At 44.4% G+C, this 141721-nt stretch overlaps 6 protein-coding genes, 3 long non-coding RNA genes and 1 pseudogene across 16 annotated transcripts; 4 read left to right on the top strand and 6 right to left on the bottom strand.

The window, feature by feature from the left end:
• Nucleotides 1-16830: 16830 nt before the first annotated feature.
• LOC146753046 (rho GTPase-activating protein 32-like) lies at nt 16831-23079 on the bottom strand. Of its 5 annotated transcripts, none has more exons than XM_085530999.1 (6): nt 22820-23079; nt 22117-22524; nt 20391-20873; nt 19710-19908; nt 18878-19023; nt 16831-18667 (listed from the first exon to the last, which is right to left on the bottom strand). In XM_085530999.1, the coding sequence occupies exons 3-6, from the start codon at nt 20560-20562 to the stop codon at nt 18210-18212; spliced, it is 975 nt and encodes a 324-aa protein (XP_085387125.1). In that variant the 5' UTR covers nt 20563-20873; nt 22117-22524; nt 22820-23079; the 3' UTR covers nt 16831-18209. The 5 variants fall into 5 exon arrangements, with proteins under 5 accessions (XP_085387125.1, XP_085387126.1, XP_085387128.1 ...); XM_085531000.1 differs by having other exon boundaries at nt 20391-20750; XM_085531002.1 differs by having other exon boundaries at nt 20391-20680.
• Nucleotides 23080-29001: 5922 nt separating this feature from the next.
• Nucleotides 29002-30009, bottom strand: LOC146753045 (uncharacterized). Its single transcript, XR_014940348.1, has 2 exons — nt 29399-30009; nt 29002-29128 (listed from the first exon to the last, which is right to left on the bottom strand). It is a non-coding gene; the product is annotated as an uncharacterized LOC146753045 (long non-coding RNA).
• A 1787-nt stretch (nt 30010-31796) lies between these two features.
• On the bottom strand, nt 31797-34860 carry LOC146753044 (uncharacterized). Its single transcript, XR_014940263.1, has 3 exons — nt 34694-34860; nt 32482-32563; nt 31797-31889 (listed from the first exon to the last, which is right to left on the bottom strand). It is a non-coding gene; the product is annotated as an uncharacterized LOC146753044 (long non-coding RNA).
• Nucleotides 34861-35062: 202 nt separating this feature from the next.
• On the bottom strand, nt 35063-37732 carry LOC146753043 (obscurin-like protein 1). Its single transcript, XM_085531075.1, has 3 exons — nt 37402-37732; nt 36593-36757; nt 35063-35145 (listed from the first exon to the last, which is right to left on the bottom strand). The coding sequence occupies exons 1-3, from the start codon at nt 37649-37651 to the stop codon at nt 35063-35065; spliced, it is 498 nt and encodes a 165-aa protein (XP_085387201.1). The 5' UTR covers nt 37652-37732.
• A 2619-nt stretch (nt 37733-40351) lies between these two features.
• On the bottom strand, nt 40352-45376 carry LOC146753042 (uncharacterized). Its single transcript, XR_014940333.1, has 5 exons — nt 45268-45376; nt 44832-44944; nt 43969-44115; nt 41249-41515; nt 40352-40625 (listed from the first exon to the last, which is right to left on the bottom strand). It is a non-coding gene; the product is annotated as an uncharacterized LOC146753042 (long non-coding RNA).
• Nucleotides 45377-45387: 11 nt separating this feature from the next.
• On the bottom strand, nt 45388-63886 carry LOC146753041 (obscurin-like; annotated as a pseudogene).
• An 11589-nt stretch (nt 63887-75475) lies between these two features.
• Nucleotides 75476-78897, top strand: LOC146753040 (obscurin-like). Its single transcript, XM_085531115.1, has 4 exons — nt 75476-75736; nt 76720-76986; nt 77632-77901; nt 78539-78897. The coding sequence occupies exons 2-4, from the start codon at nt 76737-76739 to the stop codon at nt 78850-78852; spliced, it is 834 nt and encodes a 277-aa protein (XP_085387241.1). The 5' UTR covers nt 75476-75736; nt 76720-76736; the 3' UTR covers nt 78853-78897.
• A 621-nt stretch (nt 78898-79518) lies between these two features.
• LOC146753039 (kinesin-like protein KIF20B) lies at nt 79519-93356 on the top strand. Of its 4 annotated transcripts, XM_085531011.1 has the most exons (13): nt 79519-79698; nt 81439-81706; nt 82202-82263; nt 82467-82586; nt 83806-84001; nt 86449-87652; nt 88093-88231; nt 88961-89083; nt 89481-89541; nt 89781-89906; nt 90170-90309; nt 91529-91949; nt 93225-93356. In XM_085531011.1, the coding sequence occupies exons 1-12, from the start codon at nt 79666-79668 to the stop codon at nt 91667-91669; spliced, it is 2613 nt and encodes an 870-aa protein (XP_085387137.1). In that variant the 5' UTR covers nt 79519-79665; the 3' UTR covers nt 91670-91949; nt 93225-93356. The 4 variants fall into 4 exon arrangements, with proteins under 4 accessions (XP_085387137.1, XP_085387138.1, XP_085387139.1 ...); XM_085531012.1 differs by lacking the exon at nt 82467-82586; XM_085531013.1 differs by lacking the exon at nt 89781-89906.
• Nucleotides 93357-94127: 771 nt separating this feature from the next.
• Nucleotides 94128-97183, top strand: LOC146753038 (kinesin-like protein KIF20B). The gene is made up of 4 exons (XM_085531107.1): nt 94128-94368; nt 95097-95220; nt 95761-95903; nt 96918-97183. Exons 1-4 carry the CDS (start codon nt 94330-94332, stop codon nt 96996-96998), a joined length of 387 nt encoding a protein of 128 aa, XP_085387233.1. The 5' UTR covers nt 94128-94329; the 3' UTR covers nt 96999-97183.
• A 6661-nt stretch (nt 97184-103844) lies between these two features.
• LOC146753037 (uncharacterized) lies at nt 103845-107449 on the top strand. The gene is made up of 4 exons (XM_085531119.1): nt 103845-104522; nt 105195-105272; nt 105695-105959; nt 106668-107449. The coding sequence occupies exons 1-3, from the start codon at nt 104432-104434 to the stop codon at nt 105877-105879; spliced, it is 354 nt and encodes a 117-aa protein (XP_085387245.1). The 5' UTR covers nt 103845-104431; the 3' UTR covers nt 105880-105959; nt 106668-107449.
• The last annotated feature ends 34272 nt before the right edge of the window (nt 107450-141721 follow it).

Below are 141721 nucleotides of genomic sequence, written 5' to 3'. Positions count from 1 at the left end.
GCAGCACCCAGGGCGCACTCCCAGGTGGCTTATTTCACTGGTAACCTTACACCTGCTGAAGATCTTGTTGATACGGCAGCATTCCCTGTATTTCCTTTTTCTGGAAGAACTGGCAGAGTGAAACTAACATAAACAAACTCTTGCACCGAGACACCGGCAGACTGGCTTAGCCTGTAATTTGTTTTCTTGCACTGTTCCTCCAGGATGACTGCATAGCTATTTGCAATACCATAAAAAGGTACAAGAGACCAAGCCCTGCCCTTCTCGGTCAGTCATGACCCAGTAATTTGTGGTGGCAACTATCCTAGTATAGTAGGAGGGATGCAACGGCACCATGCTTAGGTGTTTCATGTGTGCCAATAAAATGGAGCAAGCATAATGTTATCTGGAGCAGGAATAAGAACGGTCACTGTCAGGGCTCAGCTCCAGCAAGTCTTCCAGCTCATTAATCACGTGCTCCCAACCCCACTGTAAAGACAGGTTCTTCCCCCAGTTATTCTGCATTTAAATGCGGCCTTGTCTGTAGGTAATGTACAACCTGGGACTGTTCTACATGACGGAGATTTAGATACTACAAGGAAATTGTGCTTCTAAGACGTTTTCTTCTGCAAAACCATTAGCATGATTAGCATAAAACCCGTATGAGACCCCGCATAAAATCCAAAGCAAACATGTAGGGCAAATGAAATCAGTGCAGTAATACCACGGCTTACGTTTGCCCAGAAGGATTTCATTTTCTGCACCCTGAGCTGATGGGGCCGGCCCAGAGCAGGGCCATTGGGATGCTCAGGGGGCTGGAGCACCTCCCGGGTAAAGACAGGCTGAGGATGCTGGGCTTGTTCAGCCTAGAGAAGAGGTTCTGGGGAGTACCAATACTGATTTGCATACCTTTTAAGGCCTAAATCGGATGCTAAACACTACTGAAGTGCTGAAGATCTAAGACAACATCCCAAAAGTAGTTACTACCATTCATATGACTGAGAACAACTATTCTGCCAGGCAGGTGCTCAGTTGTTTTTCTTATTCTTCTTAAAAAGGGGAAAGAAGTACAAACCTTACTGTGAACACAGTGCTCCACTTCTGTCTTTGCTTCCAAACAAAGTGAACTTTATTTCCCCGGGCAGTTGATCTATCAAGCTTCATAGGTTCTTAATCGCACGTTAAACAGATGCTCTGTGATGCACTCTGCCTGGTGAAGCAGAACACCTACCCACTGTGGAATGTTCTCACTATATAGAAAGTGCTGTGCTAAGTAACCCGCTGGTTATTACCTCTGCAAACAGCAAGAAGCTGCTCCCTAATGCCAAGGGAAAAGATAGAAAGGGAAGAGCTACGTGACTATATAACAGAGAACCAGCAGAAAGCCATTAAGCCCCCTCACAGAGCTCCTGAAGCAGAAAGCTCGCTCAAAAGATGCAACAAAAGAAAGCACATGGAAGCCCCCGTTTGTCCTGAGCACACCTTGCACACTAACGTGTCACCCCGCTGACACACTGACTGAGCTTATGATCTCCAAGTGAAACACGGCCCTTCTATTCACATTTCTGTACCATCAGAAATGCCGATGATTTGTGTTACTTCTTAATTTCTGCCTCAAGCTTCTTCATTTATACTCTAAGCCGATGCAAGTTTTCCTTCCAGCAGGCTGTAGGCCACATTGTTCTGTATTAGAAGAGCATGATGAGTTTTATATGTTTTTATTCCAGTTACTGCAGAATATTAAGAAGGGTGAGAGCAAGAGGGCAAAATTCTCCCACCCAAATCTAAGCTGTCAGAATGGAGGGAAAAAAAAGGAGGAGGGGGGACTCTGTGATAATACTGTATGACTCAGAGGCTTTGCAAACCACCTTCAGAAATACGGCTGGGCAGGATGAAGGCTCCCTTCTCTTTCTCTGCTCCATTTACACATTCCCAGGACTTGCTGCAACAGGAAACACCAACATTTTCCTCCAAATCTTCAGGGAAAAAGTTTCATGTTTTTGCAGATGTGCTGGTCAGAATGCCGCTCCCAGCAGCCCCTCAGCTCCCTCCTTAAACGTCCTCCCACTGCTCAGATTTCTTTTAAAATGATGGTGGAATCCTCACACAGGTTCCCAGCAGCACACACACACTGTTGTGATCCAGCAACAGGTAGCTCAGCTCCACCGCACCATGCTCCACTCCTCAACAGAACAGGGGGGAAATAGGATGGAGGAAAAGGAATCTCACAGGTTGAGGTAAGGACAGGGAGGTCAATCACCAGTTACTGTCACCGTCAAAACACTCAGCATAGACTGATTGCTGTAATTTATTACCGGCTGGTAACAAATCAGAGCAGTGAGAGCTAAAGCAAATGCAAACACCTTCCCCACATCCCCAGAGCATAGACAGCACTGCTCAGGCTCAGCTCAGGCCACCAGCACCACCCTTCTAGTCCTGGGTGGATCTGGCTCTGAGCTGAGCTGGGGCAGCTGCTGGAGACCACCAGAGGTCACTGCTGCAGCTGCCATCAAACCCTCGTCGTGCAGACCCAACATACAGACACAGCCCCATCTTTAAAAAGACACAACTTTGCTGTCTTGCAGTTGACAGAGCAGCTGCTATACAGCATTGCCAGAAGGAATCCAATGCAGCTCAGTGACTACAGCAAAAGACTGAACTTTTTTTTTTTTCTATTTCTTTGCCTGTTTCAGGATCTGTAAGTTGCTGCAGTGCACGTGATCTGTCCAAAGCTGCAGATGGGAACAAAGGCTTTTTAATTTCCAGGTTGCTCACCTGGTGCAATCTACATTAGGAACTTTTAGAAGTTCCTCCGCAAAGCTGAGAGCATCACAGCAAATCTTCATCTCAACACCTACATAAAAAGAACAGTTTTCCTTTGCTCTCCCTGGCAACATTAAGCACATTTAAGTTGTCAGAGCTCACAAAACAGCCCTGAAATCTTCATCCAGCTTGTACTTTAATAAGAACAGAAAGACAGAGCAGCCCTATAAGTTCACTTACCTTGCCTGTAGCTGGGCACTGCCGCATACACAGCAAAAGGAAGAGGCTGGTCACTGGTTGAGAATATGAATACAGATGGGCTAAATTTAAGCAGAAGGGCCAATATTACAAGACAGCAGCAAGTGAGATACAAGTCCAGTTCAGCTCTTTTCCTGATAAGTACTCCAGCTGAATTAAAAAGACCAGCCAGCTGTATTATAGGATCACAATAGTGATGAAGTGCTACATGTGCATGTTAAATAGCTGCATTCGCACTTATAATGCTTGCCTAAGTACACACTTCCACAACAGTAGGGATACTCCAATATCTTAAAACATATGTACATATATGTTATTTTACAGCAATGAGACCGCACACAATATACAGTGCTAAGAACAGTAACATCCTTCAGTGCAGGTCTGCTGTTTGCAATGAACAGCTGGAAGCATTCCGCCTCCAGACTGGGCAGATCTCCCTTAGAAACTCTCACTGGCCAAGATTTGTCTTACAAGGGCTCAGAAACGAGAGCCGCCTGGGTTGGTTCTGTGTGTGAGCACAGCCCAGCAGCACAGCCCAGCTGTAACCTGAGGGCAGGTGTGGGACGGAACATTGCCCTCAGCAGCACAGAGCTGCCCTCACGCACCGATCTGCCTCACAGGTACTGAGACTGAAATAGCACACCCAGTATTTATAGGCCCACAGAGCACTCCAGGAGGGTTAGTCACCGTGTGTGACGATGGACACAGCCCTCCTCCGAGGTCTAAAAATAGGAGGCTGCAAAGGACTCCTGCAGCAGCTCTGCTGAGTGATGCAGTACTGCTCACCATCAGCAGGAACACTGATTAACTCGGGGTTCCCCTGCGGTTACTCAGTGATATTCAACTCCTGCACTCCTTGCACTGAGCACAGCTAAACTACTACGCAATTAATCTGCGCAACCCTTGATTCTAAACGAGGGCTGGTAACTCTTGCTGACAAATGCACTTGACAGAACTGCTTTCCTGGCACCCCCAACGAGCAGAACACGTTCTTATAAGGCAGAGGTGAGGTCAGCTGAGCCTTTTGTGTCACTTCATTCTTACTGTACACTCACCCAGCGTCAACAGCAAAACATGGCTTTGCAGTCTTCAAAGCAAAAGTGAACTCACTGGATGTGAAAAGCACCTCTGCAGAAATCCCCAAGGCAAACAGGTCAGTGTTAAACAGCTGCTGTTCAGAAAGAAAGCAGGACTGACAGAATGCTGGAAGGTACCTGAGGCGGCTGCACTGAATCTGTGCTGTGCACAGAGCTCTGAGAAAGACAGCATTCGTTCTGAATCCCTTCCAGCACACACCTACACTGATGCATTTATAAGAAGGAATTCAAAAAACCCGACTTCTCTGTCCTTAACTTTCAACTGTACTTTTGAACTTTAGATGCTGGCTGAGGAAAATGCAGGTTTTCAGGACATTGCTCCACTCGGGACAGTGTCAAAAGGGCACAGACTTCAAGAACCTTTCCCACAAGGTGTGTCCCTTCCCGGGCTGTCCTCCGAAAGATGCACGAGAAACACCCACTGACCACAGGAGACAATAAATAGCCATAGGGACAAAGGTGACAGCTGTACAAACATACTTTCAATGCCAGGTTTATCCAGAGCAGCTAAACATTTGGTTCTTAGCCCTTGGGAGCCAACAGATACGGCCTGTCCTCACCATATCCAAGACTAATGAAAGGCAGAGCGCTCCAACATCTGAAAAGCCAAACACGGAGTAAAACAAAGAAGGCGGCTCCTGCCTGCGGCAGAGTTGAGGGAGCCCCGACACCGCTGGAAAGGCCGCGTTTGTTTGCTTGCTGTTTTTCCACCTCCTGGCACGTGCGTGCAAGCCCTCGGGCACAGCTCCATTTTAGCATTAAAATTACAAAGCATCCGCGGCGCGTCTGACACCGCTCCAAGTCGGCAGCGGCACGCAGCTCTGATCGAGCGGAGTGGGGCACAAGGAGCACCAAGGGCTGGCACCGGGCGGGCGAAGCGTTGCCTCTGCTGGGCATACAAAGGAAGTTCCTCCTTGTCCTATCACTTGTGTAAAAATGTTATTCCCCTCCTACTTATGTTTAAGTATTGTAAAGCCATAGCGAGGTCTCCTTGAAGCCGGACTGAAAAGCCCAGTTCCCTCAGCCTGTCATCATAGCAGCAGCACTCCAGCCCTCGAGCATCCTCATGGCTTCCTCTGGACCATTGCTAGAAGTTCACAGTTTTCCTGCGTTAAAGACCCCAAACCTGGACGCACTACCCCAGCTGGGGCCATACAAGAGCAGAGCATAAGGGGCCGTGCCAAAGGCTTTGCAGGATCCCAGGTAGATGCCATTAGTTGCTGTCCCTTTGTGCAGTGATGCCAACACTCCATCATAGGTCACCAGGTCACCAGGTTGGTCAGGCACAATCTACCCTTGGTGAAGCTGTGCCAGCTGTCTTGGATCACCTGCTCAACCCTCGTGTGTCTTTTTATTCAGAGGGCAGTGAGGCCCTGGCACTGTTGTCTGGAGAAGCTGTGGGTGCCCAACCCTAGAGATGGCCAAGGCCAGGCTGGATGAGGGCAGCCTGTCCTTGTGGGAGACAACCAGCTGTTGGAGGGAGTTGGAAATTTAAGGCCCCTTTCAACCCAAAGCATTCTATGACTGTATGAATTTCTCAGCTAAAGGCACAAGGAAAACGTAAGTACTAACATACCTGATATTAACAGGCTTTCTCCTGTAACTGCCGTGTTGTCTGCATTGCACCTGAGTCACAGTATGTAAACCCATGACCAGAAGAACCAGTCCCTCAATAAAACAAAAGCATGAAAACAGGAACATAAAGAGTCACATACAAGAGTTATAACTGAGTCAGCATCAACCAGGCTGAATCACTGCCAGACAAACAAGGAAGTTAGAAAACTCTGCATAACAGGTATTTTTAAGGGGAGTTTCCTCTTTCAGATTGCCTGAAGCATTTCAAATGGAATTTAATTTGTGAAATATCTGAGGAGCACTATGGAACAATGGTATTGAAAATCAATTATTCTTCAAAGTTAGGTGCAATTACAGGAGCAAACTGACATGCTTTCTAAGTCCAGTCACCGGACTACTGGCATAGAGTGACAGAAACACTAACTTTATCAGTACAAAAAATCAAATTCAGACCATATCTATTTAATGGCCTAAGGCATAGTGACTTCCATCACAGAATGTGTCAGAAGCACATTGATGCACACACATAGCTCCTTCGTGGGTGGTGTGGAGGGCAGCACACTGCCTGTTTAGTGCGCAAAACAGCACTGCACAAAGACTGACACTGGAGACAGGATCAGCATGTTGGTGATTGGAATGGTGACCAGAATGGAAAACCAGGCCAGTAGCACTGTACTGTGATATGTTTTGGCAGTGTAACTTGAAATACCACTTCCACTGTCCTTAACTATTTTGTCTCAGAAATATTTAGGAGAAATGAAAATTCTGTTATTCGCCGTTTAAAGAGAACATGAGAATTATCCATCATTTCACTTGATTCATTCCTGAAGAACCCTGGAGCTGCACATTCAGTACTAAGGAGCCCAGAGTAAAAGGACAAACCACGGGCAGCATAAAGAAACAAAAGGTTGCGCCTGGTTCTGTTTAAAAGCCATTCCATGAAGGAGATCCAGCAGTCTCTGTCAGTAGTTCTCACATCTGTGATATCATAATCCTGTGGGGTTTACAGTTATGTTTTGGGGTTTTTTTTCCCCTAGAAGGAAACTATTTTATTGCCAGGAAGAAAACATCTGAAATCTCTAGCCAGCAAAATCCACTAAGGAAGGAACTTACAGACTGCGATCATTCTAACTTGGGCTGGACTTTCTGTCCTAGTCCAAAGATTTCTTTATGCTAAATATCTCCTACACCCTCATCAATCTCTTCAATCAGCTTGACTCCTCACCAGCATCCCTCACCCACAGTTGCTCACCTGTTGATTGATCAAAGACCATCCTTCCCTTTTGATTTACGTAAGCCTCTCCCAAAATAAGCTCACAACCAACATTTAAGAAATTACAGTAATAAGCCACCTACTCTGTGCCACTGCCTACATTATTCAGTCATACATTCTACTTCTTCTTTCCCCCTTATGGCTGTCATGTTTGTTTTTTTTCAGATCATTCATTTTCTGAATCCACGCAGGGTTGGTGACAAGGGCTCCTTATCAGCTATAATCATAGTAAGCAATATTAATAACTGAAGACTTTTCTCCTGAAAACTGAGGTGTCAAATTCAGATGCCTGCATAAGAATGGCAGCTATCACGTAAGAGAAGTTTCTAGCTGCCACAGCTGAGGGACAAAAGCATCGAGCTGTGACTCAAACACACTCCATATGTTCAGAAAGCAAAGAATCCCTACTTTTCATAGTTCAGATAAGACTTCCAATAACTTGAACAGCAAAACCATCAGCTGTGATGCTGTGCCGGTTTGAAGCTGGAATTTGACGGTCATTCGATGTGAGCATGAGAGCAAACACAACAGGGAAGAATCACATGATGAACAATGTGTTCTTCCACACTTCTGCAAAGTTTCACCCAGTGAGAACACAACATCCTGATGTTTTTCCTCCTCTGGTCTCTCAAATCTACTTCTTCTGTTTACAGTAAAGCACCAAGAGAAAGTAAAAGGGCTCACATGACAAGTGTACTTGATAAAGAACATAATAGGATTCGGAAAACAGTAGCATTCCTTGTTAAACAATCGTCTTGCTCCCTATTTATGAAGCTCAGATTTTACTTGAGCTATTTAGGAAAGCACCTTACAGAACAGCAGCTGGTCACGAGTGGAAGGCTAGGACGCATAAATCAGGCCTCAAGTGCAAGGACAGATGAACTGCTTTAACCTCTGCTGTGCACCATGGAAAAAAATCCCACAGACATTTAAACTATTATTGTGGACTCACTCATGGAAAATATTCCACCTGATACCTGAAAACCTTAAACAACAACAGCAGAGAAAGGAATCAGACAGTAACAGAAGCACATGAGCCCTAGAAAGAACAAAAGACAAGGAAACAAAATAATATGGATGCAGAAAAAACACCAAAAGACCCCACTGACATTTAAATGAGATGCAATATTCTGATCTACCAAGTATAATGTACTTCAAGATGTCTAATTACCTTGATGGCCCTTAACTGGGAAACGAGCACAGTTCCTCGTACTTCATTCCTGGCATCAAAGACAGACTTGATCTACTTTCTCCTGCAGCTACACTTGCAAAATACAAAATACAAGACCGTTTTCCCTATGTGGAAATGAGGACTGTGAGCCTCAGCCTTCCTGTGAGACTGGGACGAACAGATTCTGCTTCAGGAGGGAAATCATCCTGATAGTGATGAAACTGACACCCTGAGCAATCAGATCTTGCCTGAAAAATAACAAACTTCAAGACCTTTGGAAGTGAACTCTGCACTATGTTTCCATCTGATTTGATTGTGTTTACAAGTACTAAGAGCACTTTAATACATGCCTGTGCACCACTGCCTGGGTATAATTCTCCTCTGGGAGTGTCATTTTAGATGTTTCACTTACAATGCAAGCAAACAACAAGAAAAGGTCTCTGATGCGTGGCCTTCTGCCTACAGATGCTGTTTGCCTTCACCGAGACCTGCATTCCTTCATGTCCCCTGGGGATTATTAATGTGAGTGGTTTTGTATTTGAAGATCCTTACCTGTACTTTACATATGTCTGAGCTGACACCGCACAGTAACTTAGTGAATTCTTCCAGACTTCAACACTTTGGAATGAAGCCTGCAGCAGATGCAGCTCAGGGTTCTGTGCTCTAATTGCTCTTTATAGTGTTTTTCCCACAGCGAAAAACCCTTCTGTTTCTCATTATGAGGAACACTGACCCTTGAAGGTAAAGCCTGATCAAGTACCTCAGCCATTTCACTGCAGTGCTCTGCAGTGTTGTGCAGTGCTGCATTAAGGTCCTGACAGAACAGTAAGAGCCTTTCCACAAAGCTGTGCCTTTCAGATGCTGCTCCTTTGTCTTGCACCTCCTCCAATCAAAGCCTGGGAAGCCAAGAATTTGAGGACTTATGCAAACAAGAAGGAAAATATCAATTTACTTCATGTTCTACAAAAGTCCTTCAAACATAACAGGCTATTCTGAAACAAACTGAACAAGCAATTAGGCATCATATCCTGCAAGCCTGTGCTCTATGGGTGATGCCTCCTGAGCAGCAGCAGCTGGGAACCTCCACTAATTCAGCTCCTGCAGACCCAGGTGTGGTTTCTTTGTCTTTGCCGTTCTTTCTACTTGCCCTGCAGATGAACTTAATCTATTAATATATAACAGTAAGGAAAGATTTCCCCTAGAGACAGCAGTGAACTTAAAACAACAGGTAACTGGTTTTATTTTCATCTTACAGAGAAAGAAGGTGAAGTAGTACTTCTAAAATCAAGACCTGAATGTTTCTGAATAGCAACAGCGCTTTGATATCTTTTGTTCCTCCCATCTCCACATCACTGGAATCAGAACTCAAGCAAGCTTGATCTGTAAGATGTTACTATTGACAGTATGTCTGATCAGCTTCAGGACCTACACACAGGGACACACAGACATGTTTACCTTCAAAAGAGCAACTGCAGTGTCCTTCATCGTACACTTACATACATTATGCTGAAATATTTCAAACTTAATTGCACGTGGTCCAGAAAAGACACAGACAAAATGCAAACTGCAACTCTTGAACTCCAAATGTGACTGCAATCACAATTAATTAAATCGCTGCACATCAGGCCATTTCATGCATGTTGGAATTATCACAGCTCCAGCTGCCAAAAGGCAGACCTTGTGCTGTTGTGCTCTTATCCTGCATCTCTCTCAAGCACAGAAACCCTTCACTGAGCTTATGTAATCTGAAGAAAAGAGGAAGAAAATTCATCGTGTTTATAGCAGATCGGGGGAGGAGGCCTACAAAGATAATCAGGTCTAACTGCATGACAGCTTCAGGGCTGAGCACAAGTCAGTTCACGTTGAGGACACTGTCCTAACGCCTCCTGGACACTGCTGGAGAGAAATTTCTCCCCAAATCCAGTGTGAACCTGCTCTGGTGCAGCACTGTGCTGCTTGTGCAGCTCTTCCTTCCACTTCACAAAAGCACCCCATTAGTTAAGTTCTGCTCAGCTGTCCACATCAAGGATCCACGTCAGAAATCAGCACCTACACAAACACATGGTCTCACCTTCAGCTGTGGCAGTCCTGCATACAGAGTGCTTGTCTACATAGCAGTGGCCCTGCTCAGACTTTCTGGCTGCTCCCAGTCAGTCCAATGAAACTGACATTACAGACATTTGGTAACAAACAGCTCAGGTGTGGTCGGGGTGGCGCTGGTTGGTTTTTCTCCCTATGGCAGCCATGAGGTCTTCTCACCATTTGCTTTTGGGTCCCTCTACAAAGTGCAAAGAAACACAGTCCGCTACAGATGAGTCAAAAGAGAAGTCTTGGTCAAGTGCTCTAAATTGCTAGTAAAGAAGCCCTGCTTTCTAAAGAAGCCTATGAAATTACTCATCAAAAGGAACCTGAAACTGAATATATCCCTACATCCCACTTCCCAACATGAAAGGCATTTAAACACCGATACATGTACGTGACATCACTGTATTAAAAATAAAGGAGAGAGCGCTGAATGCTTTTTCTCAGAGCTGCTAGGGAACATCAACACAACTGTCAGCATCATCCCTCAGGGCACCTCCAACAGCACTGACAACTTTGTACTTTACAGGCAGACATGAAGTGAGAACTGGGAGTGCTGTTACAGTCCCAGTACAAAGCAATTGCTTTCTAATTGTGCAGCGGCACGCTTTAAGCTTCACAACCAGATGAAACTTTGTTTTGTGTATGACTCTACGATGACTAAGACGAGCAATTCCCTCCTGGTCTTCTAGAAAACAGACTGAAAACCTGTAATTTATTGATACTAAAAAAAATGCAAAACAAATTCACATCACAAAAAACAAGATGCAAAAATGCCCAAGCCTCTTACCTGTCAAGATAGCAGAACAAATGAAACCTTGCAAAGGGAGTATAGATTTTAGCCAGATTTCAGCTGTGACAATTCAAGAAAACATCTTCCATCTCTTTCTGCTTATCCTGAGGCTGTAATTTTTCTTGTCAGTGAAAACACCCCCCGGAGAGCACGCCATGCTCAGGGCTCCCACATGCCACCTTTACCAGATTATCCTCAGGATGTCAACTCAGGGGGGACCCTCAGCTTAACTGCCTACAAGCAACTTTGTTAAGGGACAACTCTGCTATGAGCACAAGCAGGAGTTTGGTCCACTTATTATTTGGCAAGATCAACGTAGAAATGCTATTCCCACCAAACGCTCTCTCAGCATGACACAGTTGGGAAGGAGAAGCATTTTGCCATCTCTCTGTGAAGCTGCATGGCTCAACAACTATGTTGTGACACTGTAAAGCCATCCAGGACATGGAACTTTCCCTCTGTGCTTCAGCGTAACCATGACGTGCCTGGGGAGGGCAACTCCAGTCTGCCACTCCACCCTCGTCCTGTGCAAACACACACAAGCTATAGTTTAATTATGGGTATTTACTTTCATTTTAAAGGTTTACTGGGAGTTATCTCACATGCTACCTTGTTTCAACGATACTGTGCTCAACTTTTGATACCAGCAGTTGCTGTACCAATAAAAATAAATCCAACTAAGCAATTATCACAACACAATTATGGTCTAACTAGTACTTGCCAGAGTAAAGGCAAATAGAAGGATGAAGGAGTACAGCCTAGAAGAACGTGAAAACCTACGAACAACATTGTTAAGTATCCATATAGCAGGGAAAAATACCCAAGCAGACAAGAACCGATACACGAGAATTAAATGTTAGAGGCACCAGCTGCCAAGAGTGAGCTGTCTGTTCACAGTGGTCAAACTACACTTCAAAATGACGCCAGCAGACAACGAAACCAGGAATCAGGTGCTCCCACGTCCTCACACCAGGCTGCAGTAGGGCACATTTCTTCTTTCTGCAAACAAAGCCTTGTTCCAGTCACACCGTGAGACTGATTCATGTTATTGTTTGCACAGTCTGACAGTGGTTAAAGCACATTTAATAGAACAAATAATACTAATACCCTCGTGGTTCGCACATTTTACCAATAGAAGAAATTCTAGTTAATAACTTATGTCTGCATTAATCTGAAAATGATTGCAAAGAAAACCTATCATAAAGGAAAGCAGAACCTCCTTAGGTTGTTCAGAATGAACACTGACAGCCAGAGTGTTGGACCTGGGTGTTAAGGGGATGTGTGCAAAGTCATTCTTAACATAAATACTTCTGAAAGAACAGGTTTATGTGACAGCCTCACATGTTCAAGAATCAGTTATGAGCCTGCTATCCGCAGCACAAGGAGGCAGGAGGAATACTGATAAAAGTCTTCAGAGACTCCCTGGTTCCTTTCATTTGCAGCCCAATTTTGGGGGAAATGTAGGTCACATTTGCAAGTTTGCTATAAAAGCGTGTGAAATAGGTTTTTTTTTAAGAGGGAAAAAGCACCCAAGATTGTCACATAGTTTAAATCTACCTCAAGCACACAGGCCTTAAAAAACAAACATAAGCAAAGCTCTCTAGGCAGGAATCTCAGAGTGCCAGGAAGGCGTTTTCTTGCCTCATTTGTTATCAAGCCAAATACAAAAGTTTGTTCAGATAAGTAAAGCTGCAGAGCAGTTGGGACATAACGTATATCTCAGATTTAATCTCAGTTTTTAAGACTAACATCTGATAACCAAAACCACTCTGCTGTAAGTTGCAGACACAAATATGTAGAAATCTGCATGCTTTCCTCTTTCAGCATGCCACAGGACATGGGTTGCCTGGCTTATACATCTCATCCTCCAGGAAAAACAAAAGAAATCCATTCTTTTATTTCATCTATAGCAGGCACAGAATATTATGCAATTACAAGTTCTCAAAACATCATAAATTTAAACAAAGAGATTCTAGCACCTCCTACATGTAGCAGCCTAACCACAGCGTCTCACTCCACCCAGCTGCAGCTCTGCACGGGCACAGCAGCAAACCACGAGGAGGTAGGAAAGCCCAATTCAGCTGCACATCACAGTAACTGGCGTGCTGACTATCAGAGTGGTGGAATCCTTCCTCAGTACAAAAGCTAAAACGATCTGTAGAAACTGATTCATATTGCTACCAAAAGAATCTCTAAAGCTTCAGGACTTTAGAAAAGGAAGGTGAGCTCCTGTCTCAATAGGGCATCAGTCCAAAAGCGGACAGCAATCAGATGAGTTTTTCATAGCCCCACCACAAGCAGAACAGATGAAACAAGGCTCAGGAAGGAGAGACAAGTGAAGTCCTCTGATAAGCACTGCTCTATGAAAAAGAAGTTGGCAATGAGTGCCATGATTGTTTTCTGTTCTGCATGTCATAGAAATGGAAATAATGCTTTGGCACAAATAGCCATCTCTGAATCAATCAGCTGTCCACCACCAGAATCACAGCAGGTGCCGCAGATATGGCAGCTCAGCCTACAAGAGGTGATGGCATCCTTTTTGAGAATAGTTTTGTACTAATCTGACTGTGAAGCCCCACGAGAGCTGGTCTTACCCTCCACTATTGGTATGACTGAAGCTTTGCTGAGGAAATTTTAATTTCTCACTTTCCTTTTTACTATACGCTCTGGGTGTCTGGATGAGGAGCTATGAGATGTGGTTGTGGCAGCAACGGCAATGGGAGGGCGGTTGGACTGGATGATCTTGTAGGTCCTTTCCAACCTTGTGATTCTATGATTCTATGAGAAGCAAAATCACAGAAGATAAGCAGGCAGCAGGAGGGTCTCTCAGTGCCGTGAAACATCCCAAGTTTCTAAAGCCATCTTTCTCTAGCAGATGAGAATATTCTCCATTTCCTACAGGCCAAACTTAGTTAGGACTGAATAAAGAAGTTGAACCCACTGAGAGACCAGGCAAAGGCAGAAGAGGCAAAACTTACACGGTGTTCACAGTCCAGAACAGGAAGGCCTGTCTGTTTCAGAAAGACTTTGGCTAAATGACACTCTAAATGGATACATATAATAGTCATTAAGAACCTCACGTTAAATGAAATCCAGTGAACCCTGGCAAAACAGAAAATGGAAGCATTAAATGAAGAGAATCACCCTGCCACAATTAGCTTCTGCTTCTTCCCTCTCATTCAAAGTAGTTTCAGGTTTGCTGTTGTAAACTCAGCATTCACGAGCTGCTTCTGCACATCAAGTTCCTCAAATTTCAGAAGCAAGGTGTGCAATTTAAAGTTTGGTTCCATTGCAGTTCATTCAGTGCTGTTCTGTTCCAACACATACAAACCTTACTCTTATTTTCGGGCAAAAACCAAAATTGGAATAAAAACCCAACCACTAAAATTGGCCTAAGAAATGTACAAAGTAACAGAGTTCAACTGCAAGAGGGAAAAGTGGCCAGGGACTGTTCTGCTGCTTTGTTCCACCCAGACACATCACCATCTGCCAGGACTCAGCTGGTGCTATTTTCCTCTTAAAGTAAGTTACTTTAAGCTCCGAATATATCCAAATAAAGAAGTACCTCAAGGAGGCTGATTTCTAAACCCACTACAGCATCCAGATTTGATGTCAGAAAACTGAGGAACTCCCCCATCACCTGGTGAGTGCTGCTTGCTGTGGCAGATGGACTTACTGACTTTCTGTCTTTGTTATCTCATGGATTTCACTGTACAATGGAATTTTATCTCTCACTGTCTTGTTTGTAAATAGGTGATAATTCTTCCACAGCTTCCAAGTGAGCTGTTAAAATAAATGGAGAGATTTCTTGTAAAATATTTGGATTATCTTCTAATCTACAGGTCATATGCCTTCCCATTCTTGATTGGATAGAACAGCCAGCTCCTTTCGACTCCATATGAATATTCCCCCAAAACACACTTCTTGTGAGAGGTGGTAGAGGTGGGTGAAGCTCAGAAATAAAGGGAGGAACAGATTCTCCTTCAGGAACAGCAATAGTAGAGGCTACACGGTGCCTGGGTTAGTTCACTCAAGAAACTAACAACTATTCCCTCCATGTTGTTCTTCTGTGTTTGCTCTTATAAATGAAGCTTATCGTTCGTGCTTGCTTGTGGATTTGACCAGCTGCACTCTTAGATAGCTGAGAGAATTTCTATCAAAACACTATTTAAAAGCTCCAGCCATTCAAGGAACTTCAGGCTTAAGGTCTGGGATTTAAAAATACATATATATAAATATATATGTTACATATGTTATAGTTATTTGACTACCTTCTATATTTAGTTTACATACCACCGGGTCAGGGAAAGTATAAAGTCCTCCCAGCTCCCAGTCTTAGCCACAAGTTACCTAGAAAAGACAAAGCTTTCATCCTCTGCCTTGAGGATTAGATATAAAGGATCCTGACACCTTGCGAGGTATATTCTTTTTCTGTCAGCGTTTTCTGCTTGTATGTTTCTTTCTTTGTTTGTTTTGTATATGATTTTATTATTATTGTTCTGTTTTTCCTTGCTTACTATGGGAGTTGGAGAAAAGTACAAGGTATAAAACGTCCCATCAACTCTAAAGCTTAATGCCCTTCTTAAATGGTTTAATATGTTCTGAATTGGTCAACAGGGAGAAGTGTTTGGAGGCTGAATGAATGTCTTGCATGTTGTTGTGTGTGCCCTTTATTGCTGTACACTGTAGTCTGTGTAAGGACTTGTTCTCCAAACCATCTGAATGTTTGTTTGCCATGATGCAGCAGCTGTCTCCTTCGTAAAGAAGGAAGCACGAAAAAGACCACATTAAATTCATTCATTCTTAGCAGAAAGGAAACAAAGAAAAGAATTTTTAACCTGCTGTTAGCCATGTTTGGAAATAAAAAATCACTGTTTAGAAATACCTGGAAAGTAAGTACACCATTCTGGAAAGTCAAATAAATGTGGTGCAAAGCAAACTGTCTCTGGCTTTGCCAAATCAGGCCTTCATTAACCAAAGGATCCCTCCCTTTTTCTCGTAGTGATAAAGAAATTCCTTTTATGGTTCTACTATTTTCATTAGTTATTTTGGGAAGATTATCTCCAGTCCAACAACTCAAAGGTTTTGGGATGTACCTCTGGTCCCAGTTCACCTTGCTGAACCTGTCAACAAAACTAACATCACCTGTCACAGAATGATAGAATCATGAGAGCTGGAAAAGACCACTTAGATCATCCAGCCCAATCATCAGTCCATCACCACCATGTCCACTAAGCCTCCTCTCCTCCTTCTTCACTGACCTTGGTGACTGCAGGGCTGTTTGTCTCACATCATTCTTGCTCATAGCTCTCACATATGCTATGCAGTGGTTTGAACCTTCCTTAACAAAGTTATCACAGAAGTGCCAGCAGCATCACTCCTTGACTCAGCTTTGGCCAGCACTTGAACTGGTTCTGTCTGACATGGGGCAACTACTGGCCTCTTCCTACAGAGAACAACACTGCAGCCTCTTTTCTGCCACAGTCCAGACATTAGACACACATGTGTAACCCCTTCCTTTCACTCCCAAAGTGCACGCACACACTGGTACCACAATGTCCTTGTGCAGCTCCAACACTCTGCACACCCCTGTGCACACACATATATGTGCATGCTCGTCCTTGCACACATACCCACAGACCTATACACACCTGAGCAACCCCACTGGTTTGGGCAAAGGACATCTGAACATCAAGACAGTAGTTTTGGTCTCTGAGTTTACACTTAGAGAAGTCTAATCTGGGACAACACAAGTCAGTGAATATTGGGCCAAATCCTTCTGTACTTAATTTTCTTCATCATCATTGTGAAGACGAATAAAACAACAGCACGTTTCTCATTGTTTTTAATGTTCTTTTATTTCTATTGTACAATAAAATTTACATATAAATATGTTCAATATAAATTTATTTTTCCCATGAAACACCTAGACATTTTATAGTTTGAATAAGAACTGCGTCTGCTTTGTGTTTCTTTCCCATTTACAAAACTCAGTGCTTTTAGGTTTATGCAAAATTGTTGAGGATGAGATCACATTGATCTGCTTGGTTCATGCAATCTAACCTGGATACATATGACATAGGAACGTGGTCATCCAAGAAATTCTCAGGAATCAGTGAAGTAAGATTTAGGGTGATTGGGCCCTGGAACAGCCTCCCCAGATTAAGTAGTCACAGCACTGAGCTTGCCAGATTTCAGGAAGTATTTTGGACAGTGCTCTCAGACACAGGGTCTGATTTTTGGGTAGTCCTGTGTGGATCCAGGAGTTGTACTTGATGATCTTTTTGGGTTCCTTCCAAACTGGGATATTCTATGGTTCTATGGTGCTAAAAGTATGTTTAGTCAACAATGCAAACCATCTCTCATACTCTAATAACAGAGCATAAGATGATTCTGTCTGTATTAGGTGGGATGAACTCAGGATATATTCTGAAGTAGGAGCAGTGTTTGGTCATGTGTTATTTCACTCGGAAAATCTGGTAAGACCATACCATAATTCAGGGCATACAGCAGGCCAAATCTTCACTGAGCTGAGAAGGTAGCAGGATCTTTGGCAGGTACAAGTGGAGTTCAGACACAGTATTCATGTGAATAAATCACCACATCTTTCTGTTTTGCAAAAGGTGATGTTGATCTCTTAAAAGAGGCCTACATATGCCACAAAGACTTCTGACCACATTTCTAGTGCTCCTACCAGGAAGTTTCAGAGAAAATATCAACTCGTTGTTCCTGTAACATTTCCTCTGAATCTTGTTGGATTTGATGAACTTTGCTGAATTCAAATCAGGGTTTCCAGGGGAACTCTGCCAGTTTTTCAGCTGTGCACTGTGACGTTCACAGCTCCGAGGCAAATCAGTTACATGGACTAACTGAGGACCAAGGATTCTTTTACTTCAGGGTCTCCAGCTCAGGAAGATGCCCTCTGTGATGACAGCTCTTGAAATGAAGAAAAGGGTCTGGGGCCATGAGCTGGCACTCAGGGTGGTATTTTTAGTGATTGGGTATATCCATAAACAGTTATTTTCTGCTCTTATCCAAGTTTCCTCAAGATGGACTTTCCCAAAATTTGATGAGGTGCCCTTTATCTGTCAACATCTGCTTATTCTATCTTCTTCTCTTTTTAAAAATGCCATATTTTAAAATGAACACTGGAAATTTTCTCTTCTAAGCATTTCTTCTTCCAACACCCCATCCCGTTGACTGAGCATGAGCGTGCCTTTAGTCACTTGGAAAGACAGGACTCATCCTTTGCTGTTGAGGAGAGAGTGGCTCGGAGCTCGTGCTGCTGCCGGGTGCCTGGGACTGGAGGCCTGACTCCAAGTCCCCCTCCAAGAGGCTCGGCTGCTCCTCAGTGACAGTGACTTCGTCCTGCTTGGAGGTGCCGCTGTTGGGGCACTCGGGTTGTGTTTGGTCTGGGCTGCTCTGCAAAGGCACCAGGCCACAGTCCAGGCTGGTGACTGTGTTTTCTGGCAGGCTCAGATCAGCCCCTTCAGCAGAGCTGGGAGAAATGAGTGCCTGAACAATGACCTCCTGCTCTCCGTCGCTGCTGGCACACGGGAGGCTCTCATTTGAATTGCAGCAACTTGTGCTTCCCATGAGGTCTCTGTTGATGGAAGCACTCTCTGAGCAATCAGCACTTGACCTGGCTCTTCTGGGTTCACAAGAGCTCGATTCACCTAGGAAGGAGTGGATACACAGGGGTTAGTATCCAACTTCCTCTGCCCATGGAGGCAAAGGCTTCAGAGGCTCCTTTGGGAAAACAGGGGTCAGCTGAAGATGTCAGGTATGGGCTTGAACGCCAGAAGGAGGTACAAGCCCACTGAAAGCATGAATTCTACCCATGTTGCTGACAAGCAGTGCTTTGAAAGCTGGATTTGCACCCTTACCTGCCAGGACCACGCGTTCTGCTTTGGAAGGCTCCCTGGCACTGCTCTGCAGTTGGCATTTGGCCATATGGGATCGTTTGCGCAGGCAGAAACAGGAACACCAACTGCCAGCAGGTGATTCCTTCCTCTTGCCGGGAGAACATGGTCTGCAGAGAAAACAGAGCAGTCGTGGTGCAGGGTGAGGGAAGAGCTGCACCGAGCCCTTGCCAGCAGTTCCCTACTCCTGGCACTGCCTGCTTACTGCTGAAACACAGCTTAGAAACGCGCTCTGTTTCAAACAGCAGAGGATGCTTCCATTCCTACAGCTCAGCCCTCAAGTCCTGCTGGCTACATTCCTCTCAACCGTGTCAAGCAAGATGCGGAGCATGTGAGCAAAGGCTCAGCAGCAGGAAAGGAGCTGGCAGGCGTAACTGCTTTCTGAGAAAATGGTGCAGCCATAAGGGAAGCTCAAAAGCATCCCTGACTCTTACGTTAACACCTCCTTGGCCTCAGCTCACTGCCATCTTTAATTTCTAGTGCCAGCAAGTCCGACCAACAGCTCTGCTTACAGGAGAAGCGCAATTGGTTTCAGGTGCGTGGCCCTGAAATCTGGAAAACCCCAGTGTTTCCAGGTACAGGCAGCACAGGCCAGGATAGACACCAGCGTGGCTTTCTGCATCTTGTGACTGCCTGCCCAACCAGGAAGGAAAGGCACCTTGTGTGGCTGAACTGAGCCCATAGTGCAACTGTTTTTTAGTTGAGTGCTTGGAGATATAATGGACAAAAAATAAACCAATAGAAATCACCTGAACAATGATGATAGGGGCTGGAAAGGGAATTCCTCTTTCTTTACCTTTCAGATGGAAAATCAATGATTGCGTTGAAGTTCCTCAGTACAGCTGCAGGCCCTTCCTCCACTTGTATCTTGCTGCTCCGTGTTGCAACAGGAGAGCTGCTCTGGCCTCTCCTCTCAGCCTGTGCCTCCTGCAGTGTGAGCAGCTTTGTGGATGGAGACACCCACACAGACTTGGGCCCAGGCAGAGAACTGTGCCCTGCAAGGGAAAACTACAGGTGAGATGGAGGAGGAAGCAGCAGCACAGCCATCCCAGTTCTGCATTTCTCTCAGACTTGCTTATCCGAGACACTGGAAGAAGAGGAGCTCAAAATAACCGTGTGCTCAGAGGTATGCTCGTGGCAAAGGACACAGCCACAATTAAGAGCAGCTCACTGTATCAAAAACAGGCAAACAAAAATCCTAGAAAAACTAGGGGTCTGGGATTTCAGAAAGCTTTGCTGCCACATTTCAATCAAGCTTCAACTGCTTGCAAAAAATCTTAACAGCAGTGATGGTTTTCTCCATGTAAGGTTTGTGTTTGGACACACTAAGGATCCAGGAATGGGGCACCATATTCTAATCTAAGCCCAGAAGCCTGCTGTCTCCTCAACAGTAATAGAATTTTCAAAGGTCTTGGAGAAGCCCTGGATTGGATGAAGCTGTCAGATCAAGATCAAGCTAATGGAGGAAGATGCTCACCTACTCCCTCTCCCATGGCTGGTGTGGATTTGGAGCAGAAGATGACATCTGTGTGGCTGATGAGTAATTCCACAACAGCTGACTGTATCTGCAGCTCCATGCAAGCAGCTTTGCTGGCGCAGGAAGATTGGCTCTGCTGGGATCTGAAGAAAAGGCAGATCTTACAAGTCATTTCCCCGAGGTCACTTCCCCAAGTCTGAATTTCTGTAGCCAAAAACTGTCAAGCTGGGCTCTGGAGACTTCCGCAGTGGGCAAACAGCGATGCCACTGATGTGATGCCACTAATTCTCCTGGATGATCAGAGACACAGCAGTCCCAGCTAAACAAGTGAGTAGAAACTGTCATCTAGAAATTGTGCACCTGGGTTGGGGGACAGCAGAACTAAGCATCGTGTTGAAATGGAAGAAGAAGTTTACCTTAAGAGGTTTGGAGCCCACACTATCGCTAAGTTCTTAGCATGCATGTTTATCACCGAGCAGATCCCTGCCAGAGAAATCAAGTGTCTTATTAAGTCCCATGGGGACAGTGCACTGGTGGTCAGCACTGAGGCAGACTTGATGCCTTCCAAGAGGCATCTGGGGAACACAGAAACACAGAATGACCCGGGTTGGAAGGGACCTCAAGGATAATGAAGCTCCACTCCCCCTGCCTGGCAGGGCCACCTAACTTCCACATTTACTAGACCAGGCTGTCCAGGGCCACATCTAACCTGGCCTTGGACACCTCTACGGATGGGGGATCCACAACGTCCCTGGGCAGCCTGTTCCAGGACCTCAGCACTCTCCTAGTAAAGAATTTTCCCCTAACATCCAACGTCAATCTTCCCTCTTTCAACATAAAACCATTTCCTCTTGAACTGATATTATCGGCCCTTTCAAAGAGTTAACACCCCTCCTGATTATACACACAGCCCGTGCCATCAAGGCCAAGCGGTGCAAGCACTGGGCAGCTTTACAGCCTGACTGCACAGTGCAGCTCCTCGCAGCAGGCATTCGTCTCCAAGTCCACTTTGCTATTAACCCCATTCTACCAATAGCAGGAGAACAGCAAAGGAAAAGGAATTCTCACAACCATTGTGAATAGCTTAAATAAGCACCTCCTGGCACCACCACAAGTGCCATCAGTGAGAGGCAGGATGTGGCAAAGACGTGACTCATGGGGCTAACAGAAAGAAGACCTCAGAGCTGGGGCACTGCTACAACCACTAACCAGGATGGCCAGGGAACTGGTACGTGTCATTTCCAAGACATTGCCCTGAGCTTATAGAGATCCTGGCATACAGCTGCTCGGTCAGCAGAGGGTTCAGGAGCTCCCTGAAATACATCTTACACAGGGAGCTCACGCTGTGAATGTCTTGGACGCTGAGCTCAGGAACCTGCTCCATATTGAATTCATGGCTGCAGAGAAGGACACAGAATTGGGCAGAGGGCTTTGAGGAAGATGAAAACAAGTCCAAAGCCACACAAAATACAGTCAAGAAAAGGAAGGACTTCTGCAGAGCCTTCCATACGGTCTCACTTCACAGTTAGAAGCAGGAGAGCTCTTGTGGCACAAAGCTTGGAGCTGGAGAAATCAAGGCTGCCTCTAAGATAGTGCTTGCTAAAAGACTTGTGCTCTAGACACCTCACACCTTCAGTGTTCTTCTTTGGACATATCCCAGGATTTCAGTGTCCTTCTTGCAGTGAGGGGCCAAGAACTGAACACAGAACTCAAGGTGAGGACTCACCAGTGCCAAGTACAGGGGGATGATCGATTCCCTGCTCCTGCTGACTCCAACCTTCTGCATTCCAGTTCCAATCTAAACCATTCCTGCTGTGGTAGTACTTGAATCCTCATTTGGGGCTGGACCTCAACAGGTCAACACATCAGAAATAACACAATGTGCATCTTGAAGACGTGTCTCAAAGCCCAGAAAATCCAACTCTCTGACCTTGGCACAACTCACCAACCAAGAGCCAGGCCTTGACAACTTGGCTGATCTGAGCACATAGGAGGGGGCCAGACAGTGGACCAGAAGTGTCCATTTCCACTGAAGCTCCTTGTAGAGAACAGCACCAATCAGCAGGCGTGAATCAATTCATTCACAGGCTTCACAATGAGTCTGTTTCTTTATAAAAGAAACCCACATCGATTCCTAATCAAAAAAGGGAGGAGTTAATATGGACCAAAGAAGCTTCTGTTCCTACGCTTCATCCCTCACCCCAACTTCCCTTGCCCCATCCCCAACTCCTGGATGATGCCCACAAGCTTAAAGGCAGGTCTCAAACCCACAGGGCTCCATTCACAATACTCCATCAGAATGGATGTTACACTTCTTCTATACACTCAAACAGACTGAGCAGTGGTATCTCAGTCACTTAAAACACACAGAAGCATCCAAACCCAGAGCACACACATCCCTTCCTGTGGTACTGCAGCCCACAGCTCACCTTCACACCTCTGTTGATTCCTGGTGTTTTACACACATGCAGCCTCGCTACGGTTCCATGGGTGTCACACAAGACTTGCAGGACCTCTTTCTCCGCAAACCCCACCTGTTGGGTGTTTCCTGTTGGCACTGAACATGAACAAATCTACCGCTGAGCAACAGGACGTGAGACAAACAGCAGAAAACAACCAACCTGCAGAACTAACTCGTTTGGGTTGGCCCAGATGTTAGCATGCTCCCTTTCCATGCCCAGGCCAAGCTTGATGAGCTGCTCCTCGTTTGCAGAGGGGGAGAACGCTGCAGATGGGATGTGGTGGCTATGCGCACATCATGCCTTTCTCTTGCTTTTCCTCTCTCCATCTTCCATTAGCAAACAGCATCTAAAAGCTTTCCTTCCTGAAAAAATCACTGGTTAAAAACGAATTGGTAAGCTTGCTTTTAAAACTGCCTTCTTTATGCAGCTTGATGCTTTAAAGCAGAAGCTCACCTAGCAATGGTGGGTCAAGTACAATTTGCCCTTGGTCAATCCATGCTGACTATTCCTGAAGATTCTTCCTCTTTAAAGCTCTGTGTACATCCAACCTAACTCCAAAATCTTATCAACTGTGCCTTATCACTTTCCATTGCGTTTTAAAATCCTCACTGACTCCTTTACTTGTTCCCTTGCTTGCTATTTCTGTGCAAACCAAACACTGGAGTTAGGGTTCTTGTAAAATGAACCATGGCCTACAGGTAGAAGGCACCAAAATTTATGCTTAACATACTTTGCTCAATCTGTATCTTACTTCGGTCAAGGTTTACTAGATACTGAAGTATGGAGTAAGCACTATATACAATGAGAAGTAAATTTATGGATTAAGTGCTATATTTTTTCTGTAAGAAACTAGCACTACATCTTTACACACCTGCTTTGTTCTCTGAGTATTTAGATCAAGCGGAGATTCTTCAAACACTGAAGCTACATCAGAAAATTCCATGGATCCAAACACATCTGGCACATGGCTGCAGTCTGGCACATCTTCATTATGTCAGAGCCTTTTCAGACTGAAAAGAAATGTGCCATTGAGATTCTTTTGCAGAATTAAAAGGAAGATTTCATCAAAAGATTTCATCACTAAAATCTAAATAAGATTGCTTTGCAAGTTCCAAACTATGGCTAACAGATAATGCAGGTCCACAAGCCAGCAGCAAAAACTTTTATATTATGTTCTTAATACTGTAATTTTGGATTTGACGTTCATATCAAGAGCAGAAGGGAAATTACTCTTAGAGCTCAAGTCATCTTTCACAGCCTGTGTCAACAAGAGCAGCACCTCATAGCCTTTGGTTTCAAGACCCGGACCACAAGCTAGCTAATGATTTTACACAGAATTCCAGAGTTCAAGTCATTGTTTCTATTAGGGCTGCAATTCTACTGAAAGCCTTCAAGTTCATCACACTGAATTATCACTGGCACCACACATAACTCCACGTTACATATGTGATCACAAGCAACCTGGCAACTTCAGACAATTCCAAAGCACTCCACGTGCACTTTGCTACTAAAGTACAGAAAAAGGAATTAACATCAGAAATAGCTGCAGTCAAAACCATCTAAGAATCCAAGTCTCCAGGAAACAAGGAAAGCAAATCCTCTCCAGGACTGTCTTCTAAAAGGAAACAGATCAGAAAGGTGAGATCTTTCCCCCTTTGATCACCCACTCATGTAACGTCCATGTCATTTCTAAGTATGCTGCCCAGACCAAGACCGAGGATGCTTCAGAAGAAGACTTTCCCTGCTAAGCCAAACAGAACAAGTAAGGTACCAAAATATGTAGAGCCAAACATGGAAAGGTGCTCTAAGAAGGTAAGCATCACAAGAGACCAACAGGAATGCTTACACAATCCAAACAATGCACAATGTCTGTTCCACAAGCTGCCAAGAGGAATGTGTGCAGTACTCACAGCGCACCATGTACACTGCTTACTGCAGTCATACTGCTTCGTAGGACCAGCCCAACTTACTAAAACATTTTAATGAACAGACCGAACTGTATGGAACTAGGAGGACAAGTGGTGAGAGACCACAGGCTGAATGCAAGCCAGTAGTGTGCTCTGACAGAAAAGAAGTACAACAAGATCATCAGCTGCATTAAAAAGCAGCACAACCAGACCATGACAAGTCATTCCTGCTTCAACACTCATTGCACCACATCTACAATACTGTATCTGGTTTTTGGCCAGGAAGGATAACAACCTGAAGCAAGTTCTGGGGATGACCTCCAGCCTGTGCAGGGGGCTGAAGCTCCCACTCAGAGAAGAGAAGCTGGGGAGAATGATCTTTGTTCAGAGTGCCTTCCAGTAGCCTTAGATAGAGGGATTTCATAAGATGCCTAGGAAAATGCTCGTGCTGTAATGATTTGCTTTACTCCGAGATACCAGCAGCTTACAAAATGCCAAGCTCTAACCTATTGGTGAGGAAATATTCAAGCCTTCCAGTACCTAACCTGTGCTTCAAGACTTCAGTGACAGAAAATCCATTGGATGGGGCCAGAGGAATGCATCTCACCCCATACCCTCTGTACAGCCACCATTTGTTTAAAGGATCACTCTTCCTTGAGGCACAAAACTAGAGCAGGTTACACAACAGACTGACACCACAAGGGCTTCTCTCTAGATACAAACTGCAGCAAAGAGCATCACAAAAATGGGAAAACAAACACTCAGATCAGATCTGTGTCTCTGCTCCGCTCATTAGGAGCATCATGTTTTACTCCCCTTTCAGAGGAAGATACTTCTTCAAGGATAACAAAATCCAGCTCAGCTACACAACACAGTACCAAATAGCAATAATTATCTAACATTTCCTGTAGGGAAAGAATCCTAAGCACAAGTTATTCTCTGAGTTTCAGCTGGGACTGAATTATCTTCTTCAGTGTCTGATATAATACTACGTTTTCATTCTAGAGAAACAATGGAGATAGCGCAGTGATGCTCACAGTTGCTGCCAGGCAGCGTTGTACAGAGCCACAGTCAATCTCAGCTGAGAGCCCAAGGAAGTGAGAAGGAACAGAACTAGGACAGCTGACTTAAACTGGCCAAAGGATATTCCATACTATATGACATATTGTGGAAGGAGTTTTGAAGGGGGTAGAACTTCATGTCAATCTCTTCCACTACTAGGAGGCTAACTGGACACTAATTGGTAGGTGGTGAGCAATTGCTTTTGCATTCATCATAACTATTATCCTTTATCTCAGTAAATAATTCTATCAATTCAATCAACCCATTAGTTCTACTTTGTGTTACTTCTCCCGCCTTAAGTTCTCTCCTGCAATCCACTGGAATGGAGTGGAGTACTGTAACTTTCTCTCCCAACAGAAAAATAAAAACACATTCATTATTATTTATGGAAGACTGACTGCAGTTCAGGCTCACTGGTTTGAGGTCTCTGGGCATAACCCTGACTGTGAACATAAGCAATTGCTGAAACAATATGTCAAAAAAAGACTGGAGCTTCCTCTTCCAAAAGGTGGTCCTTAGAAACAATGCAATCAAACAGCTTCCCTGTAAGATAAGGTTATCTGAAAATGCATTTAGAGAGTATCAGAGAAAGGTAAGTAACAATGACAGCACAGAAAGCAGAAACTATTTCTTACCTCTATGACTATAAATATTTCTTTGATGTCTCTCTTACGTGATCCAATGGGCAAACATGTTGATGACTTCAGTTCTTCATGGCATCAATTTCTGTTTTAGCATGAGGCAAGTCATCCTTAAGAGACCATAAAAGCAAGCGATGAGATCGCTAACTACTGTGACATACCAGGTACCACATCTGACTGCTGTGGAACAGAACAAGCACATATGGGACAGTACACAATTCAACATCAACTCAGCAATGACTGACATCACTCCCATAGAAATTCTGAAACAGAGCTGTGAAAAATGAAAAGTAAAACATTCAGCATTTTCATTGGCATTTTGGTAAAGTTGCTGTAATAATGTAACAATAATGTAATGTAATGTAATGATGTAATAACTTCCTCCATTTTAAAGCCAGAGAATACTGCCCTCTGAACAACCAGCAACAAGATTTGTGGTGCTCTGTTAAACTTTTTCCAGCTCTACAGCATCTTTCAAAAGGCAATGGGACCAGTAGGCTGCATTCGTATGTACCATCCCACCTGCCCCCGTGTTCTTGAGAACTCCACAACTCCAACAGAAGATATTCTCATATTTAAATGCCTTTTGGCTTACCCCTACAGTAACTTTCTCCATGATTTTTAGTGCAACTTTTTCACCAATAAGAAGATGCCGCGTAAGATTTACGTTTGCAAAACCACCTACAAATCAAAACACAGATGCTTAAAGTTGAGTGTGAATTCTTCTCTAATATAATATTACAATTTCCAACTGGTTTAAAAAACGAATTTCAAATTTATACAAATGAAACCTGACTTAGAGAACTGACAAGAGCTGTTAATCTATTCTCAGATTAATTCTAGAGTGGTGAGACAGACTGTTAGGCGTGCTGTTTCTGTACAAAGATGACACTTACCCGTTCCAACTGTTTCATGGAATTCCTAGTACTTGAGAATTTCCTCGTAGTCACTGACAGACATCCTGAATGTGCAAGAACTGAAGATCCTCCAAGCACGTGCAATGAGGAAGTGCCAGCAGTGTTCACATCCTACTTAGGACATATTCTTAGAGGCAGAAGGGACACTCGTGGCAGATCCAGCAATGCTCATCTTCTCACCAACGTGCATCCCCCTCTCACCCAGCAACAACAAAACACAGTGCATGAAGCTGGCTTCACTTAGGTTAACAATATGGAACATCCCTCAGGGCTTTGTGCCACAGAGCAGTAGCAGGGCTGGACTACAGCTTGAGGAAGCAGTGGAAGCCTTTCCCTGTATGGTTACAGTGTCCCTGCACGCATCCCACAGCCAGAGCATTGCAAGCTGAGCTGCCTTGATGTTTCTTGTACTCATCCCAATCTCTGCGAATGAAAACTCAGAATTCAGTCAAGGCGTTGATTGAGCACGAGCGTGCCTTTATTCAATAGGAAAAAGGAGGGGGTGTGAGGTCTGGAGGAAAGATGGGACTCATTCTCTGTTGTCTGACGAGAGTGTCTCAGAAGTCGTGCTGTTGCCCGGAGCCTGGGACTCTTGGCCTGATTCTACCTCCCCCTCCAAGATGTTTGGCTTCTCCTCTGTAATGCTGACCTGAGCCTGCATGGTTGTGCTGCTGTCGGGGCACTCGTGCTGTGCTTGGGCTGGGCTGTCCTCGAAAGGCACTCGGTTCAGGCTGGTGCCTGAGGAGTCTGGCAGGCTCAGGTCAGCAGCTTCAGCAGGTATGGGATGAACGAGAGCTTCAACGATGATGGCATTCTTCTCTTTATAACTGATGTTATACGGAAGGCTTTCATCTGAACTGCAGCATCCTGTGCTTAGTAACAGTTCTTCATTGATGGAATCACAGGAAGCTGCATCGTAACATGCCTGGCGTCTTGGAGATATACAAGGGCTCGGGTCACCTAGGAAGGAGTAGACGCACAGCAGTTAGTGTCAAAGTTTCACAAGATGAATCATGAAACAGGTTCTTGACATTTGGCTATGCAGTGATGGTGGGCAGAAGCAAATAGGCTTCTAGCAACAGTGTCACTGCCTTGAAAGTGATCCTCGTGCAGGTCCAGCTCTTGTGTTGACAAGAGACTCATTTGGGAAAGACAGGAGTCAACTGAAGATGTCAGGCACAGGCTTGAATGCCAGAAGGATGTACAAGCCCACTGAAAGCATGAATTCTACCTGTGTTGCTGACAAGCAGTGATTTGAAAGCTGGATTTGCATGCTTACCTGCCAGGACCAAGACTTCAGCTTCAGAGGGCTCCCTGGCACTGCTCTGCAGTTGGCGTTTGGCCACAGGGGATGGTTTGCCCAGGCAGAAGCAGGAACGCCAACTGCAAGCTGCTGACTCTGCCCTCTTACTGGGAGAACTCATTCTGCAGAGAAAACAGAGCATGCTGTCAGTCGTGGTGCAGGGTGAGGGAAGAGCTGCACCGAACCCTTGCCAATAGTTGCCTGTTCCTGTCAATGCCTGGTTTCTGCTGAAACACAGCTTAGAAAAGCGCTCTGTTTCAAACAGCAAAGGATGCTTCCATTCCTACAGCTCAGCCCTCAAGTCCTGTTGGCTAAATACCTCTCAACGATGTCAAGCAGGGACATGGATCCCGAGAATGTTGGAGGCTCCGGCTGCTTCGCTCTCCTGGGGCGGGCCTTCAACGGGCAACGAAGGCAGGAGATGAACTTGCCCCGTTTCTTTGGCTCTGTGCAACAAAACAAAGAAACAAGTTCATTTCAGGCTTGGCTCGGTTGGATGAGGCCAAGTGCAACGCATTCAACAGAACACGTAACAACAGAAAGCATGTTCCCAACAAGGACACACAAGAACGGATTTTCCCCATCCCTGGAGGTGCCCAAGGAGCTTAATGCAGTTCTCTTTCTAAGCTTGCTCAACTCGGGCATTAATGAACCCCCTGAAAGCCACGTTCAGACCCCATTTTACTAACCCGCATTGTCAAATGTAAAATACGCACCTGGCTTTGGCAATGAATGTAGGATGGACTCGGGCAGTTTTCCCCTGATGAGTTCCACGCACTCACCAGGGAAAAAACCAACCTGTAATAAGAACAAAAAGACAGGTGGGCATTAGCCCAAGCCCAGAGCCAAAGGGAAGGTCCTCTGACACCGACACAGGGCAACTGTTTGCATCCAGAAGCCATCCTGTGCAGGCAGAGCAGCTCCAACCGGAGATTCTAGACACTACTGAAGCTGTGCTCTCTAGTCAAAAATGTGTGCCTACCTCAAAGCCACGCTTGCCTCTCCACCAGGGGCTCATCTCCTTTGGTGGCATATCAACAATGCACACGATGTCTCCAACCTGCAAAAGATTGAAACATCAATCCCAGCTTCAGCACAGCTAAAACAAAAGCCTTCTTCTACGACACAAAATATGAGAGTATTCCCGAGGCGTTCACACTCTATACTACTCTCTGTGCACAACAACAAGGAACGCCTGGAACTGCTTACCTCCAGAGAGAGCTCATCCGGCCCCTGGGCGACGTGGCTCCTAATAACATGGGCTGCCGCAATCGCTGGTACGTTTAAAGATGACATAGCACGCACCAGCTGCGGCTCCCGCATGTTATCGGCCTGCAAAACAGAGCACAGGCTGTGGTCAGGGCACTGAGGACAAACCAGGAGGATTTCAAGGTGAGGAGCACATCTGCAGAGAAAGCTGCAGCAAATGCGCTCTATCCTTATCAGGAGCACTTCAGAAGGAGCTGCACGTCTCATCACAGTTATTTCCCTTCCTGGTGTGCATTGCCAGGCCATGCAAAGATGCATCTCTCTCTACCCAGACTAATCAGCAATGGCACTGGCACAGACAGGTGGCCAGGCCCTTTTTGGCCCATTCTTTCCTGCAGGAGAGTACATCTGCAGCTCCTTCTAATGGTTCAACACAGGGAACAAAGACCGGCCAGAGCTTCATACTGTACCTCCGTCGCCGCCACCTCAGGCTCACGGCTGATCTCACTGCACGCAGCACCCATAACAGCAAGTGTGAACAGCTGGAACAGAGCAGAAACACACTTCTGTTTTCTCTATTCACACAGCACAGTATGGACAGACTTCTTCAGAGCTACCCGCGCATACCCTGCGGCAAAACCATGCGGGGGGACAAATCATGGCACGTACCTGGCAGTGAGATCACCTCAAGCTATCTGCAGCAGTTGTCGCTTTGCTCGGATGGAATGAGAGCAAAAGCTGCACCGAGGCAGTGGGCGGAGGGTGAGGAGAGGAGAGAGAAAGAGCAGGTCAGTGAGCAGGGCTAAGACAGTCATGGAATAACACACACAGCACAACCGTCCCATCCACTTGCTGCAAGACATGCTGAGTCTCAGGCTACGTGATGCCTGTCCGCCCAGCAACTTTACAATGCTTCCACTACTGAGCAAACACAATGGAAGAAGCACGGGACAGGTGCCAACTTTACTGATACCCCCTTTGGAACGTGTGTACCGGGGAAAATTACGTCTGATGGTCAAGAGTAAGCAATACGGTGCTGTGAGCTCCGACAGCCAGCAGTTCTCAACACCTCACTGCCCACCCATCCATCCCACGCCAGCTCAGCTTACCTACAAGCTGCTGCACACGACGGTGAGAAGAAAAAGGCAATAAAGGCACTAACTAAAGGAACTAACTAAAGGCACTAACTAAAAATACTAACTAAAAGCACTAACTAAATGCACTAACTAACGGCACTAACTAACGGCACTAACTAAAAATACTAACTAAAAGCACTAACTAAAGGCACTAACTAACGGCACTAACTAAAGGCACTAACTAACAACACTAACTAACAACACTAACTAACAACACTAACTAACAACACTAACTAACAACACTAACTAACGGCACTAACGACACTAAACGCACAAGAACAACAAATCAAGCAACCACTCCGACCACTAGCTCACCCACAAAGGAACACAGAACGCACCGCTCCTCCCCTCATTCCAGCCGCTTATGACATCACCAACGGCCAACAGCCTGGTCCACCATGACCCCCCACAAGGCGGGGAGCCAAGACCACGTGGTCACGTCTGATTCCAACACGGCACCACAACATTCCAGGACTCAGTGTGGGCTTGGAATTCTATCCTGGTGTGGCAGTGCAATGGGAGGTGTTAGGGCACAGCTGAAGAGCTGACAGACAACGGACGTTTCCAAAGGAGGGTGCCAGATTAACTCTCAGCATTCTCTTGCGGGGCTCTTAGGAATGCTTCAAACCCATTTTCACTGCCTAGCTCATTTCTAGAAAGTCCAGTTGAGAAATGCTCACTTTGTCTGGGGAACGCCTCTATGCATCATGAATGAAAAATAAAATAAAATGGGCATGCGACCCTATGAAACTTACCTCTCTGCTCTTGCTGTCAGCCAGACACCTCAGATGAGCATGACGTGTCCCTGCTCCTGAATGAAGATCCACCCAAGTCTGTGTTCCTCTCTGCTCCATCTCTGGGTCTAAAAGAAACACAGACAGAGATGATTACAAGATCCTTTGTGCAGATGAAAGCACAGAGTGCACACGAATTCTCTTTAGCAAGAACTACTACTTGAGAATGCATAGAATCCACACATAAATTTACTTTCTCTTTAACCCTTTTTCCTTTGTACATGATTCCACTATTTATACCCTCAATTAATGATTCATACTGCACATGATGTTATGATGTAGAATATTGACAGCAACAGCACAAAACTATGACAGAATCCACAGACAGTTTTTTGAGAGGTAGTATGAAAGATGAACAGAAAGGAAATAGATTCATTAAAATAACCTTGTTAATCCTCTCCCCGTCAAAAAAGGAAGACTTCTGCTGTTACCAGCAGCTCCTAGAACACCTTGCACCACAAACTGCAGCACATACATTTTCTTCCCACAGGTCCCTCACCTCCCTCATTAGTGTCAGATTCACTCAGGTTAAAATACATGGATCAGAACAGCCATTCATTTCTGCTTAGGCAGGATCCCACCGCCGGGATGTCTCCCAGTCCCATTCCCTGCTTTTCCCAGCACCAGTTGGGGAAAGGAACAGCAACTGACATCACCTACCCAGACTTCTGCAGGGCCTTCCATTTGGTCTCACATCACAGCGAGAAGCAGGAGAGCTCTCGTGGTACAAGAGAGTGGTGGGCTGGAGAAATAAAGGCTGCCTCTAAGATGGTGCTTCAAACAACATGTGGAACTGGACATGAGACATGAAAGACAGGGCTACATGCCCCAAAAGGGGGGAAGTTCCAGTTGCTGCAAGCCATCGAGGTAACCAATAGAGGGGCCCTGACTACAGCCTGGGCGGGGAAAGGGACAATAGAGTATACTGGGCTGTGTGGATTAGGTGGCCTGGCACATCTCAACCACAGAAATATAAAGCCTTGGTGGACACTGGCGCACAATGCACCCTAATGCCCTCAAGTCACCAAGGGACACAACCAATATAGATCCATGGAGTGACTGGGGGTTCCCAAGAATTGACTATGTTGGAGGCCGAAATAAGCCTCAATGGTAAAAACTGGCAAAAACACCCTACTGTGACTGGTCCAGAGGCTCCATGTATTTTGGGTATTGATGACCTTAGGATGAGATATTTTAAGGATCCCAAGGGCTATCGATGGGCCTTTGGGATAGCTGCTGTTAACACAAACTGTGTTAAGCAGCTGTCAGCTTTACCTGGTCTGTCAGATGATCCTTCTGCTGTGGGGTTGCTCCAGGTAAAAGACCAAGTGGTACCAATTGCCACCAAAGTGGTACAAGACAGCAGTTCCGCACCAATAGGGACTCATTGCTCCTCATTCACAAGCTAATTCGCCAATTAGAGAATCAGGGATTGATTAGCAAAACTCACTCGCCTTTTAACAGCCCCATATGGCCAGTGCGTAAAGCCAATGGAGAATGGAGGCTGACGCTGGATTACCGTGGCCTGAATGAATTCACACCTCCATTGAGTGCTGCTGTACCAGACATGATAGAACTCCAGTATGAACTGGAGTCAAAAGAAGCAAGGTGGTTTGCCATCATTGACATTGCTAATGCCTACTTTTCCATCCCATTGGCTGCAAAATGTAGGTCACAGTTTGCTTTTACCTGGAGAGCTGTTCAGTATACCTGGAACTGTTTACCTCAAGGGTGGAAGCACAGCCCAACCATTTCCATTGGTTGATCCAAGCTGTCTTGGAACAGGGTAATGCTCCCGAACACTTGCAGTATATTGATGATATTGTCGTGTGGGGCCATACAGCAGCAGAGGTTTTCAAGAAAGGAAAACAGATAATCCAAATTCTTTTGCAAGCTGGTTTTCCCATTAAGCGCAGCAAGGTGAAGGGGCCTGCCCAGGAAATCCAGTTTTTAGGTGTAAAACGGCAAGATGGGCATCGACACATCCCAGCAGATGTGACTGACAAAATCACTACTATGTCTCCGCCCACAAATAAAACAGAGACCCAATCTTTTCTGGGAGTAGTGGGCTTTTGGAGAATGCATGTCCCAAACTACAGCCACATAGTGAGCCCCCTCTATCAGGTAACGTGGAAGAAGAATAATTTCTCATGGGGTCCTAAGCAGCAGCAGGCTTTTGAGCAGATAAAACAAGAGATAGCCCATGCCGTGGCCTTGGGGCCAGTACGGACGGGACAGGATGTGAAAAACATAATCTAAACTGCTGCTGGAGAAAAAGGTCCCACTTGGAGTTTGTGGCAAAGAGCTTCAGGAGAGACCCAAGGCCGACCCCTGGGATTTTGGAGTCGAGCATATAAAGGGTCTGAGGAGCGCTATGCTTAAACTGAGAAGGAGATCTTAGCCGTGTATGAGGGGGTTCGGGCTGCTTCTGAAGTAGCTGGGACTGAGGTTCAGCTCCTTCTAGCACCTCGCTTGCCTGTGGCCCCCCTGTCACGAACACAGGTAGATTTTTGTTTAAACCGTGACAACTACCCAGAATGCTGCATCAAGGAATTTTTGCCTAGAACTTTAGAGAACTATTTTTAACTCAGAAAGGTCAGAGATAGAAAGTTCACACTGATTTCTGGGTCACCAGCCTCACCGTACATCAGCATTTTTGGTTTTTAAATGATACATAAAGTTCTCAATGGCACTGCTCTAGTTGGTAGTTCTTTCCCTTTCCATGCAGCTCGCTCTGTGCATGGCTTGTGAACCGCTATTCAGGCCAGACAGCTGCAGCCCCAAAGACCTGCCATAAATGTACAAATTCTACCAGGATAATGTCTTGGGAGTGGAGAAACAGGATGCGCAGTCATATGGCTCTCACACATACCTTGTACAACCAGCTTGGCTCTGGACTGGGCATCACCAATGTCACAGGTGTACACGTCACTGTCACTTTTCTCCAGATTTCTTATGCTCAGCTGCAGGTCTCGTCCTTTCTGTGCCATCTCGTATTTCCTGCCAGGCCTGAGCTCAGCAATGCCTTTCCTCCATATGACAATGTATGAGCATTTCTCGCACTGAAATGAAAAAATTGTAGTTCCACTTTCTTCAGTTTTCAGATCTGAAAGTTCCTTGATAAAGTAATTAGGTTTTTCTGGAAGGAAAAGAGGGGGATGAGGGTGTGGGACAAAGGGATTTGTTACCCGAACAAGTCTCAAGCATACAGAGGTGTCCTGAATCTCCTTTGCCCTCACTTCTAGAACATCACATAGAGATGCAAAGAATCTAAGAAGTCCACAGAGTCCACCCATTCATAGGCTTGATCATTCCAGAAGATATCTGGAAAGTTTAATACCATTATACATGCGCTGGTAGGATCTCATCTGATCAACTCCATATAGTTTAGATTACACATATTCAATATAGACTAATTCAGATTGCCATATTTTCTTGGCTCACTAACACCCAAGATCATAGAATCATAGAATGATCACAGAATCATAGAATGGCCTGGGTTGAAAAGGACCTCAAAGATCATCTAGTTTTAAAGCCCCTGCCAAGGGGTCACCAACCACCAGACCAGGCTGCCCAGATCCACATCACACTGGAGAATCATTCAGTTTCCAGATTATTTTAAGAAAAAGACTTTAATCCATCATATTTTCTGAAAACTAAGAACTGATCCCGCTCAAGGAAACAGAAGAGAAAAACATCACCCACAGGCTGCAGATATTTACCTCGACTTCTCTACATGCCATCCCCAGTGTGCTTTTCAACTCACCTTGCAGTAACCCTGGCTTTTGTTTCAGAGTCCTCTGTCTCACAGGTGTACTCCCCGCTGTCCTTGGCAGTAGAATCATGGATGATCAGAATGGCCCCAGTTCCCTCCTGCTGCAAGTCGTACTTCTGGCTTTTTCTGATTGCTTTGCCATCCTTCTACCAACTGATGTTCACATCTGTTTCGACAGCTCACAGCTTAGGCTGATGTCCTGCCCTGCTGCTGCTGTCGTATCCTCCAGCTGTTTTGTAACCTCCGTAGGTTTTTCTGAAAGAAAACATGCTTTTTGAGTAACATACACTTAGGGTAGGATGCCTCTCTCAAAATACATGCATCTACATGCTGGAGATAAGTTAGAGAGGCATTTGCAACAGAGGCCATCCTACAGCCAGCAGTAATCTGCAAAGTACAGACAATAGAATTCAAGGCACCATTTATTCTCTCTTAAATCTACCCAATTGAGGATGATGAACCATGACTGAAAACTGCCTCTTTCTTCTCTCCACTCATCACACTGGGAGCCTCGGATGATGCTCTCAGATGCACATGTTCTAGATAGGAATTTGTTGTACAGCTAGATGATGTGAAGGCCATCCCTTCAGCTTATACTTAGAGGATATTTGCTCCCACAGTTCCCTCAACAGATCATTCCTGATTTACTGTTAATGGAACAAGCTGGAGTGAGATGCCCATTTCCAACACTACCCCAGTGCTTTGGGTAGTTCTCACATTTGTGTCAAATGGTTCCTCCTTTTACTTATTTTTAAGAGAAATTCTCAGTGCTTCAAGGTTCAAGTAGAAGGTTGCTATTCACTTTAACCATATTATGAGTTAGCTCTCACGACAATCTTATCAGAAGACAGTTGAAGGAATCAGACCCCAGAATCTCTCCCATCTCATTACCTTTCACAGACTGAGAGGCTTTGGAGGTTAGACCACGGGCAGTAAAAATGACTTCCCCAGCGTCAGTAGGAGTCACACTTTTGATAAGGAGAGTCTCTTACCAACCCAAGTTAGAAGCTTTAAATCGCCCACCGCTTTCCACTCTGCTTCCATTCAGTGTCCAGTTGAACTCATCAATGCTTTCATGGGACAGAATGCATTCAAAAGTACAATCTTCTCCCTCCTGGATTTCAGTGTTTTTCAGCCGTTTGCTAATGCCAATATTCAGCTCTGGAAGATAAGAGATAGGTTAGTATGAGGTTTATATGGAGAAAAGGCATTCGTGACCAATGTGAGTAGCAGTACTGGTGTTTGAACTCAGGATTTGCAGATCATGGCTGCGTTCCTCACTGATGTATTCTCTAAGACATTCTCCTCTCAGAATTACCAGAAAGCTATAAAAAAAAAGAGACGTGAATCTCTTGGCTTTGCTCTGGAAGAACTACAAGGAGAGCAGCTCAGTCCATGGAGCACAATGAAGATTCAATGAGCTACAGAGGGAACAACCTAACAGAGAGGACAACTCTAGGAAGCTGGGTGAGAAAAAGGGTTTTGCCTATGACAAGAAATTAACTGTTTCTATTCGCTCTTTTGTTACCATCCTACCCCTACTGGTGTTCAAACCATTTCTCCATTTTAGGGATGTTTAGAAAGGAAACATTTCCAGGACATTCTTGACATGTTTGGTGATTTTCATGGCAAAAGGAGATACATTTACATCAAAAGCAATGGGAATTTTCCAGACATCACTGCGCTACATTGCAGTAATACACTTCTATTGTAGAAACTATTAAGGCTCGTGGGGGAATAGGTGTAAGACATAGTGACCACACTGAATGTGCTTTTAGCACTCCTTTACTTTCCACAGTACTTACCCTGAACGCTGACCTTTGACTTGGCAACATCAGTGCCAATATCACAGGTATAGAAACCTGCATCTGGCTTCTCGAGGTCATGGAGAAGGAGACATAGGGTCTTCCCAGACTGTACCAGCTCATACTTGTTGCCAGAAGTGAGCACATCACCGTCCTTTTTCCTCACTGGTTTGACCTTCTCTTTAGAGACTTCACATTCCAATTTAATCACACCCCGCTCCTCACCAAAAACATCATCCAAGGACTTCATGAAGACAGCAGGCTTCTCTGCAATTAAACAGCCAAAACAGAACAACGTGATACAGAAGTTGAGACATTTCCAGTTGCTTTCAGCTTTTTAAGGAGAGATCAATAAATCTTTACCAGTACTGACAACACCAATATAGAACCTAAAGCGGTTTCATGTCTCTTGACAGAATGCGCTTTAAGGAATTCTGAACTAATCAGTAGGAGAATACAGGGAACAGGAGGGACAGCCTGCATTGCTGTGGGTGGGACTGATATCATATGAAGTAATTGGGATGCAGCTCTTCTAAAGCTGGAGAGCTGGCATTGCCCTCACATGGAGCAGAGCTCATACAGCAGGCCACAGGATTAAGAGGATAAGCTGCTGAACACTTTTGATTTTCCTCTTTTATTGACTCCTTTTATCTATCTTCTATTTCACACATCAGATGTTTATACTGGGGAAAAAACATCCACCAAATGCAAAGGAAAGGAGAAAGAGGAAATCCTTCAAACTCTGAGCGCATAGAGTAAAAGAGCTTAATTGCTGGGGAGAGCAGATTAGAATCACAGTATCCTTAGAATTGGAAGAGACCCTTAAAGGCCATCTAGCCCAGCTCCCCTGCAATAAACAGGGACATTCACAGCTAGATCAGGTTGTTCACAGCCTGGTCATTAGTCATTCCAGAGGCAAAACACACACTGAATGATCTCTCCCTGCAGTCATAAATCCTTGGGGCAACAGCATTGACACTGCATGTTACTGAAGCAGTAAAAGAAATTGCTCTTGTAACTCTCCTTGTGTTAAGTAAAACGATGATAAAAAGCAATGGAATGCTTTGGCAGGACACCAAAACCATCCTCCTTCGTTGATATCTGCTGCAATGGAACCTTCCACTGGAAGAAAGCCCCTGATGACTTGTCACCCCAGAGAGGTGAGCTTTAGAAGCAGGACTGCTGCACAACAGAATGAACTGGAGCTCCTTAGCATCTCTTGCATCCAGGAGGGCTGTGATCAGACCCACCTATCACCTTCAGGCGCGCGCTTTCTGACACCTTGTCTGACTTCACTGTCACTGAGCCAGCATCCTCAGGCTTAACCTGCTTCATTGTCAGTGTGCAGCAATTGCCAGCGTTCTTGATTTCATTGTAATTGTTGGTGTAAAGGTGGTTGCCATTCAGGAACCATTCCACGTCCTCGTCATCATGGGACAGCTCGCAGGAGAAGACAGCAGAGCTCTCTTCTTCAATTTCCACATCCTGCAGGTGCTTCGTTACTTCTACATTGCGGGCTGTGGGGAAACAAGGTGAACTGTTACCACTAGTCTATCAGCGTCAGTTCCATGAGGTATTTTGCTAGTGTATGTTGCTCAGCATCCGCCTCCCCAGCTTTTGATGCTCTTCTTAAGAAGTGAAGTGAAGAGGCCGTCCCAAATCAAAGTTCAGTTCTTTCAGAATCGTGATCTCCATTTCTCTAACATCAGCACTGCTGTAGGTATTATCAGTAATATAAACAAAGTCTGCTACATCAGGAGAGTACATCTCTTCGTATTTTGAGGCTAGAAGCAGCGCTGTCACTATGTATGTGACACTACTAACGCATACTGGGATGTGGTAGAATGGTTAGACTAGATGATCTTTGTGTAATCTTCTCAGTGAAGATTATACATTTATAAAGTTAGCAGGGGAGAACGGCAGAAATCAACCAAGAGAAGAGAAATCTGAGGTGAAATAGGACATGGAAGAGGCCACCCTCCCTGCTCATACCTTCAGCTGTCAGCGTGGCCTCAGTCTCTGCAATTCCCGCCTTGCACTTGTACACACCAGCATCATCGGGCTTCAGCTTCAGAATCTTGAGCGCTGCTGAATGCTTATCCCTCTTGATCTTGTATTTCTCAGAGGGCTCGATGGGTGTGTGGCCCTTGAACCATTTCACAACCTTTGAGAAGGCCTGAAGTCACAGGACAGGATGACAGAATGATGTTCCAAAGCTGTCTTGTCCTCCAACTTCCTGGTGATTTGTATATGGTAATCTGCAAAACAGGGGTGGAAGAGAAGAAAGGATGAGGACAATTGGAAGAAGAGGAAAGTCTCTTGTGTGTATTCCATCCCAATTAATTTCATCTTCACAATGGTTGTTTGAACCACTCTAAAGATAAAACAAACAATTGCCTATAGGGAATGCCATTGACTACATTTCTATAAAGTAATACTGTATATTATCTACCAAATGCAAGGTCCAGCTCTTGTTCTGTGCTTATTAAACTGCTCCCAGTTAAGGCTTTTATTCAAATAAGAGTGAGTTGAAAATATAACAAGTACTTTAGGATGTGAATGGAGACTCTTACGCTGCAACGGGAAAACAGCTGATAAAAAGCCTGGAAGTTTCTTTCAGATGAAATCAATGACAAACTGCATCAAATTTAGGTGCTACCAAACTTAAACTTGTCTACTTCAGAAATACAATTAATTTCACCTGATTTGACTTCTTTGGAATAGCCAAGGACAAAACCACAGCTCTTTAGATCTGAATAGTAAGCACATCACAACTATTCAAACACATATTTTACTGAGACGCAGCTGTCTCATTTAGTGTCCAACGACTTTGAACTGGAAATGGAGCAGACCCTCCAGACACACACACAATATTTCAACGACCCCAGTGAAGGAAGACTGTATGTTAATTAATTCTTCATCTTCATGATGTAAACCAAGCCAGGATATGTTACCTCTGACGAGCAGATTGGCTGTGGATTTGGATTTGCCAATTGAGAACTGAATGGTGCCTGTCATATCAGTGGTGGTTTTCGGTATGGTCAGCTGGTGGATGGTGCCTTCTTGCTGCATAATAAAGGTTATGCCAGCCTGTAAGACTTCCCCACGTAGATACCACTTGGGAGGTTTCATAGAAGGAATGGATATCTCGCATTCAAATTTGGCTTCTTCAGGCTCAGTCACATCCTCATCACACAGCTCCTTTACTAGATTAATGGATTGCTCTTTAAGAAGGATGGAACAAGAGAAAGCAGAGATTTAGAAGGAATGTAAAAAACCCTTACATTATCACCCTACTTACTCACGTCAGCATTACTGCACATGAACACTACACCTATCAGCTCAAAATGCCTTAAAACATCATTAAAAAAATAGTAGAAACAAAGGAATGTTGTTATGAAGTCAGACAATAAGACTGACAACCTGAAGAGAGCCCAGATCTTCTGATTCCCAGTCCAACATCCAAATCAAACCATGACCTTCCCATCCCGATATCAAACTCCTCGCATTACGAAGTGGAATAGAGGTTCAATGAAACACGGACATTGATAATTACTTTGGTTAAATACAGCAACTTAGCTCTGAACAACAAGTTTTCTCCTAGTAAAGGTCCCTGTAGCTCAAATGTAATGGCTCTACTTAGGATAAATTCATTTTCCAGGATGTTCTTGCCCTTATAATTGTAACAAGAAAAATATCGGTGGACTTTGGGAAAACAAAAAACCCTCTGAATTTAAATATTCATTTAATTTGCATTTTGTTTTCAAAGTAAGCGAGAATGGCTTTTGTATAAATCTATCTGCATTCCACTGCCTTTATTTTATTTTATTATTATTACTATTTTTACCTTCAACAAAGAAATGAGCACTGCTTTTATCATCAAAAACATCACAAGTGTATGTATCCTCATCTTCATAATTCGCATCGTTGATGATGAGTTTCTGATACACGCCATCGCTCAAAATTTCATATTTGTCACTGGGATGAATTTCAAGATCCTTTTTGTACCACTTCACTTTAGCATTGGCACGAGACACCTGGCACTCCAGGAATCCCCGATGCTTTTCAAGTGCAATCTTATCTTGCAGAGGCTTCACAGTTCTCTCAGGCAGCTCTAAAAAGAGGAAAACAAACAAACAAATATATGTGTGTATGTATGTATGTATGTATGTATATACACACATTATATATATACATACGTATATATACACATTATATATATACACATATGTATATATATACATATGTATATTATCTATATATATATTGATCAATATATTTTATATATATATATATGTTATATATATATATAATGATCAGCACAGTTTCTGTGAGAGAGGCTAACTCAGTAGTGATAGTTCTTCTATGAATGATTACTTACATGGTGACGCTTTGTTAAGCACTTGATCTAACGCACAGCAAATAAAGAGCTAATTAAAAGAAGACCTGTTATCCCTATTTTACCACTTGGATGGCTAAATTTCAGAGGTAAGGAGTAATTTTCTCAGCACTGTACAGCAGTGAAGTGGCAAAGCTGGGGACTGAACTCTTGAGTAGTGTGCTAACTCAAATGTCTCCCTTTTCTTCATCACACTTAACATCATATATATACCCTAACATTGTATATATTAAAAAAAAACAACCCTGTGCTCTTTTCCTGTGCCTAATACAACTCCTCCAATCTCTGTGCTCTGCCAGGAGGGACATGTCTAAATAGGGTGGCAGATACACGCAGGAGATAAATATTTCCACTTCCCTCAGCCAACACTGCTCTGAATTTCTATGGGACACGTCGTTGGATGAAAAGGCATTTGACAAAGAAGGAAAAGAAAAAGTTTAGTCTGCTGTGTCATTCTCTTGGTAGCCAGAATAACTAACCCTCGCCAGTGTTAGTTCAAAGAATAGGCAGATTTTATCTCCTGACATGAGCAGTAATTCAAAGAAGCTCGTATATGATCCTGTATCCTGCATATTCACTGCAGGCAGGCAAAGACATTATGAGATAAGGGAGATCTACACATCACTTGTTATGAACACCTCATAAAGATAAAACCACACACAAGAGGAGAGTTTATGAAGAGGACCACTCTTGGACTGCTTTCCAAGAGGCATCAATTAGTAACTCCCTTCGCTCATTTTTCACACTACTCCACAGTGTCCTCCTGAGCCCCCTTACTCCTGTTGCCAACTGCTGATGCAGGGAATCCTGAGGAACCAAGGATTCATATTTGTTCCATCAGTAGTCCTTGGTCAGCTCTCCCTCCCTGCCCCTTCTGTTTTGATCCCACTAACCAAATTTTAGTTAGTCTGAAAAGAGGATGGAAACCTCTGCAGCAATTAGTTTCTAAATATCTTGCAATGGGCAGCTTGTAGGAGCCCCATCTCAATGCCCACAGCACAGGAGGCAGGACTGCTTAGCCCATGCACTAGTGCATTTACCAGCACAGATGTAAGCCCAGATCTATGCACACCAAATCCAGGCTCTCAGTTTGCACAAGGAGGCATCCATGGAGCTGAAGTATTAGGCAGATATTGTGGTGGGGCAGCAGTTATTGAGACGCCAGACAGAAAGGACACAGATAACGTGGCAACTCAGCTTTACCATTATGACTGCTGATGGAACATCTAATTTCACTGCTCAAAAGAGAACTTACATATAACTGGAAAGGATGAAATTCACAGGGGAAACCACACACAGACACACACAAAAGCAATACAAAGGAGATGAAGGATGGTTCACATACTAGTGATTCACTCTGAGACGCAAGCAAATGAAAGAGTATCCCCAACCATTTGCCTCCCCAAATGCTAAATACATAAACACTCCTTGCAGTGATAGCTCTGCCAGACGTGAGTCATACACTGTAAAACCTTACAGGGTCTATCAGTTTAACTTCAGAAATTCATTACACCACCAAAAACAGACCATCTTGTCCAGGCTGGTCCATTTCAGCTCTTCAAACCTGTCGGTAAAACTGCCCGAGAGCTGAAATGCTTACCAGCAAAAGCTAAAAACTGTAAATCAAATGTAATAAGCTGGCTTTGTCTACTGTATAGAAATGATGCCTGAAAAAAAGAAAAAAAAAAAAAAAAAAAGAACCTAAACCAGAACAAATGGAATGGCTGCATAAAACAGCCAGTACTGAAACTGCAACGCAACCTGGTTGCAGACTGAGAGAGAAAATGAGAGTTCACCAAAGTCATGGGACAGGACACATGTTCATGTTCATGCTAACACTGAACCCAAGTGGCCACATGAGGACAGCATCTAGTAGGAAATCAGAAAAAAGCATCCTTTCAGAAGTCCCTTTGGCAGGTGGCATTTACCAGGGCACAGCAGACCCGTGTGTTCAGTAACCAGTCTGATGCTTCAGAGCCTGGTGATGAGCTACAAACTGGGGTTTAACCAGTGCAACACAAGGAGGGAAAATCTGTCTTGAGCATAAAGAAGAAAGAGAAAGGTATCCAAAAGGACTAACGAAGAAATGCTCAAACTGCCCAGGAAGCATTTTTTCCTGTGGTCCAAAACACAGTTTATTTGCTCATTCAGGTAAACATACCACGAACCTTTAGGGTAGCTGATGTCTTGTCTTCAGCTGCTTGGCACGTGCATGTTCCCTGATCTTCATATTCACTCTTGTGAAAAATGAGACTTCTCTTATTTCCCTGGGAAGTAATGCCCACTTTTTTACTTTGATGGAGCTCCTTCCCATCCTACAAGGGAAAATATCAAGTCAGATCTCCATGAGTCCTTCCATCTCTGCACTGAGCAAAGGGAGCCTTCAGATCTATGCTTAATTCACCCACTCCCCTAGAATTAATGGAACTGTGCTTACTGGAACATATGCTGAAGCTTAAGCACAGTGCAGTGTTTTCAACATGTAGGAATGGCTATAGAACATGCAGAAATTCTGGCTGACCTATGACAGCTTAAAGCACTGCGGAGGACTGTTAACAAGCTCGTTTGGACATCACCTTGAATAAATGACGTTATCCCCAAGTAAGGGAAGGAACAGCTGAGCACCGGGGAGGTACAGAAAGTGCCAGAGCAAATTCTCACACTGTCACATGCAAAGAAAACTGAAATTTCACCCTAAAACCAAGTTCACAACAAGGCTACAAAATCCTGGCTGACAATTTCTGTGTTAGAGTTGAAGCTCAAGACTGTGCTCCAACCAACAATATTTTGTGCAGCATGACCTCAGGAGTTCACATGAAACCCAAAACAAACTTCCATTTCAACTTGATAAATGAACTCAGGACATAATAACAAAGAGTGCTGATCTGGGCAAGTAAAAGAGCATAAAGAAAAGAGAGCAGTGCAAAAGCTATCAAGCAAAAGCTCAGACTTGCATCCCTTGGAAGTGAAATTAAAGGCTCTCATTCATTTCCAGAGAAGTCAGAAAGGAAAATACCATTACATGCCATACCTTGAACCACTTGACGTCTACCTTGGGCCTGGACAGCTCACACTCAAATGTGACCTTGTCCTTCTGAGTGATGCTAATGTCTGCCAATGGTTTGCTGATTTTCACAGGCAGTTCTGAGAAGGAGAAAGAAGGATGTGGATTTAGTTGGGAATTAGGTCTCTAGGAGCATCTGGCATAAGGAATAATGAAAGGCAGTGCCTACTCTCCATGCTTACTAGAACATGTCATTAACAACAAAAAAACCTATTGTTTTGAGCACATTATCATTACTTGTGCTAGGGACAATCATGTTACAACAATCCTCTTGATATCTGAGGGATACTCTGGTGGCAATGGCCCAGTGCATAACATTCTTTGCAGCTGGAAGGAAAGCTGGTTCTGCTGTTCAAGTCATCTGGGACAGGAGCAGATAATCACACCTTGCACCAACCAATACCTGTCACAGTGAGCCTCCCCGATGAATTAATGCCTTCTGCTTTAAAGGAAATGAGTCCTGCATCTTCAAGGGTCACAGAAGAAAGTGTCAAGGAATGTTTCTTCCCCTGGACACCATTGTGATATTTGGTGCAGGCTTCAGCCACACGCCGTCCTTCTGCCAAGTCCCTTCCACATCCTCATGGGACACCTCCACTGAAAAGGTGACAGTTCCCTTCTCAGGGAATTCCAGGGGCTGCAGACCTTTCACCAGCTTCATCTGCCGCACTGAAAGACAACGGGGACAGGTTGGAGATCTCACACCAGCAACTGCGAAATAGAATCATCAAAGGAATCAGAGAAAGGTTTAGGTTGGAAGGGACCTTTGAGATCATCCAGTTCCAAACCCCCTGCTGTAGGCAGGGATGCTTCCCTCTACACCAGATTGCACAAAGCCCCATCCAGCCTGGCCTTGAATGCTTGAATAGCATCAGGACTTCCAAAACAAGTTACTTCCCTCTTCCTCTCCCAGGTACACTATCTGCCAATTAAGCAACAGCCTTTGCAAAGAAGAAATCTTGTTCATAACCAGGTCCATGGGTGCTCTTAAATCGATCCTTCCAGATGGAAAAAAGATTTCAGGTGGTCTCCTAGATTTTACCCCTTTTTGTGTTGCACACAAGACTGAAAAGAAATTACTTTTGCAAAGTTCTTCTTGTCATAAGGAAACAAACATTTGGGGAATGGCAGAACGAGGTAAAATTTACCTTCACGTCATTTGAAATTTCACTCTCATGTTCTTGGTGTGGTTTCTGCTATAATTATTTGGACTAATTAAGCTTTTCCCTGATGAAAGCCTAGAAGTATATCACAAGAAGGACCAACTTACCCATGACCTTTTATTTGTCTTACTCAAGCATCTCCTCCTGACCAGAACTGACAATAAAATATTCAGCCAGACTACAGGTTTGAGCATCTGAGTTGTTTCTAGGATCTCCTGCAAACTTAAGCTTGGAACACACACTTGTCTTTTGAATAAGTGTCTTTTATAGTGCAATAAAACAACAGGTTTTCACATGGCTATTCCTCATTTACCTTGCTCTGAAATCATTCTCAAACCATGAGGGATCAGTCCAGGAAGAAGGAGAGGAGAGGGGAAGTGAAAGGGGAAGTCCACGGTTCTCTAATATCAGGCTTCTTAGCCTAAAGCTCAACAGCAAATAGCAGTCCACTTCTCCACATTGCTAGACTCCGAGCATTTAAAGAACATCAGCTGACCTCATTATGAGCTCTAACACAGCCAAAGAAATTAATATATTCAAATATTCTCTTGAGTGATGAGAAATATGGAGCATAACTTCAGACTTCTGCTGTTAAACTCTCACTTCTATCATAAACCAGGGCAAGAGTTCAATGCTGTTTTAGATGGAGGACACATATTTTAAATAACTCGTCTCATTAAGGCTTGGATTCCCTACTACAATTAGCTAAATTCCAGTTTGGATCATGCTTCACCTTGGATCACTTAGGGCTTCAGCCACTTAATGGAACTAACTCAGTTAAAGGTCAGGGGTAAAATAAAAACTCTCTTGGACTAGCAGAGAGATTTGCAATGGAGTAACTGAAGTAAGGATGGGAGACTGAAGGTGTTGGGGAAGACATCCAGGCTTTAGCTACAGGGCATGCATGCAGAATCACAAAACAAAGGCCAGTCAGAGAAATCAGAGCTTCGTGAGAATTAAGGTGAGGTTGTTTCTACATGCCCACCCTATCTGCCAGTGTAAAACCTGCCAGTGAAAAAAAGGAAAGCTACATATAGGTGGGGAGAATTGTTGGTGAAATTATTTGTGATATTTTTGCTAATAATATGCTCAAAATCCTGGAGCAAGACTTCAAGTTAAGCAACTCAGTCTGTGTAAGTAGACTTACAGAAGGGAACCATAAAGCTTATGAAAGGGAACTGTCAAGCTAATCCACAGCTAAAACAGAGTAGAGACGAATTGCAGGAGCTTGTTTACTTTGCAGAAGTGTGAGCTTTAACCACTGCTGAGCTCCTAGTACAAAAGTCTGAACCAATGCAACAAACCAACCCGTCCATGTTGTACGACAGAATGTACTGACACCACCAGAACACAAAATTCTATGGCTGAAAATACCCGCAAAAATCATCCAGCCCTTCTCCATTGCTCCAGGACATGCTCAGCTCTTTGTGCCCCAGATTTTTCACTAACCTTTCCTGAAACCCACAGTGAAGGCTACAAAGCCCCTCCAAATGACTTATCCACTCATCCAACCATTAAAAAGCTTTTTTGTTGTAGAACTTGCATCTTTGTTATTGCAATTGAAGTCCATTATTTCTGCACAGAGAACAGATTGTTTGCTTCCACTTTCTAAGAGCCTTTTATGTACTCAAAGCCTGCCATCAAGCCTTTCAGTACCTGTTGATGACCTACACAGCAGCAATTGGTGGCAGGGGCTTTGTAGACAAAAATCAGATAGACCTTCAATTCTGTCCTTGTCCATTCCGTAGCAAACATGACAAAAGGATGCAGGAAATAGGACAGAAGTACAGGGCTACAGCTGAGACACCGTTAGCTTACTTGAAAGGAAAGCATCCATAGATAGATGCACTGTTGTGTTTTTATTTTTATTTTTTCATTTAACTCTGACTGCTTATAAAGAGATGCTTTGAAAGACATGCTTTGTAGAGAAGAACAGATGGATAAGCAGGGAATAGGTTGCTAATAGCCTTACAGATGAAGAAAAACAGACTGCACCAGAGTGAGAAATTCCAGAGGAGAATCAGCTAAGAGCTTATGTCAATGACATGGCTGAGGGCTGCTGGGAAGACCGCCCTCTCTTTCACCTTATTTCAAGCATTACAATGGTGTCCAAGCCCAGGGCTGTGTCTCCCTGCCCCCATGGCATGTAGGGCTGGCAGTAGCCACTGTGATAATAGAGAAGACCTGAATCCAAGTTCAAATCACATCCAGTGTCTTTACAGACCTTGCAATCATTCCACTTACTTTCCACATTGATCTTGGCTTGCCTCTTGTCGTCAGGACTCTTGCAGCAGTAAAAGCCCCTGTCTGCAAAGGAGATGTCCTTAACTATCAAGATATGCTTTGTTCCCTCAGCTTTGATCTCTGTTTTTTCACTGGCCTTCAATACAATGCTGTTCCTCATCCACTTGACTTCTGCAGGCTTGCTCAGCTCTACCTCCAGGGTCACTGTGTCTCTCTCTCTTCAACAGTTTTAGGCTCCAGTTTCTTCTTGAATGAGACTGAGGCCTCTGATCAATGTGAAGAAATAACAGTAAGAACACAGAGAATCCACAAAACAGTTTTTTTATAAAGAATTTAAATGGTGGTTCCAGTGCCAATGCATTCAGGGGAACCCTACTTAAGGAAGCAAAATTCCATATCGTCACCATAACCAGAGGAAAGGCAATATGAAACCCACAAACCACAGCACCAGTGACAGCCTATCAATGGGGCATTACAGCCCCTTACCTCGGACTCTGAGATTGGCTGTGCTTTCTACGCCCTCAGCACTGGCAGAGATTTCAGCTGCATCTTCCAGTGTCAGATCGGTGATGGTGAGGCTGTGGTTGGTGTCCTTCTGTGAGATCACGAGTTTCTGACTGGCTTCAATCTTGACACCATTCCTGAACCAGGTGACCACAGCATCACTGGGAGAAACAGTGCACTTGAACACAGCCTCTTTGCCTTCTTCAGAAGCCACGTGGTTGAGGCTCGTAACAAATTTCACCACCCTGGGAGCTGATGGAGAAGAAGAAACCACTTAGGAGCACATAAAAGATGTGTCCCTAAGTGTATGAGCTCGTTTATGTTTGAGCACCTTCAAAGAGCCAACAGAGTCAATGATTTTATTGGAAGCATCAGATTTTATGACTCGCAGGAAGTGATCACCATAACTCACACTCACATCCCCTGTCTGTAGAGGAGATCCTCCTTGCATCTACAAAGATGCAAGAAGAAAAGAGGCAAAGAAGGGGTAAAAAAAATCCCATCTTACATTTGGGATGCTTAATTCCAGCCTTGAAGGCTGATTTGCCCACTTAACTGCTGTGCTCTTCAGAAGCAGTTGTTCCACAGTTATTTTGAGAGAAAGAAATTTTGTACTTGGTTGTTAACACAGAGAACAGCATAAACACACAAATGAACTCAGCTTTGCAGTGTTGTAATGGCTGATGAGGGAAGCCAAGGATCCTTCCACACTGTCAGCCTTCATTTCCAGAGACATACCTTTGGGGGTGATGCTAATGCTGCTCTTGTCATCTCTGGACTCACAGAAGTACTCTCCCTCGTCCTCAGCCTGGATCCCTCTTATTGCCAGAGTTCTTCTGACCCCTTCCTCATCAATCTGGAAACGTTTGCTGGGTTTGATCTCAACTGCATTCCTGCACCACACCACCTTCCCTTTGGCATGGCTCACTTCCTCTTCCTCTAAGCCACATAAACAGCTGCTTAGTGCTCCCAAAGCGAATGCTCACCAGTTGTTTCCAACTTGAAGGTCATCTTCTGGCCAGCAGCCTCGCAGATGTATTCTCCAGCATCTTTCTTCTCCAGCTGCTCCACAACCAGACGCCGTGTTTTGCCCACAGATTCCATTCTGAACTTTCTGGAGGAGGCAAGCAGTCTTCCATCCTTGTACCATTTTACTTCGGTTGGATCCTGTGCTACTTCACAGCTCAGGGAGGCACTTGCTGCCAGGGCAGCACTCACCTCTTTCTGCACCTGCTCCTGGTTTATAAACACAGGTTTTGGCTCTGAGGGAAGAAAAGTATTGACTGAGGGACTGAAATGAGACCATCTTGCAGGTTTGTATGTACAGGTTGGAACAGGTTTAGGTTACCACTTGTGCCCAAACTAATAGCCTTCACTAGAGAATATCAGCTCTTCTGTTGAAACTAAGTGTCAAATCTAGGCAAGAAAGAACCCAGGAACTGAAGGAACCAAGAGGGTCCTTGAACACCAGTCCCATGGTTGCAAGTCACTATGCAAACATATTGAACCCAAAAGAACATCTGTCCTGCAGGCAACCAAAACCTGAGTTCCTTTTACTTAAGACCCACTGTGAAACATCAAAACACATAAACGTGTGATAGTCAAACCACTGGCTGCCTTTTCATGACCCAGAACAGTACTCCTGGCTTCCTGAACAGACTCCTCATGGCCTCTACCATTGCCACAACTGTGACTGTCAAAGGCACAAAGGAAATATGCTCACCAACGCAGTCCTTTGTTCTTTGTGTGTGATTTGCAGATATCTATCTTACTTTGAGGTCTGGGAATAGTCAGCTCTACCAGGTCTCTTACTGTGAGTAGCAGACTCACCTATCCAGATGCAGCCTCCAACATAAAGGCATAGTAAAAAGGCAGTGTACTACTAGGAGAAGTTCCTGCTTCTCCTGCCACGAAAGGCTGCACATAGAACATGCACTCCAGCCTCACTGCACATACTTATCTTAGTCAAATGTTTTGGTGAACAAGAATTACAGTTTGGGATCTCAGGCACTGGAGAGATTTGAATAATATCTTGAATATTGCTTCCACTGTACATATATCAGTAATTATTATTCTACAGACAGACTGAAACAGGTCTTTGTGCCATACTAAATCCAAATACTTTCTACAAACCCAGGCAATCAAGTATAGGGGAAAAACCTCAGCACAGACTACTGCAACTGGATCACTGTATAATGGAAACTAGATTTTACTTTACTGTTCTCTGCTGTATTTCATACAACACCTGTCTTACCTGTGACATGAATCTTGAAGGTGAGTTTCTGGCCAGCAGCCTCGCAGCTGTACTCCCCTGCATCTTTCTTCTCCACCTGGCTCACCACCAGCCGACGCTGTTTGCCCTCTGACTCAGCCTTGAACTTCTTGCTCCAGGTGATCAGTTTCCCCTCCTTGTACCACTTCACCTCCATCTTCTCCTGGGCCACCTCGCAGCTCAGCGTGGCATTTTCTGTTGGTGCAGCCTTCACCTCCTTCTGCACCTTCTCCTTGTTGAAAAAAGCATCTTCTGCTTCTGGAATTGAAGGCAAATGGGCACATTTAAGACATGAATCTTTTCTACACAGCCTTCCCCAAATGCCCAAATTAGTCTTTGGACTGTACCGTTGAGGACAGCTTTCCCACTCACATTTCCTGACAGTGCTATGAACTGAATGCCAACATCTGAACTATATCAATTGCCAGTGAAGAACTTCCTCCCTGCCAGACCAAAACAGCTTAGATAGCCCTAAACTTGTTTTCATTTCCACCAGTATCATGTTCCAAAATCTTCAAAAATTAAAAAATACCCCTTTCCCCACTGTCCAGCAGCACACCAGCATACGCAGTCATTGAAAAGTCTGTTTCATACAAGGGGACAGGCATTAAATTGTCCAAACAAGCTGACAGCTGTAAGTTGCTTTGCCAGCAAAAGCCAGGTGAGGGTCAAGGTTAAATTCTGTTTGTGATTAAGTCATAGTGAGGAAATGTATTTTTCTCACCTACTTATTTCTGAAAACAATTCTAATATCTCCTGAGTTTTCAGAGGCAGTAATAAAATGGTTTCCCCTATGGAATCATAGAACGGTTTGGGTATAGAAGGAAGCTTTAAAGATCATCCAGTCCAACCTCTTGCCGTGGTCAGGGACAACATTCACTAAATGAGGCTGCCCAGGGTCCCCATCCAGCCTGGCCTTGGACACTCCAATGATGAGTCACCCACAACCTTCACTGGACAATCTGTTCCAGTGTATCACCATCCTCATCATAAAGAACTTTTCTCATGTCCAAACTGAGTCTACCCTCTTCACTTTTGAAACCATTGCCCCTTCTTATGTTGCTATAGACCCTGGTAAAAAGCCTTTTTCCACTTTCTTATCAGACTCTCCTAATAAATAGAACGCCTGTCTTCCTCCATTTTGGAATGAAAAGCACCAGCTTGAAGCCTTTCTATTTTTAAGCATTTCTTTTGTACCTGCTATAGAGAAGAAAACAAAAGAAAATACTGGAAAACCTTTTTAGTTGCAGGTTTCTTTAATTTAATAGAAACCACCAATGCCGCCGTCTAGCATTGTGACCAAATGCTGTCTCTGAGACTATTTAGGAAGAAGCATTTGCAGGGGTGTGCTTGTGCCCTGAAGATATCTTTAATATTCTTTAATTTCCCCTGAAATTATTGACTTCTCATTTTGCTATCATTGCATCTACTTGAGATCCCCAGGGAAATTCCCAAATTATTTCCAGCCTGTCTTAAGCTGAGGCTACCCAAGTCCTAAGTGTTCATAGATTCAGAAGGCAAACAGAAAACTATATGAATTAAACAGAATTTAAGCACCGTCTACATCACTGAATGCTGGGGTTAAATGTGTCAAACCACTTAACTTTCCCCTCCTTCTTTGTTGGGGGGTTCAATACAGTCGAAACAATTTCTCTCACCTGTGACATGAATCTTGAAGGTGAGTTTCTGGCCAGCAGCCTCGCAGCTGTACTCCCCTGCATCTTTCTTCTCCACCTGGCTCACCACCAGCCGACGCTGTTTGCTCTCTGACTCCACCCTGAACTTCTTGCTCGAGGTGATCAGTTTCCCCTCCTTGTACCACTTCACCTCCGTCTTCTCCTGGGTCACCTCGCAGCTCAGCGTGGCATTTTCTGTTGGTGCAGCCTTCACCTCCTTCTGCACCTTCTGCTTGTGATAAAGGCATCCTCTGCTTCTGGAATTGAACTGGAAAACATTGGGTAAAATATACATTAGATATGAGCAACTTGTGACTGGAAGACATTAAAAGTTGCTTCTATGTTGTATTGGACCATTTCCTGGAGCAACTCTGCTTCACAGTGTTTATCACACATTATAATGCATCCTCAGCACAGTCCCTATGGTCATCCCATCCCTCTGGGTAGTCTTTACTATCAGCTAGGACTCCTAATTTTCAGATTTCTTCTAATGAAGACAATGACAGATCTTCATCTGTCTGTCTTTTTGATACTGCTGCACTCTACACTGGATATCAGCCAAGTACAGCTCAATTATGAAGACCTCAAAATCAGGAAACCATAGAAATTTAAGAGCAGAAAACCATCTTTTGACTCTACCCTTTGGTAATGATATTCACCTTAATATGGTGAATTATGGTTAATATGGTGAATATTTGGCCTACATTAGGTTTTGTAGCTCAGTTTTATGCATAAATCATGGTTTTGTACTCTCAGCAACCTCTGATTCTTCAGAGAACTGGCTGAGGTCATCTCCTCTTAATACCTAACACATATAGAAGAAAGTGTTTAAAGCCCACCTTACCCTTTGTGTCAACAAATGGAGTTAGCATCAGAAAGATATCAAGTGTAATTAGTTAGGCATACACACTTCAGTTAAGGTGATTCAGTTAATCACTTTGCTAAGTGGGATCGATTGATACATTGAATCTTTTATTGATTACTTTAATGACTGTTTTATCTGATTCTCCTTTTACCAACAACTGGTTGCTGAGAGCGTTCATGCTAGCTCCTATTTGAGGCGTGGGAGAACAGATAAACCCTAAATAAATGGGCTTCCATTTCTATTCCATGGTTTGCCCTACAAAAGGCTGTAGAGTGCAGAATATTTCTGAAGTACTTACATCATTGACTTCTCTAGTGCTAGCCAGCTTCTAACAGCAGAGCAATTTTGAATAAGCTTCCTATGCTTGTTTGGGTCCCAGGAAAGATCCCAGGGTCCTGATGCTGATACCAAGACAGAGGCTCCAAGCATGAATGCAGGACTAGCAGTTGTGAGGGGGATTGACATTGCCTTTTATTTGCAGTGGAGACATGGAAGACCACTCATTCAGATCATTCATGCAAGCATATTCAGGCATACCCAGATCAGGTGACCGGGAAGGCTCCTGCTCCCCAGCAGTCATGGCAAACCCTTCCAGGACCTGTCCCCTATCTCCTTCCTCCCCGCTGTCACTCTGTGAAGCCTTCTGCTGCCATCCCTTTCCCTTCCTTCATGACTTTCTCCTCTGCATGCTGTCTGAATTCTGAGTGGCAGCAGCTGCCCAGGAGGGTAAGTTCAGCTCAAGTTGCTGTGCTGCTGACCGTTGCAGTACGTGCAATCCCAGGATTCACACCACAGCTCTACCACCAGCACTGCAGTCCACTGAAGGCGAGGGAGCAGGGCAGCAAGCCAATGCAAGAATGCAGTTGATACACTCTACATTTGATCTCCCTGCTCGTATTGACTGCAGAAGCATCATTCTCTCCACCCATCTTCAACAGCCCCTGTTTTGACTGATGATTTTCAGGGGAGGTTCAAGTTGGATGTTAAGAAAAACTTCTTCTGAAGAGGAATGGTGATGTGGTGGCACAGCTTTGCAGGGAGGTGGTGGGGTCACCATCCCTGGAAGTGTTCAATAACCATGGAGATGTGGCACTGAGGGACGTGGGCAGTGTGCATGGTGGGATGGGTTGAGGCTGGATGTGGGGATCTTTGTGGTCTTTTCCAACCACAATGATTTGATGAAGATCAGAAGGCTTGCTTATTAGCAAGACAACAAACATGGCCTAGACCAACCAGGTGATGCAAAACTTCTCAAAAATGCAATGGAGCTTTGGCCCACTTCAAATAAGGATTTCAGCGTGCACCACAAATACTGAGATAATGAGATGGCAGAATCAGCCCTTTTTACTCTAGTTTTCTATAGGTTTCCAAGGTGTGCAGCACTTGTTTCTTTTAAGCAAGAAGGTCTAATCTGCATCCCGTAATGCTCAACACTCAGCACCTAACATTCAACATGTCCTTAAAATGGGATTGTTCTGTGCTACCAGTGGAACCCTGGGGTAGAGGAACCCTGAAAATCTTTCTGAGTGCAATGGTAAGAGGAGAAATTAAGACTCAGGAAGCCATTGCACTTTGGGAGAAGCTAGTAAGATGAGGATTTCTGTAGTGAAAGAGCCAACCACTCCAAGAGTACTCATAATCCCTCCTGACTTTCACACCACATCATTCTGCAGTGAGGGCTGGACTTGCACGTCATGTTACAGTGGTACACATGAGAAATACAGCAACGGTAGCTAGGCAAGCACTCTCCACGTATGGCAGAGGAGGAGGTATTACATTACCCTGTGCAGCCATGAGCTCATCCGGTCTGAAAGAGAACAGAAAACCTTTGGTTTCTGAGGCAAACAGCTAATAATAGCCCTCAGCTAGCAAAATTCAAGTGTAAAAGCACTACATTTCTGGGTTTTCTCCCTATACCTCTGCAATAAGACGTGCGCTGGCTTTGGCTGCTGAGGATTAACTTGGTTGATTCCAGCTGTTGCCATAGTCTTTCTGTCATCATTCATATTTCATTTTCTCTGACAGATACCTCCCAAATCTACCCTGTCTTTAATCCATTCTTTGCTGAAACTGCCAATTTCCTGAGCCAAAAGCATGAGCTACACAACTCACGGAACAGATCCAAAGGCCCCAGAATCACATCCACGTGGTGTGGGAACAGTAAGAGCTGATAGTTTAGAGTCTACACCACAGGCAGCAGCAAAACTGTCTACTACAGGAGCAGAGATATATTGCACACCAGGGACTGAAGGAGCAGAATGCCCCAAGACGGAGAGAGCAAAGACTGCAACCTTTACAAGGGAACAGAACGCAAGCTATGCCCTGCAAGGACACCAGGTCTGTGTGAGCAGAAAGGCAGTAGACTCCCAGTACAGTTGCTCCTCCACATAGCTGATCAAATGCCAAACCTTGACCAGGATTAAGCTCCAGTTTAAGTGTTTACTGCCATAACAAAGAAGAGGAGAAAACAGATTCCCCGTCCTGATCAGCTCAGAATACAAGACGAGAACTGTAAAGTTAACAGAGAACAAGTTGACTTATGAGAAAAGCCAGTAGAGTGCAGCTACAAATAAAACAGAAGACAAACCCTCGTCATCAGCCAGCTCACTAATGGTCACTCAGAATGCAGCTGATGTGCTCAAGGCTATCTGGAGTTTTAATTAAAATTTACCAGATCTTGTGCAGAATATACTGACACCAGAGCAATCTCTACTGCAGCTGGAGTGAGAGATCTGCCTCTGTTCTAAACCCTCAGACTAATGAGAAACTTACAATTAGAAAGATATAAATGGATTCGTGGTTGGTCATTACATTTACAGAACATGGAACGAATGGTCGTCAACGTGGGATTCAACAAGCCAAAGGCAAGTGCAATGCCTCTGACTAAAAGTTCTTAGGACACCGACAACCAAACCTCAGTGCAGCCACAGTAGAGATCTGTAACTACTACTGTTGAAATATCAACTGGCAGAGCAGTGTTGCACATTGTACAAATCACAGTTGGACATCCATGGACAGCTGATCATAAAAGTAGTCGTAGGAAAAGAGCTGGATGAAACATTGTTAAAAACAATCATTTTAGCTGCACGTTTGTAAGCATTTCTTTTCATCCTCCCCAAAACAGTTTCATGTCAGAATAAAGAGGACACGTTCACACAGACGTTTCCACAGCCAGACTATGGAATAATCAAAGAATATCAACCAAAATGTGTTTCCTACCAGTTACATGAATCTTGAAGTTGAGTTTCTGGCCAGCAGCCTCGCAGCTGTACTCCCCTGCATCTTTCTTCTCCACCTGGCTCACCACCAGCCGACGCTGTTTGCCCTCTGACTCCACCTTGAACTTCTTGCTCGAGGTGATCAGTTTCCCCTCCTTGTACCACTTCACCTCCGTCTTCTCCTGGGCCACCTCGCAGCTCAGCGTGGCATTTTGAGTCAGTGCAGCCTTCACCTCCTTTTGTACCTTGTCCTTGTTTGTAAACACGTCTTCTTTCTCTGCAGGGACATCACAACAGCCACACCGTTTTGCTGTAGTCTGCTGCAGAGCCAACTCCAGTTCCCCGTTTTCACTATATTTGCCCTTCACAGAGAGCATCGTGATGCCTCATTAAGACAGGAAAATACTTTCCCCTCTATTTTGCCTTGGGAAATGATAGGCATATCACTTCATATCATATCATATCACATCATATCATATCATATCATATCACATCATATCATATCATATCATATCGGAAAGCTAAACATTTTGCAGTCTGATAGCAGATTTGGACATGGGATTTAGAACACCTGCATGCACTGCTGAACCTCCTCCCTTATCTTTTTTTCTTCTCATGTCTCTCTACATTTCCAGTAAATCAGAAGGGAACGGTCCTCTAGAACAGGTTGCCCAAGGAGACTGTGGATGCTCCATCCCTGCAGGCATTCAAGGCCAGGCTGGATGTGGTTCTGGGCAGCCTGGGCTGCTGGTTGGCAACCCTGCACATAGGAAGAAGGGGGTTGGAACTGGATGAGCACTGTGGGCCTTTGCAACCCAGGCCATATATGAGTCTGATTATTTGCATTTTCCACCTAATTGTGTCATTAAAATTTTGTAACCAGATCTCTTCAAACACCTCCCCTTTTCTCACTCCTTGCATGCCTGGTGTGCGCTTGCACTGTAACCCTGCAGACACCAGCTGACTACAAGAGCTGCACAAGTTACCCTCCTTGCCTATGGTTTGTTGCAGTAATTCATTCCTGGATGGAAAAGCACATGTAGAAAAGTGTTGCTATGACACTAGATGACAAAGAAAGTCCTATAGCCAAAGTGTTTTGCACCAGAGAGGCTGTCAGTTGATCCTCCAAATGCAAGACACACAAAATGAAGCATTCCTTTCTCTCTGGGATTCCAAGCATTTTCTCACCTCTGACTTTCACTTGGAATGTTGCTTTGTCATCTTTTGTTTCACAGCTGTAGCTCCCTTGGTCTTTCAGGGTCATATTTTTGACCATGAGCTTGCGGTGCGTCCCCTGGGAGATGATGGTTGTCTTCTGGTCCTGCTTCACCTCTGTTTGATCTTTCTTCCATGCGACAGCTCCGCTTGCAGCTGACACCTCACACACCAGCTCCAGGTCTTCAGAAGGACTGACTGATATTTCTGGAGTCGTTTTGGGCTTCTTGACAAAATTAATGGCTTCATCTGAAGAAAAAAAGAGAAAGTGGTTTACATCCTGACTCAGGCTTATTCAGCACAGCATGAAGATACAGTTAGAACTGATTGTAATGTCTCTGCTCATTACATCTGGGGGATCGAGTTTCACCTCTGGAGGTACTCACATACAAACGTGTGCTTGATTCTCCTGTGTAAATAAAGAGTAAGTTCTATGCAGACAGTTCTTATTTCTTCTAATCAATTCTGTATTCTGCACATGTTCTTCTGAAGCTAAAATGAAGGCAGCTAAGTAACGTGTTTGCAGTACATGAACAAACCTATTTAACACCTTGTCTCTAAGCTAACAAGCAGCGTTTGATGAGCACATCAGTATTTCATGCCCTTCATTCCATCCACACAGAACCTGCCTGAGGAGCAAGCTGATGGCTGTCAGCTACAGGCAGACCTAGCTTAGTATTGCATTTCTTAGAGCAACAACTGTTGCTTTCAGTCACTGAATATACCAAGGCCAATTGCTATGCCAGGCGCATTTATGGCATCAGTGAACAAATAATGCGTTAAAAATTGTAATAGACAGGAGCCATCTATTCTTTTAAAACTAGGTGACCAAAGAAGAACAGTCCCTCTAGAGTCAAGCTGTTAAGAACTAATAGCATCAATCAATATCACATAGATAGATTACAGCGAAAGGCTTTCAGTAGAGCTTCAGTTCATAAATGAAAACTGGGTTATGGAAAATAGGCTCAAGATAGAAACCAGAAAACAGATCTTAACACCAGGTTCTGTGAATGCAGCCAGCTGAATTTCACAGATATTGAATTTCAATGACAATTTCTTGTGTTATTTTACCTTCCAGCTCCACCCTGAACAGGAACATGTCAGTGACAAGCATTACTGCTCCAGGCTTGACCTGACAGTGTTTTACTTGCACTATGAGCTAATGGCTGTGCTTACAGCACCTCAGGGAGACACCTCAGAGATCACAACATCCTTCGGGTACAGCAGGAGACACTCAACTCTCCAAATGTGGAGTTTAATTTGTCAAAAGAGGAGACAGGATTCCCATGCTAAGAACTTAGGAACATTCAGTCATAGGTTTAAAGATGATGTAAGCGCTGAGGCAATTCATGAACTAGAAGAATGAAGCCCAGATGTCAGGGCTCAAGGTGTGACTCCAGCCCCAGCTGGAGCTAAGGCTGTCTTGAATTCATCACAACACAGTTACATTATTTGCTCGTACTGTGGATTTGCATAGGGACAACAGGAAGGTCAGAATTACTTCAATAGAGATATGCAAACTTTGTCCTAAATACTGGAAACCCACAGGGCTGGACAAATAAAATGAATTAAGTCTGAAGTGCTTTATATGGATTGTGATCCTATGTTTGCCTCACAAACTTACCTGAGACTTTCCAATCAAAAATCAGAGTGTCATCTCCAATTTTGCAGATGTATGTTCCCTCGTCTTCTTTTGTTACAGCTGAAGCCACAAGCTTATGCAGTTTCCCTTTATCTTCCATTGTGAATTTCTTACTGGTCGTGATTTCTTTGCCATTTTTGTACCACTTCACCATGACATTGGCTTCAGAGGTCTCAGAAACAAATTCAGCTTGCTTTCCAGCAACGGCCCTGATTACTCCTCCAGTTGTCTCTTTGATTACGAAGTTTGCCAGTGCTGAAACAAAATATGCACACATAAAATATGTATGATGGTAAAGAACTGCAGGGACATTGGTGACCATGAGGCATTCATTTATCATAAGATCAAACGTGCACGTTTAGTCCTAGTTCTAATTGCTAGATTCTAATTCAGAAGCTGGCAAATTGGCAGCTTTTATAAACCACGTACCAGATTACCTTATCTCCACAAGTTGAAGGACATACACTGGACAGGGGACAGAGCCAAAGGAAGAAGCCCAAGGCTTCAAGAAAATGTCTAAAATAGGAAAACTGAGGAAAGAATTGGAACAAGCAAACTAGAAGGAAATCAATGGAAAAACAGAATTCCTTTATGGAAATTAATTGGAGCGCAAAAGTTAGATGATAAAACTGGCCCCTATTAACACACAGTGGAATAATTGACTTCACAGATTCAAAATCTCACCACTGTCTTAGCCAAAAGTTCAAGCCTAAGTCCACGGTCCTATTTTACTGAGGGTAATTGAGCTTGTTTTCCAACTTCTTGTTAACATATCATTTCAAAACAGCGCACACAACTGAGTTGGGTCTGTTGAAAGAGCGCAGTCAGAACTGCTAAAATCAAAGTCTGGATTATGCATGCATTTGTTCTACAGTTCCAAGAACACGCATGTATAATACAAATTCAACAACGCTCTACAGAATGCCTGTATTTAGGAGCTCGAGAGCCAGCTGATGGACACTGGGATGACTGAGATCCTGTCAATACATTTAACTCCATCCTATCATACTGTCAAATTTCATTCATTTTTTCAGGAACTCTCTCTTATCATTGTAGTCCCCTCACCACTGCTGGATGTGAGCCCAGCCACACAAACGCAGCTGCTGGTTTTCACTGCAGATACTGCAGTAAGGAGGAACAGCCTCCGGACTGGACCAGCTGAGCGTGGCCCTACCAGGATTTGCTCCAAAGGTCTTATTACCAGTAGTGCTTCCTGATGAAATACATGGGGGTCCTCCTTTGATTCCAACCCCAACCCACCCCACCATGTCCCCTGATAACATCCATCAGGGCCACATCTCCACAGTTCTGAACACCTCCAGGGATCCCACCACCTCCCTGGGCAGCCTGTGCCAGTTAATTCTGTGGGCAGACCAGCCAGTATGAAATATTATGCTAACATGACAAAGAGAGAGAAGAAAAGCAAAATTAAGACTAGCTGACAAGCCTTGGCAGGAAGTTCTGCTCTCCATCAATTTAGTCCCATTATTCAATTCTGTTGGGAGCTGTCTCCATGCCTCTCTGGAGTTTGTTCTTTGAGAAGAGGCAATTAAGTAAGCTCTCCAATGCCAAAGTGTATACACTTCACAGGTCTCTTCTACATTTGGGATCACTGCTACAAAAAGAGCTGTTGACATCATCTCTCGTGGCCACCCTGACAGAAGAGCAGGAAGGCTGGGATGCTCTTTTTCCTATCTTTCCCTTGACTTCCTCTATATCTTAGGGACGAATCACAGGACAGAGCACAGAAATCAAATGGCTCTACAAAGCAGATTGGCCAGTTCAAGTCAAAACAGCCACTGAAAACACCCCAGATGCTGTCTGACAACAGCTGGACTGTCGGGGAGTCAGGTGGATGCAGTCTGCTGGCCCTGGGCAAAAGGAGCACAGCCCAGACTGTCACATACCTTTCACTGAAAGCTGATAGAGCATTTTATCCCCCTCACAGATGCACTGACAACTTCCAGCAGCATCCATTGAGACGCTGTGAATTTTCAGGGTGTGTTTCTTCCCCTCAATGTGCAGTTCATATTTTCCACTGGCCTTGAGCTCCTTCTCATCCTTCATCCACTCCACAGTAGCACCTGTGTCTGAAAGCTCAGCCTGCAGTTTGGCTTCCTCACGCAGCCGAGCGCAGATCTTTTCTACATCTTTGCTCTTATTGGTAAATCTCACTGCAGCACCTGTCAGGAGCAAAGGCCTCGTTATTTCAATTTATATCAGGCTAACGTGGTCAATGTTTGCTGCAAGATCTCTGAAAAAGTATCACCTTCTGTTCCTGCACTCATCATTGTGTCAGTGCTGAGCAATTCAAGATGTTTCATTTGGTCTTCTTGCCGGATTTACTAAGTAAAAATCAACCAAACATCTCCTTCTACTGATTAAGAATGCTTTAAACATGCTTCTGCAGAGGTTTCCACCCAATGACAAACAGCTCCTCCCATCATGAATGTTTATTTGTTCTACTTTGTCATGCTAAGCTGATTGATAGAGATATTATTGGAATGATTGCTCCCCTACTTCTAAACTATTCCAGTGCAATCAGAAAGGCTGTCTGAACCTGGAGCTGAAAGTACTGCCCTATGGTGATGCAGTGGTAAACCTGGTGACTGAATGCACTGGCCAAGAGCTGTGAACTGCAGACATTCATCAGCTGGCATGAAGCAATCTGGTTCAGATACCAAGCAGCTGGGTAGATTGGCTTACCCTACACTCAGTGCTATCATGTTTAGGTCATTACCGGGACTCACGTCAGTCCATGTGATGCAGTTTCAGGTATTTGGTACAGTCAGTGAATGCCTGCAGCCCCACTTCTAATCATCAGATCACAGCAACTATGCCTTGACTGTAAGAGGGAAGGAGAAGGATCAAAGCAAATACCTCTCACTCTCATCTTGGTGCTGACATCAACATTTTTGGCAACAAATTTCACTTCTTCTGCTCCATCATCCTTCTTGGGGACGTTCTTCATGATTAGGCTGTGAGTAGTTTGGGTTCTCTTGATGATCCAGGTCTCACTTTCCTGTAAGACTTTACCACTGAGGTACCAAGTGCCGCAACACGTTGTTGTAAGGTCAATAGTAAACATGGCATCCCCTACAGGTACAGCTTCACCAGTTGTTAGGGGGGATTTCACAGCCAGGACTGGTTCTGAGGAAGAACAACATGGATGTCTTAATGCTCTTTAGATGCAAGTCTGGTATCTCATTTAGAGATGGAAGATTAAATCATAGGTACATTTCTACTTCTCCCTTTGCATGAGTGCTGGAAGAAGCACTTCTATGCTTCAGATCTGTTACAGAAAGTTCTGCCTCTTGCACATGTGAGATATCAAAAGATAAGGATATTCATCTCTCTGTCACAGAAATATATCTTGTATCACTTTAGTGGTAGCTGGATGTTGATAGGAGATAGGAGAACTAGGAACAAAGGAAAGCCTTTGGTGTGTTAATGCACTACTATCTTTACAGTCAAAGGAAACATCTTTAGGGAACATACACAGCTCCTCAGCTCACACTGACCCATTTCCATTGGGGTTTTTGTGCTTACCAAGGTGCACGCTCCCTGGGAATTCCAGAGACGGGCTCTGTCCATGCGCATTGACTGCAGACACTCGGAACTGATCATCAGCCTCTTCAGACAGATTGCTCACCGTGAACTCTGGGACGGGGACATGAGACTCGTGGCACCTCACCCAGGTGAAGCCAGTTAGTTTATTGGGTTCCACAATGTAGCCATCGATTAGAATGGGGTGGTGCATCTTCAGAGGGGACCATGCCAGCATCACTGAGCTTTCTGTTTTATTTTTCACCACGGGGTCAACTGGGGGCTGGGTGGGAGGTTTTCTGGGAGCTGAACAGAAAGAAATACAGAAATATTAGCATAAGGTCATTTAGGCTGGAAAAGACCTTCAAGATCAGCAGACTCAACTTTCAGCATGACCTACTGAGTCCCACCATTAACTACTGTGCTACCTGAGGACATACATGACAAGCTTATTCCTGCAGGTATTTGCATAGAGAATATATTCACCCTCTGGTTGCTTTGGAACATTTTACAGGTTAAAATCCCATCAGACTTTTTCACTGTGTGCAGCCACTGATACAGGCAGGAGGCTGGGAATTACCTGATGGGCTCTAGTTACAGACTACTGACACAGTAAAGGATTGAGTTCATTTCATTTTGGCCATCAGAAAGTTTGGTGGCTGGTTTGAGTCACCCATCTAGACTCCAATTATAAGCATATGGAGAACAGCACATTTAGGAGAACTCATCTCATCCTAATAAACCTGAATGAAATCACAGAATCATAGGATCACGGGAGGGCTTGTGTTGGAATAAACCTTCAAGATCATTAAGTGCTAAATGCCAAAGGTCCCACTAACATAGCATGAAGCCGAAAGCGAGACGCTGGAATCAGATCTCCTGACCTTACCATCAGAAATTGAGATGTCATATTTTGCTCAGAGGTGCCTGCTTGTAGGAGGGACAGCTTCCGAGCTTTTTCTGCTCCAGGAACCAGCTCCAGCTTCAGAATTTAAACAGCAGTCAGAAATTAAACTGAGCTTTGTCACCTCCATCAAATAGAAGGAGTGGTTGGGAGGTACAGCTTTCCAAATCACTTAGAAACTGTCACAACAATCAGATCCCTACCTTTTCTTTCTGAACTTGTTAATACATAGAGCTTAATAGCATCAGAATGCCCCAAGCACTTCAGATAACACGACAGCTGTAAACCCTTCTTTAAGGATTCCTTTGTTTAACCACTGAGTAACTGTAATTCAGTGGTGCTGGTGGGAGAAGGGAAGTCCTAATCTTCCCAGATGGTGAATAGAGTTGATGTTCACATGCAGACTGGTGCTGCAGCACAGCCAGAAACCACTCATTTGGGAAACACAGCACCAAGAAAATAATGGGAATAGCTTCATAAAATCAGGCAGCTTCACCCAAATTTCATGTCAGTTCCATTATTCTTCCTATTTTCAGGAAGAAAGGTTTTCCCTTTTTCTTGTAGTATCATTTTCTTTTCCTTTCATGCAAGCAGCTTTGTAGCTTACAAATTGTTTTCTAATCACCTCCTGGTGTGGACAAATCACACAGGTTTGACTCCATGTTTTACATAGTTAGCATTTTATATTTGTTCCAGTATGGAACTGTACAGTCATAGAATGGCCTGGTTTGAAAAGGATCTCAAAGATCATCCAGTTCCAACCCCCTGCTATGTGCATGGATCTATCTTTTTCATACGTATATTCCCATAGATGTACATATATATACCACACCTACACCCCCACAATCTGCTACAACTCCATAGAATTATCAAGGTTGGAAAAGACCTATAAGATCATCCAGTCCAACCATCACCAATACTTCCCAGTTAAATCACATCCCTCAACACAACATCCAAACTTTTCTTGAACTTCCCAGGGTCGGTGACTCTCCATGAGAGAAAAGGGCACACAGATAAGGGATTCTGCATTTGCTATTAGCAGAGGTGGGATGAGACCGAGCACTGCCCCAGCTCCTGGGATAACGCAGAAGGGCTGAGACCTTCCAGCTGCTTCCACCCAGGGTCACACAGCAAAGCCGACCCTGCAGGAGTCTGCATCATTCTTTGCATGGCATTGCTAAGAGGAAGATCCCCCCCCTACCCTTGGCTCTACACTCCAGCATCTGTCTGCCATCTGTAAAGCCACTACAGCTCTCCTACTGGAGTTCCCATCTGCACAGTGACAGCTTGGTTTCTTCTTACTGTCAAAGCAGCCACAGCCTCAGTGCTTCTAAAATCTCCCCTTTTCAGCTGATTTCCTCTTTCTAGTGGCTGGGCAATTCCTCCCTCTCACAGTCATCCCTCTGCCCCACTCTGTGCCCACAGACCCACAGAGGGCACACAGAGCCAGCCCTGTCCCAGCTGCTGCTGCTTCACATCTGACAGTCTCAGGAGCTGAGATCCAGGCCGAGACAGCAATGCCCAGACATGGTTTGTAGGACGTTTGTGAGAGGAAATAGGGAGGTTTGTGATTAAACCTGCCCCCTAAGGAGGAAGGCAATGCTGCCTGCAGCCCCAGCAGGCATTACAAAACATCCCCATTTACAGGAGGGTTTTAAATAGCACAATTCAGGAACTACAACTGCACAAATTCCCGCATGCCCTGGAATAAGTTTGGGAATGGACAAGGTTCTACCACCTGTGCAATGCCATCGAAATAACAACCATCCACCTGTAAACCTCCATCCTCTCCCCTGCTGCACAAAGGGAAGCTCAACAGCAGTGCACAAATGTCCCAGCAATGTCTGAGCACTGCTCTGTGCATCCCAACCTGCTCATCCCATCCACTCCTGGCTGGGCAGCAGGGTTGGGGTGGCACACTGCAATGGGCACAGAGGAACATGGAAGCCCCACACATGTGAGGAAGGGGCTGGCTGTGCTCCACACTCACGTTATCAGACGTGATTTGCCCTTCTGTGGGGAGCCTCTGCTCTTTCCCAGCTCATCCTCCAGCGTCTGGGACTCCAGGATCTCATTCAGGCTGTTGTTGGCTGCGGGGCAGCTCCATGAAGAGCCGCCCCTCCACCGACCGGCACACAACAGCCGCTCCCGCGCACTGCGGCTCAGCCAATCGGAGCCGGCGGAGCTGCCGCTGCCCGATGGGACCCCCCCCCCCCCCATATTGACCCCCCAGACGAGGAAGAGGAGGAGGAGAGCGACGAGGAGCTGCCGCAGGAGCTGACGTTGGGGCGGGGGGGCAACGCGGGGGAAGGGTCGGCAGTGGGGGGTGGGGGAGGGGGTGGGGCAGCATTACCCCCGGACCCCGTGGACCCCCCCCCCAGCCAAAGTGCTGCTCTCCGACCCCCGCGGGCTCTTTGTGCAGCCGCTGCCCTCCAGTTATAGGACCCCCCCCGCCCCCCTATATTGCGCTTTGCTCACCCCCACCCCCCAACTCCGGAACCACCCCCCCCTCCCCACATTGCCCCCTCCCCCCGGGTGTGGTTATGGGGGGGGGTGTCGACGATGTGCCGTAAGCCGCGGCGGGGTCGTGTGCCAAACCCCCCCCCCCCCCCCCCTAAAGATGAATGGGGCGCTGTGGGGGGGGGGGGGCTCAGCCGTGGGGATAAAGAAGGGGGTTAATGGGGGGGGGGGCGGCGCTATAGGGAACGCAACTGATCTAAGCCCCCCCCCCCCACATTAACACCCCATTGTGTGTGGGGGTGGGGCACCCAATAACCCCCCCCCAGTGCCAAACAGCCCCAACACCCCCCTCAAAGCCGCTGCCTTACGCTGTGCCCCCCCCGCATGAAGGCAAAATAGAGAGGAAAGTGTTTTCCTGTCTTAATGAGGCATCACGATGCTCCCTGTGAAGGGCAAGTATAGTGAAAACGGGGAACTGGAGTAAGCTCTACAGCAGACTACAGCAAAACGGTTTGACTGTTCTGATGTCCCTGCAGAGAAAGAAGACGTGTTTACAAGCAAGGACAAGGTACAAAAGGAAGTGAAGGCTGTACTGACTCAAAATGCCACGCTGAGCTTGCCCAGGAGAAGACTCACCAAGATTCATGTCACAGGTGAGAGAAATTGTTTCGACTGTATTGAATCCCCCAACAAAGAAGGAGGGGAAAGTTAAGTGGTTTGACACATTCAGCCCCAGCATTCAGTGATGTAGACGGTGCTTAAATTCTGTTTATTTCATGCACTGTTTTGTTTGCCTTCTGAAGCTATGAACACTTAGGACTTGGGTAGCCTCAGCTTAAGACAGACTGGAAATAACTGGGGAATTTCCCTGGGGATCTCAAGTAGATGCAATGATAGCAAAATGAGAAGTCAATAATTTCAGGGGAAATTAAAGAATATTAAAGATATCTTCAGGGCACAAGCACACCCCTGCAAATGCTTCTTCCTAAATAGTCTCAGAGACAGCATTTGGTCACAATGCTAGAAGGCGGCACTGGTGGTTTCTATTAAATTAAAGAAACCTGCAACTAAAAAGGTTTTCCTTTATTTTCTTTTGTTTTCTTCTCTATAGCAGGTACAAAAGAAATGCTTAAAAATAGAAAGGCTTCAAGCTGGTGCTTTTCTTTCCAAAATGGAGGAAGACAGGCGTTCTATTTATTAGGAGAGTCTGATAGGAAAGTGGAAAAAGGCTTTTTACCAGGGTCTGTAGCAACATAACAAAGGGCAATAGTTTCAAAAGTGAAGAGGGTAGACTCAGTTTGGACATGAGAAAAGTTCTTTATGATGAGGGTGGTGATACACTGGAACAGATTGTCCGGTGAAGGTTGTGGGTGACTCATCATTGGAGTGTCCAAGGCCAGGCTGGATGGGGACCCTGGGCAGCCTCATTTAGTGAATGATGTCCCTGACCACGGCAAGAGGTTGGACTGGATGATCTTTAAAGCTTCCTTCTATACCCAAATCGTTCTATGATTCCATAGGGGAAACCATTTTATTACTGCCTCTGAAAACTCAGGAGATATTAGAATTGTTTTCAGAAATATGTAGGTGAGAAAAATACATTTCCTCACTATGACTTAATTACAAACAGAATTTAACCTTGACCCTCACCTGGCTTTTGCTGGCAAAGCAACTTACAGCTGTCAGCTTGTTTGGACAATTTAATGCCTGTCCCCTTGTATGAAACAGACTTTTCAATGACTGCGTATGCTGGTGTGCTGCTGGACAGTGGGGAAAGGGGTGTTTTTTAATTTTTGAAGATTTTGGAACATGATACTGGTGGAAATGAAAACAAGTTTAGGGCTATCTAAGCTGTTTTGGTCTGGCAGGGAGGAAGTTCTTCACTAGCAATTGATATAGTTCAGATGTTGGCATTCAGTTCATAGCACTGTCAGGAAATGTGAGTGGGAAAGCTGTCCTCAACGGTACAGTCCAAAGACTAATTTGGGCATTTGGGGAAGGCTGTGTAGAAAAGATTCATGTCTTAAATGTGCCCGTTTGCCTTAAATTCCAGAAGCAGTGGATGCTTTTATCAACAAGGAGAAGGTGCAGAAGGAGGTGAAGGCTGCACCAACAGAAAATGCCACGCTGAGCTGCGAGGTGGCCCAGGAGAAGACGGAGGTGAAGTGGTACAAGGAGGGGAAACTGATCACCTGGAGCAAGAAGTTCAGGGTGGAGTCAGAGGGCAAACAGCGTCGGCTGGTGGTGAGCCAGGTGGAGAAGAAAGATGCAGGGGAGTACAGCTGCGAGGCTGCTGGCCAGAAACTCACCTTCAAGATTCATGTCACAGGTAAGACAGGTGTTGTCTGAAATACAGCAGAGAACAGTAAAGTAAAATCTAGTTTCTATTATACAGTGATCCAGGTGCAGTAGTCTGTGCTGAGGTTTTTCCCCTATACTTGATTGCCTGGGTTTGTAGCAAGTATTTGGTTTTAGTATGGCACAAAGACCTGTTTCAGTCTGTCTGTAGAATAATAATTACTGATATATGTACAATGGAAGCAGTGTTCAAGATATTATTCAAATCTCTCCTGTGCCTGAGATCCCAAACTGTAATTCTTGTTCACCGAAACATTTGACTAAGATAAGTATGTGCAGTGAGGCTGGAGTGCATGTTCTACGTGCAGCCTTTCATGGCAGGAGAAGCAGGAACTTCTCCTAGTAGTACACTGCCTTTTTCCTATGCCTTTATGTTGGAGGCTGCATCTGGATAGGTGAGTCTGCTACTCACAGTAAGAGACCTGGTAGAGCTGACTATTCCCAGAGCTCAAAGTAAAATAGATATCTGCAAATCACACGCACAGAATGTGCCCCGGTGGCGCAAGTGGTAGGAATGCCGCATTGCAACACCGGAGGCCCTGGGTTCGAATCCCCCCTGTGGCGCAAGTGGTAGAAGTGCCGCTCTGCTACACAGAGGCTCGAATCCCAGGGGGTTGGACTCGATGATCTCTAAGGTCCCTTCCAACCCGCACGAGACTATGATACTATGATGAAAGAACAAAGGACTGCGTTGGTGAGCATATTTCCTTTGTGCCTTTGACAGTCACAGTTGTGGCAGTGGTAGAGGCCATGAGGAGTCTGTTCAGGAAGCCAGGAGTACTGTTCTGGGTCATGAAAAGGCAGCCAGTGATTTGACTATCACACGTTTATGTGTTTTGATGTTTCACAGTGGGTCTTAAGTAAAAGGAACTCAGGTTTTGGTTGCCTGCAGGACAGATGTTCTTTTGGGTTCAATATGTTTGCATAGTGACTTGCAACCATGGGATGGTGTTCAAGGACCCTCTTGGTTCCTTCAGTTCCTAGGTTCTTTCTTGCCTAGATTTGACACTTTGTTTCAACAGAAGAGCTGATATTCTCTAGTGAAGGCTATTAGTTTGGGCACAAGTGGTAACCTAAACCTGTTCCAACGTGTACATACAAACCTGCAAGATGGTCTCATTTCAGTCCTTCTGTTTTTCTTTTCTTCCCTCAGAGCCAAAACCTGTGTTTATAAACCAGGAGCAGGTGCAGAAAGAGGTGAGTGCTGCCCTGGCAGCAAGTGCTTCCCTCAGCTGTGAAGTAGCACAGGATACAACCAAAGTAAAATGGTACAAGGATGGAAGACTGCTTGCCTCCTCCAGAAGGTTCAAACTGGAATGTGTGGGCAAAACACGGCGTCTGGTTGTGGAGCAGCTGGAGAAGAAAGATGCTGGAGAATACATCTGCGAGGCTGCTGGCCAGAAGATGACCTTCGAGCTGGAAACAACTGGTGAGCATTCAGAAATTCTCAGCCAGGATTTTGTAGCCTTGTTGTGAACTGGGTTTTAGGGTGAAATCTGAGTTTTCTTTGCACCTGACAGTGTGAGAGTTTGCTCTGGCCCTTTGTGTACCTCCCCGGTGCTCAGCTGTTCCTTCCCTTACTTGGGGATAACGTCATTTATTCAAGGTGATGTCCAAACGGGCTTGTTAACAGTCCTCCGCAGTGCTTTAAGCTGTCATAGGTCAGCCAGAATTTATGCATGTTCTATAGCTATTCCTACATGTTGAAAACACTGCACTGTGCTTAAGCTTCAGCATATGTTCCAGTAAGTACAGTTCCATTAATTCTAGGGAATTGGGTGAATTAAGCATAGATCTGAAGGCTCCCTTTGCTGAGTGCAGAGATGGAAGGACTAATGTAGATTTGACTTGATATTTTCCCTTCTATGATGGGAAGGAGCTCCGTCAAAGTAAAAAAGTGGGCATTACTTCCCAGGGAAATAAGAGAAGTCTCATTATTCACAGGTGGTGAACTCTCATTTTCTCTCTCAGTCTGCAACCAGGTTGGGTTGCTGTTTCAGTACAGGCTGTTTTATGCAGGAACTCTGCTCCTCTGGTTAATCCAAGTTGTATCCAGGCCCTTCAGAAGGAAAGGGAAATAGCAGCACAGAAATATGGTCTGATTCTGACACAAATAAGTGCAGACCTGGAGAGTTAAAAGGGATTGTGTGATGTTCAAGGGATTTTGAAGCAAAGATGTCCCCTAGGTAAGATTTGTGGCTGACATTCCCTATACACTGTGGGCACACAAGCTAAGGAGAGACTAGTGATGAGCATGCAGAGAAGCCAATGATTCAGACAGGTTTGTAGTGACACGACATTGTAGAGTTCTGTCTAGTTCTCCTTGGCATAGTTTGGAAAATGAAGATGAGGAGATTGGTGGTAACCAATATGGGTTCCTCAAAGTCAAGCCATGCCTGACAAACTTGGTGGCCTTTCATGATGGAGTAACAGCATCAGTGGATAATGGGAGAGCAACTGACATCATCTACTTGGACTTGTGCAGAGCATTTGATCCCGTCCTGCATGACATCCTGGTCACCAAACTGGAGAAAAATGGTTTTGATGGATGGACCAGTTGCAGGATAGGGAACTGTCTGGATGGTCAGACTTAGAGAGCTGCAGTCAATAGTTCAGTGTCCAGGTGGAGGGTGGTGTTGGGACCAGTGTTATTTAACATTTTTGTAGGCAACAAGGACAGTGGAATCAAATGCAGCCTCAGCAAGTTTGCAGATGACACCAAGCTGAGCGGTGCTGTTGATGTGCTAGAGGGAAGGGATGCTACCCAGAGGGACCTGGACAGGCTGGAGAGGTGGGCCCTTGGCAGCCTCATGAACTTGAGTGTGGCCAAGTACAAGGCCCTGCACCTGGGTCAGGGCAATCCCAAGCACAGGCACAGGCTTAGAGGAGAATGATTTGAGAGAAGCCTTGACCCTGAGGAGAAGAGTTGGTGTGGAGGGAGGTGTCCCTGCCTATAGCAGGGGGACTGGAACTAAATGACCTTAAAGATTCATTCAGTTCTATTGTTTTTCTACCCTTAATTTTGCTTGAAAGGTTTTAGAATAAATGAGATTCTGGTTTCCATGAAAACTGTTTGCAGGGAGCTCCATTGTAGCTAGTAAGTCTATCTTTTAGTTCAATGGCAATAATGCATTGACTGTGTTGAAGAGAGAAATGACTCAGGAATGGATGATGGTTTAGAATAAAACATAATCCTACTTATTTTCTATGCAAATATGTGTAAGGAAAAGATGCTGCACTCAGTTCTGGAAATACCCTGACAAATATATCTCTAGTGTTTCACAGCTGGAGATATCAAGATTGTTAAACCACTGGAAGATGTGGAAGTGAATGAATATGGGAGTGCATCTTTTGTCTGTGAGATTTCACACGATGAGGTTCAGAGCCAGTGGTACAAAGATGACAACAAGCTGAAGGCTGATGACAACATTAGAATGCAGCAAGATGGTAGGGTGTAAAGAGGGGGATCTTTCTCCTGAGTGGGGGGTGGGTTGGAGATCAAGCATATAAGACATCTGAAATGAAGAAGGTTCAGAAGGGAGTTCCCCTTTTGTTTTGGGACTGAGGTTTAGGTGGAACAAGTGACATGGTGGGATGCTTAGTGTGGGAAGTGTGATGCTATCCCACCATCCCACACTGCTGGGAGCAGGTAGGAAATGAGTGCAGTTATTTCCAAAGTGGGGGTGAACAGGGCAGTCAGTTCACCTCTCCAAAGAGGTTTTGTCTGACAGTGAGTGTGATCCTTCTGTATCAGGTACTTTGAAGGTGACGGTGGCCACATTTGGTCAGTCCTTGTAGAAGCCATGTTTAGATTACGCTTTGGTGGGGATGTGGACGTGGAGGAATGGGTGGTTTCATTGACATGAGAGAACAGGCAGTGATGCTGTGAAACCAGATGGATGATGCTCAGCCTGGCCACGTGCCTCAGAGCTCTTTGCTCAAGGAAGCCAAGTGTAGTTGTGGGTTTCCTCTCAAGAGCACAGTTTGGTAGGGATGAGTTGGCGGTTTGACTAGATAACCTTAGTGGTCTTTTCCAGCCTTAGTGACTCTGTGGTTCTCTGCTTCAGGAAAGAGCTACTCGCTGACTTACACACGTGTCCAAGTCAAGGATGCAGCAGAAATAAAATCTCTAGCAGAAAAGGCAGAATCTCGTGCCCATCTTACAGTTAAAGGTAATTATGCTTCTGATGACGATTTTGATTAAATTATGTTATAAACGAGCTAACATCCTTTGCTTTAATTTCAAGGAAGTTAAACACCACCAGGACCTTTCACAGAAATAAAAACTTCTACCTACCTACCTTTCTGCCCACAAAATATCCAGCTTCTCTTTTGCAATTTACTTTTGCTAAGTAAAACAGATTATTTTCTTAGGAGGTTGATTTTCTACGTTTAGACTTCAGATTTGTGTTTGAATGTTGAGGGATAAAAAACATAGCTTGACTTTTTCTTCATTTTCTCTTGCTGTTTGAAAAGAGCACAGGGTTGTTGTTTTTTTTTTTAATATATACAATGTTAGGGTATATATATGATGTTAAGTGTGATAAAGAAAACGGAGACATTTGAGTTAGCACACTACTCAAGAGTTCAGTCCCCACCTTTGCCACTGTTAACATTATAAGGGCAAGAACTTCCTGGAAAATGAATTTCTCCTAAGTAGAGTCATTACATTTGAGCTACAGAGACCTTTACTAGGTGAAAACTTGTTGTTCAGAGCTAAGTTGCTGTATTTAACCAAAGTAATTATCAATGTCCGTGTTTCATTGAACCTCTTTTCCATTTCGTAATGCGAGGAGTTTGATATCGGGATGGGAAGGTCATGGTTTGATTTGGATGTTGGACTGGGAATCAGAAGATCTGGGCTCTTTTCAGGTTGTCAGTCTTATTCTCTGACTTCTTAACAACATTCTTTTCTTTCTATTATTTTTTAATGATGTTTTAAGGCATTCTGAGCTGATAGGTGTAGTGTTCATGTGCAGTAATGCTGACGTGAGTAAGTGGGGTGATAATGTAAGGGTTTTTTACATTCCTTCTAAATCTCTGCTTTCTCTTGTTCCATCCTTCTTAAAGAGCAATCCATTAATCTAGTGAAGGAGCTGTGTGATGACTATGTGACTGAGCCTGAAGAAGCCAAATTTGAATGCGAGATATCCATTCCTTCTGTGAAACCTCCCAAGTGGTATTCCTACGTGGGGAAGTCTTACAGGCTGGCAGAAACTTGATTATGCAGCAAGAAGGCACCATCCACCAGCTGACCATACCGAAAACCACCACTGATATGACAAGCACCATTCAGTTCTCAATTGGCAAATCCAAATCCACAGCCAATCTGCTTGTCAGAGGTAACATATCCAGGCTTGGTTTACATCATGAAGATGAAGAATTAATTAACGTACAGCCTTCCTTCACTGGGGTCTTTGAAATATTGTGTGTGTGTCTGGAGGGTCTGCTCCATTTCCAGTTCAAAGCCGTTGGACAATCAATGAGACAGCTGCATCTCAGTAAAAGATCTGTTTGAATAGCTGTGATGTGCTTACTATTCAGATCTACAGAGCTGAGGTTTTGTCCTTGGCTATACCAAAGAAGTCAAATCAGGTGAAATTAATTGTATTTCTGAACTAGACAAGTTTAAGTTTGGTAGCACCTAAATTTGAAGCAGTTTGTCATTGATTTCATCTGAAAGAAACTTGCAGGCTTTTTATCTGCTGTTGTCCCCAGCGTAAGAGTCTCCATTCACATCCTAAAGTACTTGTTATATTTTCATCTCACTCTTATTCAACTCAACTCACTCTTATTTGAATAAAAGCCTCAACAATTGGGAGCAATTTGTTTTGTGGGAGCACAGAACAAGAGCTGGACCTTGCATTTGGTAGATAATATACAGTATTACTTTATAGAAATGTAGTCAATGGCATTCCCTATAGACAATCGTTTGTTTTATCTTTAGAGTGGTTCAAAGAACCATTGTGAACATGACATTAATTGGAATGGAATACACGCAAGAGACTTTCCTCTTCTTCCAATTGTCCTCATCCTTTCTTCTCTTCCACCCCTGCTTTGCAGATTACCATATAGAAATCACCAGGAAGTTGGAGGACAAGACAGCTTTGGAACGTCATTCTGTCATCCTGTCCTGTGACTTCAGGCCTTCTCCAAAAATTGTGAAATGGTTCAAGGGCCACACACTCATCAGGCCCTCTGAGAAGTACAAGATCAAGAGGGATAAGCATTCAGCAGAGCTCAAGATTCTGAAGCTGAAGCCCGATGATGCTGGTGTGTACAAGTGCAAGGCAGGAATTGCAGAGACTGAGGCCACGCTGACAGCTGAAGGTATGAGCAGGGAGGGTGACCTCTTCCATGTCCTATTTCACCTCAGATTTCTCTTCTTGGGGTTGATTTCTGCCATTCTCTCCTGCTAAATTTATAAACGTATAATGTTCACTGAGAAGATTACACAAAGATCATCTAGTCCTACCATTCTACCACATCCCAGTATGATTTATAGTAACAGTGGTAACAGTTCACCTTGTTTCCCCACAGCCTGCAATGTAGAAGTAACGAAGCACCTGCAGGATGTGGAAATTGAAGAAGAGAGCTCTGCTGTCTTCTCCTGCGAGCTGTCCCATGATGACGAGGACGTGGAATGGTTCCTGAATGGCAACCTCCTTTACACCAACAATTACAATGACATCAAGAACGTTGGCAATTGCTGCACACTGACAATGAAGCAGGTTAAGCCTGAGGATGCTGGCACAGTGACAGTGAAGTCAGACAAGGTGTCAGAAAGCGCGCCTGAAGGTGATAGGTGGGTCTGATCACACCCCTCCTGGATGTAAGAGATGCTAAGGAGCTCCAGTTCATTCTATTGTGCAGCAGTCCTGCTTCTAAAGCTGACCTCTCTGGGGTGACAAGTCATCAGAGGCTTTCTTCCAGTGGAAGATTCCATTGCAGCAGATATCAACGAAGGAGGATGGTTTTGGTGTCCTGCCAAAGCATTCCATTGCTTTTTATCATCATTTTATTTAGCACAAGGAGAGTTACAAGAGCAATTTCTTTTACTGCTTCAGTAACATGCAGTGTCAATGCTGTTGTCTCCAAGGATTTATGACTGAAGGAGAGATCATTCAATGTGTGTTTTGCCTCTGGGATGACTAATGACCAGGCTGTGAGCAACCTGATCTAGCTGTGAATGTCCCTTTTTATTGCAGGGGATCTGGGCTAGATGGCCTTTAAGGGTCTCCTCCAATTCTAAGGGTACTGTGATTCTAATCTGCTCTCCCCAGCAATTAAGCTCTTTTACTCTATGCGCTCAGAGTTTGAAGGATTTCCTCTTTCTCCTTTCTTTTGCATTTGGTGGAAGTTTTTTCCCCAGTATAAACATCTGATGTGTGAAATAGAAGATAGATAAAAGGAGTCAATAAAACAGGAAAATCAAAATTGTTCAGCAGCTAATCCTCTTAATCCTGTGGCCTGCTGTATGAGCTCTGCTCCATGTGAGGGCAATGCCAGCTCTCCAGCTTTAGAAGAGCTGCATCCCAATTACTTCATATGATATCAGTCCCACCCAAGGCAATGCAGGCTGTCCCTCCTGTTCCCTGTATTCTCCTACTGATTAGTTCAGAATTCCATAAAGTGCATTCAGTCAACAGACATGAAACCACTTTAGGTTCTATATTGATGTCATCAGTACTGGTAAAGATTTATTTATCCCTCTTTAAAAATCTGAAAGCAACTGGAAATGTCTCAACTTCTGTATCACATTGTTCTGTTTTGCCTTTTTAATTGCAGAGAACCCTGCTGTCTTCATGAAGTCCTTGGATGATGTTTTTGGTGAGGAGCGGGGTGTGATTAAATTGGAATGCGAAGTCTCTAAAGAGAAGGTCAAACCAGTGTGGAAGAAGGACGGTGTTGTGCTCACTTCTGGCAACAAGTATGAGCTGGTACAGTCTGGGAAGACCCTATGTCCCCTTATCCATGACCTTGAGAAGTCAGATGCAGGTTTCTATACCTGTGATATTGGCAGTGATGTTGCCAAATCAAAGGTCGGCATTCAGGGTAAGTACTGTGGAAAGTAAAGGAGTGCTAAAAGCACATTCAGTATGGTCACTATGTCTTACACCTATTCCCCCACGAGCCTTACTAGTTTCTACAATAGAAGTGTATTACTGCAATTTAGCACAGTGATGTCTGGAAAATTCCCATTGCTTTTGATGTAAATGTATCTCATTTTGCCATGAAAATCACCAAACATGTCAAGAATGTCCTGGAAATATTTCCTTTCTAAACATCCCTAAAATGGAGAAATCGTTTGAACACCAGTAGGGGTAGGATGGTAACAAATTAGCTAATAGAAACAGTTAATTTCTTGTCATAGGCAAAACCCTTTTTCTCACGCAGCATCCTAGAGTTGTCCTCTCTGTTAGGTTGTTCCCTCTGTAGCTCATTGAATCTTCATTCTGCTCCATGGACTGAGCTGCTCTAATTGTAGTTCTTCCAGAGCAAAGACAAGAGATTTACATCTCTTTTTTTTTTATAGCTTTCTGGTAATTCTGAGTGGAGAATGTCTTAGAGAATACATCAGTAAGGAACACAGCCATGTTCTGCAAATCCTGAGTTAAAACACCAGTACTGCTACTCATGTCAGTCACAAATGCCTTTTCTCCATATAAACCTCATACTAACCTATCTCTTACCTTCCAGAGCTGAATAGTGGCATTACCAAATGGCTGAAAAACACTGAAATCCAGGAGGGAGAAGATTGTACTTTTGAATGCATTCTGTCCCATGAAAGCATTGATGAGTTCAAGTGGACACTGACTGGAAGCAGAGTGGAAAGTGGTGGGCGATTTAAAGCTTCTAACGTGAGTCGGAAATATACTCTCATTATCAAAAGTGTGACTCCTACGGACACTGAGGAAGTCGTTTTTACTGCCCGTGGTCTAACCTCCAAAGCCTCTCTGTCTGTGAAAGGTAATGAGATGGGAGAGATTCTGGGGCCTGATTCCTTCAACTGTCTTCTGATAAGATTGTCGTGAGAGCTAACTCATAATATGGTTAAAGTGAATAGCAACCTTCTACTTGAACCTCGAAGCACTGAGAATTTCTCTTAAAAATAAGTAAAAGGACAAAACATTTTACACAAATGTGAGAACTACCCAAAGCACTGGGGTAGTGTTGGAAATGGGCATCTCACTACAGCTTGTTCCATTAACAGTAAATCAGGAATGATCTGTTGAGGGAACTGTGGGAGCAAATATCCTCTAAGTATAAGCTGAAGGGATGGCCTTCACATCATCTAGCTGTACAACAAATTCCTATCTAGAGCATGTGCATCTGAGAGCATCATCCGAGGCTCCCAGTGTGATGAGTGGAGAGAAGAAAGAGGCAGTTTTCAGACATGGTTCATCATCCTCAATGGGGTAGATTTAAGAGAGAATAAATGCTGCCTGGAATTCTATTGTCTGTACTTTGCAGATTACTGCTGGCTGTAGGATGGCGTCTGTTGCAAGTGCCTCTCTAACTTATCTCCAGCATGTAGATGCATGTATTTTGAGAGAGGCATCCTACCCTAAGTGTATGTTACTCAAAAAGCAATGTTTTCTTCCAGGAAAACCTACTGAGGTTTCAAAACAGCTGGAGGATAAGACAGCAGCAGCAGGGCAGGACATCAGCCTGAGCTGTGAGCTGTCAAAACCGGATTTGAACATCAGGTGGTACAAGGATGGCAAAGCAATCAGAAAAAGCCAGAAGTACGACTTGCAGCAGGAGGGAACTGGGGCCATTCTGATCATCCATGACTCTACTGCCAAGGACAGTGGGGAGTACCCCTGTGAGACAGAGGACTCCATAACAAAAGCCAGGGTCACTGTGCAAGGTGAGTTGAAAAGCACATGGGGATGGCATGTAGAGAAGTCGAGGTAAATATCTGCAGCCTGTGGGTGATGTTTTTCTCTTCTGTTTCCTTGAGCAGGATCAATTCTTAGTTTTCAGAAAATATGATGGATTAAAATCTTTTCCTTAAAATAATCTGGAAACTGAATGATTCTCCAGTGTGATGTGGATCTGGGCAGCCTGGTCTGGTGGTTGGTGACCCCTTGGAGGGGGTTTGAAACTAGATGATCTTTGAGGTCCTTTTCTACTCAGGCCACTCTATGATTCTGTGATCATTCTATGATTCTATGATCTTGGGTGTTAGTGAGCCAAGAAAAGATGGCAATCTGAATTAGTCTCTATTGAATATGTGTAATCAAAACTATATGCAGTTTATCAGATGAGATCCTAACAGCGCATGTATAATGGTATTGAACTTTCCAGATATCTACTGGAATTATCAAACCTATGTAAATGGGTGGACTCTGTGGTCTTCTTAGACTCTTTGCATCTCTATGTGATATTCTGAAATGAGGGCAAAGGAGATTCAGGACACCTCTGTATGCTTGAGACTTGTTCGGGTAACAAATCCCTTTGTCCCACACCCTCATCCCCCTCTTTTCCTTCCAGAAAAACCTAATTACTTTATCAAGGAACTTTCAGATCTGAAAACTGAAGAAAGTAGAACTACAATTTTTTCATTTCAGTGCAAGAAATGCTCATACACCGTCATATGGAGGAAAGGCATTGCTGAGCTCAGGCCTGGCAGGAAATACGAGATGGCACAGAAAGGACGAGACCTGCAGCTGAGCATAAAAAATCTGGAGAAAAGTGACAGTGACGTGTACACCTGTGACATTGGTGATGCCCAGTCCAGAGCCAAGCTGGTTGTACAAGGTATGTGTGAGAGCCATATGACTGCGCATCCTGTTTCTCCACTCCCAAGACATTATCCTGGTAGAATTTGTACATTTATGGCAGGTCTTTGGGGCTGCAGCTGTCTGGCCTGAATAGCGGTTCACAAGCCATGCACAGAGCAAGCTGCACAGAAAGGCAGCTACCGACCAGAGCAGTGCCATTGAGAACTTTATGTATCATTTAAAAACCAAAAATGCTGATGTACGGTGAGGCTGGTGACCCAGAAATCAGTGTGAACTTTCTATCTCTGACCTTTCTGAGTTAAAAATAGTCCTCCAGAGTTCTAGGCAAAAATTCCCTTATGCTGCATTCTGGGTAGTTGTCACGGTTTAAACAAAAATCTACCTGTGTCCGTGACAGGGGGGCCACAGGCAAGCGAGGTGCTAGAAGGAGCTGAACCTCTGTCCCAACTACTTCAGAAGCAGCCCAAACCCCCTCGTACACGGCTAAGATCTCCTTCTCAGTTGGAGTGTAGCACTCCTCAGACCCTTTATATGCTCGACTCCAAAGTCCCGGGGGTTGGCCTTGGGTTTCTCCTAAAGCTCTTTGCCACAAACTCCAAGTGGGACCTTTCTCTCCAGCAGCAGTGTAGAGGATGTTCTTTACATCCTGTCCCGTCCGTACTGGCCCCAAGGCCACGGCACGGGCTATCTCTTGTTTTCTCTGCTCAAAAGCCTGCTGCTGCTCAGGACCCCATGAGAAATTATTCTTCTTCCGTGTTACCTGATAGAGGGGGCTCACTATGTGGCTGTAGTTTGGGACATGCATTCTCCAGAAGCCCACTACTCCCAGAAAAGATTGGGTCTCTGTCTTGTTGGTGGGAGGAGACATAGCAGTGATTTTGTCAATCACATCTGCTGGGATGTGTCGATGCCCATCTTGCCATTTTACACCTAAGAACTGGATTTCCTGGGCAGACCCCTTCACCTTGCTGCGCTTAATGGCAAAACCAGCTTGCAAAAGAATTAGGATTATCTGTTTTCTTTTCTTGAAAATCTCTGCTGCTGTATGGCCCCACACGACAATATCATCAATATACTGCAAGTGTTCGGGAGCAGTAAAATTATTCATGCTTTATATGATGTTATGATGTGGAATACTGATAGCAAAATTACAAAATTATTAAACCATGACACCCTGGTATTTTTCTTTTTTTTTTTCTTAAATATTTTCCTTTTTACTATTTAAATGTTATGGGCACATCTTGTAGAAACACATGGCTGTTTACAAAGAAGTGCATGCTGTGTTGCTGTATGATGAGCAAGATACATCTATTCTTCATCTAGCAGGAATAGTTGCTGAGCCTTAAGAACAGTTTCAGAAAGCTTTGGGAATTTGGGCGTTTTCCTTGTTTCTGCAACACAAAATGAAAATTTACGCTGTATACAAAGAAAAGGGGAGTCCGAACTTGTACGTTAAATTTGAAGGAGAACAATCTGGGGTAATATTTAAAAAAAAAAAAAAAAAAAAAAAAAAAAAAGGGAGCGTGGTCATCAAATACTATAAAATATATTAGCTGTTACTAGAATGCCACTTATCTTCCCCCCATACGAATCACTGTCATGTTGTATGTGAATTTGTGAGGTGGGTTTTGAAGCTGAAATTAAAAACTTCTTGTATGGCTGTCTTCATAGTGGCTATCCAGACTATCTGAAGAAATAACAGCTATTATGTAGTCAGCTATTCACCAGTTTTAACTGATTATAAATTACGTTTCAGGGTGGAGAACATAGCATAGTGCCTGACACCTGTGTTGATCCTGAGGGCATTCTTGATTCTGTGCATTATGATGTCATGGATATTAAAGAGCAAGCTGAGGCAGCACATAGTTCCATTGTATCCCTGGGGGACCCGAAGGAAGATACTGGCTGGTTTGAAAAGCAGCTGGAGAAAACTAACTTTGAACTGATGGAGACCAAAGAAGAGCTAACAGAGAAAAACACCAAACTACTTAAAACTGAAGAAGAGCTAATGCAGAAGAACAAAGGTGAGTTATGCGATGTGAAAGGTAGAAGACAGAAATAGTTCATTAATATAAAATAGAAATAACCAGTTTGAGTAGGAATTAGAGGAGATGTTCTACCTTTGGAACCATAGCCTGTAGATAAGTGATAGTTTGTTCCTTGTGTATATTCAGGTTCAGCAATTCCACGGTTTTTGGTTATTTCTTTTCTTTTTTCCTCCCTCTCCTTTAAACTGCAACTAGCAGCTTTACGCTTTCGTAAGTATGAGGTTAAATGTCTATATCTTGATTTTTACTTTTATATTGTAATCTCTACTCTTCTTTATGCCTTGTTGATGCAATGTTTTCGTTCCAAGAAATATAGAAAACTTTTGAATCACTCCCAATAAGTGAAGACCACATGCAAATTAATTAATCTGTTCAAAAGCTACCTAAACATTAGAATATCTGGAAAAATTGATTACTTAATAAACTATCTATTGGCTACTTATGTAATACAACCTTTTCTGTGTGTTACAGACTTTGAAATGCAGATGATTAAATTAGATGAGTCTGTTGAGCAACTTAAAGAAGCAACTGAGGTAACTTTATCAAGAAGATGTTGTGTAAAATTGTTTTAATACCAACTTGTGGTAGATTAAAATGCTATTCCAGTAGGCTCAATTAATAGATTTCTTACCGAGCTTAGCTTAACTGAATTTGCCTTTAATGCATTGTGTAATTCAGCTACTTAACACTACATTAGAATCTGATGACTGAATTTTTTTTATTTTTTATTTCTAAGAAAATGAATGCACAAAATGAAAGGATTCGAGAGCTAATGGACATCGTGGTGCAGAAAGATGACATTATTACAGAGCTACAAGACTTAAAATCTCATTTAGAGGAAAAAGTAAAAGATTATGTGAGTTTTACACATCTCCATATCCTTATACAAAAAAAGAAAAACACTAATTCTATGCTTGTAATCAACACATTTTTGGAAAACTGATTTTCTGTATGTAGCCGGTACTCGCTTGAAATTGTAAACAATTCAAATTTATCTGAAGGTAGTTGTTGTTAACACAAACAACAAAAATATCAGCGTGTTCCACTAACTCCTGCCTCACACTCCTACATCAGAGGAAGAGCAACAGTAAAAGTATGTTGAGTAGAGTTGGAAGTACGAGTATGAATGGTCAGGATATCTCCACGTTCTATGCAGTCCATAAAACTTTATCCTGACTAATGTACTGCGAGCTACTGAATATGTGAAGACTAGCTTGATTAAGTATGTGTGCATACAACTTCTGGTGGTTTTTGTGCATTTTTTGATGTTTGGTAGCCTGAAGTAGCTCTGAAAACATTTATAGTTAATTCTGTCACTCAGATCTCTAACCTTGTAAGCTTAGCAACTTGACCCTTCTTAGTCTTTGACTGTCTGCATCACTGCAACTTAGTATTTCCATGGTATTAAAGCTGACTGTGATGAGTAGTCATGTCCTCACCTATTACTTCTTCCAAGAACAAGGCTCCAACTCTATCTGTGAGATTGTGTGGCCTGAACACTTCTGAGGCTTTTCTTTTCATAAGTTACTAAAGATGAATAATCAGTCCTTGGCAGTGCCAGCATGGCTTAACAATCGTCATCTTGTAAGTAAGGAAGCTTCACTTGTGGTCAAGGACACAATCTAAAATATGCGTGACAGAGCTGACTAAGCTTTAAGGTTGGATTATATCTGTCACGATGAAAGTGATTTTAGCAGCTTAGCAGAAGTGTGATGTGATGTACTTGTATGAGAGCTGACCATTTGCTCTTTGACCATGTTTGTAATTTTGTTGACATCTTGGAAACAGGAAATTCTTTGATAAACTGGTAAACTGTTGATTGTGTGCAAGTCTTTTACTTTGTAACCTGCTCGGCTCTTGCTTTCCCTTGTATACTCTACCGAGTATTGCACTTGTCATTATCTGAAGGTGTACTTGTTCTGTCTGCTATTGAGATTTGTAACTGATGTCTATAGAGTCACCGGGTAAATATTTTAGCTGTATGGTTTTGTGTAAATATTTGCCTACAGAAGATTACTGAGACTTAAGTGCTCCTTTTGTTAAGCTTCAATGTAACTGATCTTATATCAATACAGGAAAAGACTACCTACCATTTAACTACCATTAAAGCAGAACCGGCAGAAGAGAACACTAATAAAGGAACTGAAAGCAGCCAATTTTCAGTGCTTTCAGTTAAAGCACTGAAACAAGATAAAACTGAGTTGGAAGTGGGAAGAAAGCGCAGTACTGATGAAGATAAGCCTACTGTGGAAGAGCCACCTCCAAAGAAAGGTACAGTTTCTTCCATCGTTGAACAGGGTGTCTTCCAAAACAATAAATTGCTTCCTATTCCGGATAGGAAGCAAAAGGCTGTGAAGCGCGTACCTTATGGTATAAGGAGAAAAGCCACTGTGTTAAACTGTAAATAGAAGTAACTGTTATGTAAATATCCCTTTTTCAGAAGGTCCTATGCTGTTCATTTTTGAATGCTTAAGAATAAAAGTTTTTGCACTATTTTTTTCCTTTTTGCTGCTTTTTCCTCATCTGTTGATGCACTTGCAGATTTGGTAATAGTTTTAAAGCAGTTTCTTTAGGATTGTTTCAACTGCTGTTGCTGATCTTCTGAGTAGCATCAGCTGCTCAAGTGCTTATTTTTGTTTGTTTGTTTTGTTTTTCCTGAAGCAACTATCAAAATTGTTGACGACCTGCTAATTGCTCGCTCATGGGCAATATTTGAGCAAAATGGTTTGGATAAGCTCTGATGCATTTAACTTCACTTCTGGGCACAGCTGAGCATCAGTGTTCCTAGAATTACGGAAGGCATATACAATGTAGAAGGGAAAATCTAAAACTTAGCTGTAGTCCCTTCCTTTCTTGTATTCCTCTTGCAAAATATGTGCAAGGGAGAAAGTCAAGGCCTTCTTTGGATGAGATGCTGTTCTTGGATGATTTGTCCCTGCTGCCTTTATTTGGCATAAATATTGAATCCTAATGTGACCACTGAATGGCATCACATATAAGCATCTTACCAGAGACTGAGGGAGGGATGTGGACTCCTCCATACTCCAAATAGTAGTGGGTTTGTTCTAATCATATGACCAAAGCTCTCATTTAAAAATTAATGACAGCAATGCTCCACATAGGAATTAAAATGGGTAGCTGATAGTCACAATGTCAGCATGAAGTTTTCGGTTAAGAAGTACTGAGTATTCAATCATTTTAAAATTTTCTTCTATTTGTGAGTATTAATAGCGTCCAATTTCAAAAAACTCTTAATATATATTCTTTAGCTATGTTAAATATACACAGTAGAACAATGAGCACAGGTATGTTGTGCTGGTTCTTTTGTAGAATTAGTTATATAAGTAGCACGAGCAAAAGTGTTTTAGGAGATGCTAGGTTATCTCAGCTTAAAGTTCAGGGTATTTACACCATTCTCTGAGCTTTTAGGTCTTGTTTCCTATGCTCTGTAATAATGCTTTTTCCCTACTTCCTGTGTAAGGAGCTTCTAGACTGAACATTACACATCTTCTCCCTAGTCTTATTTATCTTGCTTTAGTGCTTGCTTGTTGTTTTCCGCATAAAGTGTTTAGATTACTTATAAATCATATTCCCCTCACTAGTGTTGCTGGGAGCAGCAGTCAAAACCCAAAACCTGGTTTGGGGTGGAATATGCCACTGCTGTTTCTTCAGTATGACTTTTAAATCAGTTGAGGGCTGTATATAAAACTCCTTAGATGAGTTAAGAGGCTGTTTCCATGCAGTACATGTGAATCTGTATGTAATGCAGGCTGCACGTGGGCGCTATAAAATTCTGCATTTCTGTAGTTGTAGTAATAAAAGGACTGTACAAGAATCACCATTGAATATATTGTTGTGGTGACCCAATCCCTAGTAAGTCTTGACTTATATTTATTTTTTTTAATACTTAAAGTATGCATATTATGGAATGGACATAACTGGATTCTAAAGCAATGATGAAATACAGCAGAAGTCGCTTTTGATAGAAAGAAAATGCATGTGATTTTAGCTAATTGCTCACCAGTTAAAGAAAAAAACAGCCCCAAGCTAATGGAATATTTATGGAAACTTGAATCTGCAAATTTGTACAACTTTATGAGTGAACTTTATATGCAAAAGAGTAAGTGTGGACAGAAGTAGGAATCCTCATATTTTGTTTAGAGATGAACTGAATAAGAGAGACAGATATCAACAGTTAAGTGATCAACTTGTCCAGGGTTTTATCTTTCTTTTGAAAGTAAGAGGACTGTGAGTTGGAATGAAATTTCTTAGAGAACTGTTTATCTACCATTTAGATGTAGATGGAGTGATTCCTGGCTGCCTTATAGGGATTGCTGAAGCACGGAAGATAGAAAGAATATACCTGTGAATTATCTATCTCGTTCCCATGTTTCTTAAATCTAATTAGATTTTCTACTGGTGTGGAGTGGAAGGTTTGAGTAGTGCCATGGTAAACGTGTTCTTCCAGCCTGAAAACCTTTTGCTCTTAATTCTGTATAGAAATCTGAGGCACCTGATTACGTGTTCAGAGGACTTTAATTCCTTCACTAGTATCAAATACTATGTGATGTGAGGGTATGGCTTGCATATTACGACAGTGTTTCACTTAGAAGTTGCTACTTGGTGTTGTGAACTGCTATGTAATAATTATTTTAATCAATCTGAGCTACATTCCTTTTCCCCTTTTTTTTTGGTTTGTTTGTTTGTTTGTTTTACAGTAGTTGTAAATGAGAGAAAGAAAAAGAACACTGTAGAGCAAAGGACAATTGAACACATGAAACAAAAGTGCTCCGCGTACCGAAAGGAAGTACTAGCACTGAGGGAAAGAACTGAAATCTTGGAACATCATTTAGCTGTGCTTGACGAACAATGCAGAAGAGAAAAAAATAAAAAAGAAGATTTCAGTAAGCAGGTAACAAGCCTGCGTATTGAGCTTTCTTTTTCTGAAGAAACAGCTGATGTCCTCCGTGAACAAATTCTGCAGGGTCAAGCTGACTATCGGGAAATTGCTTCTGAACTGGATGAACAGAAATCTATAAATATGACACTAGAAGACAAAAATGCCCAACTAACACACAACATAGAAGTTGCCAAAGAATATATAATTGATAAAGCATCACAAGTAAAAGAAATGTGGACCAAATTAGATGAATTATACAAATGTCACTTAGAGTTTCACGCCATCGGTACTGACTTTGTCAGTGTAAAGAATTCCTCAGACTCTGAAAAAGCTGAGCCAGGGACATCTCAAATTAGTTCTGCATGCATTCAGTCACAGACTTCTTCCATCTCAGATCTTGTGCAGGACCTCTCCTTTAACTATAGTCTTGAAACGATTTGGGAAGTATGCAGAAGTATTGTTGATGTTTCCTCACAAAAACATCAGCACATCAAAGCACTGCTTCAAGACAATGAAAACCTAAAGGCGGGACTGAATAATGCTGAAAATCATAATCGTCAACTTGTAATGAAGCTATGTGAGATTACAACTCACACTAGTCAGGAAGATGATCTTGTGAATCAGTTACATGAGCAAATAGAAAAGAAAACTCGGGAGTTTGAAGAAAAGACTGCAGAAGATCAGAGAGTGATTGCACAATTTCAGGAGGAAGTTGCCAACTGTGAGGTAAAAATAAGAGAGCTTGAATATCTCCTGGAGGCTTCCAAGACAATGGAAGACAATGTGTCAAAACTCAATGAATTACTTAAAGAAAAAGAATCTATTATTGTTAATCTGGAGACAGTTACAGCAACTCTGCAGGAGAAGTCTGCAAATGCAGACAAAATGTTTGAAGAGTTAAGTAGCAATGAAGCAAATCTGATTCAAGAAGTTATGCAGCTGAAAAACAGCTTGGAGCAGATGAAACATTCTCTTCGGGAAAAGGAAAAGAGTGAAATGGAGAAAGTGCAACGTATAGAATCGTAAGTAACCACTGAGTTAACTTAGAGCCCTTTGAGAATGAACTAGAGTTTAAAATAGTTAATGGGAACATCTCTTCGACTTAATGCATCTGCATGCTTATCAATGGCCAAACTACTACTTTAGGATGCTTTGGTATGCTACTTGAGTTCCAAGGGAAAACAGGAGTGTGCAAGGAAATGAAGAATAATATGGGGATTTCTGGTGGTTTTGTTGTACATCCCTCAGAATAGCATCTGAATAATTTATTGCTTCAGCATCTGATTATGAGAAGCAAGCTGAAATTCAGAAGTAATTGTTTAAATCTTGTCACTGTTCTAGATAGATTTAAGAGTCTATTTACAAATAGAAACCAACAGGCAGGGCATGGATTAAGCTGTAATTGCTGTTTCCATGAGACGTGTAACAGTAATGTTCTTTGTCTCTTTATTTTTAACATAAGGCTAGAAAATATTCTTTCTGAGAGTTCTGCCCTTGTACTGAATTTGAAAAAAGATTTGCAGAGGAAAGAAGAAGAGTATGCAGATCTAAAAGACAAACATTCTGATGCCGAGAAACAAATTCAGGAAGTACAAAGCGAGGTTTGTAGTCAACTGAGCTATTTTTTTCTGTAAGATTATGCTTGGCTTTCTGCTGTTAAAACTTGTCAAACTTTAACTATGAAGCTGGAAATTTCACACTAGTGTGGCTAGCAGCAAATCTTAGGTAAAGTTGCCATTGAAGCTCTAGAGGGGACCAGAAGTTAAAACATGGTTTCACATAGATAATGAACAGAGGAAAGTAAAGTTGGTTAGTAGTCTGGAATAAGGTTTGTGAAGAGAATAGCTAATCTGCCTCTGGAGGGGACTTGTTATTATCTCTATGTTACTGGTGACTTGCCATTGGTATCCGTGGTAACTCCAAAGCCTAAAACCTAAGTCTTGTGAAAAAACGCTGATAACTGGGAAGAAGAATGCTATTTACTTGAAGAGAAATAGACTAATTTCCAGAGGCTCTTTAATATAAGCATGTATATTTTTTTTCTTCAATTTCAGCTTCAGTGATGTTAATAGTTAAAATTTAATTATTAAACAAGAAGATATCTTAAAACCCATTTTGCAGGAACTTAGTCTGAAAGTTTATTGGGTGTGCTTGGGGTGGAAAATTGAAGCTTAAAAATGAATTCATGTCTTCCTTGGTAACCTTGCACTTGCTGTCGTTTTCCTACTCAGCACTTGTTTGTGAATTCCTCTTTATTTAACAAAGAAGTATTTGGCCAGGTTGGATTACAGAAGTCTTTTAATGAACCGTGAGCTGTGCTTACATTACAGGTGTCCACGATGCGTTCTGTGGAGGAATCCCTCAGGAACAAGATGGAAGAACTTGAAAGGATTAATAACCAGTTTAAGGATGAGCTGGATTATAAAGACTATACTATCCAACAACTTAAACAGGTATTTTTCTTGCTCTTAATTTTTATTAAATTAATGATGCAGGTTTTCCAAGCAACAGGAAAAAGGTCAAAAAAAAAAAAAAATTGGAGCAAAATGAAAGTGGCCAACTGAAATTAGTGGTAGACCATGAAAGATATTCAAATAATTAGTCACTACAGAGCACTGGCAGATTGTTTTCAATACAATAATCTGCATAGTAAATACATATGTAATACATGCATATAACCTGATCTTGTTGAGTGACATCATGATATGTTAATTGAAATGTCTTACCATAAATTCTTTTTATCAGCTTGAGTCCTTATTTATGCTTTATGAAAAGCTTATTAATTCTAGGCTGTCTTAAAGATTCTGCTTGTTTTTACTGTGTATGCTTTTCTTTCAACATGAAATATAGGAGCTGGTGGAAACTGAGAGGATGGAAGATATCTCCAAAGACTATGACCAATTATGTGACGGTCAGCCATTATTTGTGTGTGTGTGTGTGTGTGGAATATCCGTGTAAACGTTGTCACATTGCTAATGACTTTGAGTCTTCTGTGTTTCGATTTTAAAACATGTCTGCATGTATTTGTATGTAAATATTTCAATGGAGATGCTCTATTTCTTTTAAAAGAGCTTTTGGTCATGGGAGAATCTTGATTTGAGAATAATGGGAGCTAGTAGGGAGTTCATCTGTAAATTTTCAAACCTTCAGATCTGTGTGCAAGGGATAGAACAATTGAAGTTATGCGGATGACATTAGAAGAACAAGAGGTAACGCAGCTTGAACAAGATGAAATGCTTCAAGCTCAGTTAGAAGAGAACCAAAAATTAGCTTCAGGTAATCTTTGCAGGGATAGGGAGCAGGGATGCAAAAGGGGTTTAGACGTACTGTGATAGCCACTTCCATTTTCATGTGACTGTTACTTAGGCATTAACGTTCCATAGTAAACAACAAATCTCTTGTAGTTAAAGGCTTCTGTTATTTCTTTATGTCTGTAGCAGATAAAACCGAAGCTGCTTTAGTAAAAAGTCATTGGTGTGGTATTTCAAATATATATTTGAAATGATATGCTATCTAACCTCATTTTGTGTATTGAGTAGAACTGATTGCATGGAAACACAAATACAGTGAACTGGAATACCAGAGCAATGGTGACTGGCAGCAAAAGAACAACGAAAGTGATGAGGCAAATTTGAATGAAAACAGTACAGAATTAATAAAGCTGCAAAAAGAGCTGGAGGTAACTTAACTTCAAAGTTGTAACTTGATAAAGTAAACTGTTATATTGATTACAGAAACTTCCTGTAACACCTGCAGTGCAACATGCAATAGGGACCAGGTGCAGCTTTTTTGTGGTACGTTAAGAATGGCATCACTGATGCCCCCATAGTATAGGAAGTGCAGCCTTCCCTACATTATGCTGCCATGAGCAGTGCTTCTTTTGCTGGCCTCTGAACAGTTAGTTGTCTTATCCCATCTGATGTTATTTTTTGTTATTGTTGTTTGTTTGTTTTTTTAAATAAAAGTAATGGGCTGGCAGTGGGAGTTTTCTAAGTGAGTATACAATAGGTTACATCCACTCTGTTAGTGGAATGGTTCTGAGCTTCTTTCCTCCTTCACCTTGAGTAAGCTTATTCATGATATTTTTTTTAATGCGCAGAGCCAATTCCCTTTTTCAAGAAGAGGGGAAAGTTGAACATTCATTGCTTCATTCTATGCCATGTCAATGTGCTATAAGCAGAGTATACTTATACAATTGTTGTTTGCAAGAAAGGAATACTAACTCAAAGCAAATTGTAACTTACGGTGTATTTGTCAAAACTGTTTTCTGTTAGTTGCTTGGGCAACTAATATAAGCTATCGAAATCATCATCTAACTTTATCACCAGAAGCCTTTTTTGTTGGGCTGCGGGTCTACTAATTTTCCTTGGTTAAAAGACTTTTATTTTTTCCAAGCAGTTTCTCAGGTGCTCTGTCCTATATATGAGAATGTCTGCTAGTAGGTTTGATAGGAAAGGAGACTACTCCTACAGTGTAAACTGTGTTGCTTTTCTTTGTCTTTCAACCCTGAAGGAGCTGCAAGTTTTTCTACAACTGCTGCAAGGCAGCGTAAAGTGTTAGAAGTTTTTAAGTTAAAAGAGTTTTTCTTATACTGACTTTTGGTGTAAGTTCTGTAAAGCTTGTGTGAACATTTATAAAGAAAAAGAGATGTTTTATGGAGGCTCTGCAGTCTGAATAAGAAATACTGGAAATGATTATTTTTTAATGGAAAAGAACTAATGATTATCCAATACCTGCCTTTGGGAATATTCTGTAATAAAAACTGCTAATGTTTCTGTTATCTTGCAGAAACAAGTCTATTTTATCTTGCAGAAACAAGTGTATTTAATGATGACCTGGCTTTTAAGACTTTTATTCCTTAATGACTCACTATTTCATTTTTGGTTTCTTTGAAATAGGAAAGTGAGACTAAGTATCAAACTGATAGAAAAAAGTGGCTGGAGGAGAAAGAAGAGCTCCTAAATCAGATAAAAGAAGCTGAGAATCTTCGCAACAAAGAAATGAAACAATTTGCTGAGGACCGACAACATATATCATAGATCATACATTTACTAAGACTGTAAAACGGTGCTAACTACCGAAGTGTTAGAACAGTTCAGTGTGTAGTAGGTGATGTTCACTGTTCATCTGTTCTTCTTTTAGGAAAGACTTGTTGCCCAGCTGGAGGAAAAGGACCGTAATCTTCAAAAGTGGCGTGAGGAGAGAGATCAGTTAGTTGAAGCTTTGGAAAAATAGCTCAAAACTTTGGCTTCTAATGTCATACAAAAAGAGACAGAAATAGCAGAACTGAGACAATCTGCCTTAAAGGATTCAAGCAAGGTCAGCTCTCCTTTCCTCCTACCTGATTAGCTACCCATAAATTCTGTAAGACTCCTGTACCTGATCTTTGTATTCTGGGTGTGGTTCTGTTCTTGAACACTGTCGTATTGACATCATGTGCAACTAACCAAAAAAAGCACCAGCTTTTATTTTTGTTCTTCAGAAACAGAATTTCTGTTAATTACTAAAATTTCAATTTTTTCAGTAGTTCAGATAAGCAGATGTCAGTTTGGTGCTTATGATCCTACAATCAGACTGGACATCTGTAGCTTTTTCTGATAATTCACAGCATTTCCGGATCCCAAGCTAGGCTCAATACTCAGACAGTAGTTCTGTCTCAGGTTTCTTACTTTCTTTGCTTTCTCTGAGGTAGTATCTACAATGGCATGAAAAGACAGAAGGGGACGTGGAGAGAGATTAAGGGAAGCATCAAAAAGCAGAGGGGGGATGATCTCTGGAAGTTGCATTTCTTATTTCAACATCCAGCTTTTAATCAGGATAGCCAATCTAAGCCGTAGCATAGAATTTCAGATGCTAAACAGAAGACTAAATGAGTTGTGCTCTTTTGAGAATGTTTGGATTCACTTTCTCTGAGAAGAAAGATGTTCTCATAGCAAAACTTCCCCTACAACTGCCGACTTTCTCACAGTACCGAGGATTTGGGAACAAATAAAAGCTCAGGTTATTATATCTTAAGGGAGATGAAGGCTGAAGCACATAAGTAAAATAGAAGAATCAAAATATATTGTATTACAACTTACTACATATTCAGTGATGAGTACTTGTTGGTTCTTTTTGTCTTCCACTCAAACATGAGCTCTCATCTTCTCAAAAATATTTTATTTACTAGAACACCATCTCTCTGTGTACATTATGGAACTTTTCCATGCAGATTTCCATGTATTCGTATGTGGATGCTGAAGATTAGGCAGAGGTTTAGCCTTTGGTTCTAACATAGCAGCTGTGAGCGTGCAGAGTATGGGGGGAATGGATGACAAAACAACCAGCATTACAGATTTTGTCCCGAAATAATGTCTCGCTTTCTCTCTTTTGGAGGCAGAATACTGCCTGAGACTGTTAGTGAGACCCAGTAGGGTGTATCTGAAGATCACACAATGAATAGATGTTACTACCTTCCCACACTTGTGCTGTGTTTCAGCTTACGTGTTCATGTGGCGTCTGAGCTTGAGGTTTTACACTGTAACTTTAGAAAACTCGAGATATTTTGGAGGTCTAATGCATAGCCTAATCTTTACTCCTTTTAAATATTTACAGCCTAGGAAACAACAAAGCAAAACTAAAACTGGAGAAAGTATTCCATTAAGATGCAAAGCTGAAGACAATTATTTGTCACGTCGATGTACTAGGAGCCTCACTTCATTAAATGAATCTGAGGTTAGTATGAAACTTCAGATCTGAAAATGTTGTGATTGTATTGCTTTTGATAAGGAATGAGTAGGAAAAGATCTCATGTTCTCTAAACAATTCCCAAGTTTTAATTTATTTATCCCTTTCAAGGTGATCAGATCACCTGTTTTTATAGCCTTTGATAGGAATAAAAGTTGTTGAAACAATTGTGTGATGAATTTTTGTCAGGTGCTGTTGAAAACTCTCCTCATGTTAATGCTTATGAAGTGGCTCATGATTAGATAAGTTACTTGGAAAAAATCCATGGAGCCACTGAAACGGGCACAGCAAATTGAACTTATTTTCTTCCTCTGCGGGATTTCTGGATATTGTTTTGTTAGCAGATGATGTTAATCATTCCTATATAAGTTTTTAATTGCTAACTTTCATAAAATAGCAGTTACATATATTTTAAAAACAAAGTATTTATTAACCAACTTAATTCTTGGAAATACAGTGGGTGGTGATACTCCATTCAGATTCTTAGCAGAGCCTGATAAAGTGGCTCTGACTACTTTTTGTCTTTCTACAATTAAAAAAAGCATTAAAAACAAGCATTAAAAAATGCTATTTCTACCTCAGTAAAGTAGTTGAAGAATTTAATTAATGAACTGCTTTAATGAACAAAACTAATAGCCAAGCTCAGTGATAATGGTTTAAGAGAAGGGAATTTCTCTTAACTTCATTGTGTATTTTCTTTGAAACCTGTAGACATAAATCAGCTTTTTAGACATCAAGAGATGTCTAATACTGATATCTTATTGTCCTGTTTTTATAATTGAATGCTTATTTATTATTTGATTTACAGTGGAATAGTTACCACTAGCAAATACTTCCCTACTATTAGCAAAGGTGTTTAAAGTGTTCACTTTTGTGACATCAATTGTTCTTTCCAAAAGAATCATGGCTGAAACTTGTCTTATTTTCCCAGGATTTTGTGAAAAGTGAGAACACGAAAAATACAAAATCTGTCATGGCTTTTAATTCACCCTCTGCAAGTGACGAGAAAATGGTTGGTTTTTGTTCTAGTTTTGAAGCTAGCTTGGGACTTCCTGTAATTGTGTGGTCACACGAAAGAAGCAGTGTCTTATCCTTATGTGTATACCTGAATGGGAATCTTACATGCTTATGAGCTCTTCCTATTAAATTCCATAAGCTAACCAAAGGGCAAGTCAGTCTGTCCCCAGAGCGTGTAATGGCTGTACTGTGTAATGATTTGGAGGGAAGGATATTGCACACTGAATAGTTGGGAAGAGAAGCTTTAGTGTATTATCGTGTGCTTTTGTAAGTGAAGCCCTTGTATTAAACTAAGGTTCATATCATTAATATGCATGGCAGTTATTAAAAACAGATGTTCACATGTGATAGCAGTATCCTTGGCATGGTCAGAGTATGAGTAGTAGATTTTTCCCATCTGTTGTCTTCTGTTTTGTATGTTTGTTTATTTTATGTAATTAGAACAGCTTATGTAAGAAACAACTCCACAGCTTGGGAGCTACTTTTAAAGAAACTACTGCCTTATTAAGAAACTTTAAGAAACGTATGCCTTGAAATAGCTGAAATTTTGACAACTCCCTAAAGGGTATAAAATTGTCTACATTACTTGCCGTTGTGGTATCATCAGCATAATGAACAGAGGTGTCAGTAGTAAAGCTCAAAATGTCAACTTAAAATAACGTTGAACTAAAATGAAGTTTAAACAATGCTCTTGTTTCACATGTTCACATCTCTGTTGAACAGAAATCCGGAAAAGACTACTTCCTGAGAAAGCGAGTACATGCTTCAAGACTGACTAAAAAGAAGGATGAAACACTGCAAAAAGTTGGAGATTTTATTCAAAGCTCTCCTATTATACACTCTAAAGGTTGGTGTAGAATAAGTTTTATTCCATGTTTTCTAGACATTGTAGAATGGCTTGTTTCTGCTGTAGGCTATTAATGTATGTGTTCTTAGAGAACTTGTCTGCCATGTTAAGTTGTCCTTTGATTTATGAAGTAAATGCATTTATTCGTCTCTTCAGAGATTCATTATTACATTTGTGAAAACCTACAAGTATACAGAGAAAGTTGGTTCTGTCTTGTGCTTCTGTCAGCACGAAAGTTAGGCCTGTTGTTTAACTCCTGCTGAAGTTTCTGACTTCCAGCGACTTCTGAGCCATGATTGTCTTTCATACTCCATTTTAATGCGTGCTTTAAGCTGCCGTACCTGAAGCTATAAACTGTTTCAGCTATAGAAGCAATAAAGAGCCTCGATGAACAAATACAATTTCTGAGTATTTTCACTTAAATTTTACGTGTCATTTATAAACCAAGTTTGTTACGAAGCTTTTTTTGCATTCAGTGATTTAAAGACTCACAAAACCAGTAAGTTGATTGGTTTATGTATCAAAACAAATTTCTTCTAGCCAAGAAGCTGATGTCAGCAGTAAGTTCTCCTAAATCAAACGAACCTGAAAGTCTCGAAGAAGGAGAGACCAAGCCAAAACGATGCAAAAGGAAGCTGTATTCCACTGTCGTTTCTGGCCCTCTAGATATACCTGCTTCTTCGGTAAGCGATTATACTGTAGTCTTGGCTTAAAATAAACTACTAAGGAGTCCAAACAGACTGGAGGTTTCATCTATTTTCAGGGGGAGGTTGAAAGTACTGAGGTATTTCTTTATTCTACCAAGTCATTCTTGTTGGTCTTCCTGCTGTTCTGTTTTATTTTGTCCTCAAAGATCTCTGTGTTTGGCTGGCTTACAGTTTACTAAGTAGGTGATGTAGCAATCACGGAGATGTCTTCTAATTTGGAATCATAGATAATTTCAGTGTGTCGGAGTGGGATTATTCTACTACACGCTTTTCTAGAGCACAACTTAGACAGCTTTTTAGGTATGCTTAAACTATGATCTCCTGTCTAAGCCAACTTGCAAAGGATCTGATGTGCCAGTTTCATGACTCTGTCGGCAGCTATTGTGCTAAGAACATTCTTGCTCTCTTGGAACTGCATCTTTTAATTATATTAGAGTCCTTTTTCTGTTCAGCATAGTGATCATTTGCCCATACTGTAATATCCCTCTGAATTTTTTGATGATTTGACGAATGATAGGGGCAGAAACCAAAATGTTATATTTTTTTTGTTAGAGGATGAAGAAGATGAGACAATTTCTTCTCTCACTGTAGTTCTGAGAACATGGAACTGAACCGAGAACTGAAATTCTGGGCAAGTCATAGCTACAGGGATTGAGGCTAAAAATGTTTTCTGAACGCTTCATGTTTCACAAAACAAGTATTATAATACTCTTTTGAAAACAAGTATTTCAAAATGAAAGCTGCCTTCAGGCTTTCCTCAGATGTGTGTGCTTTTTTAAGATAAACAGGATTTTGTACATTCTCCATATTTGTTCCTTGTGATTAAGCTGCATTAAAATGATCTCGGTATCCCATAGTTTTCTGAATAAAATATAATAAGCAAATGCCATTCTGAAATCCATTTAGGGGAAGAAATATGTTTGCATGGGTCAAGAAGAGCTTGTCAGTCTTGTGTGAAAAGATGAGTAACTTTTGAAATGTTTTCTTCAGGAATCTGAGGAACAAAAGAAGGAAAGTGATCATCTGATCATCAAGCGACGGCTGAGATCCAGAACAGCTAAAAAACCTTGAAGAAGCGTGTTTGTTCCCCTTTCTCAGGACATACTTTTATCGTATTATTAAAACTGGTTGTTAATAAACAGTAACAGTTACTCCGTTGGGTTCTTAAATTTGTATATAGGTGTACAGTGTCTCTCTGACAGTTTCAAACTGACTCCATTGAGGCTGAAATAAATACAAACTTTCTTAAACTGGGTTTGGATTTTATTGTGGTTAAGGGTTTATTTATTTTTGTCTTGCCTCCCCTGTATAGGAACAGTATCTCTAGGACTGATTGCTATTTACCCATTGTGCAGTAATAACTGTACTTGTTCAGGATGGCCTGGCTTGCTTTTTTCACGTGACTGGTGTACTTAGCAGAACTCTGGCAGAGAGAAGAGCATGAATACACATTAATATTTATGTATACTTAATTTTTGGGCATTTTAAAAGAATTTTCTTTGGAGAGAAGATGGTGCCAATTCCTCAGTGTGGAAGAAAGGTGCTTTCCCTCACTTGTGCAAATTCAGCTTTAAATTAATAAACTTAGAAAAATAAACCCAATACATTTGGGGGGAATTCTAATATCCCAAATACTGTTCTCCCCCTCAGTGAGCTTTGAACCTTTAGATGCTGTTGGATGAATTAGCTGAAAGGTTCTCAGCTGGCAGTATGTCCTTGTGTTGTCTCCAAGTCCAATAGTTCCTATAGATTCAATTGCTCAGGAGGTAAAAACATGGATGAAAGCCGACTTGGGTGAATATTTGAGAGTTTGATGGGAGTGAATTGCCTTAAAAGCAGCTGGTGATAGAACAATATACTGATTGTATTTAAAAAAACCCACAATCGTACTATTTGTTGCTGTGCCGATAAGCTGCATGTGGATGTCAACATGGAGGCTTTTATTGACCTGGAGTAGAAAACAGCATTCGTACCTACCAGGTGAGATGGGCAGCTACTGCACAGGTACACAGAAGAAACTGATGGAAGCATAAGTACTTGAAATCACCCTCCCTCCAATTTATTGACCTATGTATGTGAATGCCGTGCATGAATGCCTCATAGCCAGATGTCAAAATGGAACAATGCTGCCTGAAGTGGTTGGTGACAATATGGAAGACGGTTCTGATTAGCTGCAGTTTGCAAATTACTTGCAAATATTTCATATCCAGAAGACTGCAATTTATCAGCCATGCGATATTGGAGGCAAAGTCATTGCAGGGGATGGGAGTGATCTACTTGTTCCAGAAGCTGTTAATAGAGCTCTCGTTGCTACTGGGTACATCATGATATACACTTAATTACACTACTTTTCAAATGGTATTTTTATTATGAGAACAGCCTCATTGCTGCCTGCTGCTGCATGGGAAAAGTAGTTGCACACTTGGTATAATTATATGTGGTTCTCTGCTGCAAAACTGACCTTTTACAAAATGTCACATGTGGTGTTTGGTGAGTCTCAGGCTTGCCTAATTTCTGTGCATTTTCGTAAGGCACAGCAAGTGCAGAAAACAGGTTGCTTTGTTTAGGGAAAAGAAAAACCAACCACAAATGTTTAGCTGACTTGCGGAATCAAACTCTATAATCCAGAGATGGGTTGTAAAGCAGGTATGTTTACTCCAGTGTTGCGCAGCGCCAGGTGCAAGGGGGATAGCTCCTCCAAACCTGCACACCGACTTGTAAAGCCGTGATACAGAAAGCAGGCAGAAGAAACATCCTTCAAATCCAGAAGGTAAACTCCACCTATTCATTCCTTAACTGGGTTAATAAAGTGCATGGATTTGCCACCACTGAGTGTATGCATTCAACAATTCTATTACTTGCCTTCAAGTGTTGTACCAAACTACAGCACTTGCTATCAAAAATTTTTGCAAAATTGGAGTCCAAACTCCAGAAAGTCTTCTATCCTTCTACAGTTATGTATCCTTATAGGGTACCACTTTACCCTGACTGGGCAATCTCTTGCTTTTAACTTCTATTCAGGGCTTCATGTTTGGCCCTGATGCCCACACCCCTAAGTGCATCATGTTTGATATTGCTGTGACTCCTGGGGTACAACATTGTTTTTCCCCATTTGTGTTAATGTCAGACTTACAGTTTTTAAACAGTCAATATTGTTGGACCTTTAGCTCCAGTTTTTTTAAATTTCTTGCCAGAGCAACCTGGCAAGTACAAGAATTTCTGTATTCCTACTTAGTTTATATTTAATTAATCCAAAAAAAACGTAAACCTTTTCTTGTTGGGCAGTAGCTTCTATTACTGTTACAAAACCATCTATGAGTAGTAAGAAGCACCCATATCCACCAGAAAATAAATCTCTTTATCCTGCTTCCCTAGATGCAATTTCCCGTTGCAGTTTGCACACTGCTTTCCTTTCAGTGGGGCGGAGCCCTCCCTGGGCACTTCAAGCCCCCACTCCCCCCACCTCTCCCTGAGGGGATCTCTGGGTCCTACGGCCCTATTCTGGCACCACAACAGTAACAGCTGTTATTATCACCAATTCCCTTACTATCTGTTTGTCAATCAGTTTTGTTTTGTTTTCATATCGTTCACCTCTTTTCAGTCCTGACATCCCTGTTATACCTTGCCAGTCCTTACTCCTCCAGCCTGTGTCTGTCCCAAACTTTCTCACTTTCCAAACTCTCATCATTACAAAAACTACTAACATCCTATTTCAGTTTTACCTCCTTCTCTCCAGGTGTCCAGTGCTAACACTGGGATTTCAGGTTTCCTACACCTCTGCACATGAAGGCTATTCTCACTTCCATTGCCCCCTCCTCCCCACCTCCCCCCTTTGCTGCTTACAGCAACAGTCTCCGTACCCGGCTCTCTCTCACTCCAAGAGTTATTGCAAGGGGGGGGAAACAATACAGGGGGTTGCTCTCATACCAGCACACATAAACTCACTTTCTCTTTAACTCTTTTTCCTTTGTACACAATTTTACTATTTGTACCTTCAGTTACACTTTGACACACCCTCAATTATACTTCTGTATACCAATAGCAATTACACTTTCTTATACCATCAAAGCAGTTTGTCCCATTCCCTTCAAAACCCACAGATCAAACAGTACAATTTTTCAGTTTCCACAAACACCCTTAATACCATATAACTTTCCCTTAGCAATCCATATCATTCAGTTCCTTGGGCTGTTCCACCCTTATCTTTATGGCCTTATTTCATGTTTTTCTTGATTCCCAATTTCATCTTTATCCCCTAGTTTTAATAAAGTATTCTCAAAAAGTGGTACTGTCATCCCGGTTCTCTCTACCCCTGTTATCTTTAAGGCCTCATTTGTTAATTTGAGTCCTGACACCTTACGGGCCAGTGATGAACGAGCTGTCCCAGTATCAACTAAAACCACAACTTCTTCCCCCTCAGGTCCCACTTTTATATTTACCAGGGGGTCCTGATGGGACCAAAGTTTTGAAAGCCCCAGAAATTGATCTAATTGTTCTGCTACTCTTATAGAATCTTCAATTAAAGATTTCATTTCCTTCTTAAAATTTCTAATTTCTCCACTAGTGAGTGGGGAGTTTACATAGCATATTTGTCCTTGTCCCAATGGGACCTCCCATAAGGGGTACACTGAGGTGCTGGTACAGCTAGTGTCTGGGAAAGGAGAAATTTTTATGTCCCTTTTACATTGTTTTAATTCTCTCCTGAGCCCAGCATGCCCCTCTTTTCTGTGAAATGTCCCTGTGTGCTTTACCATTTCCTCTTACTGGGGCACTGCCTGTCTCCCTTTGTGCTACATTGGGGTTATATGGGGGGGAGATTCTCAGGAGGGTCCCATTGATTAGTTCCTTTTTCTAATTCCTCTCCTTCCTGGTCCGGGCCTTTTTCTTTTTACTAATAACAGGCTGATTTCTTGTATCCAACAGGCAGCATATTCTGATTCCTCCTTTGAAAAGGGGTTTTGTTCTTTACATATAAATTCGAGATCTGACAAACCCAACCTTCATCAGATCCATATTTTGGCCAAATACTGATTTTCCCTGTAGTGGCTCTCTAGGCCATATCTAACACAATATTTAAACATCTTTTCCCTATCCTTTTTCCTGGTTTTGGGATCATTTTAACCCGTCCTCCAACTTATATACTAACCACCAATGATTACATTATTTGATGAGGGTGTTCTTGCTTAGAGTCCCTCCCGGTTCCCCAGCAATATCCCTCCGATATGCCAATATACATCCTAAGAGATTTTCTTAGGTATCTCTTTCCCTTATGTTCCTACACAAACGAGGAGGGGGAGCAATGGTTCAAAAACAAATTTCGTAAAGTTAACATGTTAAAGCGGAGGTAACACAACCCTATTGTTTCTCTAATCTGGATCATTATCACATTTAAACCGCGGTATTTTCTACAACAAAAGCAACAGGGTCTCGATACTAATTGTGGTTTGCCTTTTGTGGGCTTTTACCCCGCAGGATCATCTGCTTCTGTCTTTAGTGAAAGGACTCTCCCTCAGCAATAGCAATCCCAGACCCTGGAGGTTGATGAGAGAGTCCGGGGAATGGGAGATTTCCCTTTAGTCGGGGAAGAGGAGGTCTGTGAGTGCCTAGGAAACATTAAGGTCCACAAATCCATGGGACCTGATGGGGTGCATCCGCGGGTGCTGAGAGAGCTGGCGGAGGTCGTTGCTGAGCCGCTCTCTGTAATCTATCAGAGGTCTTGGAGAACTGGGGAGGTGCCTGAAGACTGGAGGACGGCCAGTGTCAGTCCAGTCTTCAAAAAGGGCAAGAAGGAAGACCCGGGTAACTATAGGCCAGTCAGCCTCACCTCTGTCCCAGGGAATGTGATGGAACAGCTTGTGCTGGATGCCATCTCCAGACAACTGGGTGATAAGGAGGTTATCAGCAGTCCTCAGCATGGGTTCACCAAGGGGAGGTCATGCTCGACCAACCTGGTGGCTTTTTATGAAGATGTCACTAGCTGGGTGGATGGGGGGAGGGTGGTAGATGTAGTCTACCTTGATTTCAGTAAGGCTTTTGATACTGTCCCCCATGACATCCGTATAACAAAGCTGAGGAAGTATGGGATAGATGAGTGGACGGTGAAGTGGGTCGAGAATTGGCTGACTGGCAGAGTGCAGAGGGTTGTCGTTGGCGGTGCGGTGTCTGGCTTGAGGCCTGTAACTAGCGGCGTCCCCCAGGGGTCTGTGCTGGGTCCGGTCTTGTTCAACATCTTCATCAACGACCTCGATGAGGGGATAGTGACCACCCTCAGCAAGTTTGCTGAAGACACGAAGTTGGGAGGATTGGCTGACACGCCTGAAGGCTGTGCTGCCATTCAGTGAGACCTGGACAAGCTGGAGAGCTGGGCAGTAAGAAACCAGATGAGGTTTAACAAAAGCAAGTGTAGAGTCTTGCACCTGGGTAGAAATAATTGCATGCACCAGTACAGGCTGGGGGATGAGCTGCTGGAGAGGAGCTCTGCAGAGAGGGACCTGGGCGTCCTGGTGGACGACAGATTGACCATGAGCCAGCAGTGTGCCCTTGTAGCCAAAAAGGCCAATGGCATACTGGGGTGTATTAAAAAGAGCGTGTCCAGCAGGTCGAAGGAGGTGATCCTCCCCCTCTACTCTGCCCTGGTGAGGCCTCATCTGGAATACTGTGTCCAGTTCTGGGCTCCCCAGTACAAAAAAGACAGGGATCTCTTGGAAAGAGTCCAGCGGAGGGCCACTAAGATGGTGAAGGGCCTGGAGCATCTCCCCTATGAGGAGAGACTTAGGGAACTGGGTCTGTTTAGCCTTGAGAAAAGAAGGCTGAGAGGGGATTTGATCCAGGTTTATAAGTACCTGAGGTGTGGGAGCCATAGTGGTGAGGCTGGTCTCTTTTCAGTAGTGCTTGGGGACAGGACTAGGGGTAATGGGATGAAAGTACAGCATAGGAATTTCCGCACGAATGTGCGGAAGAACTTCTTTACCAGTGAGGGTGACGGAGCACTGGAACAGGCTGCCCAGGGAGGTGGTGGAGTCTCCTTCTCTGGAGCTATTCAAGACCCGCCTGGACGCCGAGCTGTGCAACATGGTGTAGGGAGCCTGCTTTGGCAGGGGGGTTGGACTCGATGATCTCTAGAGGTCCCTTCCAACCCCTACAATTCTGTGATTCTGTGATTCTGTGATTCTGTGAAGTCACCTCACCACCCAGGCAGGACCGCTGAAATCAGTGGGGTGCACCTCTCCTGTCCAGGAACCCGAAAGAGGTGATAATAATCCCAGGCCAGCAATTGTAGTATTGATATGATGATTTTATTCAAAGTCTTTGTTAAACAAAGAGGGAAGGAAGGGAGGGGTGCGCTGGGGGGGGGAATGGGAGGGGTGGAGGAGGGTTGATGTCAGACTGTGAAATCAATTTTTTTAATCTTAATTCTGCTTCAGAAACAACATCTGATTCCCACGCTCTCTGCTTGGTATTTTGTCTTTTGATGCAAACACGTAAGCCCCATTGGTGCCTGGTTCAGCAGTTCAGCTTCCTTTGCGCCCTTTGCCTGGTTGTAGGGAAGGTGGCAGGCTCTGATTCAATGATGGTGTTGTATGGACACAGTATTTATCGCCATGTATCCAAAGGTGCAACAGTTTCTGGAAACCCAGGTGGGATCCTATAGGTGATGGTTCTCTCACCACCAAGCATCCAGTTGCCAGCAGTGGGTGAGTTCACTGGGACTTTGGGGATGGGAGGTGCCAACTAGCAAGCCTTCAATATCTGCTACTAAAATCAGACTTGGAAGCACGTTACACGTGGGAAATACACTTGGTGCAGGAAAGGGGATTTCCTTAGCCATCAAAAAAAGATGAAACTGCAGATCTATCAACAAAAATGTAAGCACGTGACACTTGACTTGGCGGGTCTGTGGGAAGGTCAGCTTCTCCGTGTTTGTATTTCAGCCATCATCCTCCACACTGGAGAGGATTTATCTGCTTGGCTTGCTTAATTGCAGCACGTTTCACACGCGTGGATAACCTGTGCATATTGCGTCACTACCCCTGTGGCCTGAGGTGTTGCACCAGGCTGGAAATAATGCCTTCTTGGGGTTGTTGAAGCTCTGCAAAAGTTTGCCAAGCAAAGTTGTGGATGCTCCATCCCTGGAGGTGTTCAAGGCCAGGCTGGATGGAGCTCTGGGCAGCAAGACTCTGTGGGTGGCATCTCTGCCCGAGGCAGTGGGGCTGGGGTTCTGAGTTCTTCACTGTCCCTTGCAAGCCAAGCCATTCTATGATTCTGCATTTCTATGATGTAAGCACCAGCCCCACACAGCCCTGGTGCAGTGCATCACAAGAGCAGCAGCCTGCGGGGAGCCACCGCCCGGAATCACAGAGATGTGAGGTCACAATGCCCCATCCTATGACTGTGCTGAGCTGCGTCATGAGCTCACAAGGCCTGGCTGCAGGCTTGGCTCAGTGCGACACTCACTGTGGCTGCAGCGGTGGTGTTGGAAGCGTGGTGCAAGTGTGGGGGCGGCCATGGACCCTGCCCGCCTTGTCCTCTTCCTCCTATTGGTGGCCATGAGTTTTCAGGAGAGCTGTGCTGCTCCGTGGCGAGCACGGGGAGCAGGTGAGTGGGTAGAGATGGGACCCAAACTGAGCAGCGCTGGGAGCAAGAAGTCAGGCTGTGTCCCCACGGCCCTGTAGTACACTTGCCTGGGGCCTGCCTTCCATGGGGGTGTTGCTGGGTAGGGGGTGATGGGCAGCACTGCAGGAGCCGGGCAAGAGCCCGTGGCTGCGTTGCTCCCCAGGGCTGGCTCCAGCCATGCCAGGCTGTAGCTCTGCTAATTGCTGGCTGCAGCACAGCCTTCGTCCTGGGAGATGCCCGGGGAGAGTTCAGAAGAGGCGTGCTGGGCGTGCATGAGCATTTCTGCTTCAGGCTCATGGCACTCCCCAGTTTCCAAGCCAGAGCCCCAGTCCACAGCCCAGGGGAAGAGACAGGTGTGCTTTCCTCCAGTGCCTCAGTGTGACCTTGCTGTCCATCAGAGGCCTCCCAGTAAGAAAGCCCTGGGGGGCTGCATCTTCTTCCACGTAATCTGTGAGAGATGTGGCACGTGGCCCGGAGAGAGCACTGCATACGCTGCCAGGTGCCACCCTACGGGCCATCCCGTCCACCCTGCAACTTTGGAAATCATGACCTGAGTTATTCTCCCATGCCCCACATCCAGTTACTGAGGGAGAAGGAGATCACACCATATAGTGCATATAAGTGGGAACTTATCTCATCTGTTCTTGATTCTAGATGATGAGCTTCGTGCTCCCTTTCCGGATGCTCCTTTGGATCCGGACTTCATGCCTGTGCCTGGGGGACAACCCAGGGGTAAGTTGTGAGTGTCTGTTTCCTTGGAGGCTGAAACGTTCATGCTCTCATGGTTTACCTGGGTGCAATTTTACTGGAGATCCTCTCCAGGTCTTCCAAGCCTGTTTGTGCCCGGAAGGGTTTGCACAGATGAGCCATGAGTATTTTTTCTCTCAGAGAGCTGCCACGTTTCAGTGGGAAGGTTACCGCTGCCCCTCTGCAGCTGAGGGAGCCCAGACCTTTGTATTTGGGCTGTGGCATTCCCCAACCACCGCCAGACCCTACAGGTCACTCAGGGAAAAGGAGGCCCCCACATGTGCCGGAAGCTCTCCTCACCTGTGTCTGATCACACTTGTGTCTGCAGGCCCTGTCCCCTGTACGCTCTGCTACTCAGTTGATGCTGTAGTGTGTGACTAAAACTTTTCATGGGTCTTTGGTTGCAGAAGTGCCCCCAGTGTGGGCCTTGCCCGGTCATCGGTTTCCTCCTGTGCTGGAGCCCAGCTGGAATCCCAGCAGTGAGTACTCTGTCTTCACTGACTTGGCTGACTCGCCGCTGATCTTCAGATCTTCATGCACACGATATTTAACTTCATACATTCTGTTAAGGTCCAGAAAGGGAAGAGGATGAATCCACACGAGGAAAATACTCTCAGGGCTCATCCCGTCTCCTGAAGCGACTGCTGAAGGAAATGGAGAAGGCAGAGCGTGGTGGGTATACTTCAGTCTGTTCACTGTGGGACCTGGGAAGCTGAGGTGTGATATACAGGTGTGGGCAGGCTGTAGCCTGCACAGCAGGAAGGGATGGGTCAGAGCCATGCTGCAGCCGTGTTCCATGTATCACCTTGCAGGTGCTGTCAAGCACCAGAGCTGGTCTGCTGCCAGATGGTCTGCATCCAGCCAAGACCCAGAGGCAGCTGCTCCCCCAGCACAACCATTACTTGTCAGAGCTGCTTTGTGCAGTCATTCGCACCCAGATGGCAGCAAGTGGCAAAGTGGCAAGCGCTGTGCTTCTGTTCATCCAAAGCCCTCCGTGCAGCTGAGCAAGTTCAAGGCAGGAGGAGCATCCCGAGCAGGGTTGGCTGCCTTTGCTAATGCTGGAAATGAGGTGGAGATGCTAATTCTGAAGGCTTGGACTGTGTGTTAGAGCTTGGATTTCAGCCTGCAGCTACCTGGCTGTGACGGGCTGGTGACAGCACAGTATGTGAGGGCCTTGCACAGGAGCTGATTCCTCAAGAGGTGTGAGGGAGTCAGCATTGTCCAATAGCTGGGAGGGCCCAAATGCCCTTGGGTAACAGAGGGGCTCACAGTGTACTTGGGGGGGGGGCTGGACTTTACCTGAGCTCGGGATTGGAGAAGCTCAGTTTTTGATGAGGGCACGTGACATCCCAATCCTACTGCCCTGCTTTCTTTCTAAAGGAACGGACCAACAAAGTGAGAGGGACGCACTCCAGGAAGGTGGATATCCCACACTGCCGGTCCCGGATGCACTCCAGGAAGGTGGATATCCCATACTGCCAGTCCCGGATGCGATGCAGGAAGGCGGATATCCCATACTGCCCGTCCCGGACAGAGGAATACAGGCAGCACCAACTGGCATGCCAGGTAATTTCTGTCCTATGATCATACGGTGTCACGAACCAGAGTCACTGCGTGCCTGCAGGCTCTTGCTGCCAGCTCTTGCACACCAGGTCAGCAGCCAGACCTGAGCGTGTGAGCATAGAGCACATGTAAAAGAAGCCAGGGGTGGCTCTCTGAAAATGGCTGGCCTTCGTGGGGTGTGGAGAGTTGTTCCAGCAATGTGCCAGGGAAGGTACTTGCAGACCTCTGTGACCCTGCTCAGCTCCCACCGCTCCCAGATCGCAGAGTTTGCCCTTTTGGAACGAAGCCACCTGAGGGTGATGAGCAGGGTCTTGCGTGGTAGGAGCCTGCAGGAGTGTTTCTCCCCTGGGCTGGCTCTGGCTGTGCCCTGTGCTGGCTGAAGCCTGACCTTCAGCCTGGGGGGCGTCCCACAGGGGGAGCTCAGGACATGCATGCCGGGAAAAGCGTGAGGGATTCTGCTCTGTAGCTCTCCCCACGGACCAAGCCCAGACCCCAGAGTACAGCCCCAGCTCTCGGCCCAGAGGAGGACACGGGTAGTGCCTGTGCAGCCTCTCCATACCCAACGAGAGGTGGAAGCAATCATTCTTGTCCTCCGGTGCTTCGGCACCAGAGACGGAGGCACCCACTGACAAAATGACCTCTTGGGTCCATGAAGCACACTGAGAGATTATCTGTAGCGCAGCTGAAGGTAACGTGGGACATTGTCTCATTTTTTCCAGGGATGAACACAGGCAAAAGCACAGAGGCTGCTGCTGACACATCTGTGCGGAAGCGCCACATTCCGGTGACGGTCTCAGCGATGCTGCTGCCTGCGCTGGTGCTGGCCGTTGGTTTTGGGATATGGGTGCTCAAAGACTACCTGTGAGTTGGCCTTTCCCCAGAACACCTTATTGCTGCATTTGGCAATGAAGCATTTGTGGTGCCAGGATCCTGGATGGCCAAATCAGCCGCTGGCAGTACACTGCCAGGACTTAGGTTGCAAAGTCTTTCAAGTTTCCCCTTATTTCCTGTCACTGAGTAGTGCTTTCTGAAACTCATTCTCACAGAGCACACAAGAGGGAAAAGAGAGCAGCAGAAGCAGCAGATGGAGCTGGGGAAGGCAACGAGACAGACTCTGACCCAGTCAAACAAGAATCTCCGTAATAGCTCCAGTCCGTTCCATTCTGCCATTGAAGAGGCCCGAAGTCTTCAAGGTCATCTGGAAGACCAGGAGCTTGAACTGAAAGCCATGAAAGAGATCCTTGGGAACAGTCCTGAGTGCTGCCTTCTGTCAGAGGATGGCCCTGAATGTGAGAGCAGAGCTTTTGTCCTTCATCCTGCATTCTCCAGGACAGGTATCACCAGCAGTTTGAAGATTCTTAGCTCGACACAGCTACATTCCTGTTGAGGGTCCTAATGAGGACCCAGAAAACGAGCTTCCTCTGACTGCCGGACAAAACGTAATGTCTTTGGAGATGTGGGTGAGAATGGCTGGTTTCAGGGAGAGCTGACAGATGGCACAAGAGGACTGGTCCCTTCCAATTTGATTGCGGAGCTTTCAGATGATGAACTGGATACACCTGGAGATCCTGTCAGAATTCCTGCATTGCTCCATCTGCAAGACTACCATTGCTCCACTCAATGGAACAACTCGATGTTGAGCAGAATGTGGTTGAGCTCCTTCGGGAACTCTCTGAGGCGACTGACAGCGGAACTGCATAGCTTTATTGTATATTAAAAATAACCAAACAACTGTCCCCTCCCTCTCCCTTCCCCTCGCACCCCTCCCCCCCCTCCCCCCCCCCCCCAAAAAAAAAAACAAAAAAAAAGACAAAAAAAAAACCCAAAAACCCTAAAAAAACAACAAAAAACAACCCACCCCCAATAAAACAAAAAACCAAAACCAATTAAAATCTCAACGCTGTTCTTTTTCTGGGATACACTGAGGTGATGCTTCTTCTAGCTTAGACTTTGCAATGAGTTTGTGTCACGGAGTTCTCTCTAGAGCTCACTCGGTGACAGTGGGAACAAACCCAGGGAGAAAAGGAACAAAGAACCTCCCCTCTCTAACAGCGCGGTGCGGCGCGGCCGAGAGGGGAAGGGAAGTAAGATTGCGAGTGGGTCTAGGAGGGAAAAAATGAAAAAAAACCAACGATCTGAGAATGAACAGCAGTTTAACGAACCCAGTGACACTAAACAAGAACGATGTTGCAGAACGGCGGGAGAAAAGCAGACGACCACACCTGTCATTGACATGATCAGCGAATCTCGTTTATTCCTTGGCTGCGTGTACCTTTATAATACGGATAATTAGCTCATACATATTGCAAAAGTGGAGCTCATCATTGGTTCCCAATTACATACCATCCCCGAGTATCTTAACAGCTTGTTGTTATCATCCTGAAAGATACTCCCTTGCTGAGTTCCCAGAACCATGGCTAGTTTCTAACCATCACAGGGCATCCTGATGTTCTCACTGTCCTTGCAGGTGTTATGGCTGCTTGATTAACCACACCGTGTTTACGACCCTTCTCAGATAACTAGCTGTAAAAAACACCCTCTACAGGACCCCACAGATTACCTTCAGAATTCAACAGTTAGTTCTGTTTCCTTTCTGAGTGCATAACAACCTGAGCACATGAATTGAATGACGTGGCTTGTTAGTCTGGTACAAACTCTGCTGTACACTGGAACTTGGTCCATTTGTAAGCAGGACTTTGTCCATCTCTGCAGGACAGCAGAAATCCCTTTGTGCTAATCATGATGCCAAGAAGCAGAATGCAGCAAATGGCAGATGATCCAACTGCTTCAGGTGTTCATTGCCTTAAAACTGCGAATAGTTTTGGACTGAGAGTTTGTAAGCAGAACGGAGCTCTTAAAGCTGTCAGAGATTATTTCTGCACTGTTCAATTCTATCTGCATAACATACACAGGATCTCAGAACTGCGTTGCTTGAACTGGTGGAACTTGTTGAAGTGAACTGGGATGAGCAAGTTTTAGAACTTAGTCAGAGTGCTGTAAAAAATGGATAATCTCATGAGTATTAAGGTACAGGATTGCTATTTCTGCACTGAATTTGTTTTTATTTTACATGGCTGTGATCTGAAAGTTGCTTGAAACGCAGGCACCTAGGCACTGTTGTGTAACTGAATTTCACACATGATAGGTCCTGAAATATCCTGGAATCTAAAACTCTGACTTCTTTTAAGTCTGCTGCTTGAGTATAATCAGGGTCATAGTGTCTGTGTGCAGTGTTTCTTTCCCTGCAATGCTCCACATCATTTCATTTTGGGAATATTGAAGGAAATGGACTATATGCCATAACTGTTGTTAGAACAAAGTATGTCTGGTGTGATCTTATGCATAGGTTCTGTAACTGCTCTTCACAGCTCAGGTGTTTGACCTTCCTTTTTGGTGAAGTGATGAAATACTGCTGGTTTCTATTTGTGCTTCTAGACACCTTGAAGCTCTTAGGAAGAGAACAATTGTCTCCAGTTCTTTTCAATGATATCAGTAACAGCTCGAGTGTTGCTGCCCACTAGGTAGACCCAAAGAAGCAGATTACAGTGAAACAACACACGAGCTGGACCTGCACGAGGATCACTTGCAAGACAGTGGCTCTGTTGCTTGAAGCCTATTTGCTTCTTCCTGCCGCCACTCTATTACCAAATATCAACAACCTCTTTCATGATTCAACTTGCAAACGTTTGACACTAACCCTTGTGTTTCTATGCCTTCCTAGGTGATTCGAGCCCTTGTCAACCCCAGAGATCCAAACCAAGTAGTGATGTGCAGTGTGTTTCCATCAATGGAGAGTTCTTATTAAGCACGAATCGCTGCAATTCGGATGACAGCCTTCCACATGGTAACAGTGATGGACACAAGGGGCTCATCCACGTTCATGCTCTCATATCTCCTGGCTCTGCTGAAGATGCTGACCTGAGCCTGCCAGACACAGCAGTCGCCTGCCTGGATTGTGACCCAGCGCCTTTGCAGTGCTGCCCATCCCAAGCACAGCCCGAGTGCCCCAGCAGCAGCACCACCATGCAGGAGCAGGTCAGCATCAGTGAGGTGAAGCTGAGCATCTTGGGTGGGGACTTAGAGTCAGGCTGCCAGTCCCAGGCACCAGGCAGCAGCACAAGCTCTGAGCCACTCTCATCTTGACAAGAGGAGTCCCATCTTCACCCTTGACCTCTCAAGCCCTCCTGTCTTTTATTGAATAAAGTCACTCTCATGCTCAGTCATCGCCTTGACTGCATTCTGAGCCTTCATTCACAGGGATTGGGATGAATGCAACAAACAGCAAGGCAGCTCAGCTTGCAATGCTATGGCTGTGGGGTTCGTGCAGGCAGAGCTCTGGGTTCCCATTTTGCCTGGCTTTGGGATGTCTGCAGCAAGATCTCTACCATTTTGTATGGGAGCAAATAATCTCTAGCATCCAGGTTGCTGCTCATGATAATCCCAGTCTTCCTGGCTGTCGCTTTGTGATACTTTTCAAAGCCTTTTGATACTCTTTGATGCCTTGGCTGCTCCCTAACACCTCTGTCCTCCTGCCATGTTGACTCACGTCTCCCACTTTTAAGCTGGCTTTGCAGATCATCTCCAGCCCTGTCATCATCACGCTGCAGCAGGAGGTGCTCACCTGGCCCAGTGTCTGGCAGTACTGCTTGTTCTGCAGATGAGCAGCTGCCTCCTCATCTCTTCAGCTACAGTAGTTTTTCTCAGGGCAGTTAGATGCAGTCATGCTGCTCTGGATTTGGTGTGTTAAATCCATGCTGCATGGCAGCAGTCAGTGCAATACAAAGGTGTTCTGTGTGCCACAGCATTTCTCCAGGGGCTGCCAAAGGTAGAAGCACAACACAGCACCATCCTTCTGACAGTAATGTCTGTGAGTGTTAGACATGTGAGCACTGCATCATCCCCAGCGTGTCAGTGCTTTTCCACACCAACCTGACTCTCACACTCTGCACTGAATGTAACTCTGCTCTTGTGGAGACAAATGCTTTCTGTCACATCCTCCATCCCTGCAACCATTTGCCGGTAGGCAGCTCTTGCAGAAGAATCAAGCAGCAGAACCTTTTGCTCACCCTACAGCATGCAAATGCTATGAAAGCAGAAATAACCTGGCGTGCTCTGGGTCTGCAAGGCTGCACAGATGGGAGAGGTAGATTCTGTTTTTGCAGTGGAGGTTTCCAGTATTTTCAGTACATAGTGTAGGCCCTAACTGAATGTATAACCCTCTTGTAAAACAGCTGTATAAGTAGTTTTTGCACCAAGAAAGTTGCTGAACAGAGTTAAGTTCAGACTGGGGGCATTCTGACATGGGGAGAATTGAGACAAGCACAAGATAAATACACAGGGTGGGTAGAGCCCAGCACAGGACAGAATGAATGTACTGACTTTTGGAAACATTGCCCTTCTCTGTCCGCAGAAAAGTACAAGGCAGACCTAAAAACAAGAGGTTGGTAATTGACCTTATATGGAAATGAATCCTAGCAACAGTCTTGAGGAGTCTGTGAGCCTGTGATGCTCAACCAATGAGAGCCATGAGAGCATCACCTGCATTGGGTTTAGGGCATAGAACAGAATTGATTTCACTGACTGGTGTGCAATTTCTCCCTGGCCAATAGGGGATGTGCGCGCAGTATTGCAATAATGAATAAGCACTGCTGCTATTGCTTTGCCTAACTAGAAATCTTTGACTTTGAGAGTTTCTCACACAAGGGGAGAGGGTAAGAAAGTAAAGAGGCACAGAAAACGAAGGAAAACTGCTCTCCTTTATCTTATCTATAAAAATTGATACGATGCTCTTGTGCACTTTTTTTTAATTTTATTTTTAATTTTTTGCCAATGTCAGTTAGATAGTTTTAAAATATCCACACACCAAAATCTGACTACCAAGTAAATGTAATGAAAATGAAATGAAGGTGAGTTAGCGGAAAGCACAAGGCCATATTATATTAGGCTCTAGCAAATTTACAGGCAGTCACTGCACGAAGAGGTAGATCGGAGTTGCACATTATATGATTCCCACAAAGATTAAGGAAATCTGAAGCTTTCAATATATTTTTTTTTAATTCTTTTTTCATTTCATTTTTATACTCCTGACCCAGACCCCAACCCTCACAGGAGCTGTAAAGATAACAGCAATAACCCGCAATGTAACTCTAATCCTAACCCTTACCCTGATTCTAAAATCGTCCCTAACTCCAAATGCAACAACAAAATGATGCTAGAAGTTTGTAGCAAAAGGAAACTTTACCCTGATCATAATCCAAAAAACAATCATTAAGGTAACAATAATCTTTACCTTAAAAGTAATATTAATCAGAGCCCAGATGATGCCTGCATCCAATCAGAAGCATGCTTTGCATTATTTAAGAGTTGTATTTTTTCCAATGAACTCTCTCTATTATCACGTTTATAAAGTAACAGAGTCTGTTCTTTTTCTCCTGACACTGTGCCTTACTCCTGACATCCATGAAAATGACCCAGATAGGGCACCATCAAAGTAATGCTAATAGTAATGTCAATCCTAAGGGTATCTCTAGCCTCAGTGTTAATGGGACGCTAACAACAATCCCAACAGCCTTAAACATTCTGGTGGTGTGAAAGAGGTGCTGCCTTGCACATGCTGGGCAGTCCCATTGCCTGTTAAATGCAGGCGGCAGCGTAGAAACATGATGCCCGTGGTCAGAATGCCCTGTGGCAGATCCTGGCACCGGAGAACTGACCGGAGAACCATGAGAGAACTGACAACAAATCACTCGACATCAGAACCGACCCAGTGGTTATTTACAAGCCTTGGGTGACCCAGACAGGATCTCAGAGTGGTGAATGTAGGTACAGAAGTTGTTACTACTCTGTTTTCTTCTAAAAGCTGCTCAGCTGCTTTGCGTTTCAGACCATCCCTGGCTTCACTGTGTGCATCTGTCCAATTGATACCAGGTGTATTTTTTTCATCTCAGTAGTTGGGGGGTGGGGAGGAGGGGAAATGGACATCAATTCAATTACTCATTTATTTATTGACAGAGATTCACGTTTGCTACGTTTGGAGAAGTTTTTATTTGTTTGCTGTGGTTTGTTTTTTTCTTTTTTTCTTTTTTTTTCCCCCTTCCCTCCTCTTCCATCTTTGTGTTCTTCCCCTATAATCAAAAGAGAACGGATCCCCAGGGTCTGTCCCGCAGACGTTCTTTCCGTGGTCTCTGCTGCCACCTGCTGGCCAATACATGGAACTGCCACTGTTGGGCGTTTGGTGCCGCAGGAAGCACAACGCAGATCTGAGTTCTGACCGGTCTACGCAGCAAATCCGCCAATCTTTATTGTGATAAGCCCTCCACATGGCATTGCGCACGCACTCGAACACGCAGCAGGCACAGATTTCTCCTAACTCCGTGAGGAGCAGGCAAGCAGAACAACTGAGCGCACCACTGCTTGTGATTGGGCCACCCACATCATAGAGATGTGTGTTAGATCTTTTACCCACCCCTGGACTGGCCTTGTTGTTTAACGATAACCTCTGAAATCTGAGTTACTGGTTCTACCACCTGTAGTGTAGAATAGGTAGCCAATAAATGCTTTTCAACTGTGATGTATCTTTATTCTGCTCCATGCCAAACCTGTGACCAAAACCTCATAGGGGTTCACAAAGAACCCTGCCAGAGCCCCCATCCAGACCCTTCTTGAGTTACATTCACATCTAGTTTGGCTGAAAAGGTTGGACTATAAATACTCAGTGCTTGGGCCTGTTTAACAGATATTTTTTCCTGATTATGCTGTCCATCGATCTTTTTAAACTGAACTCCTGCTCTAATCTGGTCTTTAAACATATGTTGTCTCAAGACCCTAATGGGTCCAGACTGGATTACCTTAGGGGCTGGACGCCTAAGTCATGGCAGCAGATGGTTCTCTGACCTTTCCACCACCATTCAGAGCCTGCATCTGGCCGTAGGCACTCTTGTCTCCCCATCAATTGGGCAGCCTGTTGTATTACAGCACCTGAGGGCCACTGGGGGGTTCAGTATGGATAACATAGACCCATACTGATGTAAAGGTGATGGCTGTAGGATGAGATCCCTCGTTCCTGATGAAAAATTTATTGACTGGGCTCTCAAAATCATCTTCATAGATTGCCTCTTTCATGCCTAATTCTCTAATATAATTTTGTTAGTCCTCCATAGAGGACCACAGGCTGATATTTAATGGTATGCCATTCTTATTTGGCCATGTTATATGACACACAGCCATAAATCATTCACTGATCAAATGGCTATCCTCATTATGTTGGACAGAGCATACAGTCTTTGCCTGAGGGCAGGGTGAGTAGTAATGGATGTCAGTTTTGAAATTTCCAGTCCATTCACCACAGCACTTTCTGCCTCCATGTCCCATAACCAGAGCAGCTATGCTGGCATGCTCTCTTGGTTTCTGTCTAAACCACTGTACTATATCCATCAGTTCAGCTGCTGTATTATGGGCAGCAGGGTTTGGGGGGTTGGACACTGGTCAGGGCACTCCCACCAACCTATCCTGCATTTTTTTTTTCATTTTTTGGTTACAATCAGTCAGATCTCAAATAGATCTAGTCCAAATGGAACCTCAAAATCTGACCTTTTAGTGCCTTCATTTACAGAGTCCATTTTATACAGATTCCCTTGTACAGGGTCCCCATGGTCTTCCAGAGAGTTGTTCCTGATCTTCCATAGGAGAATGATTGAATTAGGTTTTTTCCCCATCAAAACTGCCACCTGTCTTTCCAGTTTTTCAACACTGTCATTCAATAGCTGATTTGCATCAGCCTGAGCCTCTTCAGTTATGTTCAGACAGTTCAAGGCCATCAGCAGTGGCCATGCCACCATGAACGCAGCTCACTCTCATTCTCAAGTTGTAACTATGTCTTTGCTAAGACCATGGAAATACTCAGTCAGGTGGGCCAGGGACTCATGGACCCTCCCTCCGTCCCACACAGGGCCCCATTTTTCAGTGACAGAAGCAATGCTGCATTTTGAGGATCCTAGGAATCCCAGGACATGCCCTGACAAAAGGTCATTCAAAGGGGTAGTCTTTCCCCATCCAAACCACCCCATGATATTCAAAGAATCACAGAATTGTAGGGGTTGGAAGGGACCTCCAGAGACCATTGAGTCCAACCCCCCTGCCAAAGCAGGTTCCCTACACCACGTTGCACAGCTCGGCATCCAGGCAGGTCTTGAATATCTCCAGAGAAGGAGATTCCACAACCACCCTGGGCAGCCTGTTCCAGTGCTCTGTCACTCTCACCATAAAGAAGTTATTGCACACATTAGTGCAGAATTTCCTATGGTCCAGTTTCTGTCTGTTTCCCCTTGTCCCTCCTCCACACAATGCTGAAAAGAGTCTGGCCTCACCACTTTGCCCCCCACACCTCAAATATTTATAGACCTGGATCATGTCCCCTCTCAGCCTTCTTTTCTCAAGGCTAAACAGACCCAGTTTGCTTAGTCTCTCCTCATAGGTGAGATGCTCCAGGCCCTTCACCATCTTTGTGGCCCTCCACTGGACTCTTTCTAAGAGATCCCTGTCTTTTTTGTACTGGGGAGCCCAGAACTGAACACAATATTCCAGATGAGGCCTCACCAGGGCAGAGTAGAGGGGGAGGATCACCTCCTTCGACCTGCTGGACACGCTCTTTTTAATACACCCCAGTATGCCATTGGCTTTTTTGGCTACAAGGGCACACTGCTGGCTCATGGTTAATCTGTCGTCCACCAGGACGCCCAGGTCCCTCTCAGCAGAGCTCCTCTCCAGCAGCTCTTCCCCCAGCCTGTACTGGTGCATGCAATTATTTCTACCCAGGTGCAAGACTCTACACTTGCTTTTGTTAAACCTCATCTGGTTTCTTACTGCCCAGCTCTCCAGCCTGTCCAGGTCTCGCTGAATGGCAGCACAGCCTTCAGGCGTGTCAGCCAATCCTCCCAACTTCGTGTCTTCAGCAAACTTGCTGAGGGTGGTCATTGATGAAGATGTTGAACAAGACCGGACCCAGCACAGACCCCTGGGGGACGCCGCTAGTTACAGCCCTGCAGCCAGACACTGCACAGCCAACGACAACCCTCTGCACTCTGCCAGTCAGCCAATTCTCGACCCACTTCACTGTCCACTCACCTATCCCATACTTCCTCAGCTTTGTTATAAGTACGTCATGGGAGACTGTATCAGTTATAGAGGTTATAGAGTTCAATTCCTGTAGTCAATTTGGCGGCCCAGGTGGGACCAGCTCTGTTCGCTGCAGGACCAGCTGAGAGGGAGACACTTTTGGCGCACCCTGAGATTTCTCTGAAGGACTCCCTTCCTCACCTGATCACTGCAGGGACAGACAAGGACCACCCGTAGGTGGACCAGGTATGTGTATGGTAAGTGGAGCCCATATGTCTTGAGGAGACATCCTACACAGTTTACAGCCATACGTGCTGCTCCCAGGGAGGTGAGCTCATGGCTTTGGTTGCCAGCTGGGGTAGGAAGACTCCTTGGGTGAGTTCCTATGAAAGGGAACTGTATGTCATATGAATGGAAACAAGAACAAATACTCTCTCCCAGGTGGTTGGCAATAGGAGGGACCTAGGTTGGTCTCTCCTACGGGTATGGGATATAGTGGATAGCCTGTCAAATGGTAGCCTGGGTTCTCCAAGTTGTAATCATGGGGCTTATAGGTTGTACGTTCAATATTATCATCTGCTTTAAGTGTTTGGTACCGTGTGTCAAGCCGACTCTGGGAAAAACATTAACGTTTGCAACTGGTCGACCAGAGTATGAGTGTTATTAAGATTCCAGCTAGAAAACGTTGTCAGCATTGTGTAGTATGAATAAACCATGGTTTTTGATCTAAATGTCAGAGTGAGTGTGGTGTGAGTGAGACACAGAACAGCTGCAGGGTGAGTGCCGAGTCCCGATCCATGTTTCCTTCCTCCTGTGAGGGAAATGGCCGGACACGGACAAAGTGAAAGACTGTGTTGTTTGTCCACTCATATGTACTTTCTGCTTATATGTAAGAAGACGGGAGTTTGTACTCTGTAGATTAATAAGATGGTCCTGAGGAGAGGTGTACATTCCACCCGACCAATGAGTGTCAACCCATTTATGTAATACTATGTACTGCTTGCGAGGAAGTGTGTGAGGGAGGTGGTTCAATCAGTGCTGGTTCTGTGGCACAGTGTTTATAGCTGAAGAATACAGACTGTATTAAGGGAGTTTATGTGAACTGAAGAACTGTACTGTTTGACAAACTGTTTTGATAGTATAAGAAAGTGTAATTGTTAATGATATATGAAAGTGTACTTGAGGGAATGTGGAAGTGTATCTGAGCATACAAATAGAGGAAGCATTTACAGAGGAAAAATGGTTAAAGCGAGTTTACCTGCACTGACATGAGAGCAACACCCTGCACCGCTGCCCTGTGAGCTGAGCAGAGAAGAGTGGAGACACAGTCCCCTTGTATCAGGTAGTGTTATTCTGCTTACCAAATGAATGAGTTCACTACAGAAGAGGCAAATCTTCCCCTCTGCTCCATCTGTGGCATACTCTGGAGTTCAAGGCATTGCAAAGCTATGGCACATCTACTTTCTTTCAATGATGACACCTTAGTGTGCTCTGGGCTCTCATTTCAATTGCATCTAAAGAAGTCTAGGGTCATACCAGCTGACAGGAAGCTGGCAAATGTTGTCTCCTTGTAAGGAAGAGCAAGAAAGATGACATGGGCAATTATGGACCTGTCAGTCCAGAGCCTGGTAAAATTATGGAGAAAATGATGGTGGGAGTTATGGAAAAACAGCTGAAGGACAATTCTGTCATTGGTCGCAGCCAACACAAGTTTGTGAGGCGAAGGTCCTGTTTAATTTAAGCTCATTCTGTGACACAGTTATCCGTTTAGTTGACCAAGGGAAGCCAGTTGATGTAATCCTTGAGGATTTCAGTGGAGATTTTGATACTGTTTCTCACAACCTTCTGGACAGAATGTTCTGCATATGGCTAGACAGAAACACAATGTGGTGGGTGAGCAGTTGGCCAGTAGGTCAGTCCCAAAGGATTATAGTCAGTGGGTTCCATTGGGCTGGTAGATGGTCACTGTCGGGGTCCCCAGGGTTCCATTTGGGGGCCACTTTCCTTTCATGTTTATGCAGATGACTTGAATGCAGGACTAGAAGATGTTCTGAGCAAGTTTGCTGATGAGACCAGATGAGGAGGTGCTGTTGCCTCCACTGAGGGTGGAGAGGACTTGCAGAGAGATGTGGACAAGTCAGAGAAGTGGGTACCAGTTGGTACTAAGCACCAAGTGCATAAAGTATAACAAGAACAAGTGCCTGATTGTGCACCTGGGTATGGGCAACACTGGGCATACACACTGACTGGATATGGGACACATGAGAGGAGTCTGACTGGAAAGGATTGGGGTGCTGGTCAGCATCACACTGAATGTGAGTCAGCAGTGTGCCAAGGCAGCCAGGAAAGACAACAGTCCCCTGGAGTGTATGAAGCAACTTATTGCCAGCTGGGTGAGGGAAAGGATCTTCCCTCTGCTCTGCATTGCTACTGCCTCACTAGCAGCACTAGGTGCACTTCTGGGCACCGCAGAACATAAAGGACTTCAAACTCTGGGAGAATGTGCAAAGGAGGGCACTGGAACTGAGAGATCTGAAGTTCAGAGTTTCACAGGGATTGACTGCTTGTTCAGACTGGGCCCTTCTCACATCCCACATCCTGCAATGAGACACAGGGCACATGTGGGATAGGAACTTAACAGCATCCTTGCACCACATGCAGAGCCTGGGATCTTCCGTTCCTATGTCTTTCACTTAACATCATATAGACTTCCAACTCACTGCCACAGGAAGTGCCCTGAGCCAACATGAGAGACAGGATCTCCCTACTTCTGGTCTTGCAATCAGGGCTTGACCTGTCTGCTTCCTAAGGCAAAGGAGAGGTTTCTTAGCATGCCAGTGCCTTTGCCTGCCTGTAGTCATGGCTTCCAGTTATCTTCTCTAACAAGTCCCTTGGGAAGCTTGCTTGTTAATGTTCCTCAGTGGGCCCATTAATACTCCAAGAAACTTCCCTGTTACTTCTGACTTAGTCTTGTTGAGCACTTTGTGCAAACTTCTCTCTGCACTGGAGGCTGATGAACTCAGCATCAAATGCGCCCTGGGGCCCATTATAACCTAAAGAATCTCCTGTGCCTTATGCCATCTTGTTATCTTCTTCAGGTTATCAGAACTTGTTCAGCAAAAAGGAGGGATATCTGGAGAGAGATTAAAGAGAAAGAATCCATTATAAATTTATTGTCTCTTTATTTATAGCTGGGTTTAAAGCAGCACTGTGCAACTGATACCAATCCAGGATGTCCCAATGAGTTCTGTACTGTTACTGTGTTGACAAAGGTCCTTCTCAACCTCCCCACCCAATTTCTGCTCACAATGGACCTATGGGACTTGCATCACTTTCCTTCACATCACTCTTCTCCTCTGCATTCATCCGCTCAGTGTTAAAACTGCTTTGCACCAACTCCCACTGGCTTTCCTCAGAGAACCAGCTGCACATGGACAAGGAAAGATTTCTCTTTTTTATCTGGCCAGCAAATGGAAGGAAAGGTGATGCAATTGAATGAACAGTAAAACAGAGTGATCAACTGCATGCCATGTTCAAGCTGCATCTATTGAAGTTTGATTTTCATATGGAATATTTTTAAAAGAAATGATTTAGACTGAGATAGGATAGGATAGATTGAATCACAGTGAAGTAGTTGACAACAGAGGCCATCAGACTCTGGGAGATGGAGCAAATTCCAGTAATCTTCCTGGGATAGATCAGCCAGGTAGTTGAGAGGTATCAACTTAAAACTGAACAGGACTTGTGAGTATTTCACACATTGAGATGGGTTAACACATTCTCATTGATTTCTATCTTTGTCTCCAACTCTGTTTTTCACTTTTACTGACATTAATGAACATCTTTCAGACTTCATGCCTTAATAAAAAAGAGACAGTGATTGAGAAAAAGAAAAAGTATAAGAAGAAAAAGAAAAAGAATAGATAGGAAGGGATAGATCAAATCACAGTGAAGGAGTTGACAACACATTCCATCAGACTTTGGGGAGATGGAACAAATTCCAGTAATCCCCCTGAAAGTCAGAAATCAGACAGATAATTGGGAGGTATCTGACTGAACAAAGAGCAAGGGATGGAGAAATCTAGAGGGCAGTGGGAGTAGTGTGTGCCCAAATGGCCTGCTGAAAACATGCCCTTAATCATGGCCATTTCTTTAGGAGAGCTGAAAAAACTTGGAGGATGAGACACATCAAATAGGCAGCAGGGAAGAGTAGTGCTGGGCACCAGGCTATAGTCACAGGGCATTGGCACTGGCACCACTGTCTGTGTCTCTGAATCTGAAGACATTTGTGTCCAGCGAACACAGTTCTGGAAAACATTGTAGTTTCAGTAAAAGAAAAAAAAAGACATCAAATCACCTCAAAGATTCATATTTACAGCTTAAAATGGAACAAGACTCATGAGAATTTTTCATGTTAAGAAGGGTTAACACATTTTCATTGATTTCCATCTTTGTTTTCAATAATTTGTTTCAGTTTTATTGACATTTATGATCAACTATTAAGCTTACAGCCTCAAAATAAATAAATAAATAAAAAGAGATACATTTGCATCTTGCACATGGCCTGATGCCCCTTTGACATTCACAGTTCCCACAAGTCCTTCCATGCCGGAGAGTATGAGATCCAGCAGAGCACCTCTCCTCTTTGGTTCCTCCATGGCTTGGTCAAGAAGCTGCCATCTGTGCTCTCCATGGATCTGCTGGATGCCACATGCCCTGCTGTGCTGTCCCTGCCGCAGATAATGGAGTGACAAAGGCCACCAAATGGGACAAGGGACAGACAATATCAGATTCCCATCTGTCTGCAGAGGGCACCTTCCATTGACTGTCCCTGATCAGGAAGACAAGAAAAGACACTGATGGTCTCCTCTGTTGGCCATTTCCATTAGTTCTGACCTGTCTGCTCTGCCATCCCCAGGCAGAGCTCAGTGCACTCTCACAGAGGGCAGTCGCTCTTCCTTGTCTCCTCACCCATCCATCCTAAAGACTCGGTATCCCCCTTGTGCTACAGTGCAGTTGTGGAAGCCATTCAACTGTGTCCCCATGGTCCAAACAGGAGCTCAGGCCAGCAGCTCTATCAAGATTTCTAGCTTCTTGTGTGTTGGTGTTTGCATTAGTGCAAAACCACAGAAGTAAACATCCTAATTGAAAAGCATCACTGGACATAGCCTGACTGGATAGCTCATCTATGGTATCAGTGTGCAGAAGGTGGCACACAAACATTAGACCGATCGTGGGTCTTGGAGGTGACATAGCAGCACGGACACACCATGGGCATGGCTTTGCTGAAGGCCCTGTGCTGCACTTGCAGCTGCGTGTGAATTCACCAGACAGCCGGTGCTATCCCCTCTCTGGCCCTCAGCTGATGCCCAGGAAGGAGGTGTCTATCTCAGGGATTTCCCACACGGTTTACAAGCACTGGCACACATCAGGAGCAGCCCAGGCACCTTGGGCATCACCCAGTGTCTGTGTGTGAGCAACTGCCTCCCTGCTGAAGGACCGAGGACTCAGAGCAGGAGCTCACATGCAGGCAACTCCTTGTGCACTTCTGAACTGAACCAGAGGAATCCCAATGATACTGTGTGTCCATGGGGAGCTGAATCCCATTTCAGCTCCAGGATTTCTATCAAGGGATGAGACTCCTGCACTGCCTCAGCTGGATCACTGTCCTGCACAGGGAAAGTCCAAACCTCGCCTTCCTTGTCTGGGTGCCCTTATTGTTTCATCAAACGAACTCTGGGAGCACTCCCCATATGTCTCCAATCAGTCACTGACCACTGGACATTTGGTGGTTAATTGAGCGAATTTCAAAGCACAGTCATGATGCTGTTGTCTTTCAGGAGCTGTTGGCCATGAGGACCCAGGGACATGTCAGGGGAGACAAGTGGGAAAGATAAAAATGACATAATCTGCTGCTTGCTTGTCAAGGCTCCTGGGACACAGGGAGCTCATAAAAGTGTGCAGGGCTGCAGAGAGACAGCTGTGCCCAGGAGCAGCTCTTGTGCACAGCACAGCCTGCAGGTGACAGAAGGAGAGGAGAGAAATTGAAGAGAACTTACAGGAAGTGTGAAGTGTGAGTGGGCTGTGAGCTCTCTGCAGGAGCATTGCTCACAGACCATGACAAGGTAAGTCTCACAGCTGACCATGAGCTGCTTTTAATTAAGGGATAACTATAACTGGGACATCCCATAGGAGATCTGACTGCAGGCACTGCATGTTTCTTTACTGTGGAAAAAGCTTTCTGCTCCAGCTGAGATGGGTGCCCAGGGCTGTCCTGCAGAGCAGGGTCCCTGCTGTGCCCCAGGGGCTGTGTGCCGGGTATGGGACTCTGCCGCCTGCCAGGCTCAGCACTCAGCCTGCCCGGGGAGCTGCCCAGGGCGCTGCGGGGAGACGTGTGGGGGGAAGGAGCCCCCCGGCAGGGCTTGTGCTGCCACAGCTGCTGCCTGGGGCAGGGGGATCAGAGATCCATTGCACAACTCTGTTTTCTAGGGCCCTTGGAAGAGGAGATACAAGGCAGGGGATTCCCATTTCTTGTTCTGAGGCAAAACGAATTGGAGGCAGAAAGTGGCTGTCACATTTCTGAGAATTTTGCATCTGTAAGTTGCTTTTTTTGTGAACAGTCATACGTTTTGTGCTTCCAGTCTCCCATTTTTTGAAGGATGATTATTAATATTAATTATCATCATTTTCTGTAGGTATGAATAATTCACTTTAGCTGCAAAGAGGCAGCATTTTCTAACTGAAGTTGAATGGCACAGAGGCTGCTTTTGGGGCACTAAGAGCAGTTGGGGTAAAGATACGAGACAGGAAACAGATGAAAATATCCAGCTAGACAGGATAAGGTAAGAAAGTAAGAGGAATGGTTAGAGCTCCATATGCTGCTTCTGCCTAAGGAATGCTGAATAAAATGAAATTAAATGCAAGTAATGGTGCTAAATGTACACTGTTGTAGGAGAATTAAAACATTTTATATTATTGCAGGAGGAGTGTCTCTGAGAATGGTCTGGACTTGTCATTATCTTCTGGTCTCTGACCAGGACTGCAAGCCCAACAACAGCAGATGCCCAACAGCAGCTCCACCAGCGAGTTCCTCCTGCTGCCGTTGGCAGACACGCAGCAGCTGCAGCTCCTGCACTTCTGGCTCTTCCTGTCCATCTACCTGGCTGCCCTCCTGGGCAACGGCCTCATCAGCACAGCCGTAGCCTGCGACCGCCGCCTGCACACCCCCATGTACTTCTTCCTCCTCAACCTGGCCCTCCTCGACCTGGGCTGCATCTCCACCACTCTCCCCAAAGCCATGGCCAACGCCCTCTGGGACACCAGGGCCATCTCCTACACAGGATGTGCTGCACAGCTCTTTTTCTTTATTTTCTTCCTCTCAGCAGAGTATTCCCTTCTCACCATCATGTCCTATGACCGCTATGTTGCCATCTGCAAGCCCCTGCACTACGGGACCTTGATGGACAGCAGAGCTTGTGCCACCATGGCAGCAGCTGCCTGGGGCACTGGGGTTCTCAATTCCCTGCTGCACACTGCCAGCACGTTTTCACTGCCTCTCTGCAAAGGCAATGTTGTCAACCAGTTTTTCTGTGAAATCCCACAGATCCTCAAGCTCTCCTGCTCAGCCACCTATCTCAGGGAAGTTGTGTTTCTCATTTTTGGTTCCAGTTTAGCCTTTGGCTGCTTTGTTTTCATAGTGGTGTCCTATGTGCAGATCTTCATGGCTGTGCTGAGGATGCCCTCTGAGCAGGGACGGCACAAAGCCTTCTCCACGTGCCTCCCTCACCTGGCTGTGGTCACCCTATTTGTCTGCACTGGCTTTTTTGCCCACCTGAAGCCCCCGTCCATTTCCTCCCCACTCCTGGATCTGACAGTGGCACTTCTGTACGCAGTGGTTCCTCCAACACTGAACCCTATTATCTACAGCATGAGGAACAGGGAGATCAAGCACGCTCTCAGGAAGGTGTTGCAATAAGCACTATTCCAGCTACAATAAAATGCACAACTTCCTCAATAGGATTCCCAGTGATGGTTCTTTATGTTTTATGCATCTTTATCTGTTTGATTATGTGACATATAGGAATGTGCAAAAAAAAAAAATGTTATTGAACTTATAAATAAAAATGTATTTAAATTCTTTCCTACCTAATTTCCATTTTCTCACTCCAAGAACTCATGTAAACATGGAACCATATTCCCTGAATATGTTTTAAGATACCTAAAAAGCTTTCAAAATAGACTTACTTAGCTTTTCTTTCTTCCTACTTTGCCTGGATTTTGGGAGGTACAGCCACAGACAGCAGCACAAAGTGCTCTTTTCATTTCTGTGCTCTTTCCAGTCAGTAGCCAGCAATATGAACAGGTCTGTCAGAGCTGGTCTCCTTGCTGGCACTGCCATAACAAGAGGGCCCCTTCAGAGCAGGTCCAGAGAACTGGAGGCCTCTTCCAAATCTGGTTTAAGGAATGTACCTCAGGAGCTGCTCCCTGAGAAGACATCAAGATATTCTGATGCATTTCACTGACTGGCAGGGATAGTTTCAGAAGTCCCAAGGAGATCTGTAAGGGACTCAAGGCAGTGCTGAGGTTTAGAATCTGTGGTCTAAGGTCAAGATAAAAAGAAAACAATTATAAATATGATATATGCATATATACATATCTTATATATATAGTATATTTTCACATATATACAATATATGCAGTTGCTAACATATGTGCATGTACTAATACATGTACATATCATACATAGATGATAGAAGTATATATGCATATCTGTTTGCAAGTCCAGGACCTGTTGCAGGGTTTTTAACAGCCCCAAGGTTCACTGTAGGAACTGGAGAGGCTGTTTTCCTACTGCAGGAGTTGGAGCAACTGCAGAGCTCATTGCCAGAGCTGAAATCACCGCAGGACCTGTGACTGAAGTTGCAGCAGCCACTGGGCTCATTGGAGGGGTTGGAGTGACCACAGGGCTGTACCTCCTGGCACAGTGCACCTCCCTTGGGAGGAATTTGTTTCATTTTCTTATCACAATACTTGGAACAGCTACAGGACCTGTAGCAGGAGTGACTGCAGAGCTCATTATGAGGGGTGGAGTGACAGCGGGATCTGTCCAGAGCATGGAGCAAACGCAGGACATGTGGCAAAACCTTGGAGCTGCTGCAGGGTCTGTGCCAAGAGTTGCAGAGGCTGCAGCACTATCAGCATTTCCAGCTCTCTGGATCTGGCACACTGCAGTCATGTGTGTTTCTTGGGGGCTACCAGGGCCACACCAGAACTGCCCCCAATATTCTACCAGTTTCTCAGGATCCTGCAGTTGCTCGGAGATGAAGTTCCAAAGCCCTGGGGGTGCCCACCGCTCCAGGCAGCTGCCCAGACCATCCCACACCCCCTGCCATGCAGAGCCTTCTCACCTTGGGGCAGATCTCTCACTGATATTTCTGAATAACTGTTTAATCTGAAACATAAGCTGAAACACATTAATGACACATAACAGTGGGAGTGTGCTGGTGTGAGCACCCCACGGATAGTGAAAATTTTCAAGAGCTATTGGAACTAGTTGTCAATCTCCAGGACAAAAAGAAGTGAGAGTGAGTCTGAGGGACTACTGGAAAGTGTCATCCCTTCTCTCCTCCGTAGCAAGACTCCCTGAGGAGTCCAAGTCAAGGGTGTAATTACTAATGTTATCAACAGTATAACTTCCATAACTCAAAGATGACATCAGAGATGAATGTGCACAAAACTTCATTTTGTCAGCTGCCAATTTTATCATGATATAAACCAGAGTCAAACAGCATACCAAAATAAATACCCTAATCCAGCCCCCAGAGCTGGCAAACAGTACAGCAAGGAAAACAAGCAGCAAGCAAGGAGCTGTGCAATGCAGCTTCATGAGAAGACTCAACAAGCTCCACACCACAAATGGGGAAACAATCAGCATCATGGCCTGCAGTTCTCCAGCTCCCACAAAGACCTGTGTTAACTCACTCAGGACAGATGTGCTGTTATCTCAATCGCTGGAGTCTCACATCGGGCACCAAAATGATGGTGGTTGTTGAATCCAGCATGTGGCTCAGCAGCACACAGTGCTTTGTGCACTGCCCCATTCCCAGTGGGATGGGGAAGAGAATTGGGGAAAAAAAGTACAACTTGTGGGTTGTAACAAAGCAATTTGAAAAAAGAGATAAAAGCAGAGGTGTAATAGTTATCACTATATATCCATTTATATGGAGTAGTATGTAACAACTGATGCACAAGCGCTTGCTCAGCATCACCAGACTGATGCTCAGTTGGGCACTGGGAAGAGAAGAGAGTGAGATAAACTGCCACCCCTTTCAATACAATTTCTGCTTGCTGTCAGGTGCTACAAAACGTCCCTTTGACCACTTCCAGTCAGCTGTGCGCAGTCTGTTCCCTCCCAGCTCCTTGAGCCCTCCACTGACCATGGCCTTGGCTCTGTACAATGCTGCTTAGCAGCAGCTGTAAACATCAGAGTGTTATCACCGTTGTTTTTCTCCTAGAAACAAAAAACTGCACCATAGTAGGCAGCCTGAAGAAAACAATTCCATCCCAGCTGTAACTCAGATACCTGCTTGTCCCCCTCCTCCTCTTGTCCTTCCTGATCAGGAAGCAAGGAACAGAATCTGCTGCTCTCCTGTCAGAGCCCTTTCCATCAGTTCTCAGCTAGCTCCTCTGCCATCCCCAGGCAGAGCTCAGTGCACTCTCTCAGATGGCAGCAGCCTTTCTTCATCTTCATTGCCTAATCGTAATGAAGAGTCTGTACCTACTTTGCTACAGTTCAGAGGTGGAAACCATCCCACCATGTCTCTGTGAGACAAACAAGACCCTAGGCCTGCAAAGGCACAGAGATTTGGAGTTCGCTGAGTGAATGTTTGTGGTCCTCTCATTAGTGTAAAGACCCTTCAGAAAGCATCCCCTTCCAGAAGCATGTTTTGATTTAGCCTGGCTGGGCCTTGCATCTACACCATGGTACTGATGTTCAGGGTCTTGAAGAAGAGGCAGATCTTCCTCTCTGCTCCATCTGTGGCATAGTCTGGATTTCAAGGCATTGCAAAGATACGGCACATCTACGTTATTGCACTGATGACAATTTAGTATGCTCTGGGCTCGCATTTCAATGGCATCTAATAAATCTAGGGTCATACCAGTTGACAGGAAGCTGGCAAATGTTGTCTTATCGTAAGGAAGAGCAAGAAAGATTACAAGGGGAACTATGGACCTGTCAGTCTCACTACAGTGCTTGATAAAATTATGGAGAAAATGATAGTGGGAGTTATGGAAAAACACCTGAAGTACAATTCTGTGATTGGTCACAGACAACACAGTATTCCGAGGGGATGGTCCTATTTAATTTCAAGTCTTTTTATGACTTTTATGACACCTTTATCCATTGAGCTGAACAAGGGAAGGCAGTTGATGTAATCCTTGAGGATTTCAGTAGAGCTTTTGATACTATTTCTCCAGCACCCTTCTGGACAGAAATTCCTGCATACAGCTAGACAGAAACAGAACGTTGTGTGTTGTAATACAAGAAGAATTTTACAGAGCAGCAGCCATGGATTGAGATAAGGAGTTCACAGAGCAGCAGCTGCAGAGCAGGATAAACAGCATGAGAACCAAGGACATCTCTAGGAAAAGAATGAATGGCTTGTGGCTTTGAAGGGGGGTTATAGGGTTGTTATTGCAGTAGCTTTCCTCCAATTAGCGTGTGTGATTTTTGGACGCCCTTGTCTGTCTCCTATAAAAGCATGTCTTTTCGAGCAATAAATTGATGCAGCTATACGTAACAATATTGGTCTGTTTGTCCCAGCACGCTGACATTTTGCCTTTCAGGTTCACCAGCAGTGGTGAGTGAGCAGTTGGCCAGTAGTTCTGTCCCCAAGGATTATAGTCAGTGGGTTCCATTGGGCTGGTAGATGGTCACTGTCAGAGTTTCCCAGGGTTCCATTTTAGGGCCAGTTTCCTTTCATGTTTATGCAGATGACTTGCATGCAGGACTAGAAGATGTTCTGAGCAAGTTTGCTGATGAGACCAGATGAGGAGGTGCTGTTGCCTCCACTGAGGGTGGAGAGGACTTGCAGAGAGATGTGGACAAGTCAGAGAAGTGGGTACCAGTTGGTACTAAGCACCAAGTGCATAAAGCATAACAAGAACAAGTGCCTGATTGTGCACCTGGGTATGGGCAACCCTGGACATACACACTGACTGGATATGGGACACATGAGAGAGGTCTGACAGAAAAGCATTGGGGGTCCTTCTCAACATAAAATTGGAAGTGATTCAGCAGTGTGCCCAGGCAGCCAGGAAAGACAACAGTCCCCTGGAGTGTATGAAGCAACTTATTGCCAGCTGGGTGAGGGAAAGGATCATCCCTCTGCTCTGCATTGCTACTGCCTCACTAGCAGCACTAGGTGCACTTCTGGGCACCGCAGAACATAAAGGACTTCAAACTCTGGGAGAATGTGCAAAGGAGGGCACTGGAACTGAGAGATCTGAAGTTCAGAGTTTCACAGGGATTGACTGCTTGTTCAGACTGGGCCCTTCTCACATCCCACATCCTGCAATGAGACACAGGGCACATGTGGGATAGGAACTTAACAGCATCCTTGCACCACATGCAGAGCCTGGGATCTTCCGTTCCTATGTCTTTCACTTAACATCATATAGACTTCCAACTCACTGCCACAGGAAGTGCCCTGAGCCAACATGAAGACAGGATCTCCCTATTTCTGGTCTTGCAATCAGGGCTTGACCTGTCTGCTTCATAAGGCAAAGGAGAGGTTTCTTAGCATGCCAGTGCCTTTGCCTGCCTGTAGTCATGGCTTCCAGTTATCTTCTCTAACTAGTCTGTTGGGAAGCTTACTTGGTAATGGCCCTCAGTGGGACCATTAATATTCCAAGAAACTTCACTGTTACTTCTGACTTTGTCTTGTTGAGCACTTTGTGCAAACTTCTCTCTGCACTGGAGGTTGATGGACTCAGCACCAAATGCTCACTGGGGCCCATTATAACCTAAAGAGCCTCTTGTGCCTTGTACCTTCCTGTTCTCTTCTTCAGGTTTTCAGAATGTGTCCAGCAAAATGGAGAGAGCTTAAAGAGCAAGAATCCAAAATGCATTTATTGTCTATTTATTTATAGTTTGTTTTATACAAGAAGTTAAAGAAGCACTTTGCAACTGATGTCAATCCAGGATGTCCCAATGAGTTCTGTACTGTTACTGTGTTGACAAAGTTCCTCCTCAACCTCCCCATCCCACTTCTACTCACACTGGCCCCATGGGACTTGCATCACTTTTCCTCACATCACTCTTCTCCTCTACCGTCACCCGCTCAGTGTTAAACCTCCTTTGTACCAACTCCCACTGGCTTTCCACAGAGAACCAGCTGCACACAGAAAAAGAAAGAATTCTCTTTATTTACAGCCAACAAACAGAAGGAAAGGTGATGCAATTGAATGAACAGTAAAACACAGTGATCAACTGCATGCCATGTCCAAGCAGCTTCTATTGAGGTTTATTTTTCATAGGGAATATTTGCACAAGAAATGAGTTAGAAACAGATAGGATGGGATAGATAGAATCACGGTGAAAGATTTGACAACAGACTTTTGACGAATGGAGCAAATTTCAGTAATCTCCCTTGGATAGATCAGCCAGGGAGTTGGGAGGTATCAACTTAGAATTGAACAGGACTCGTGAGTATTTCACACACTGAGACGGGTTAACACTTTCTTCTTGATTTCTATCTTTGTCTTCAACTCTTTTTTTCACTTTTACTGACATTAATGAACATCTTTCAGAATTCATGCTTTCTTTGAAGCATGAAAAAATGAAAGAGAGAAAGAGAAAAAAAAAGAAATAGAAATAAAAAAATGAAAAAAAAAAGGATATGGAAAGGGAAAAGGAAAAAGAAAAGGAAAAGGAAAAGGAAAATGAAAAGGAAAAGGAAAAGGAACAGGGAAAGGAAAAGGAAAAGGAAAAGGAAAAGGAAAAGGAGAAGAAAACGACATAGAAAAAGAAAAAGTAAGAGAAAAAGAAAAAGTAAGAGAAAAAGAAAAGATAGGAAGGGATAGATAGAATCACAGTGAAGGAGTTGACAACACAGTCCATCAGTCTTTGGTGAGATGGAGCAAATTTTAGTCATCCCCCTAAAAGTCAGAAATCAGACAGATAATTGGGAGGTATCTGACTGAACAATAAGAAAGGGATGGGGAAATCTGGCAGGCTGTGGCAGGAGCATGTGTCTAAATGGCCTGCTGAAAACATGCCTTTAACCACGACCATTTATTTAGGAGAGCTGGAGACACCTGGAGGATGAGGGATCAAATAGGCAGCAGGGAAGAGCAGCGGTGGGCGCCGGGATTTAGTCACAGGGCAATGATGGCACTGGCATCGCTGTCTGTGTCTCTGTACCTGAAAGCATCTGAATTAAAGGAAAAAAAAAAAAAAAAAAAGACACAAAATCCCTACAAAGACTCATATTTACAACTAAAAATGGAACAAGACTCATGAGAATTTCTCATGTTAAAAAGGGTTAACACATTTTCACTGATTTCTATCTTTGTCTTCAATTCTTTGTTTCAGTTTTATTGACATATATGTTCATCTTTTAAGCTTACAGCCTCAAAATAAATAAATAAATACATAAATAAAATTAGATCCTTTTGTCTTTTGCACATGGCCTGATGCCCCTTTCACCTTCACAATTCCCACCACACCTTCCATGCTGGAGCGTATGAGATCCAGTAGAGCACCTCTCCTCTTTGGTTCCTCCATGGCTTGGTCAAGAAGCTGCCATCTGTGCTCTCCAGGGATCTGCTGGATGGCACATGCCCTGCTGTGCTGTCCCTGCAGCACATACTGGAGTGAAAAAGGCTCCCAAAGGGGACAAGGGACAGACAACATCAGATTCCCATCTGTCTGCAGAGGGCACCTTCCACTTGCTCTCCCTGATCAGGAAGACAGGTACAGACACTGTTGGTCTCCTCTGTTTGCCATTTCCATTAGGTCTGACCTGGCTGCTCTGCCATCCCCAGGCAGAGCTCAGTGCACTCTCACAGAGGGCAGTCGCTCTTCCTTGTCTCCTCACCCATCCATCCTAAAGACTCTGTATCCCCCTTGTGCTACAGTGCAGTTGTGGAAGCCATTAAACTGTGTCCCCATGGTCCAAACAGGAGCTCAGGCCAGCAGCTCTATCAAGATTTCTAGCTTACTGTTTGTTGGTGTTTGCATTAGTGCAAAAGCACAGAAGTGAACATCCTAATTGAAAAGCATCACTGGACATTGCCTGACTGGATAGCTCATCTATGGTATCAGTGTGCAGAAGGTGGCACACAGGCATTAGAGCAATTGTGGGTCTTGGAGGTGACATAGCAGCACGGACACACCATGGGCATGGCTTTCCTGAAGGCCCTGTGCTGCACTTGCAGCTGCATGTGAATTCACCAGACAGCCGGTGCTATCCCCTCTCTGGCCCTCAGCTGATGCCCAGGAAGCAGCTGTCTATCTCAGGGATTTCCCACACGGTTTACAAGCACTGGCACACATCAGGAGCAGCCCAGGCACCTTGGGCATCACCCAGTGTCTGTGTGTGAGCAGCTGCCTCCCTGCTGAAGAACCAAGGACTCAGAGCAGGAGCTCACATGCAGGCAACTCCTTGTGCACTTCTGAACTGAACCAGAGGAATCCCAGCTCCTGTGGGTGTGTAGGGAGCTGAATCCCATTTCAGCTCCAGGATTTCTATCAAGGGATGAGACTCCTGCACTGCCTCAGCTGGATCACTGTCCTGCACAGGGAAAGTCCAAACCTCCTGTCCTTGTCTGGGTGCCCTTATTGTTTCATCAAACGATCTCTGGGAGCACTCCCCATATGTCTCCAATCAGTCACTGACCACTGGACATGTGGTGGTTAATTGAGCGGATTTCAAAGCACAGTCATGATGCTGTTTTCTTTCAGGAGCTGTTGGCCATGAGGACCCAGGGACATGTCAGGGGAGACGACTGGGAAGGATAAAAATGACATCATCTGCTGCTTGCTTTTCCAGGCTCCTGGGACACAGGGAGCTCATAAAAGTGGGCAGAGCTGCAGTGAGACAGCTGTGCCCAGGAGCAGATCTCGTGCACAGCACAGCCTGCAGGTGACAGAAGGAGAGGAGAGAAACTGGAGAGAGCTTGCAGGATGTGTGTGGTGTGAGCGGGCTGTGAGCTCTCTGCAGGAGCATTGCTCACAGACCATGACACGGTAAGTCTCACTACAGACCATGCAGATGCTTTTCATAGAGGGTCAACTTAATTTGGGATATCCCATAGCAGATCTGGATGTAGGCACCGCATGTTCCTTTACTGTGTTAAAAGCCTTCTGCTCCAGCTGAGGGCTACCGTGCTGCAGCACCAGAGCACAGCCATGAGGGCTGCGTGTCCCAGCACGGCTGCAGGCTGTGCAGCCGGGGCTGCAGGCGGGTGCCCAGGGCTGTCCTGCAGAGCAGGGTCCCTGCTGTGCCCCAGGGGCTGTGTGCCGGGTATGGGACTCTGCCGCCTGCCAGGCTCAGCACTCAGCCTGCCCGGGGAGCTGCCCAGGGCGCTGCGGGGAGACGTGTGGGGGGAAGGAGCCCCCCAGCAGGGCTTGTGCTGCCACAGCTGCTGCCTGGGGCGGGGGGATCAGAGCTCCACTGCACAACGGATTGGTTTTTAAGGTACTTTGCAAGAGGAGTGCCACGGCAGGAGGTTTCCATTTCCTGTTCTGAGGAAAAGAGGATTGGAAACAGAAATCTAAAAGGAGCTATCAGAGATCTGAGAATTTTTCTTCAATAAATTGCTTGTGGCCTGAACAGACAGACGTGATGTGCATTCAGTCCCCCCTTTCTCAGAAGATGGAACCAGTTGTAATTAACATCATTTTCTGTAGGCATGAATTATTCACTTATCCTACAAACAGGCAGCATTTTCTAACTGAAACTGAAAGTCACAGATGCTGGGGTAGGGGGCACTAAGGGGGGCACTTGGGGTAAAGATATGAGACACGAAACAGATGAAAATATACAGGGAGAAGGGATAAGAAAATAAGAAGAAGGTTAGAGCCCCATATGCTGCTTCTGCTTAAGGAATGTTGAAATACATGAAATTAAATGCAAGTAATGGTGCTAAATGTACACTGTTGTAAGAGAATAAAAACATTTCATAGTATAGCAGGAGGACTGTCTCTGAGAATGGTCTGGGCTTGTCATTACCTTCTGCACTCTGAGCAGGACTTCAAGCCCAGGAACAACAGCAGATGCCCAACAGCAGCTCCATCAGCGAGTTCCTCCTGCTGCCGTTGGCAGACACGCAGCAGCTGCAGCTCCTGCACTTCTGGCTCTTCCTGGGCATCTACCTGGCTGCCCTCCTGGGCAACGGCCTCATCAGCACAGCCGTAGCCTGCGACCGCCGCCTGCACACCCCCATGTACTTCTACCTCCTTAACCTGGCCCTCCTCGACCTGGGCTGCATCTCCACCACTCTCCCCAAAGCCATGGCCAACGCCCTCTGGGACACCAGGGCCATCTCCTACACAGGATGTGCTGCACAGCTCTTTTTAGTTCTCTTCTTCATCTCAGCAGACTGTTCCCTTCTCACCATCATGTCCTATGACCGCTACGTTGCCATCTGCAAGCCCCTGCACTACGGGACCTTGATGGACAGCAGAGCTTGTGCCACCATGGCAGCAGCTGCCTGGGGCGCTGGGGTTCTCTATTCCCTGCTGCACACTGCCAGTACGTTTTCACTGCCTCTCTGCCAAGGCAATGTTGTCAACCAGTTTTTCTGTGAAATCCCCCAGATCCTCAAGCTCTCCTGCTCAGAATCAAATCTCAGGGAAACTGTGATTCTCATTTTTGGTTCCAGCTTAGCCTTTGGCTGCTTTGTTTTCATAGTTGTGTCCTATGTGCAGATCTTCCTTTCTGTGCTGAGGATGCCCTCTGAGAAGGGACGGCACAAAGCCTTCTCCACGTGCCTCCCTCACCTGGCCGTGGTCTCCCTCTTTCTCAGCACTGGCTTTTTTGCCCACCTGAAGCCTCAATCCATTTCCTCCCCACTCCTGGATCTGACAGTGGCACTTCTGTACGCAGTGGTTCCTCCAACACTGAACCCTATTATCTACAGCATGAGGAACAGGGAGATCAAGCACGCTCTCAGGAAGATGTTGCAATACGCACTATTCCAGCTTCCATAAAATGCACAACTTCCTCATAGGATTCCCAGTGATGCTTCTTCATGTTTTATGCATCTTTGATTGTTTGCTTATGTGAGATATAGCAATGTGCAAAAAAAAAAAAAAAAAAATGTTATTGAACTTATAAATAAAAATTTATTTCACTTCTTTCCTACTTAATTTGCATTTTTTTCACTCCAAGAGCTCATGTAAACATATAACCAGATTCCCCGAATACGTTATATGATACCTAAAAAGCTTTCAAAATTGACATTTACTTAGCTTTTCTTTCTTCCTACTTTGTCTGGATTTGGGGAGGTACAGCCACAGATAGCAGCTCAACGTGCTCTTTTCATTTCTGATCTCTTTACACTGCCATAGTGCTCTCAGGCCCTCTCATTTGTGCAGTCCTGAAGGTCTTGTGTGTCTCACGACAGTCCTGTTGCCTCTACAGCAGCAATCCAGGGCTGCAGTCAGTATCCGGCAATACGAACAGCTGTGTCAGGGCTGGTCTCCTTGCTGGCACTGCCATAACAAGAGGGCTCCTTCAGAGCAGGACCAGAGAACTGGAGGGAGGCCTCTTCCAAAGCTGGTGTAAGGAATATACCTCAGGAGCTGCTCCCTGAGAAGACCTTGGGATCTTCTGGTGATCTTCAGTGTGTGACCGGACCAGATTGAATAGTCCCAAGGAGATCAGTAAGAGACTCGGGGCAGTGCTGTGATTTAAGGTTTATGGGTTGAGATAAAGAGAAAAGAGGAAAAAAAAAAAAAAAAAAAAAAAAAAAAAAAAAAAAGAGGGAGAGAGAAGAAAAAGAAGAAAAAGAAGAAGAAAAAAGAGAAAAAGAAAAGGATAATAGTTTTGACAAATGTATTTATACATATATAATATATTTAGTATATTTTCACACATATACAATATATGCATTTGCAAACATATATGAAGTAATTCTTATGTTTTTCTGTTTGCAAGTTCAGAACTAGTTGCAGGGGTTTTAACAGCCATAGTATTCACTGTAGGAACAGAAGTGACTGTTGGGCTGTTGCAGGAGTTGGAGCAACTGCATTGCTCATTGCCAGAGCTGGAATCACCGCAGGACCTGAGATTGAAGTTGGAGCAGCCACTGGGCTCATTGGAGGGGTTGGAGTGACCACAGGGCTGTACCTCCTGGCACAGTGCACCTCCCTTGGGAGGAATTTGTTTCATTTTCTTATAGCAATACTTGGAACAGCTACAGGACCTGTAGCAGGAGTGACTGCAGAGCTCATTATGAGGGGATGAGTGACAGCGGGATCTGTCCAGAGCATGGAGCAAACGCAGGACATGTGGCAAAACCTTGGAGCTGCTGTAGGGTCTGTGCGAAGAGTTGCAGAGGCTGCAGCACTGTCAGCATTTCCAGCTCTCTGGATCTGGCACACTGCAGTCATGTGTGTTTGTTGGGGGTTACCAGAGCCACAGCAGACCTGCCCGCAATATTCTACCAGTTTCTCAGGATCCTGCAGTTGCTCGGAAATGAAGTTCCAAAGCCCTGGGGGTGCCCACCGCTCCAGGCAGCTGCCCAGAATGTCCCACACCCTCTGCCATGCAGAGCCTTCTCACCTTGAAACAGATCTCTTACTGATATTCCTGAATAATTTTTTAAATTCAAACATAGCCTGGAACACATTAATGACACGTAGCAATGGGAGTGTGCTGGTGTAAGCATCCCATGGATAGTCAAAATCGTCAGGAGCTATTGGAACTAGATCTTGATCTCCAGGACAAAAAGATGTGAGAGCAAGTCCGAGAGACTACTGGAAAGTGTCCACCCTTCTTTCCTCCGTAGCCAGACTCCCTGAGGAGTCCAAGTCAAGAGTGTAATTACTAACCTTATCAACAGTATTACTTCCATAAATCAATTATGACCTCAGAGATGAATGTGCACAAAACGTCACTTTGTTGGCTGCCAATTTTATCGTGATACAAACCAAGGTCAAACAGCATAGAAAAATAAATATCCCTTATCCAGCATCCAGAGTTGACAAATAATGCAGCAGGGAAAACAAACAGCAAGCAGGGAGCTGTGCAATGCAGCTTCATGAGAAGACTCAGCAAGCTCCAGACATAGGGAAACTATCAGCATCATGGCCAGCAGTTCTCCAACTCCCACAAAGCCCTGTCCGCTCTGGATATCCGTGCTGTTATCTCAACCCTTTGAGCCTCACATCGGGCACCAAAATGACGGTGGTTTTTGAACTCAACATGTGGCTCAGCAGCACACAGTGCTTTGTGCACTGCCCCATTCCCAGTGGGATGGGGAAGAGAATTGGGAAAAAAAGTACAACTTGTGGGTTGTAACAAAGCAGTTCACTAAGAGATATAAAAGGAGAGGAGTAATAGTTATCACTGTATATCTGTTGATATGGAATAGTATGTAACAAGTGATGCACAGGCACTTGCTCAGCACCACCAGACTGATGCTCAGCTGGGCCCTGGGCAGTGAAGAGACTGAGATGGACTCCCACCCCTTTCAATACAATTTCTGCTTGCTGTCAAGTGGCACAAAATGTCCCTTTGGCCACTATCAGTCAGCTGTCCTCACTCTTTTCCCTCCCAGCTCCATGTGCTCTCCACTGACCATGGCCTTGGCTCTGTACAATACTGCTTAGCAGCAGCTGTAAACATCGAAGTGTTATCAGTGGTTTTCTCCTAGAACCAAAACACTGCACTGGAGCGGACAGTCTGAACAAAACAATTCCATCCGAGCTGTAACTCAGAGTCCTGCCTGTCCCCCTCCTCTTGTTCTTCCTGATCAGGAAGCAAGGAACAGAATCTGCTGCTCTTCTTTTTGAAACCTTTCCATCAGTATTCAGGTGGCTCCTCTACCATCCCCAGGCAGAGCTCAGTGCACTCTCACAGATGGCAGCAGCCTTTCTTCATCTTCATTGCCTAATCGTAATGAAGAGTCAGTACATACTTTGCTACAGTTCAGAGATGGAAACCATCCCACCATGTCTCTGTGAGACAAACAAGACCCTAGGCCTGCAAAGGCACAGAGATTTGGAGTTCGCTGAGTGAATGTTTGTGGTCCTCTCATTAGTGTAAGGATTCTTCAGAAAGCATCCCCTTCCAGAAGCATGTTTTGTTTTAGCCTGGCTGGGCCTTGCATCTACACCGTGGTACTGGTGTTCAGGGCCTTGCTCAGAAGCAGCAGCCTGCATGAAAGGAAATGCTCTGTGGTTTTCTCTTGAGTTGTCCCATTTATTTCTCATGCTACCTGCACTGGTCTGCAGGCACTTATGGGCAGCAGCAGGTTGGGGTTATCCCCAGAGGGTTCACAATAGGATTTAGGATGGGGTATTTGCAACAAGACTTTCTCTGAGGAATCCTCACACAATCCTATGGAACAACTCAGAGGCTTTCCCTGCAGTCTCCAACAGCAGCAACATCCCTCAGCCCTTCTCTGTCACATCCAGTTCCCCACCCTTCCCCATTTGGACCTGGTTTAAAGCCCTTTAATCAATCAGTGCAGGAGCATTTCAGATGGGGTCATGGAGGAGGCAGACTGCCATTCTTGGGGTGGCCATTTTCCCAGGAGGGCATGGTGGGAGGGCTTTGTCCCATCTGGTTCCACCAACACTTGCATCCACCCAGCAGAAGGCTGTGCCCTCTGTGTCCCACTTGAACTCTGCATGGAGCTTACAGTTGGCAGTGACATGGCTGAGAATCTCTGGGCATGGACTAATGGACAAGAAAGTAAGGTAGCTTCTTAACTTCCTCCCTTCATACCTTAGCAACTTCCTTGTAATCTCCCCAAGTATCCTGTCCCTTCTTCTGGACGATGGAGATTCTCTTTTTCTTCCTGAGTCTTAATAGTTTTTCCCAGTTCAACTGCACTGGTCTTCTTCCCCTATGGCTCACCTGATGGCATTCAGGGACAGCCTGATCTTGTGCCTTTAAGATTTCCATCTTGAGGAGTGTCCTGGTTTCCTGGACCCCTTTACCCATACGGAGCGACTCCCAAGGGACCTGTGCTACAAGTGTCCTGAACAGGTCAAAGTCCGCCTAGAAGTTCAGGATAGTAGTTTTGCTAGTCACCCTTCTGACATCTCCAAGAATAGAGAATTCTACCATTTCATGGCCACTCTGCCCAAGACAGCCCTCAGCCTTCTCAACTCCTACCAGTCCTTCACTGCTAGTGAAGAGCTGGTCTAGCAAGGAACCACCACTGGTAGGCCTTCATACCAGCTGCGTAAGGAAGCTGTCTTGCATACAATCTAGAAACCTCTTGGACTGATTCCTCTGCTCTTTATTATATTCCCAGCATATATCAGGGAAGTTGAAGTCTCCCAAGAGAATGAGTGCTGGCGATCGTGCGACTTCAGTAAGCTGCTCATAGAATGCCTCACCCATCAATTCATCTTGATTAGGCGGTCTATAAGAGACCTTTAGCAAGATGTCACACTTACAGACTTTTCCCCTGATCCTTACAAATATGCACTCATCTCGATGGTTCTGAAGCCCACGTTCTTCAACATCAAAACTCTCTTTAATATAAAGGGCCACACCACCACCCTTCCTTCCTCATCTATCCCTTCTGAAGAGCTTGTAACCATCCATCACAGCACTCCAGTCATGGCAGTGGTTCCACCATGGGTCGGTAATAGAAACTAGGTCATGGTTTGTCTGATGCACATTTGCTTCCAGCTCCTCCTGCTTGTTGACCAAACTGCGTGCGTTGGTGTAGACGCACTTCAGCTGAGGCATCTGCCTCTCTCCCAGCTCAAGAAGCGTTCCCCTTGGCTCATCTCTGGTGAGCCTTGTTTCGTCCCCTCCCCCATTGTAGCTAGTTTAAAGCTCTTTCGATAAGCCCCACTACCTTCTGTGCTAGGATTCATTTCCCCCTTTGAGACAGTTGGGTTCCTTTCATGGATAACAGACCATGGGCCAAGTAAACTGTCCTGTGATCAAAGAACTCAAAGTTTCTGGCTCAGTACCAACCTCTGAGACAATTGTTCATTGCTTTGCTTTCCAAGCCTGCTCCGTGTCCCTCACTGCCACTGAAGGTATAGAACAAAAAATCACTTGATCTCACACTCTGTGAACTAAATGGCCTAAATTCCTGAAATCTCTTTTCATAGTTTGTAGGCTTCTCTAAGAAATTTCATCACTGCCCACCTAAACTATGAGTAGTGGAAAATAATCAGTGGACCTAACCAGCATGGGGAGTTTCCTCATTATGTCCCTGACCTGCAGCCAAGAAGGCAGCAGACTTACTGACGGCTCGGGTCCAGTTTGCAAATGGGGCCCTCTATTCCTCTGAGAAGGGAGTCACCCACCATGACCACCCTTCTTTCTTTCATGGCAGAGGAAGTCACAAGGCTTGGTAGTGACTGCCTTGCATTAGTCTCCTTCCTAGGCAGATCCTCCATTGCCTCCCTATTTTTATCTCCTTCAGATTTCAGAGTGTCAAACCTGTTGCTTAGATGGATCAGGGGTCGAGGGCTAGGCAGGCATGGGGGGGCTCCTGTGACGTTGAGTTGGGACTCTCTTCCAACCCTCCTCATCAGTCATGTCTGTCTGACTGTGACAGGGCAGGGAGTCAACCACTTTTCTGGGGGTATCTGCCTGGCAGCCTTCCCTCGGGGATGCCAGCAAGTCACTCCACCAGCCCATCTCCCAATCACACACCCTGATGGTAAATTGTGAGTAAAACCTTGAGTAAAGTGAGAGTTCACCTAGAGAAAAGTATGAGTAGAAACCTGGACTGATGTGAGGGTAAACCCAGAGTAAACCCAGGATCCCATCCATCGGGCATGCACAGCCTCTAAGGGCAATTTTTTCCAGTGATGCTGTGTAAAAAAAATAGGTTCCTCACATCTAACCTATGTCTCCCCTTTTTAATTTAAATCCGTTTCCATTTGTCCTGTTATCATCAGACCATCCCATCATTATTCTAGCGTTAGGCATCTCATCCTCAGATGGAAACCATGGGGCTGAATTGGGATCAGCTTTTCAAAGAACCACGGGGGCTGCAAGTTCACCTAGCTGAGTTCAGATGTGCACAGTGAGGTGTCTGTGTGTGAGTCCCTCATCTGAATCCTTGGTTTTTATTCCACAGGGACTGCACTGCTCATACACAGACTCTCAGTGATGCCCAAGGTGCCTTGGGTGATCCTAGTTTTGTGCTAGTGCTTGTAAACTGTGCTGGAAAATCTATGAGATAGACAGCTCCTTCTGGAGCATCAGCTGAGGGCCAGAATGGCCTATTCTTGGCCATCCTGAATACCACAACAGCCTCGTGCTTAAGGCACCCAGTGTGTCTTTTGCACCTGTCCCCGTGGAGCGTGTAGTGATATTCTGCTTACCAAATGGATGAGATCAGAACAGAAGAGGCAGATCTTCCTCTCTGCTCCATCTGCGGCATACTGCGGAGTTCAAGGAGTTGCAAAGCTATGGCACGTCTACGTTCTTGCACTGATGACACCTTAGTATGCTCTGGGCTCTCTTTTCCATGGCATCTAAAAAAATCCAGGGTCATACCAGTTAACGGGAAGCTGGCAAATGTTGTCTCATTGTAAGGAA

Source organism: Coturnix japonica, unplaced genomic scaffold, assembly GCF_054131305.1.
Source record: "Coturnix japonica strain WE unplaced genomic scaffold, WE-NBRP24 Scf040, whole genome shotgun sequence".
In the NCBI taxonomy this organism is placed as follows: Eukaryota; Metazoa; Chordata; class Aves; order Galliformes; family Phasianidae; genus Coturnix; species Coturnix japonica.
Note: the sequence above shows the minus strand (reverse complement) of the source record. Positions and strands in the feature narration are given on the sequence as shown.

Bases quoted from the DNA above. Each gene is read 5' to 3' on its own strand.
- LOC146753039 (XM_085531011.1), top strand. From the start codon at position 79,666: ATGCCCAGTCCAGAGCCAAGCTGGTTGTACAAG. The intron at 81,707-82,201 runs GTGAGTTATGCG...TGTGTGTTACAG, and splicing joins GCTAATGCAGAAGAACAAAG to ACTTTGAAATGCAGATGATT. The intron at 84,002-86,448 runs GTACAGTTTCTT...TTTGTTTTACAG, and splicing joins AGAGCCACCTCCAAAGAAAG to TAGTTGTAAATGAGAGAAAG.
- LOC146753037 (XM_085531119.1), top strand. From the start codon at position 104,432: ATGGACCCTGCCCGCCTTGTCCTCTTCCTCCTATTGGTGGCCATGAGT. The intron at 104,523-105,194 runs GTGAGTGGGTAG...TCTTGATTCTAG, and splicing joins GTGGCGAGCACGGGGAGCAG to ATGATGAGCTTCGTGCTCCC. The intron at 105,273-105,694 runs GTAAGTTGTGAG...CTTTGGTTGCAG, and splicing joins GCCTGGGGGACAACCCAGGG to AAGTGCCCCCAGTGTGGGCC.
- LOC146753043 (XM_085531075.1), bottom strand. From the start codon at position 37,651: ATGAAGTCCTTGGATGATGTTTTTGGTGAGGAGCGGGGTGTGATTAAA. The intron at 36,758-37,401 runs GTAAGTACTGTG...CTTATCTTCCAG, and splicing joins GTCAAAGGTCAGCGTTCAGG to AGCTGAATATTGGCATTAGC. The intron at 35,146-36,592 runs GTTGGTAAGAGA...TAAACTTTCCAG, and splicing joins ATTTAAAGCTTCTAACTTGG to ATATCTTCTGGAATGATCAA.
- LOC146753046 (XM_085530999.1), bottom strand. From the start codon at position 20,562: ATGACTTGTAAGATCTGCCTTTTCTTCAGATCCCAGCAGAGCCAATCT. The intron at 19,909-20,390 runs GTGAGCATCTTC...TTTCCCTTGCAG, and splicing joins AGCCATGGGAGAGGGAGTAG to GGCACAGTTCTCTGCCTGGG. The intron at 18,668-18,877 runs GTAAGGGTGCAA...ACTCCTTCCTAG, and splicing joins AGAACGCGTGGTCCTGGCAG to GTGAATCGAGCTCTTGTGAA.
- LOC146753040 (XM_085531115.1), top strand. From the start codon at position 76,737: ATGAAGTCCTTGGATGATGTTTTTGGTGAGGAGCGGGGTGTGATTAAA. The intron at 76,987-77,631 runs GTAAGTACTGTG...CTTACCTTCCAG, and splicing joins ATCAAAGGTCGGCATTCAGG to AGCTGAATAGTGGCATTACC. The intron at 77,902-78,538 runs GTAATGAGATGG...GTTTTCTTCCAG, and splicing joins AGCCTCTCTGTCTGTGAAAG to GAAAACCTACTGAGGTTTCA.
- LOC146753038 (XM_085531107.1), top strand. From the start codon at position 94,330: ATGGCTTTTAATTCACCCTCTGCAAGTGACGAGAAAATG. The intron at 94,369-95,096 runs GTTGGTTTTTGT...TCTGTTGAACAG, and splicing joins CTGCAAGTGACGAGAAAATG to AAATCCGGAAAAGACTACTT. The intron at 95,904-96,917 runs GTAAGCGATTAT...TGTTTTCTTCAG, and splicing joins TAGATATACCTGCTTCTTCG to GAATCTGAGGAACAAAAGAA.